This window comes from Mya arenaria, chromosome 8 (assembly GCF_026914265.1).
Source record: "Mya arenaria isolate MELC-2E11 chromosome 8, ASM2691426v1".
Classification (NCBI taxonomy): domain Eukaryota; kingdom Metazoa; phylum Mollusca; class Bivalvia; order Myida; family Myidae; genus Mya; species Mya arenaria.
This window is the reverse complement of record NC_069129.1, coordinates 27,020,678-27,129,005: the sequence shown is the minus strand read 5'-3', so window position 1 is coordinate 27,129,005 and position 108,328 is coordinate 27,020,678. Positions and strand designations below refer to the sequence as shown.

Genomic DNA, 108,328 nt, shown 5'->3' with positions numbered 1-108,328 from the left:
ATTTATGACTTTCAAAAGATAGTAAGCCAGACATTTTTGTTATTTTGTGTTAATACATGTAAATTCAAAAAGTATGTCATTATGACAAAGTTGAATTGAAATGTTCTTAATAGTTTTATAGAGCCTACATGGAACTCCTATTACTTTATATCCGAGAATTTATGTGTTCAATAACAAATATTGATGGGATAAGAAAGCTAAGCCTACTTAAGTAAGATTCCCTTTTTATGGATTAATAAACCAGATTATAAACAACAATATGTTCTGATTACGTAAAGTGTGTAGGAAATAAAGCTCAGCTCACCTTTATTGTTAAGCCCTGTCAATACTATACTTGGCAGCTTGTGAACTGGTGCTGGGAACTAGAGTAAGACAAGGACAGACTTAAGCTGGGCACTAGGGTAAGACACGGACTGAATTATGCTGGGCACTAGGATAAGACCAGGACAGACTAATGCTGGGCAATAGGGTAAGACTAGGACTGAGCTATGCTGGGCACTAGGGTAAGACCAGAACTGGACTATGCTGGGCACTAGGGTAAGACACAGACTTAACTTTGCTGGGCACTAGGGTAAGACACGGACTAAACTTTGCTGGGCACAAGGGTAAGACAAGGACTGAATTATGCTGGGCACTAGGGTAAGACACAGACTCAACTTTGCTGGGCACTAGGGTAAGACAAGGACTGAATTATGCTGGGCACTAGGGTAAGACACGGACTTAACTTTGCTGGGCACTAGGGTGAGACCATAACTGAACTATGCTGGGCACTAGGGTAAGACAAGGACTGAATTATGCTGGGCACTAGGGTAAGACACAGACTTAACTTTGCTGGGCACTAGGGTGAGACCGTAACTGAACTATGCTGGGCACTAGGGTAAGACAAGGACTGAATTATGCTGGGCACTAGGGTAAGACAATGACTGAATTATGCTGGGCACTAGGGTAAGACAAGGACTGAATTATGCTGGGCACTAGGGTAAGACACAGACTTAACTATGCTGGGCACTAGGGTAAGACCAGGACTGAACTATGCTGGGCACTAGGGTAAGACAAGGACTGAACTATGCTGGGCACTAGGGTAAGACACAGACTTAAATTTGCTAGGCACTAGGGTAAGACACGGACTTAACTTTGCTAAGCACTAGGGTAAGACACAGACTGAATTATGCTGGGCACTAGGGTAAGACCAGGATCGAATAATGCTGGGCACTAGGGTAAGACAAGGACTAAAATATGCTAGGCACTGGGGTAAGACAAAGACTGAATTATGCTGGGCACTAGGGTAAGACACGGACTTAACTTTGCTGGGCACTAGGGCGAGACCATAACTGAACTATGCTGGGCACTAGGGTAAGACAAGGACTGAATTATGCTGGGCACTAGGGTAAGACACAGACTTAACTATGCTGGGCACTAGGGTAAGACCAGGACTGAACTATGCTGGGCACTAGGGTAAGACAAGGACTGAACTATGCTGGGCACTAGGGTAAGACACGGACTTAACTTTGCTAAGCACTAGGGTAAGACACAGAATGAATTATGCTGGGTACTAGAGTAAAACACGGACTTAACTTTGCTTGGAACTAGGGTTAGACACGGACTGTATTATGCTAGGCAATGGGGTAAGACACGGACTGAACTATGCTGGGCACTTGGGTAAGCCAGGACTGAACTATGCTGGGCACTAGAGTAAGACAAGGACTGAACTATGTTTGGCACTAGGGTAAGCCAGGACTGAACTATGCTGTGCACTAGAGTAAGACAAGAACTGAACTGTGCTGGGCATTAGGGTAAGACAAGGACTGAATTATGCAGGGTACTAGAGTAAAACAAGACTGAATTATGCCAGGCACTAGGGTAAGACAAGGATTGAACTATGCTGGGTACTAGAGTAAAACAAGACTGAATTATGCTGGGCACTGGGATACGACAAGGACTGAATTATGCTGGGCACTAGGGGAAGACAAGAACTGAACTATGCTGGACACTAGGTTAAGACAAGGACTGAACTATGCTTAACACTATGGTAAAACATTGACCAAATTATGCTAAGCAACAGGGTGAGACCGGGACTGAATTATGCTGGGCTCTAGGGTCAGACAATGACTGAACTATGCTGGGCACTTAGGTAAGACCGCGACTGAATTATGCTTGGAACTAGGGTAAGATAATGATTAAACTATGCTGCCTGGACGCTTAGGTAAGACCGTGACTGAGTTATGCTGGGCACTGGGGTAAAACCGCGACTGAATTGTGCTGGGAACTAGGATAATACAATGATTGAATTATGCTGGGCACTATGGTAAGACCAGGACTTACCTATGCTGGTAACTTAGGTCAGACCAGGACTGAATAATGCTGGTAACTAGGGTAAGACCAGGACTTACCTATGCTGGTAACTTAGGCAAGACCACGACTGATTTATGCTGGATAATAGGATAAGACAATGACTGAATTATGTTGGGCACTAGGGTAAGACCAGGAAACGGAAATAACTGTGTTGTGCAGTAGGGTATGACAAGGGCCGAACTACCTAGTGCATGAGAGTAAGATGGGGAATGAAGTGAGTTATGCAATAGGGTATGACAAGGGCCGAACTACCTAGTGTACGAGAATAAGATCGGGAATGAAGTGAGTTGTGCAGTAGGGTATGACAAGGGCCGAACTACCTAGTGCACGAGAGTAAGATCGGGAATGAAGGTCGGTAGAGCACTCAACCTGATAGCGAGGGGTCCCGGGTTCGAGCCCCGGTCTGGCTGCACACTTCTTTCACCTTGTGGCAAAGGTTATACTTTAAATTTGGTGTGTCAATCTTTAATCATATGATTATCAAATAGAGCTGCCTTGTCAGATGTTTCCAGGGTTTATTCACCTGAAATGATTTATGTTCGACATATATTGCTTCCGTAAACAAGATGATGCTAATCGGCTTAGAAACAGTTTGTAATGAACGCATTGGCTAACAACGAATAAAAAGAAAGTAATTCCCGGTATATAAACACGGGATTATGAATTTGCAACGGGTTAAAGGGGGAAAGTTCAGTTGTTTTAAGGTTATAGAATGAAAATACTATTTAATGGAGTTGTTATATTAACCCAAAAGAAAATTTGCACATGAGGGCAATTTTCCTTTAGGTTTCATTATTTATTATTTAAAATAATCCATTTGGTTTACTCTCAAACTTAACATATAACGCTAATATTGAAGAGACCTAGTTATTGAAAAGGCATTGCATATCAGTGGAGTGTATAACACTCATTACTTTAACAATAAAGTCCTATTTTAATTACATTGAAAAGAGGATAACCTAAAATGGAAAAACTATTTCCGGTTACGTTGGTGCTGATAAGCCTAATCTGTATGACGGAAGTGAGCGCCCACTCGCCAGTCCTTCAGATGACCCAGAAAATAAACCGGAAGATGCGCAGGTTGGGGAAAACAGTTGCAAACATTGAGAACATGGTTAGTGCTCTGGATTCCCAAAATAGACATTCCAGCTTGTATATTATCTATATCAAAATATACAATCAGTCATTATAAATGTATTATGCAACCTTAGGTCTATTATAAATTGATATATCTACATGTACCTCAAGTCTTTAAAGTGACACTCTTATTCAAAATCAATACAAACACATGTATTACCATTTTGATTGATACATCTTAAACTACTGACTATATAATGCATATATGGACAATATTAACTACTGATAATAAGATTGTAACCGTGAATTTCATAGCTGAAAACGCAAAATTATTAAATGATTGATGAATGCTAAAAGAATTACTGTGGTCTACTATAGTATCATAAGGTAGAAATACCGTGTTTTATGCTCATTTCTGTCAAATTAAACTCGGTGTTCTTCATAATAACCATTTTTCTGACATATATTCATCCTTTTTGGATTTTGAAACAATATATGTATTGTGGTTAATCTTATTTGGGAGTAAAAGTGCATCTTTAACATGTGATACATAATCCTCAAGTCAATGATAATGTGATTCATTAATCTCAGGAATGTAATACATCGCCTTCTTCTACTGTAATAGAAATTCCATTACTCTATTTATATTTAAAGTGATAATAACATTAAAACGGGAAAGAAACGGACAGTCTCCAATTAAGCCACTATTTTTTAACAATTACAATTCTTCAATAAGTATGAACAGCTACATAGTTTCCGACCAATGGCAATAAAGAAATGCTTTAAAATACATGTATATGTGTTCTACAAATCTAAGCGTGGTGTTTGTACATGTATAAGCCAGTTTCAAGATACATAGCAGCGAACGATAAATATATATACAAACCAGATTATTACATTTGTACTGGACCCGAAATAAAAAGTGGCAAAAAATATACCAAAAGGTTTCGCTTTGATTATTTTGTTTTATATTTCTTAATTCGTGAAAGTCGAACAAGCAAGCAAGGACATATATAATTGCGCTAAATGAGTTCAAGAGGATCAGGTTAATTTTGTCCGAGTCGTATTTACCCATCGTAAAGTGTTTTAGAAAAGAACCTACATCTTCAGCCAATGAAATTGCACTCAGAATAGAACCTACATACTCAGCCAATGAAATTGCATTCATTAAGTGCTAAGCTTAATCATTAAGAATTTCAACTTTCGGGTTTCGACTACTGCCAATCATACAATACACAATCACTGCTTCGGATTTTGCGTTTACAATTTGTCAGCCATTGAGGTTCTATTCTAAGTCAGTTAGATGACCCGAAGAAATAGTTTAATGTTTAAAAAGGGCTCGTTCGATACCCTCACTCCGACCATACTTAATCATTAAAATGTTACATCATGCCATCTAACTATCCCTAAACACTAAAAAATCAGTTACAATTTTCATTCATAAAATATCCATTTACTTAAACGCGCACACTATAGACTGATGTAAAAAAAAATACTCATTACATTAAAATGCATTTTCTTGTTTAAAAATTAACTCATTTAACTTAAAAGAATTAAACCATACCAAACCTTTTTCAATATATAGTTACGTAGCCACAAATTCCCCAGTTAAAAGGCGCCAAAAATAGCGTTAATATTTTAGGTGCACTCTTAATCCCAAAAAAGATTAACCCACAATTATTACTATTAGTATTAATTTAATATTCCAAAAAAGATGAATAAATGTCAAAAACAATAGTTCTTATGAAGGATACAGAGTTTAATTTGAAAGAAATGAGCATAAAACACGGTATTTCTATCTTATTAGACTAAAGTAGACCACAGTAAACTTTTGAGCATTCACCAATCATTAATATTTGTGCGATTTCTGCTATTAACTACACGTTTACAATCTTGTTATTAGTAATTAATATTTTCCATAAATGCATTATTAAGTAAGCAGTTAAAGGTTTATCGGTCAAAATTGATGTTTGTTGTAAATGAGTATGTATTGATTGAGTGTCACTTTAACTATACCTAAATCATATTCCTTTTTCGTTTTGATCAATTGAGTGAAATGAGTTAAACAAGAGAATGCATTAAAATTTAAAAAAAAAATGTTTCAAACTTTAGTGTGCGCCTTTAATAAATTTCATATGCTATACTTTTTGATGGATACAATATCAGGTTATCTCATTGTACAAGAATAAGATAATATATCACAAATGGCTGAATCGACTGACTTAAATTGCACTTACCAATAGTTAACTACCATTGTCTTATAATCTTAATATATATAGTACATTACAGCTTTTGGTTTCGTCACACAGATTAGAAATTGTTACAGGTAGATGGCATGAACGTACTCCTATTTATGTTTATGAAGGAAATGTCAAATTTGCCATATGCTAGAAGATGAATTTCATTTCTTGTTTCAATGTACTTTACATAGTGATTTAAGAAGACAATACATACATAAAAACTATTAAAATAGACCAAATATACCAAACTTTGTTGAACATCCTCTAAATACAAATACGACTATTCAAAGGAAATTAGAAATGTTTATCCACAAGGCCTATGAACTTAAAACTGCAAGTAATCTTTATGATAATGTTATATAATACATTATAATGATATTTGTAATAACTGTCTCCTCACTATGATTATGTTATATTCAATGTGTACTTGCCTGTGTACAGTTGTTTTCATTAGTACCTTGTTAGCATAAATAAGTATACATGTATTCATATATAAATTGTGACCACTGATCGATTGACAAAATTGGACATTATATATCCATTGATGTATACTGAAGGGCTTATTGCCTTTATGGTTTGAATAAACTATGAAACTATAATTCCAGGTCAGTGAATTATTCGAAGACAAGGATCAATGTACGGATATGCTAGCAAATATTACCCATCCGTCAGGAGGAGAGCCAAATATTGACAGTAGGATAAATGTGTTTTATAATTATTTTTGAACTACACAAGTTAATTAATTTGACATAAAAACATTACAGATAACCCCCTTTCTTTCATGCTTTTGTATAAAATATGGATTTCTATCATTAAAATAACAACAGTGAAAGCATCAATAAAGGAATGGAAGTATCAACTACTTTTAAAAACCATCATAGTTAATATAAGAATATCAGGCACAACATATTGTGATTACTCGGTCGGGCAACAAGGTAAAGAACCATCAATCAACTTGGACTCGTCGTTGGTTCAATCTGCGTCTCCTGAAAAATTGCGGTTTGTGCATTGTAAACAAGTATCAAATGTTTTAGAGGATTTTGCCTTCGATTTATTCCAATGGTATCTCCCCTCATACAATTCAAAAAGGTTTTCAAAACGTTGTCACAACAGTTTTTCACTCCAATGGCGTTTTTTGAGAAGGTATTGCTTGTATGGAAATCCCATATGAAACTACCATGACTGAGAGTATAAATAGGAAGTAAACCAGGTCCTGCATCATCTTGCCAATCAAAACCAACTTTGGCCCGATATTTTCCAAACACGATACTGTATGGAGTATTGCGAAGAACATCAACTCAATTGCCAAAACAATATTCCCGGCTGTGTAACACAGTTCTGAAAACCGGAGGCCTTGACCAACAGCAAAAAGATATCGACACACGATCTTTCACATTCTAAACATCGTGAAAGTACTGTATCCCATGTGCTGTAGGTTGTCGCAATGTTTCAAGGAGGAATGTGGAAAGCCTTATAACCAGGACATTATCAAACACACCGATACTAGTGTGCAATTCAACGGCAAGTTCATATCCATATACATGTATATGCAAACAAAGAATATCAGTGATGCAAAGTTGTAGATAAATTTGACGAGCGCAAAGCAAATGAAGTTATTTGTGTCATACGCCGATCGCAGCAATCCTCTGTTGGTATCATTTCGTCGGAATTGTTCTAATTGAGAGCAAACTTCACTACTTGAGTATTTGACAGCAAAATGTGCAATGAATGGAAGCACCCAGTTTTATCGTTTTAACTAATTTTCTATGTCATATGGATCAAACGGTGAAATCCATACATCTTTAAGTGTTCATTGCACTGCTGTTGTGCAAAAATAGCATTGTCCTCTTTCGAATTTAGTATTTAAAAGATCTTGTGCGTTTTTCTTGTCCATGCTTGTAAGCGATGAAATTGCATTTTTGTCATTTCAAGTATGGACAGCCTTTCTTTAATATCATTGTTTCCTGCCAATACTTAATGCAAAGTCGTTGGCCCCGCATGAGCCGTAGTCATTTTGCTTTGCATTTTCCTATAACACCAATTTCTGCCTCTAGAGCGACAAAATAAAGAAACAGAATAGTGTTTGGTCCTCGGACTAATTCAACATGCACATCTAAGGCGGCCTCAATCTCAACAGCCGTTTGAACAATGCATACAATAGCTGTACCAGTACAATACTCACGTCTACAGAAAAGTGTAGGCAAGTTCGGGGACACAATCTTGGTAAAGAATAAAAGCAAGCACGGTCATCATGTACTCAACATCCTCTTCAAGTCGTTTGCTGTCATCAAGATCATCAGGAATGTAAGATGATGGTGTGTTTAACATTGTCCATAGTTTATGTAAGTTTTTTTCCCCTTCACTTAAGCTGTTTGCACGCTTCTATTAGCCTGATTGAAATGACTCTGTAACCATCAAGATATACTTTCATATGCATGAAGACTTTAGGGGAAAAGTACTTGCATCTTTAGTCTTTTCTTTGCGTTCATCTTTTGAGCAATCAACATTTTCGTCATAACGATGAAACTTGTAAGCCTGTGTCAATGCTATTCTTGAATGAGTTCATTGTGTAGGTAAATCCAATAGATTGATAACATATTCTTCAAACACTACACTTACTTTTTAAAGCTGAAATTTTCGTCCAACACTGTGGACATCATCAGAGCAACTGGCCTGACTATCGCTCACTCGCAGCTCTGACACTCGGGACTTCCCGCCGAATTTCCGTAATCCGGCGAAAAGTGGGTTGTAAATCCCAGAAAGGAAGGCCCCTTCGTCCCGGTTCATAATCCTTTCTGGGATTTACAACCCACTTTTCGCCGGATTACGGAAATTCGGCGGGAAGTCCCGAGTGTCAGAGCTGCGAGTGAGCGATAGTCAGGCCAGTTGCTCTGATGATGTCCACAGTGTTGGACGAAAATTTCAGCTTTAAAAAGTAAGTGTAGTGTTTGAAGAATATGTTATCAATCTGTGTCAATGCGTTGGTTTTTTTTGGGGGAACCACTTGCTTTGTATCGATCCATTGAGCCTCTCCTTGATATTGTGGTTCTGTGTTCGTCAGATTAGACCATACTTGAATACATTTCTTTTCAGTCATCCGCCCAAACACTCAAATGGTATCACATGACTCTGTGTCCGTCCCGTCATCTTCTTTTGGTCTTAAGTCCGTGTCGAAGTTACCTCAATTAGAAAACCAGAAAATATGTTGACATGTTGCTTCATTCTTCTATTTGGTCTTGTGTTCGTGTCAAAGCCGGGTAATTGATCAACCATAAGGATGTTTGGTGTATTGAAATCAGTAAGAAAGTCGTTGATGAAGGAACTGGTGTTTTTGTTCTCCAATTTATTAGCTTGTGCTTGTTTTATATCTTGAAAGAACAATAACAGGAATGGTATGTTATAAAGCATTCAATGCGCACTGTTTCGCCAAATCGTCGATGCAATGTGTTATCAACGAGGCGGATGATTTGTACCTTTCAGAACTGGTCATCTTTGACAAATATGAGTTCAGATTTCCTATGATTGTCGCAACATTCGTATTTTCTTCAACAAAAGAAAATGTGTAAAGTAAGAATCGTCACAATTCTTCTTTATCAGTTGACTCTGCGTTTCAGTTATTTCTAGTTTTAAAGAGTCCCATTTAAAAACACCAATATCAACAGGGTTGTAATAAGAAAGAATACTGACTTCGCAGACGGCTATGGTTGAAATTACCCCAGTGTTTCTCATGAAGTCTGTAATTTGTGTCATGAACTGAGAGCGAACAAGTCTTCCTAGTTCTAAATCGACCGTTTCACCTGCAGCGGATAATATGAAGCCAGATTTCGGAATATTCCATGCTTGTGGAACCGACTTAAAATGTTCCTTCTTTCAACTCTCAAATTGGTGCGAGAAATGGTTGAGAATTCTCGGAAAAAGTGGGAAACAACAGAGTAATACAATCAACACCGTGATTATTATTTCACCGCAAAACTTACGAAAAAAACACATTTTCCTTAAATACATTTCATTCAGAAAAAAATCTCATCTCCTACATATAGCTCTTTAAAACGGGAAGGACGAATCACACATATCTTATTGTTTTTAGGCGACATGTTCAATGTTTTTGGTCGGCGACTATAGTCAGCCTTAATCTCCCTTGTTCTGCAAGCGCCCAGTCACAAATTTCTACTATTTGTAGTCGACATTTTCAATGCATTTGGTTCTCGATTATAGTTGGCGTATAACTCCCTTATACCGGAAGCGACGAATCACGCGTTTCTTGGTTTGTTATAAGTCCATATATTCAATGACTGCGGCGACAGGAACAGCGGTTTATCGGCACGCTACAGCGTTTAAGTCGACATATGCAATGATTATTGTGGCTGTAAAAGTAGCTTGTCTACGACTATAGTCGATGTAATATTAAGCTACATATACGAATAATATACAATGACTGGTAAAAGTGTTTCGCGGGCATCTCTAATCGATGCAAAGTTACGCCCCACAAACGATTAATACCTTTCTTCCCTTTATTTAAGTCGACAGTAAAAGCGGTTGGTAGACGAATAAATTTGGTCACTTAAGTCGATGTAAAGTTATGCTAAACATACGAATGATTACTTTCTTCTAATATTTGAGTCGACATATTAAATAAATATCACGGCGGCAGAATCGGTTGGCAGGCAAATATTGTCGCCGTAAATGTACGATGTATAGCTAAGAATAATTTCTTTCTTACCATATATTAATCGACGAATTCAATGAATACATCGACGGCAAAGGCAGTTTGGCGGCATTGCTTGGTCGGCGTCAATATACCTTCGTATAATTTTCTGATTGTGTTTTAGTCGACATATTAAACGCCAGCGACGGCGGCACAGGTGGTTCGTCATCGACCATTGTCGGCGTAAAGGTACCATACAGTTACAACGAGTGTTTGGCTGACATCAACACCGCGTATGTCCCTCTGCAGAACGCTAGGATCTGGTGTCTTCGTGTAGTTCTCTGGCAGTTCAAGAATAACCTGTTTAGCGATGACTTTGCGGAGCTGGATGAGCTCGAAGAAGCCGAAATACTTCAGGTTTACTAACATTTTAAGTAATGTCTTTCTCAAATGATTATATCTTTGCATAATTTATGCACCATAAACTAAAGTTTGTAAATAGTTAAAACTGCAGAGTTAAAAGACACTTGTTTTAAGAAACATGTATAGAGTTTAAGTTACGAGTTCCAGAGTTCATGTGCTATGGCAAAATTTGAATACCTGCTTTTAAACCTCGTTTGACTTTCAATCTGACCTTATTTTTTGTCACATATTACGGGTAGGCTATTTCAACCGAGCTCGTGTTTCACAGACGCTATATGGATTTAAATCGATGTGTTTCACCCTGCAGGAATTGGATGAAGATGGCAACAATATTGATGATAACAGCGCTAGGCGAAAGCGCAGCACTCGGCTAATCAGAAGACTTGCCCCGCGTAATATAACGTCACCGCGAACGGGTTTCCGAACTCGACGGGAGTATCGTACGCTCTCTATTGTAGAAAGAGAAAGATTCCACGATGCCTTAAACGAACTATACGACGTAAGTAAACCATCAAATTCCATTTTTTCCCGATTTTAATACTATATTCTACTCAAATTCTACTAAGGATCACATCTATTTGTTTTGGTTTAAAAGTATAAAACTGTTATAGAAAACGTAAACTAATATACTTTACCAAAAGTAATTAGACATTAAGTGTATGACACTTTGATTATTTAGTCAAAACGTTAGTATCAAGAAAATTGACGCAAAAAAAATGACGTCAAGATAAATACAAACAATTGTTGAGCGACATATCAAATAAAAGCAGTTTAATTTGTATAATCTTTTGTCGTTACTGGAAATAAAGCAAACACAACATCAAATTACATATCTCTTAACGTTGTCGTTCTTGAGTAATGGCCATTAGAATTGTTAAGTGATGAACTAATTTATGAAATATTTTACAATACTATTCATCTATTGAAATTGACTTGAGCTTTAAAAATTGCTTGTTACACTAACCCGACCGACCTATTTTCTTCCCGACCCTAAACTTTTTTTGACAGAGTGGATTTATTTCATTATTTCCTAAACAAAGCGCATTTTTGGAGCAACCATGTTTATATTTGACCTTTTTTCAATTTTGTCTACACTAGTGATATACCCTGATATTGGTCTGTTTGGATCCCGGCTCTCAAAACAAAGGAAAAAATAAAAAATACGGTTTTACCTAACTACCTACCTTTCTACCTAACTAACTAACTACCTACCTCACCGTTTTGATATGTTAGTGAAAACAAATACTTTTTTTGCCTTATAAGACTTGTAAAAGTATCGCTTGTCCACAACTTGGGAAATTTTAAGTAGTATATTTTCCCTAAGTCCTCATTTTGTTTCAGAAAATTAGAAAAATAACTCTGTGACATTGCAACTACCTATGTTGCCAATAAAAAGTCACGATTTAACCGATACTTGGCCTTATTTTGACATATATGATAGTCGTTATAGTACTCGGGAACGCCCATAAAGTTACGGGCAGAATCTATACGATAAATGTTCTTACGGTAATTTTGTATTGAAACGCTCAACACGAGGGAGATTCCTCCTGGAAAGTTATGATATATTTGACTAACGATCTCCTATTGAAACGCCCTGCTATTTTCTTATTTTTGTTTGCCTTCCAAATCACTCTCTTGACTTGCTTGTCTAAGAATTATTGTTGACTTTACGTTTAAGGATGAGACGATGCTGTGTTTTGCCCTGGTACATCGGATGGCGTTAAGAAGAGGTGGTGCACACGGAGGAAACGCCTTCCTTCCCTGGCACCGAGCTTTCCTCGCGCTGTAAAAATCCTGTTACTCATATACTACTTTGCAACTTGTTTACTTTTAGTTTTAACTCGGATAGGGTAAATAAAACTATTCAATTCTCAAACCTCAACAATATGCAAAATAAAAGGCATAAACAGTGATATAAAACAAATATTAAATGGCTGCTGAAAATATTAAAATTGTCAACTTAAAGAAATTCATTCTACCGAGGCGAAGACTAGGTTGGTTGTATTTTCGACAGTGGACAAAAATGAACATTAATAAATATACATATTACCATTTATGTGCTATTATGTCCGTGGTATTTTGCTTTTAATCCCATCCCCATTTTGGTAAAAAAAATTGGTAAATTTTTTTATTCCATGCTTTCATTAGATATTGTGAGGGAAAATGATAATAACGAATCAATAAGTTTCTTATTCATAATGATCAAAAAAGATTGCACATTTTGGTACTGAATTTGCTCGATTAGTTGTACATTATAAAGAGCATTTAAAAGAAAGAAACGTAAATGAGAATTTGAAAAGCTACATAGATATTTTACTTGTACACTAAACGATTTGATAGCAGATTTCTCATCTATTTCAAATTCGGGTTCATGACTTGAGCTTCAACTGCCTCCAGATAACGGCACCCTCAACTGTCAATCATATTTATAACGCGCATGCGCAGAAGGCAAAGCGATCTATAAAAAAACACACACGACATAACCAAAGCATGTAGACCGACAAAATACTCGCTACGAAAAAAATTCTGTATACACCATCAAACCTGCTCTACATGATATGAAGCTACAATAAATGGGGTAAATCCTCCATTGCCATTGGTCCACAAACATGTGCGAATATCAATGATTTTTGAATGAGCAGTTTGCATTGGTTAAGCTTTTGGCTACTGAGCTTGTGTCTGTAGTTTTTCATATATGTGTTGTAAATACATAATTGAAGCACACTTACAATAAATAGCATGTTGAAATAAAGCGCCTTTTCCGTATAGCTTTGAGGAGGCATTACGACGTGTAGATGACCGAGTGTTCCTTCCCTATTGGGATAGTTCCAAAGATGACAACATGCCTGCTGGACCTGGATTCTCAATCATGTGGGACGACGACCATTTGGGTAAGTTTCAGGATCATTTGGTATGTGATGACATAAGTCACAAGTTTTATAAGAATATACGTGTTGTTATAAACCGAATAACCCATATGATCGTATTGAAAGTGCGAGGTTCTTAATGATCAGTATGGTGAATTACTCAATTGAAGTGTGGACATGTGGCTTAGCCTTAGGTACAATGTAAACAAGCATCTAACTACTTATTTAGGGAAAGAATCTTGTAGCGTAGTTTCAGTATTGTCTTTGCGACGCCGAACACCTTCAAACACTACATATTTCAATGCAAACGAGTAAATGGGCATCTTTTCGATTGTTTTATGTTCATTTACCAGGCACTGGGTCAGGCTTAGTTGACAGCGGGCCGTTTGCTGGCTGGGAAGCTCGAGAAACCCCACTTAGGCGAGACATAGCCCGTGGCTCGGGTTCTCTCATCCGTCAATCCAGGATTGACTTTCTCATGGAATTCTGTCGACTAGCGGTATGTGTTTATAGAGTATGAAAAATGCAATGAACATACCAAGGACAAGCCCAGCAGTCAAATATTCAAATATAAACCCTATTTTAAGGCAGAAAGGCATGTACCAAAACGATACTGAACGAGATTACCAAACATCAAGTACCAGATTCATGTACAAACACCACCACAAACAGATCGCACAAATAGGATTGATCAAATATATACTGAATTATACTTAATTTACTAAAATCGAGATTTAACTTAATAATGCAATGCACAATTGAGTGACAAGCCCAGCAGTCATAAACGAATATAAAAGCTGTCTTGATGCAGAAAGGCATGGGCCTAAACGTCATTGAACAAAATAAACAAACATCACATTCACATACAAACACCATTAACAGACCACACAAAATGAGATTTATCAAATATGGACCTAATTAAACTTAAAGATGAACTCTTATTCCCAATTAAGATTTACCACAATTAATACAATTGTTTTGATTTAGCAAAAAAGATGAATACATGTCAAAAAAAAAGGTTCTTGCGAAGGATACTCAGTTTAGTTTGAAAGAAAGATGCATGTTTTAACTTATGAGACTATAGTAGATCACAGTAAATCTTTTATCATTCACCAATCATTTAATTGTTTTGCCTTTCCAGCTGTTGAATACACGATTACAATCTTGTTACCAGTAATTTATATTTTCCATAAATTATTTATTTAGTACGTAGTTAAAGATGTATTACTCAAAATTGATGTTTGTTATACATGTGTATGTATTGATTTTGAATAAAAATGTCACTTTAAGAATTTACTAAAATCGAGCAACTTTTTGCAGGACTTTGACGGACGGTGGGAGGGCTCTCACAACAACGTACACCGATGGGTCGGTGGTACTATGGCACGTAGCATGGCAGCTGCCGATCCCGTCTTCTACATGCACCATGCATTCATCGACTACCAATGGGAAAAATTTCGACAGCGACAAAGGGATATATGTGGGGTTGATCCAGCGTTTGATTACCCGCCGAACGACGAGGATAAGCCTGAGCATAACCCTGACGAGAGAATGGTTGGGATGCGTTTTCTTGATAATATTGATGGAATTAAAGACTATTGGACAGACAATTGGTTCGATTATGAGGATTCGCCGAGTTGCGCTAATAATTGTAGCGGAAGCCCTGATCTATTCTGCGACGAAGATCTTGATCTGTGCGTGTCGGAAATGAGGTTTGTCGTCGATGAAGAGAATGTAGGAAATCGAAGGCGTAAAAAGCGGGAAATTACTCATGCCGATATGCTAGCGGACGGAGTTACGCCTTACTCTGGCGAGTGTACGAAAAACCCATATGGACGTACATGTGTCAATCCGCCAGCGCCAGAGACAGACGAAGAGTGGGTTGAAGCATTGGCCCGAGACGAGGAGTACAAACTTCCGGAACCGATCAAAAAGGTCGACAAAATCTTGCAAGAAAATATACGTTACGCTGACTCTTTGCCTGTTGAGAGCGAACAAATATTATTTTTCCCGAATCAGGAAGAGGGTAACGATTGTCGGCTACTCGAAAAATGCTCGTATGACTTACTGACGGCCGTCGTAAAGGGTCGCAAGATTTCTAAAAAAGGTAGGGTGGCCACAAATCCTCCTACTCGTCGTCCTGTGACCACTACGCGTCGACCTCGTCAAGTGACAACCGCTCGCCTTCCTACGCCGGTCACTGTTCGCACTATTCCGCCAAGAACATAAACAGACAAAGCGTTTACGTTTGATATCCAATAAAACAATCAGTTTGTTTGATTTTTTGCATATATCTTATGAGTTAAAGTCTAGGGGTTTTATTAAAATTTAATACGTTTTTATTTCAATCAGGTCAAAAAAATTAAAGGTTAAATTACAATATCCAGAGCTGATTCTTTTTAAACATTTATTTGAATTTGAGTACCATTTTGTAATTGGTACTAGGCCGCCAATGAAATAACAGTCAAATAATAACAATTATCATCCAATTACACAGTCAGTTAATTTGAATTGTTAGTAGACTTTTATCACAGTATTATGAACATGTAATGCGTAAGTTTTCTTTCACTTAAATATCATTATTAAAGATGTAAATAGAATTACTATTAGCAATATATCGAATTAAAAGAAATGCAATAATTGTTTGGATTTTCAATTGAAACTGTTAATTCACTAAAACGTAATAAAATGGTTACTGGGCAATTAGTTTTTGAATTGTGTTCGTTGAGTTTAACTTCTTTTTCACAAATGTGTGACAGCACAGGATCATTCAAAAGAAGTATTAAAGTATATGTTTGGTGATCAGTACAATTAACAGAATGGCCACTTTTATCCTAGATCGACCGCTTATGAATTCAAGGGCGTATTCAGGAACTGACGTTAGACGGGGGGGGGGGGGGGGCGTATTTTGTTATTTTTTACTGCGATATTGAAATAACAATTAAACTTGGACGCATTTTGTGGAGGGGGGGGGGGCGCCGGGTGTACACATCCCTCCATGAATCCGCTAGTGATTAAAGTTTTAAACTACACACAGTATCCCTTATAAGTTTGGGCAACATCGCCTCATTGGGTAGTATTCAATACTGGTTTTCATTGGACCTCAGAATGATGCAGCGTATTGTGTTGGTTTGTATAAATAACGGACCTACCCAGTGAATGGAATCATATATCATATTGAATAAAACCACATGAGCATCATTTAAACGTATATGAAAAATGACTGCGAGCAAATATGTCAGTGACGCTAAATATTTATGTTTAACTGGGTGCTTGAAAAATATTCCTTTTTAAAATCATCAAATGTTCCGTAAAGGGGAAATAACCCCAATATCCATAAGCATCGTTTGAATGACACTTCTTTAAAGCTGCACTCACAGATTAAAAGTTTTGACAACTTTTTTTATTTTTTGTCTTGGGACTAGAAAATTTATGCAAAGATGCATGTATACCAGTCATATAAGACTGCTGACAAAAATATTAGATCGCAGATTTTAATATTAAGTTAAAAAATTTATGTTTTATGCATTTTCTTAAACCGTTTTTAAAATAGTAACGCTTTTAGCCATAAAAAATAATTTTCGAACGGAAATATGAAAATCTGCGATCTTATCTTTTGTCAGCAATCTTATATCATTGGTTTGTAGATATTTACGCAAAAATATGCTCATTCCAAGACAAATAATAAACAAGAGATGTTTGTCAAACATTATGCCCCCCCCCCCCCCCCCCCCTGAGCGCCATGTTGTCAGGATTATATGGACAATTGAATGAAATATGCATGGACCGAAATGACAGCTGATTTGTTGCTGTTTTAAGATTATGACCATTAAAGTGTGAGGATAAAGTGTGTTATGACCGTCATGACCTTTGACTCTATGAACTCAAAATCCAGAGTCATCAGCTGGTCACCAGAAACCTAAATGTCAAGTTTGAGGGCCATGGGTGCAGGCATTGTCAAGTTATCACAAGACAAGTTTTTTTCGTTCAAGGTCACTGTGACCTTGACCTTTGACCCGATGACCCCTTAAATCATAAGGGGTCATCTACAAGTCAGATGCAACTCCAAGTCAAGTTTGAAGGCCATGGGTTCAGGCATTGTTGAGTTATCACTCTGACAACCTTTTGCCATTCAAGATCACTGTGACCTTGACCTTTGGCTCTATGAATCCTAAAATCAATAAGGGTGATCTACTGGTCAGGCTTATCATCCATGTCAAGTTTAATGATCATAGGTTCAGGCATTGTTGAGATATCAGTGGGGGAAGATTTGTATACTTTTTAGCGTTAAAGGTTACTGTGACATTGACCTTGGCCTGATGACCCCCAAAATTGATAGGGGTCATCTACTGGGCAGGCCCAACCTTCATGTCAAGTTTGATGACCATAGGTCCAAGAATTGTCAACTTTGCTTTCAAGGTGACTGTGACCTTGACCTTTGACCCCTAAAATCAATAGGGGTCATCTACTGGTCAGGCCCAACCTCTATGTCAAGTTTGAGGGCCATGGGTGCAGGCATTGTTGAGTTATCACTTGGACAACCTTTTATCATTCAAGGTCACTGTGACCTTGACCTTTGGCCCAATGACCCCTAAAATTAATAGGGACAATCTTCTGGCCAGACTCAACCTCCAAATCAAGTTTGAGGGCCATGGGTGCAGCCATTGTCAAGTTATCACTCGGATAACCTTTTACCAGCCCAGGTCACTGTGACCTTGACCTTTGGCCCAATGACCCCTTAAATCAATAGGGACCATCTTCTGGCCAGGCACAACCTCCAAGTCAAGTTTGAGGGCCATGGGTGCAGGCATTGTCGAGTTATCACTCGGACAACCTTTTACCATTCCAGGTCACTGTGACCTTGACCTTTGGCCAGATGACCCCCAAAAACCATAGGGGTCATCTCCTGGTCAGGCCAATTCTCCAAGTCAAGTTTGAGGGCCGTGGGTGCAGGCATTGTTGAGTTATCAATCGGACAACCTTTTACCATTCAAGGTCACTGTGACCTTGACCTTTGGCCCAATGACCCCCCAAAACAATAGCGGTCATCTACTGGTCAGGCCCATCCTCCAAGTCAAGTTTGAGGGCCATGGGTGCAGGCATTGTTGAGTTATCACTCGAACAACCTTTTACCATTCAAGGTCACTGTGACCTTGACCTTTGACCCATTGAGCCCAAAAAACAGTAGGGGTCAACTACTGGTCAGGCCCAACCTCCAAGTCAAGTTTGAGGGCCATGGGTGCAGGCATTGTCACGTTATCACTCGGACAACCTTTTACCATTCAAGGTCACTGTGACCTTGACCTTTGGCTTGATGACCCCCAAAAACAATAGGGGTCATCTACTGGTCAGGCCCAACATCCATGTCAAGTTTGAAGGCCATGGGTGCAGGTATTGTTGAGTTATCACTCGGACAAGCTTTAAAATTATTTTACCATTAAAGGTCACTGTGACCTTGACCTTTGACCCGATGACCCCCAAAATCAATAGGGGTCATCTACTGGTCAGGCCCAACCTTCATGTGAAGTTTGATGACCATACGTCCAGGAATAGTTGAGTTATCACTCGGACAAGCTTTGGTCTACCGACGGACCGACCGACATACCGACATGCCTGTGCAAAGCAATATACCCCTCTTCTTCGAAGGGGGGCATAAAAAGTTGTAAAACCGGTAAATCTGTGAGAGTGCAGCTTTAAGGTAGGGAATTGAAGGTGGTGACTATATTGATAACTATATGATGTATGTGTTTTATGTCAGATTTGTTTGAACACTGTGCTCGTCTCTTTCAGTGTATGCCACCAGATTCAATACGTTCTCCGTTTATATTTTTATCCGTTTTCGAAGGGTCTTGCTCCTTACACAGTCCATAAGCATAGCATGTTTTGAAGTGCCATACGTGTGTACGAAAAGCAAAAAGTAATCATTTTTTTGTGTTTTATGTTTAAAACATATCTTCTTTTATAAGCCTTTTAACAATACGCAGGAATTTAGAGTACTTTTGACATATGTTCGAACCAATAGCTTTTCAAACCCGGGAAAAGTTACAAGATGTACAGAAAATCGCGACAAAACAAATTGACTGTATGTAGGAAAAAGCATATATGAAAAACCACATTCGATTGTTTCACCTTTTAAATCGATACCTATTTGTCCGTTAACATATACATTGCAAAAAGAAGTGCCCTGTCATTTTGGTGGGTACCAATTAAATCATATAAGTAATGCAAATTGACTATTTGAGAAAGTGCTAGCAGTTTCGGTTGCACCTCAGTCAATGACTTTCTACTAGTGAATATCAGATCTTATTCAATGGCTCACTTGTCAATCATTGTACGATTTAAGATACTCTTATTGTTGAACATATTTTAGTATTTAGGTATTGGAAAGGTTCTGGAAAGTGGTGTACGGCTTATGGCGACCGGTCACGATAAAAGAAACCATATATACATAGCTTGAGACCCTGGAAAATAGCGGCTACAAAGAAACTGCACGCATGTCTTTTTTTCGATAACAATAGTGATATACTTATATCAAATTTGGAAATCACTAAGCGTCATGTTTTTGCACGTCAAACATGAGAAAAAGCCGTTCGAGAAGTCCTTTGTACGTAATTCCACTCATAATTCCTCGTGTTGAGCTACATGTACACTTTTCCCATAACAGCTTTGAATCAGATGGTGCGGTTTTTTCACAGCTAGAACATGTTCATAGCGTTGTGCTGATAGTTAAAGTGTCTTGCATTACCAAAGTAAATTGAGGCTGTGGCTAAACAATATGTACACAATGACAAGGAATGGAACGGGATATACAACTAGTAGCACAAAGTGTCACGTCGGCATAAGCAAGTAGTATCTTGCAGTTACAAGGACTAACATGCTCAAGCAGTAGCAGATGACGAAAATCCGCTTTTTTAGAACGTAATTGATCAGAATGCCTCATTTTGAAAAAAAAAATGTAGAAAAGTTAAACGAAACATATGGGCGTCCTGGGCAGACTGGTGACCTTTTCGGTGCATCTTCAATGAAATGCGATGAACAGAAATCATTTACATTTGTGTTTGCGGTCAATAAAAATGTTTGGAATCTCACGACTCCCTCATCGTCCACATACAGTCTATGTATGGGTTAAAGAGGAATCAGTGGTAATAATGACCTGCTAGATATGTATCTTGCTGACAAAGTTTGGAAAGTGACACGGCGCTACCCAAGGAACAATATACATTTTAGCCGATTTATCGCCCGACCTGGTCCGGCATTAAGGCTTGTAGAGGGTTTAATTTAATATCGAAACTCGAGAATAATGAGTAGGCGCGCTCTCTTCCGACATCGGGGGCATGTCGTGAGTGGGCGTGCTCTCTTCCGACATCGGGGGCATGTGATGAATAGGCGTGCCCTCTTCCGACGTTGGGGACCTGTTGTGAGTAGGTGCGCCCTCTTCCGACATCGTGGGCATGTTGTGAGTAGGTGCGCCCTCTTCCGACATCGGGGGCATGTTGTGAGTAGGTGCGCCCTCTTCCGACATGGTGGGGCATGTTGTGAGTAGGTGCACCCTCTTCCGATATCGGGGGCATGTTGTGATTATGTACGCCCTCTTCCGACGTCGGGGACCTGTTGTGCGTAGGTGCGTCCTCTTCCGACATCGGTGGCATGTTATGAGTGGGTGTGCCCTCTTCCGACATAGGGGACCTATTGTAAGTAGGTGCGCCCTCTTCCGACATCGGGGGCATGTTGTGAGTGGTTCTGCTCTCTTCCAACGCCGAGGGGCATGTCGTAAGTGGACGTGCTCTCTTCCGACATCGGGGGCATGTTGTGAGTATGTACGCTCTCTTCCGACATCGGGGGCATGTCGTGAGTTGGTGCGCCCTCTTCCGACATCGGGGGCATGTCGTGAGTGGGCGTGCTCTCTTCCGACATCGGGGGCATGTCGTGAGTTGGCGCGCACTCTTCCGACATCGGGGCATATCGTGAGTCGGCGCGCTCTCTTCCGACATCGGGGACAATAGTGACTGACTTCGATGATATACAAGTCAGAAAGAAAAAAATAATTACTGTTGTGAATTATTTTTGGATTTTAATGCCAAACATAGTGTGAACTTACAACATGATTACAAACAAGAAGATATAGAGCCTATATTCATATAATAACAATAAACTGGCCTTGAGTTGGCCAATTTTTACCTTTAAAGTACTTTCTCATTCTACATGGACAGCTCGGAAATTGCACTTCCAAAAATCCGGACACCATCCTCTTATCCGTAAATTCTTAATTGTAAATATCCTTGCACCGAGATACGTCTGTTGATAATATAATATTTACCAAAAACTAAAGATTTTAAGGTAGTATTGAACCAGGTATTTGTTTATTTCTTTCTCTATTGTCCGGTGTAATAGCATATCAAGATAAAACAAATAACGATAAACAATTTAAGAACTTACCATGATTGAATTCTGCCAATGTTTGTATATTCATTTACAAGTAAGTTTCCTTTTTCGTTTTATATTGCAACAGTAATGAGATACGCTTCGAATATACAAACTCTGTATAACAAATTAAAAGATTTTAAAACATGTTTCAGGAAAAATAACTGAGAACATCTGTATGAAATTTTTTTCAGTTTTATTCTCAGTGGGTTTAATTTATCTTTTTTTTCTTCAAGTCAGGGAAGTTAAGTGTGGGTACGATATGTCCATTTATACAATCTCCACGCAGTGTTACTTCCCTAACAGTATTCTGATTGTCAGGGGAGATTACTGCGTAGGTGATTGCCATTTATACACTAAATTAGTGGTCCGTAGCCTATTCGATTAACAATTTGGTAGATGCGTCATCAGTTTTCGTGTTCATTGCGGGAAATTCAAGGTACGGAAATTCAAGACTAAATTAATTGTAAGGTTTGAAGGATTATTTTACCACTTCACATGGTATTTTTCAGAAAATAAACTAATTATATGTTACAGATAATAGCAAAAGGTATTTTATGAAGTATTTCTTACAGACAAATATGCATAAGTTGAGGTTTTCGAGCTCTGTCAGGGAGCCAGGGTTTGTTTACATTTTTAAACCTGTTAACCAGGTATTATTAAATAATTGGATCATGCATTTCCCTTAGTTGTCGTATACGTTGTTTAGACGCCAGGCAAAAATAATTCACGTTAAGAGCGGCAGGGTTTCCGCCAGGCCTTTATGGCTTGTCGGGCCCGATGTGCCTTCCGCTGGCAAGGCTAATTACCGACACACTTAATTATGCCAACATGCTTTAATCCGCGCAGCGACAATCCTTATCAAAACAGTCATCAGTTTTGACATACACAATTTCGTTACGGTTGCAACGGTTGACTGACAGCCAGAAGGCGTGTCGGGGCTATTACGGCATTTGTATCAATCAGCCATTCATGATCGACGACAGCAAGAAGGCGTGTCGGTAAGGATCGACGGTGCAATTAACCAAACTCCTATTCTTTATCAAAATGAGAATGTGTGAAAAACACCACTGTCGTAATTGCGACCTTCATCTCTATAATCACCTATGCATGCATTTAGTAAACAATAAGTGTTAATTGATTTTGGTAACATAAATTATGTGTCGTTTTATTTTGTTTATTGATTCCGAATCCGTTTGTAAATTGTTCTTTTGTTTACCAATTATTAAATTGTAATCGAAAACCGTGTTAAGATATCTGTGTTAACAAGGGTCATATGCTATGTCGTCATATGTAATTGAGTAGCGTCCCCGTCTTTAGTTTTGTGTAATGTTATATTTTGTGTTGCTAATTATTAAACTTCGATTATTTTATCGTTCTTTGAATTTATTTTGAAAAAGATAAATTAATCTGAAAATACTCATTACATTCCCTTTTGGTTATTATTTAGCCAACACGGCTTTAAAATGATTAGCTGTTGCAGCTTTAAATACACCCACGAGCAGTCGCTTTGCTCGGGGCTCTTTCGTGTTCCAGCATGCAGAAAGCGTGTGTTACACATTTTGCTGTGACGTCAACGGTGTCAATATAAATAATACCCGCATTAAACGAAATATGAGTCGATCAATACCGTCGATATTGTATTGTCGGAATACTTGAGAAATACCAATAATAAATGAAGAGTAACAATTAAACCTTTTCGCAAATATTTTTAATGTAAATCAGACTTGAGTTGGTAATTCTGAATCATAAGAACATAACTGTAAACGTGTTTAAAATGCAGGCAATTGCACCATTTTGATTACGAAAAAAAAAAAATCAACGTCAGGAGGGGGCACCCCTCCCAAACCCTCCCCTCCCGACATGCCTTAAGAACTTTCTGGCGGAAACTCTGGGGCGCGAACTTTTTTTAACATTTGGACATTCATTAATGCGTAGAGTAGCCAAAACAAAAATCATCAGACTCTTAAGGGTTGGGTTTAAAAGACTAGCCGGACCAGACGTATTCCTGCCAAAAGAGACGGGTATAAAATTAAATACTGGCCAGTCTGGAAGCTGTTATAAAATATGAGAACATGTGATGTTGTCAAACTTTTGAGGAGTGCAGTTAAAAATTGAATATTTAATGTTTACTTATTACAATGATCAAACATCGGTTTCAGGTAATGATTATCATACTTTACAAATAAACAAAATAGACAATTTCAAACAATTTACATGTTTGTATTAATTATTAGTTTGAAGTGGTTCAGTGAGATAAACACTGTTAAAGTAAAGTAATTTGCACCAAAACTGTAATTGTTTAAGCTATTTTTGATGTACCTTTCTCTGTATAGGTTTATTTAAGTGAGTAAATGTATATTGTTCACACAGTGTCGTTTCAAACCAGGGCTTTTTCTATAGTACCCACGGGTCCGACTATCGGACCCATTCCCAAAGCAAAATATAAGATATTTTTCCCAATCTTCAGAAAAAAATCACAATCAAAAATATAAAAAAAGTTTTTTTAGAAAGTCTTTTTACCTGTACTGGTTCATTTTCAACATCCTAATAAATTATGTGATGTAAAGTTTTTTTGGTAATTGAACTCGGAAATAATTGATTTTCATCACATTCAGAGATCAGTATGAAATATTATCTGTCATGATTTATTGCATTAGATATTTACACCCCAAGAATTGATATTTTTTGGGTCTTTTAAGGGGAAAATAAACTAATATTAAATCATTTCCTAAATCGCAGGAGACTAGACAGCTTTTTCTTTTAACTGTAAAATTTCCCAATTTCTGCATTTTCACGACGCAAAATTTCCCATAATGTCTAGGGTCTTTTTCCCAAAATGGGGAGAAAAAGCCCTACCAACAGTATCATGAATTATATGTGTTATGACAGTTATGTATTAAATAACAACATGTAATAAGCTGTTAATTGTTGTTTGTCATTATAAAATATATTATGATTTGATACAAAGATAATAAGTTAAAATGATATATGAATAAAATACCTATAAAACAGAGAAATGCCTAATTGTGATTTGGTATAGAAACGGTCTTGTCGGCCAGTCTTTTCTTCCCAACTGATACTCTGAAGACTTCTGAACGATTTTCATACTAGTGCATAGATTTCTGTTTGTCAGGAATTGGTCAGGTTCCGTCCAGTATTTAAAACCAAACCCTCTGAAGCGACTGTTTATATTGACTTAAAAACCAGGCGCTTACTCAGTAACTGGCTCAGTGACTAACAATAATAGGGATGGCTGGTTCTTGCCCACACACACACACTTTTATACTCTTCCCCCATTAACATTTTGCTTTTGATACCAGTCAAGTAAACTGGGAGGAAAAGTGCCACACTCACAGGATATGTCAAGAATTCCTGACCCATGGGATTCCTAGAAGAAATAAATGCCTTAGACAAATCAAGTATATTACAGGAATTTCCCTGATGTAGAGATCAGGAATCCTAACAAGGGACACACAAAATGTCACAACCATCTTACCGTATATTTTTGGGACACTCAAAAATATACTGTTATTGAGTAACCAAAATCTTGACCCCCATTTATAACATTTCCAATTTCCCCCCTGGTTTCTTTACCATAAGGATACCTCAGGGATCCTCAACTATCAATTCCTAGAAAAAAAATCATGACAGTTTTATCATTGGAGAAGTTTATGAGCATTACTGTGATTTGTTTCACTGTACAAATGTTGGGCCTAAAAAAGATTTCATTCGGTGGACCGTTCAGGTTACCAGACTCTTCAAACAAAATAAACTAATGTTTATAGTCTGTTGATTATGTTTTTAAAAACAACATCTTTAAAGTGTGTCTTTTATTATAAAGTTTAAAACCTTTAAGGATTGATACAGATTATACAGACTTTAACACCATTCTCCAATGATGACAATAATGTTTTTACATAAGCCTAATTGAAAAAAAACCTACATGTATTTCTACCCTACCTGTTTTTGAAAAGAATTTAACCCTAACCAAACAGTTTTTTGGCATTACCATTATCCACCAAAGTGTGGCCATTTCTATTTCTCTCCATTTATTGTGGAAGAATATTTTCATTAACATTTGCTTGTTTTACCCACATATGATAAGAATAAGTATAATGGAATTGGCCTATTGTATGTATCTGACAATGTTGATGTTTTACCAATAATGTCATTCGAAGTGCAGTGTCAGAGACTAGCTTAAGTTTCCGAGATTTTCTGCCATTGTTTTAAATGGATCGATTGCATTGATTTGTCAACCAAGATGTTAGAGCTCTCACTGCTATTTACAATAGAATGAAATTGATTTTCTGTTGAATTTGTTTAATAGAGGAAATAGGTTTTATATGAAATGTTTCATTTATAACAAATCTATTTTATTTATTTGTTGGTTTAGTACTCAACACAGTTTTCAACTGTCCTGAGTGCTTCAAAATCTATCATTGTTTCAAATATGAAGTATTTTTCTTGTTGTTCTATTAAATGTACTTGCTCATGTTATTTTTACCAAAAAATATTTTTTCATTGTATCATGCATCTGAAAATACTTATTTTATCATTATTTTCCTGTTATAAATTGAAATTGCAGAAAAAACTATAGTATTAAAAAGTATTTTGTTTAATTGAGTGCAATTGAACCCACGCTGGTCAAGTGAAGAAAAAAGTAGTATACAGAAGCCTTCACCACTATGCAACCAGGATTTATACAAAAGTGATGGATATTTTGACCTTTTAACAATACATTGATAACATCATGTGATAATGTCAATCAACCAATCACACAGCAACAAAGTAATTAAGTGACCATTAGTGTTATTAAAGCTAATGAAAATTGTGGTCTTCAAAGGTGATACTTGAGCAAATATGAACATAAATAATATCAGCCTTTATAAATGTTTATTTTAATTAATAGCTACGTGGCCACAAATTAAGTTTGAAAAGTTGGAGAAAAAAAGAAGCCAATATTGCTATTTTTGTTTGTTTACTATTCATATAGTTTTGTTTTTGTTTTGATCATTAAAGTAAAATGAGTTTGAAACATGATAATGATGAAACAATTTTTTTTTGCATAGTGTTCCCCCCTTTAAACAAAATGAAACCCCTACATTAGAATTTGTCAATGTTTTACCCATATTGGTAAAAAAACAATGTGTAGGTTTATAGGATAAGGAGAATTTAATTCTGTGGTCTACTCTATAGACTGCTAAAATTTTAATCAGATTAAAAACAAAGACACGTTATGCATTTAAAACTTATAAGAAGAAAGAAGGCATTAAACAGGCTTAATTATAAAAATATGTTGACAATATTTTTTCATTACAATGCATATTTAGTACTTCAGTAAAATTAAAAGAGTTGTGTTTGTCATATTTTTTTTCTAATTTGGATTTGAAAATAGATCATTGCCTGTTGTCAAATATTTAAATGTCCAAGGAACGAAAACTTGATTTTGTTAAAGGAAAATGTGCGGGAAAGTGTGATATGGACTCATTCTAATTTGGATTTTACATACAGTGCATAACATATAAATAAAGCTTGAGTTTGACAAGCAATAATTTACGAGTGCATTCTTCAAGTGTCTACTGCAAGGACTTAGGCGTGAATTATATTTTTATTTATTGACTTGGAATTTTATTCGAGTGAAAATCGTGGTGAAGATTGTGTGAAATGTAATTTCTTGGATTCACATTTTTTAATAATCACAGCATCCGTAAAAGAGAGTTTGTAAGTATATTAATACTCCCTAAAAATGGGCTATACCAGTACACTCTTGGAAGTACAAAAACTTTAATTATTTAGGAGAAATTTCCAAACGTGAAGGCTTGGAAGTTCAAAGCAATGTTACTTTTATGAGACTGAAAGTAAAATTAATTTTATTTGAATATATATCAGTCATCGAAATTAGACTTTTGGATGAACAAGCCCGAATTCTTATACTTTTGCTTGGCATCAAATTTTTGAACAAGCCCTGCTATATAAAGTGCAGAATTTGAGCAAGCCCGGAAGACATTTTACTAGTACAGAGCTTGCAGGCTTGTGCTAATTTCGACCACTGATATATATCTGTGGAATTTGTAAATTATGGTTATTTGATTTTAAATAAAATAGTTGGACAACAGTGAAAAAAATCTTGAGAGTTCAAAAGACATCCTTTTTCAGAGAAAAACTTTAAAATTGAAGGCATGCAGGTTGATTCATGCATAATAACCTCCAGTTTCAAAATCTCTATAGATGACCGGAATTATGTACATGTGCACAGTTTAATAAGTGCTTTGTGCAATACAATATTATCCTTATCATTGAAATTACAACTAGTGTGTTAGACTTGTATGTTTGAATAACTTTCTTATAAGCTCGTCATTTTTTTCAAATAAAAACGATACTTATTGTCATCACCTTGCCATGGTGTCTTTGGCGTCGTTGTCTTCGCTGTAGAGAAGAAACTGTAACCTTGGCTTGAAATTACAGTTCAGACCAACTTTCCGTTTCCCTCCGCAGATTTTCCCTATTGTGGCCAATGAATTTATCAACTGTCCATGTTCCTGGTTTGAATTTACAATGTACATAAGCATAAATACAAATAATTTCTGAACAAGAAAGAATTATTTCTTGCTTATCTGATTAGACTTCGGAGTTCCATCCCGGGGTCATAAAATCCCCCTGGAAATATATTGATTTCCAACAATATCATTCATATTGAACCTTGCGGTAAACCAGCAACTCAAAGGAATATTTTTTGTGTAACGCAACGTTATGATACTAAAAAAGAACAAAAACAGAGTGTTGGTGTTCCCCAAGTGGTGCTCTTGTTTCATTATTAAATTAAGAATATTACAAAACATGTTAATGTTGTCAGTTATCATGCACTGGACATGTGATGCTAATTGAACCTATACACCAGTCCTACATGTTGGAATAACTTTCTTATTTATTGTATTAAGCTTCTGAGTTTACATGAAAGTAAACAGTGCTGTGTTTGATATAGACATAGTTTGACACTCTATCAGTTTCAAGTGTCTCTTCCATCAAACAAATTCTTAAAACCGGAGCTGAAATTGGGATATTGTATTTGCGTTCGACTTATATTTTGAAACTTGTATTACTTTTATACTTTAAATCTCATAACTTCAGTGTTGAAGTATTAATGCCTAAAATGTATATTTCGTGTCACAAGAGATGTATGGAATTTAATTGTAAACGTATGAAACACTACCCTCAGAAAGTTATATATATATTTGTAATTTAATACTTAGATTAAGATTCTTTGTCAATTGCTTAATTTTTCGACCTACACAATTTGTATAGGATAAAATAAGTGTTATTTTAGAGTGAAGGTAATTTGAATCAACAATTTTGTCTCAAGAGAAATATTGAAAAGGGAAAATGATATTTTTTGTAAAAAATTAAATTCCCTGTTACTGTGAACTGTTAAAGGTTATTTGATCGTGAATTGGTGTCAAGTTCCAATTTATTAATTATATTTAATTAAGTTACAAAATTTGATCTTTTAATTGGCCTCTCTTTTGTCCATATTATAGTGAACTGTGATATTATTCACTTTGTGGACAGCGGTGATTCGTTTAACTAAATCATGTAGCGTTGAGGTTAAAATGATTATTGTTTCTTCATTAATTTTGTTTGGAGTCCAATAACTGTCCGTCCAATATAGGACAATTTATCAAAGTATGTTAACCAAAAATATGTTAACATCTTAAAGGTAAAGTGTCAAACTTTTCAATAATCATTTGCATTTCTAACCTGTCACAAAATGCATTTTATTTGATTTAAAGCTGCAATAAAGAAGGGTAAATCTATTGATTCCTTAAATCAATATTTACTAGCTAAACATTTAATGGGAAAATTGATAAAAATTGGAAAAAAAGAATAGAAGGGTGCATTAAATTACACATGGGAAGGAAACTGTTTGGATTAAGAGTGATATATCAGGAATAAGTTTTAATTAAAGGTTGGTACATTAAAATATGTTGTATTGATACCCATAGATTATCTGGTTATAAAGACTTGGTGTTAATGAATTATTGCTGTAAGTGTATTTTCAGGTTTAATTGGAGTGAAAGTAAAGCTTTGAAGAATTTTGAATACAAAATTTACAAGGCTCGCCACAAGATGGATTTAACTCCTTCTTTTATCATATGGAGTTAAGTCTGTTTTGCGATAGGCTCTGAAAATGTAAGAAAGTAATTTATAATTTGCAAGGGAATGTGTCGAATGGATTTTTGATTAATTGTTGAATGTTATGTGATAAATGTATTAGCATGTTTTAGATGAAACTGTTTTATCTTTCTTTGTAGTTAACTGAGTTATTAAGATAATTGATTTAAATCAGAAATACAAGTCCGGTATAACCCAGTGGTCGATATAAACACAGACCCGGCAAGCCCTGCACTAGTAAAATGCTTGTCAGATAAAAAAAAGGCGGTTATACAATGCAACGGGGGAGGGTGGTGTCATCATTTATTATGGTAAAAGCCTTCGTTGGATTTGAATTCATATTAATTGGAGCGTAATGGCTGCTCAGCGGTTTCTCATTCAATTTACATTTAGGTCTATACCAGGGCTCCTTCTTAAAGCGACGTGGGCAAAGTTGTCCCTTTTTGTAAAAGGGTTTCGCTTTTTACAAAGTTTTTTTTCTAGATAAGTAGTATCTGTGTACTTCACTTTAATGCCGACAGTGTCTCTGTGATGTGTTCAGTAATGATAAGTGGAGTCAATAAATTGTTTTGAATTGTTCTTAAGATAACAGGTTTGAAAAATTATACTTGATGTAATTCATATATCCATTATGGAAAAATTCTCCCTCTACAGTTTTAAAATCTCCATTGTTCTGACTTGTGAGGAGTCACTTTTCTATAAAGTCTGAATGAATTACAATGTGCAAAACTTTGGTAAGGGTTACATCCTTTTCAAAAACAGGTGGGTTGGGTAGGCTTTGTATTTATTTACTTTTTAATAGGCTTTGTATTAAGAACATAATTGTCATCATTGAAGAATGGCGTTAAAGTAATCTGGCCTAAAAAAAAAATTGTTTGGTTAGGGTTACATCCTTTTCAAATATAGGTAGGGTAGGTAGGCTTTTTATTTATTTTTTTTTTATTTTTTTATTAGGCTTTATATAAGAATGTCATTTTCATCATTGGAGAATGGTGTTAAAGTTATCTTCTATATAAGCAATTAAGGTTTTAAACTACATATTGAAAAGCAAAAAAAAAAAGAAAAAAAAAATATTTTTTTTTTATTTTTTTTTTTTAGTTTTCCATTTTTTTTTTCAAACTGACTATAAAAACGTTAGGGTCGGCGCCTATTCCGTAGGTAGGGTCGGGTAACCCGAACCAAATGTATTTTTTTTTTAGGCCTCTTCTGTATAAAGTTTTAAACAACTTGGTTAAACACACATAAAAAGCTAAGGTCGGTGCCTATTTTATAGGTAATGTTGGGTAACTCGAACCAAATATATATATATATTTTTTAGGCCTAAACGGTTTCGGAAAGTTTAGCAAATAGCCATAGTTGTATTAAATTGAAAAAATATATAATGAAAAGAATCTCAATGATTTTATTATTGTAGATGTGTATATATCTGTTTTCTGATGATGACAATGTTTTTCTCTACTATTTCAGGGTTTAGATTTTACTAATATGGATGATGATTGATACTTTGGATGACTATAACTGATTATGTTTTTCACACTAACTTTTTTTCACACTTACCTACCATACTCATTCAAAGTCTTTAATTTTATAGTGATTATTTCATGATATGCCAAAATGAGCCCTATGTTCTTGTTTTCATGCTAATGTTTCACATGTTTCACTGACCAACAGTCACACTGTGTTTGAATAGAAATAGTTAAGAATAGTAGAACACTATGTTTGAATCATTACTTTGATGTACAATGTAAATGTTTTATATTTTGGAAAATAAATACAAGTTTACATGCAAAAAGATAATGGGAGGATTGGACGGCTATAGGGGAGGTCAGGAGGCCGTTTATGTGTTTGACGATTTTGGTCAGTGAAAAACATGAATTGGTCAGTGAAAAGTCAGGGAAAAGTCAGGGAATTTTATTTCACCAAAGTGCTGGCAACCCTGGACTTGTGAGGAGTCACTTTTCTATAAAGTCTGAATGAATTACAATGTGCAAAACTTTGGTAAGGGTTACATCCTTTTCAAAAACAGGTGGGTTGGGTAGGCTTTGTATTTATTTACTTTTTAATAGGCTTTATATTAAGAACATAATTGTCATCATTGAAGAATATGGCGTTAAAGTAATCTTCTGTATAAAGTTTTAAACAACATGTTAAAACACACATAAAAAGCTAAGGTCGGTGCCTGTTTTATAGGAAGGGTTGGGTAACTCGAACCAAATATATATTTTTTAGGCCTCAAGGGTTTCGGAAAGTTGAGCAATTAGCCATAGTTGTATTAAATTGAAAAATATATATAATGAAAAGAATCTCAATGATTTTATTATTGTAGATGTGTATATATCTGTTTTCTGATGATTACAATGTTTTTCTCTACTATTTCAGGGTTTAGATTTTACTAATATGGATGATGATTGATACTTTGGATGACTATAACTGATTGTCATAGACATAGGCAATAGTTTGCTGTCAGATTTTGGTGAGTTAAATGGCTATATTTTTTGTAAATAGATATTTAACTGTTATGCCATATATCAGCTTTTTCCGTAATGTAGTTGTTTTCTTTTGAAGAAAAACATTGAGGTAATTGATTAGGCATCAGCGTTTTAACCTTGTTAGTAAGAGTTGTTTGTGATATTGAAATGAAACTTTATACATATTCTAACATTTACAAAGCACAAACAAGAATTGTCAGTAATATTGACATGGAACTTTATACATATTGTAACAGATACAAAGCACATACAAGAATTGTTTGTAACATTGACATGAAACTTTGTACAAATTCTTACAGATACAAAGCACTTACAAGGATTGTTTCTTATATTGACATGAAACTTTGTACATATTCTAACATATATATACATTAGGCACATACAATAATTGTTTGTTATATTGACATGAAATTTTGTACATATATTCAAACAGATACAAAGCACTTACAAGAATTGTTTGAAATATTGACATGGAACTTTATACATATTGTAACAGATACAAAGCACTTACAAGAATTGTTTGAAATATTGACATGAAATTTTGTACATACGTTGACACATACAAAGCACATTACTTGGTCTTTTATATGAATTTCCTTAATTATAATATTATGCAAAAACTTGCAATATGGAAAAATAAATAATGGCAGTTTTTGACCTCCATGTATTAAAGAAAATCATAAAACATATTAATTGTTTCTTATCTTCCTATTTATTAATCAATATGTTTGAAATACTGAACCTTTGAAGGTAATCAATGCTGATGAGGCTAAATAAAGATAATATTGTGGTAAAGCTTACCCGAATGATCATACATGTATTTTTATGTTCTGACCAGAGCTATTTTTTGGTAAAATTGATAAAAGAATAAACATATAAACATATAATTATATATTTATTATTTATAATTAGTTGACATATATACCATCTAGCATTTCTATTTGAATTAGGTAATACAGTATTTAAAATACTTGTATTTTGTAAAATAATTTTGTTGTTTTCTTGGTAACATTTAAATGCCAACAATATACGTACTTTGTACACAGTAATTATTTTTTCTAAAAAAATAAAGCTTTTTCCATGCAACAGGAACCATAACATCATAATTTTCCTTTGGCCTCAATAATATAATTTCTTTCAGCTCCATAACAAGACTGTCCCGTTACGCTATGGATGACGACGGTGAGGTATTGACCCCAAACTCATGCCGCTATTCGCTGAGATCTAGAGTGAGTATTGTTTACCAACTTGGCTGGCTGATCAAACATCTCAAAGCAGTGCTAGATGTCACACATTATAGTTTTCTGTTATATATTTAGAGTGCTAACGAAGGTTTGAAACTAATGTGGTGTTTGACCCATTTTAATCTTGTATTCTTATGTTGCATGATGTTATATGTACCTGAACATTTATTGTTCATTTTTAGCTTGCCTTTTTTTGGATGAAATCTCGAGCTAAAGTTTGATAGCCTTAATAGTATTGTCAGCCACGTTGTGCAATAACATTAACCTTGGTCATAACTCAAAAATGATTCACGATATTCAACTGAACCTTGATACACTAGTTACTAGAAACAATACCCTAAAAGCCCTCATGTACACCAATTCCCATATCTCTGACTTCCATATAATATTATATTCATACCTCCTTTTTTTGGATAAAAAGCGACAAGTGTTCTGGCATTCGCTCATGTTTAACTAGTGTTATCTCAGTTTTAATGGAATTGTTATGTTTTAATCAATTAGATATTCATTTTCATGTTACAAACATCTAAAAAAGTCATTTGTTTGTTTGCCTGTTTGTTTTCAAAGAAAAAGCCAAGGTTATCAAAAATGTTATAGAACTGATGTCAGCAAAATGAAGGAGAAACATAGACCTTTGGCCAAGTTTTGATTAACATGAATAGTTTAGTTTTTGGCTGGTCATCATTTATAGTCATGACGTCTTTACTTATTGAAACCTACACACAATACAGTTAAAAAAACAGCATTACAGGGAGTTAAGATGGGTTGAAATACCCACCATTCCAGGGTAAAAACATAGGTTGAAATATCCACCATTTCAAGGAGATAACATGGGTTGAAATACCCACCATTACAGGGAGTTAACATGTGTTGAAATACCCACCATTACAGGGAGTTAACATGGGTTGAAATACCCACCATTACAGGGAGTTAACATGGGTTGAAATACCCACCATTACAGGGAGTTAACATGGGTTGAAATACCAACCATTCCAGGAAGTTAACATGGGTTGAAATACCCACCATTACAGGGAGTTAACATGGGTTGAAATACCAACCATTCCAGGAAGTTAACATGGGTTGAAATACCCACCATTTCAGGGAGATAACATGGGTTGAAATACCTACCATTACAGAAAGTTAACATGGGTTGAAATACCCACCATTACAGGGAGTTAGCATGGGTCGAAATACCCACCATTACAGAGAGTTAACAAAGGGTTGACATACCCACCATCACAGGAAGTTAACATGGGTTGAAATACCCACCATTACAAGGAGTTAATATGGGTTCAAATACCCACCATCATTGGAAGTTAACATGGGTTCAAATACCCACCATTACAGGGAGATAATATGGGTCGAAATACCCACCATCACAGGGAGTTAACATTGGTTGTAATTTCCACTACTAGCGGGAGATAACATGGGTTAAAATACCCACCTTTACAGGGAGAATCAGATAACATGCGTTGAAATACCCACCTTTACAGGGATAATCAGATAACATGGGTTGAAATACCCACCATCACAGGGAGTAAACATGGGTTAAAATACCCACCATCACAGGGATTTAACAAAGCGTTGAAATACCCACAATTACAGGGAGTTAACATGGGATGAAATACCCACCATTACAGGGAGATAACATGGGTTGAAATACCCACCATTACAGGAAGTTAACATGGGATGAAATACCCACCATTACAGGGAGTTAACATGGGTTGAAATACCCTGACACCATTACAGGGAGTTAACATGGGTTGAAATACCCACCATTACAGGGAGATAACATAGGTTGAAATACCCACCATTACACGAAGATAACATGGGTTGAAATATCCACCATTACAGGGAGTTAACATGGGTTAGAATACCAACCATCACAGGGAGATAACATAGGTTGAAATACCCACCATTACACGAAGATAACATGGGTTGGGTTGAAATACCCACCATTACAGGTAGTTGATATGGGTTGAAACTGTCTTAAATGTCCTTTATACATTAAATTTTGAGCTTGTAACTAACTTTATTATCCCCCGCCTATGAAATAGGGAGGGGGATATTGAAATGGCGTTGTCCGTCCGTCTTTCCTTTTGTCCGTCCGTCCGTCCATCCGTCCGTCCATCACCTGCGTTTTCTCAGTAACTAGCCGGTATAATTTCATAAAACTTAAAAACACTATACTGGAATGATGCCCGTCCAAAAAAAATTTGATTGGTCAATTGTCCTTGGAGTTATTGCCCTTGATTTTTTGAAAAATGCACATTCACAGCCATTTCTCAGTCACTAGCTGGCAAAATTTCATGAAACTTAAAATAAATATGAATTACTATACTGGGATGATGCCTGTTCATTTTTTTTGGGGATTGGTCAATTGTACTTGGAGTTATTGCCTTTGATTTTTTGAAAATCTCTCATTTACAGCCATTTCTCAGTAACTAGTTGGTAGAAATTCTTGAAACTTGAAATAAATATGAACCAACATACTGTGATAATGCCTGTTTATTTATATTTTGGATTGTGTAATTTTTATATGAGTTATTTGCCCTTGATTTATTAAAAGATCCATGTTTGCAGCCTTTTCTATGCAACTAGCTGGTAGAATTTCATGACACTTGGAATAAATAAGAACCAACATACTGTGATGATGCCTGTCTATTTTTCTTTTGGATTGGTCAATTTTCCTTTGAGTTATTGCCCTTGATTTATTAAAAAATCATTGTTTGCAGCCATTTCTCAGTAAAACCAATGTGCTTATCTTATTCTTTCTGAGATTTTTTTTAACCTTCAAGCACAAACAAGCCATCAAGCACAAACAAGCCATCGTTGGCGGGGGATATCTTTTCACTGAAAATGCTTGTTAACATTAAGTTATCATTTGTCAAATAAAGTCCAAAATCACGTTTATATATTGATTTCACATTTCATCACATATTTCAGACCCCAAGCACCCCACAAAAGACCCCTGCCACACCCATAAATGGCTCACACAACCCTGTCACCAATGGCACCCCGACCAGACGAGCTGGCACTCCGACCAGACGGGCAGGCACCCCAACCAGGCGAGCTGACACCCCAACCAGGCGAATCTTATGCAGCACTGGAACGCCATTAACCACCAATGGCACTGCAGTAGAAGTGACCACACCCCTTAAATCTTCACCCCTGGTTTCACTGCACACCCCAATCAGTAACGGTAGTGGTAGAAACACGCCCTCACGACGCGGCACATGTACGCCCACTTTACCAGTGAACACACCCATGACAACGCCCCTCCAGCGAGCTGTGTTGACGCCAAGCACACCAATGAATACCCCACAGTCATTACAGGTTAAAATTCACTTTTTAAACTCCATGGGCACTTTTGAGAGTGATGTTATTCCAATTAGTTTTTTTCAGTGGGATTGGTGGGGGTTCTTAGAAGATCTCTGAAAGGCCAGAATGCATTTTAGAAGGTCTGTGAAATTCCCAAACCCCCCTTTATATAATACCTGTATGGCAATCTGCTATCTAATTGTTATGAAGTTGTTGTCCATATATATCAGTATATAGTTCCATTCATGTTTAATATAAAAGAAAAATGCATAATTTCTGGAGGCATAGCTAGACCATGCATTTTCTGTGAGATGAATCTTGGTGCATGTTCCCATTTCTCTTGTTTTATTTTATATGACTGTTAGAAGCACCTATTGGTATAGCTCAAGGCTTTTCTAAAGTGCCCACGAGTCTACTATTGGACCAATTCACAAAGCAAAATATAAGATATTTTCCCCAATCTTCTGAAAAAAATCCAAATCAAAAGTAAATAAAAAAAAAAAATGGGGGTATTTGAACAAAAAAAAATGTTGATTTTTTCATATTCAGGCCAAAAAAAAAATAGATGTGTTTCTGGTGGCCCGACCGACCGTATTTTTTTACCGCCGACCGTAATTTTTTTATGACCCTTCGACCCACGCCGACGATGTTCTCGGGTTCAAATGATAATTAAGACGACAACGATATTAAAATTCGTAAATGTTAGACGGCGACGACACAAACTATTCGCCGATACTTTAGCTTAGCGTCAAAATGGCGGCGTTAACGGATGATAACAATAATATCTCATCTTTTTTGATCGCTATAGAGCTTGCGGCTTGCGAACACAAGCCGGGATCAAAACAAATCAAAAAAGTCCCAACAAATGCTACTTTCCGAAATATTTTTGAAGAAATCCATGGTCAAGAAAAAGGGAATATCGACGCACAAGTTTCGGTAAGAAAAAAAACTAAAAGTGTCTCGAGTCTTTGATGATTCAGTGAAACGTGAAAAGTAGTCTGCATTCTGAAGCAATGCAACTTGCAATTTTTGTGGGATGTTTTAGACACTCTCCTTTCATATGAACATATTATTATACATCAGCCAAGGGCGTACTTAATTCAATTGGTTTGCAGTATCCCTGTGATTCCAGCAGGTGTGCAAGTTTTGATTTTACACCTCATATTTTATCTGGATGTATAAATGAGATGAAGAACCAAAATTATGATCCGATAAAAGATTAAAAAAAAAAAAAAAAAAAAAATCCCTACCTACCGACCCTCTTTTTTTTTACCATGCCACCAGAAACACATCTATTTTTTTTTTTGGCCTCAGAGGTCAATATGAAATATTATCTGTCATGATTTATTGCAATTGATATTTCAGCCTTTTCAGGTCTTTAAAAGGAAAAAAAACCACTAGTATTTAATAATTTCCTTATTCGCAGACGACTGGCAAACTTGTTCTTTTAACTGTAAAATTTCCCAATTTCGGCATATTTCGCAAGTTTTCCTAAAATGTCAAGATTTTTTTCCCAAAATGGACAGAATAAGCCCTGTAGCTATGGCTTCAAAATGTTGAGCAGGCTTGGGCAAATAGTGTATACGTTGAGTTTTGCCTATTACTCTTCTAGGCAATATTGTATTAAATTATAAAAGACAAATCCATACTTATTATCAATGAATTTAGAAATGTTAAACACTTTCATATATATTGTAATCATTGTGTTATAACAGAGACAGGTGCTTTCCCCAAGTCACTCTTCAATCATGACAAAGGAGGAGAGATCAGTGTTCAAGACGCCCATGTCTCACAAGCCAAGGATTGTGGGAAATAGGGCCGTTCCGTCTCCATCAAGACATGAGATTTGGAAGAAGGAGTTGGGGTTTACTGAGAGTGGTATGCTGTTCCTTTAATTTTTACTTATTTATGTAAGCTTTATAATATTTCAGGATAGAAACCAGGCCCCAGTTTCTCAAAACTTCTTAAGTCCCTAATAACAGGAATAAGCTAATCTCACTATTTTTCTTTGTCTTTAATTGGTTTAGTATAAAATTATTTAAGAGTTATTAGACTTTAAATAGGAATTACTTATATATGGTTATCACAGTAAACCATATTGTATAAATTTACAAAAGTCACATATAAGTATGTGTTTTGTCTAATTGAAATAAAATACTTAAGCATGTTGAGCTTATGAAGATTTTAGAAATTGGGGCCGGTAATGGTGTCCCAAGCACTCCAGCATTCCAGCATTTTCCTACTTTTGCTTTTTTTTGGAAAGAGCCTCTAATATTTTTTTTTTATTTCTATGAAAATTGCTGATATATAGATAATTTTTTATTTTGATTAGTTTACTTTGTTCACCGATTACCACATGACACTGAAGAAGTGCATATTAATCAATTGAAACATTGCCAACCTCTGAGATGGCCTAATGGGTTTAAACTTTTTAACAACTTAAAACTCATGTTCAGAGCTTAGTTTTTTGGGATGAGGGATTTGTCTATCTCCAAATTTCTGTAGCATCCATGTCGTATTGGCACATTGCTAGTTTTTCTGGGAGATACAATCTTATTTCATTCAGTTTAATGGTTTAATGGACATTGCTTTTATTTCAGATGCCCCCTCTGAGAGTGATAAAGAAAATACATCAGACGAGGAAGAAAGCGGCAATTGCAGTAAGTAACGTAGGCCATTGATGAGATAAACTTGTTTCCAATGGCCGAACCCATATGTTTTCAGTGTGTTGGTTGGTTGGAAAATTTATCTTAAAGGGTGATGACTTGATACTTAGGGCTGTTCCATTTTAACTTACATCCCACCCTCCCTTAGAAAGGCAAAATAAAGAAATTCTATAGAGGTAGGTTCCAGCTTGTTTTTTTTTTGCTTCTAAACGCTTAAACAAACTTCTAAATGAGGATGGAGAATGTCCAATTGGAATGTGCCTTCCTGTGGTGGAAAGTAATATGTTTTAATAGAATAGCCCTTAGATACAGAACAGCTATAATGGAAAAAATATGTTGGCTTTCTCTGAATGTCTTGAAACAGATTTTGGGTGCTTTTTCAGTGATTAGTTCAGGTTGCTGTTAACAAATATTTTTTTAGGATTCGTCTTTCAGCAAGCAAAGGCTCTCAGGATATCGTCTTTCTGTCAGCTTGACCTAATGAAGCTGTCAAGAAAAATCAACAGAAACTACTTGAGCAGAAAAAGCAGTCTGACTTGGTCTAGAAAATCAACGTTTTTGAAGTAATTGGAAAAACTGATATGTTTTGTAGTGGAGCAGAAAATGATGAAATTTGAAAAAAAAATTTTTTTTTGCTCTGTCATCTAGTACCAGTACTTTGCAATACTTCCAGCACAATAACATTTAATGATTTCAGTGGACAAAATTAGCACTGGTAAAACTATCTTACCCAAAATTTTGTATTCTATATAGTACGGTTTGTTAAAGATGTACTCTTACTCCCAAATAAGATTCACCACAATTAATACAGTTTCTTAAATTACCAAAAAGGATGAATGTAAAAAAAATATGCCAAGTACTTATGTAAGAATTTGGGTTTGATCATTCATAAGTATAATTTTGAGGACTGTTAAGGCAACAAGTTGTGTGTACACATTCATGACTGATTAAAATATCAGTTAGACATTCATCTATGATCTAATCAATACTCTTCTTCTATCAATCCAATGGTAACCGAAACTCCAGACAAGAGCATCCCCCCCACAAACACACATAGACACTCACTCACTTTCCTATTGCGCAATTTGCATCAGTCTGTAGAATTGTTTTGCAGAGAATTTGCGTTGTCATTTGTGCAGTGTGATTGCTTTTCTAGATAAAGAGTGTTATGTGCAGTATTAAAGGAAGAATTTCATGGCATCAAATTATTTAAGAGAAGCTGTGACATGCTTCCTATGGAATTGAAATTACAGGAGACTATTGGAATGAGAGATCATAAACATTTCTATTTCTGAATGTCGTCTGGTCTGTGTTTGGAAATAAAATGTTCATTATCTTATGTTCAGTGTACAGTACATATTTATTAAAAATATCAATACTAACAAAGGTACTGGGATGATGTAAGTCTAAAGAATGCTGACACCATGGAATATTTGTGGAAAAAAAAGTGTTTTGTGAACATGGAATTATTTAAATATTTTGTAATAACGAACAGTCATTTCCAGCACATTAAAAGCATGGAACAGATTGTGCTAGAACATTCTTTATTTCCACCATTCTGCGAAAACATTCAGTGTTTTTGATCAGGAATATAATGTATTTAATTCATAGGCCATCATGGGAAGTTATGTTCTTGGACAATGTTTAAGAGTATTATTTCTTTGCCAAGATGCGAAAACTGTGGCTTTGCAAAAATGTGTAAACAGCATGTTGTGATTGGATTTAATTCACTGCAGAATAAAAATGAACTTTTTAATGGTAGGGATTGAGTGTACATTTCTTAAATAATGAAAAATGCAAAAATAAAACGTCAGTTCTTATCAGTATAAATAAAAATTGTTATAAGAGTGTGAACCGTTAGTACAATAAATTTTTCGGAACAACTGTTTTGACTAAATGGAAGATGGCCTAAAAAAAAATTGTTTAGGGAAACATTCTTAAAATTACTAAGTAGGGTAGGTAGGGATTTTTATGATTTTTTTTTTCAAATATGCTTTATGTTAAGAAAATATTTTTGTAAATAGCACTATCTTTGGCAAATCTCACTCATATATTGCTGTTGTCATGGAGCTATATTCTGTAAAAATTTAATGACAGTTTATGTTTATAAAAAAAATGTGTTTATGGTGGGAAGAGGTTTGTTATGGGGTTTTTTTGAAAAAAAATCTAGAGTCGCTGGCTTTTATTAGGTAGGGTCTGGTTACCTGAAACAAACTTTTTTTGTTTTGCCTTAACTGAAGTAGAATGAATTAAACTTCTACGCAGTGTTCTCCCTTGATGAGCATAGAGTTTTGATAATGCAAGGGGAAGTAAGCACTGGGAGGTTTTTAATTGATTAAGTTCTGCTTTTTTAGGATCAGGTCTATAATGTGTGCGTTTGCAATTTAATGTGCCAGTACACTTTAACAATCAACATTACATTTTACTTCATAAAATTAAGGTTAACAATTGATACGCTTTACAAAATTACTTAAAGGCGTTCAACACTCTTTAATTATTTTTTTTATTTGTAGCTCTTCATTTGTTTGGATTTTGTTCAGGCAATCAAATGACATGACATTGATTTAGAGATTAAAAAAGGTCTTATATTATAATATATGCCATCAATTTATGTAATATTATGCCAGATTGCCTTTGTGTGAGTATTCATGTTAACAATTATTCATCTAGTAACAGACAAAATATCAACGTAAGAAATGAAAAAATTACAAATGGACCTTGGAATTGACCAAAACCAAAATATCACGATAAGAGTTCTTGCAAAATGAGTCAAACACCCCCCAAAAATATTTAAAAAAGAACCTTTATGGGTTCATAAATAATTCATCTATCCGTCCTAGACAGACGCAGCTTGAAAAACTGTTATAACCAGGGATATATAACTTTGTTAATACAGGATAAGTGGTATTGAGTAATATCTGAATGGTTCAGGGACTATTGTTCTACACATTAATCACATGATAGACAACATTGTTGTGTTGGGCTGATGCAATTCCATAATATTGATTAAAATAATGATATTTAAAGTGATACACCTATTTAAAGCTGCACTCTCATAGATTGACAGTTTTGACCTTTTTAAAAAAAAAAAATTGTCTCTGAATCAGCTCTTTTTAGCATCTGTGCCTTCAATTCAATCATATAAGATGACTCACAATAGTACAGACCTCAGTTGTTTGGTAAACTGCTGAAAAAAAGCGCTAGTAACGCTCTTGGCCATAAAACATCAATTTTTTAAAAGTAAATATGAAAACTAGGATCTGCTCATTTGTCAGAAGTCTTAACACACTGGTTTCTGAAAATGGACTCATTCCAAGACAAAAATAAATCAAAACAATCAATCTGTGAAAGTGAAGCATTAAAATCAGTACATACACATGTATTGCAAACATACATTTTGAGTGATAAACCTTTAACTAGTTACTAAATAATGCATTGATGGAAAATGTTAATTACTGATAACAAGATTGTAACCATGTATTTAATAGGTTTGCATCACATTGCTGTATGAAATATTTCACTGATGTCTTGTTCTTTCAGACCAAGCTCCGCTGGCAGAGTTCCGTGCCCTACAGAAGGAGCTGGCCGTGAAAAATGCTCAGAGGGATGAAAGCTTGCTTCTCATTAAGGTAGTAATTTATAGTGTTAGGAATCGTTTCATGTTGACTATTGATAATCAGTTCCACTCAAGTAACCAATTATCGATAGTATAATTGTTTTTTGACACAACCTTAATTGTCGTTTTATTCTTGTTCAATAACTTGTAATCCTTAACTATTCTTATGTAATGCGTAAGTTTGAAGTTATTTAGTGTTATTGTTGCTTTCGGCCATATTGTTAACGATAACAACTGATTACTTCCGAATGCATAAATGAACTCAAAGGAGAAAATTGGCGGAAATTAACCCAACCAAAACATCGAGAGGAAAGAAGAAAAACAACTTGCCGCTTGAATGATCGATTATGACAAAATACAATCGATTGTCGCCAATTTCAGGCCCAACAAATCAATTTTTATAATAATCGATCATTGGAACATCACAAGTTATAGATCATACCATATCATATTAGCCCTTGTTATTTTTACATGATTGACAATTAACAGCTGTTAGAACCCTTTGAAATCCTCCCAACATCTTAAGTTACCCCCTGCTTTTTGCTCATTAAAAATAGCATTCAATGGGGAAAAACTCCTAGTCTGTTTACTGAAATTTTTCTTTTCTTTAACATATATATAGTATATATACAAAATTTTCAGAACTGTAAAGAAAAGATCCGAAAATATGAGACGCGACTTGAACGTGAGGAGACAAGCAAGCGTCAACAGTTAAAGATTATCAGGAAAACTCATGAGGACCAGCAACAAGAGAAAACACAGCTGATTGACACGCTCCAAGCTATTGTTAATGAGCAGGAGGAGAGAATTAGGGAACTAGAAGAGGGAATAGGTAACAAACAATTGTTTGCAGGTGCCCTATAGTTTGCAGGTGCCTTATAGTAATCACCCTGTACGTCCATGTGTTGGTCTGTTTGTCCACATGTTTTATGTTGTTGTTTTTAGCTCCACTGGCCGAAGGCCATGGAGCTTATGTCGTCACAGATTGTCCGTCGTGCGTGCGTGCGTGCGTGCGTAAACTTTTACTTTAAACGACATCTCCTCTGAAACTGATAAACGGATTTTGACAAAACTTCACAGGAATGTTCCTTTGGTGGTCCTTTACCAAAATTGCTCAAATGGTTCCGGTCCATTGCACAATATGGCCGCCAGAGCTAAAAATAGCAAAATCTTTAAACGACATCTCCTCTGAAACGGTTTGGCAGATTTTGATGAAACTTGACAGTAATGTTCCTTGGGTGGTCCTTTATTAAAATTGCTCAAATGGTTCTGGTCCATTGCACAATATGGCCGCCACAGCTAAAAATAGCAAAATCTTTAAACGACATCTCCTCTGAAACGGATAGGCAGATTTTGATGAAACTTGACAGAATTGTTCCTAGGGTGGTCCTTAACCAAAATTGCTCAAATGGTTCCGGTCCGCTGCACAACATGGCTGCCAGGGCAAAAAAATAGAAAAACCTTTAAAGAACATCTTCTCAGAAACCGATGATCAGATTTTGATGAAACTTAACAGAAATGTTCCTTGGATGGTCCTTTATCAAATTTGCTTCAATGGTTTCGGTCCACTGTACAAGATGGCCCCCAGAGGTAAAAATAGAAAAACCTTTAAACGACTTCTCCTCAGAAACCGATGATCGTATTGCAATGAAACTTGACAGAAATGTTACTTGGGTAGTCCTTAACCAAAATAGCCCAAACAGTTCTGGTCTGCTGCACAACATGGGCACCAGAGCTAAGAATAGAAAAAAACGTTAAACTACATCTTCTCAGAAACCGATTATCAGATTTTGATGAAACTTTACATAAATGTTCATCGGGATGCCCTTTAACCAAAATTGCCCAAATGGTTCCGGTCCGCTGCACAACATGGCTGCGAGAGTTAAAAATAGAAAAACCTTTAAGGACTTCTCGTCCGCAGTCTTCATGAAAAACATTTTAACCTACTAGCCAGTTGGACTAGCATAATGGCATATTTTACTAGTCCGAATGACAATCTAGTAGTCCGACTATTTTGCCACATTATAAAACTGTATGCTTGAGGTAAATACCTATTTCAATTGAGCAGCTTGCAGTTTGAGTAAACATTTCTTTATTATGATGCTCATGCAGTGATAGGGAGTGACATCCTTCTGTTGGGAATAGTGCTCCTTGTTTTTCAGAACCTATGGGTACTATGTAAAAACAAAAGGCATCTTGCTTGAATAGACTGTAATAATATCAACATGGTTAGAAAAGAAATGCCATGCTCTAATAGCTTTGATTACATTTTACTACTGAATTACCTCCCTTTAATAGAAAAAAAAAATAATGTCTTAATTTTTCACGTATAGCATCTTTAAATAATTTTTAAACAATAATAATTTATGAGTAAACATATAAGCATAAAGTTCTCACAAAAAGATCAATTTAAAAACCTTACATTTAGACATAGGAAAGTATATATAGACTGAACATTAATTTTCGTTTAAGTGACATTCTGAAAGTTTATGAAACAGCTATTTTTAGTAACTTAAATGGCCGAAAAGTGTAAGTGAAACACCAAGTCGATTCTATCTCGTCAGTTCTTGTTCAGGTTAGATATTTGCTTCATAATCTATTCAGATTAAATGTTAACCGATGATCAGATTTTGATGAAACTTGACAGAAATGTTCCTTGGGTGGTCATTAACCAAAATTTGTTAAATGGTTCCAGTCCACTGCACACCATGGCTGCCAGAGCTAAAAAATAAAAAAAACTTTATACGACTTGTCGTCGAAACCGATGACCTTTTTTCGATAAAACTTGACATAAATGTTTGTTTGGTGCTCCTTTACTCAAATTGCCCAAATCATTTCGGTCCACTGCACAACATGGCAGCCAGAGCTATTAAAGTAAAAAATTTTTTTAAATAACTTCTCAAAAATTGATGATTGTATTTCTATGAAACTTGACGAACATGTTCGTTAGGTGGTCTTTGCTTGAACCTTTTGGCCAGTGGAGCACAGGCACTGATGTGCCTCTTGTTTATAAATAACTTAGCAGCTGTTCAAGATATTAAATTCATACTATCTAAACTTCCCCACAGTACCAAGACCCTTTTTTGTGACTATCTAAACTTCCCCACAGTACCAAGACCCTTTTTTGTGACAAGTTATGTAACTAATGCTTAAGTTTTTGAAAGATTTATGGCCCTTTGTATACTTGAATTTACACATATTAATTATTTTTTATGTTTTTGTTAATAACTTACAAGCTGTTTGAGACATTCTGTTCAAATTTTCTTTTTGTACAGATTGTGATTGCAGAGAAATATGTTCGCATTAACAACATTGCCAAATACATATTTGAGATTACTACTGTCTGAACAATATGTAAATACTAATGCCATCATATGAATATTGAAATTTGTTTACATCGTATTATTAATGTTGCACTTCACTGTAAAATAGATCATGAGTCATACTGTATTTTGGCCTTGAGGCTCATGACTTAGAGGGCGGCGTTAAACTCACCTGGTATCTAATGATTTTAGTAAGGATTGACAAAGTGACCAAACTTGGTATGAAGGAAGAGTGGATGGAGACCTTCCATGGGATCGCCTGTGGGGCCCCTAGGGTCAAGGTCACTGTTACTAAAAAAAGAAAAAAATGGTTGGTGCTGAATAACTTCAGTTTGGGTTGACATATTGCGACCAAACTGAATCTCACACCAATATCTGAAGTTAATCATTCAAATTCTGGTTTCATCGCATTGTGGTGTTTCTTGTTTAACTGTTAATTTGATTTTATGTTTTTTTTTGCTTTTGACAGGCACATATATACTGTATTCATTTCTAAGATGAACGTGCTGTTCTACGACAGCTCTTGTTTGATTTCTGACACTGACTTCATTTAGTATTTAATTGGAGATCTTACGATATTGTCTAATGTTCATTTATACATTTAATTAAGAAAATAACATCATCACTGAGGGTCATATGACAATGCCTCGGTCCATTCACCTTTGAGGGATCACTGGCTCTTCCTTATAAATGCCCAAAGGCTTACATGTATGTGATGTGCAATATATTTCTTGTATTATACAAACATTTTATATTACCATTCAATATTTTTTTAAAGCACTTGCCATGTTAACTTTTTTTTTTGCTGCTGTGAAAAACACAAACCAGCACTCGAACAGCTTTTTTGTCATCAGCTGTCCATAAAATATTTTCGGACAGGTACGGACAGGCCAAAACTATTTAATGGACCACTGACGTCATAAAAATGAATTTTTATTAAACTATCATGAGAAAAGTTTGGATATATCCAAGGCATTCAGAATGAGTTGATCAATTTATTGGATTGTTGATTTGAATAGTACAAGCCCCTAACGGTTTTCACTTTTCATTCCAGCATCAACACCTCGAAAGCGTGTCACACGGCGAAACAAAAATGCCCCACCCGCCTCAACCCCCACTCCTACCCCGCCACCTCAGTCCGAACACATCTCTGCCTTAATAGATGACATACGGCGATTACAAGAGGAAAAAGCATTGCTTGCCATCCAACTGGACGAGGTTCAACTTGAACTGACAAATCAGAAAGAGGAACAATCAAAAGAAGGGCTGGTCCTTACAAATGGATTTTGTGATAATAATTCATCTAGTCAAAACCAAGGCTGTCCTTGTGGATCTAAGGTTAGAGTGACAGCAGATAACTGTTTCTGTTGTGGTTACTGCCTGCATTTCCATTTAGTACCATATGACCCTTTAAAATACCTGTAGTCATTATGGATATAATTGGTAAGACATTATCCAGAACGTTTAAACAAGTAGATAATAATGGAGGCATGATAGATAAAGTAAAACAACTAAGTATGACCCTGTTCTTCTCCATGTAGGTACAGGCAGACGTTGAACGTCAACTTGAAAGCCTGCAAACAGACAGACGAAGACTACAAGATGAGTTAGCTGATGCCAGAAATGACCACAATAAGGCTCTCACTGTCTCAAAACTGGGGGCTCATAGACAACAGGTGAATATTGACTTGTTTTTACTGCCAACAACTGATACATCAGCTCAAAGTTGAACCAGTGATTAAAACTGGCTCAAGTTCACAAGCCCGAACCAAGCCAGTGACACAGTGTTTTTCCATAGTGGTTAACTATATCATGACAAAGTGGTGTTTATTTTTCAATTCCAATGACTAAATACGGGTGAACAAAAAAAAAAGGAAAACGAAATATTCTAAATGTAAATATCCATTGCTTATTTTAGTGGAAAAAACACTTACCTTTCAACTAATGAGATAACTTTCTACAAATTATGCTTAATTAAGAATGGATGCTTGTGTAAATGTATATAGAAACTACTTTATTTTTTTACCATATAACCAGCAATTAGAAGAAGAAATCAAGAGGTTAAAATCCTCCTGCGCCCAGCTGGAAGAAGAGAAATGTTCAAGGAGTGAGGAACTTGGCGGGCTGGAGTCGGCCAGAAGTGAGATCACAACCCTCGGACAGGAGAACGTGAGATTACAGGGTCAAGTCAGAGATCTGCAGGCTCAGATCTTCTCTCTTCAGGCCAAGTCTCCTGAGGTGGGTGGTACTATGAAATTATTATAATTGTATTTGTGTGCATGAATCTTTCAAGAATGGACATTTTTGTGGGTACATAATTATAGATTATAGGGCCAAGTCAGATGTATGCAGGCTTATATCTTCTCACTTCAGGCAAAGTCTCCAGCAGCCAATTGTAAATACAACTTTGATAAGTTGTTCATAGGTATTCTTTTGGCTAGTGGACTCATAAAAACAATTTGATTGGTTAGTAGTTATTATTGGATAAATATTGACCAATCAATTAACATTTTGGATAACTTTGTCCAAATTGTCCAAACCAAAAACTTAGTTGGGTTTATACAATTTCCTGCTGGTTGTTATAGTTGATTATATCTAATTACTTAAAACAATGGTCTATACTTGTGCAATTTAGGTCCTACACATGAGATATGTGACTTGATGAAATCTTGAATAACCATACTCTGAATTGTTACAATTTCAAAGCTAATTAGTCATTACCAATTCAGCCTTCTTTTCAAATGACTGATTAAGATGGTGAAATTTAATAGTGTCAATGGTCATATTTTGTCTTACTCTCTTAGGATGCAAGAAAAGTACAAGTGAATTATGATTTTGTATGTATGTATACCTTACATAGGGAATGAAAGGTGTACGTTTGTCCATTTTTTTATTATTCAAAATTGATACTTATTTCAGGTTGTTACCAAGGTGAAACAGGTAGAATCAGAAAGCTTAAGGCAGCGCTATGAGTCCATCAAATCAGAAAATGTACTTTTGAAACATACCTGTGATGCCCGCAAAACTGAGCTGCATGATGCACAGAACCAAGTCAGATACCTGGAGAGAATGGTTAGTCATGCAAGTCTACATTTTTTGCTATAGATTTATGATTTAAACTGTATTTCACATCAACTGCAAAAAAATATGAAAAGATTATCTTAAAATAGTTGTTGACACTTGTGTGAATGGGGTCTTGTATTGTTGGGGTAACTGTACGTTTCACATGGTTAGGCATCAAATCTTGCCTAGAGAGGTAGGAGGTGCCTGTTCCCTTATCAGTAATCATTGGCCTTACCATACATGTTATTGAACAACATTTTGTCAGATTTATTAAAAATAAAAGTAAAAATAAAACCCACTGTGCCAATAAGAATGTAGAAATCAATTTTCTTTTGCGATCTCTTCATATGCATGCAGAAAGCAATAAAATTGTAAAGGTTCTTTAACAAGATTTAATGTCAAGTGGTGTTGATATTGTTCAGTCATTAAAATCATTGATATTTCTTGTTAAACACTCAGGTCGTTTATTACAGCTGTCAGTGACGGAGACTGCCAAGGAGAAGGCAGACAGTGACCTGTGGAAGGAGTTGGAAGCCCAACACACAGACCACCAGGCAGCATTGACGACGCTACGGCAACAACTAGAGGATGAGAAACATGATGAAATTAATGATGTAAGGCAGATTGTTAATAGTATGAGATACTTATATTTGATTGGTTTACTTACAATCATTTCAATATTCCACTGGCTGAATAAAAAATTCAAACCTCCGTAGAAAAAATTAGACTTGCTTAACTTTGTCAAATGATTTTTGTTAAAAAAAAGGGTTCAATCTTAAAAAAAAACAGGTAGCAAAAAAAAATATACAAACAACACGTTTTCCTTTGGTAGATGATGGGGCATCATTCCATTGACCATTTATATTTCAGTGTGAAAACAGACTCTCAGTGGAACACAAGGCAGAGTTGCAGGCCATAGTTCAGTCGCTCAATGACAAACATCAACAAGAACTGCAGGAGTCGGAGGAGTCGAGAGTCAACGTAAAACAAAGGCTGGAAAAAGAAATGACAAAAAAGATGGAGGAAAAATACCATCTACTTTCACAATTTGAGTCTGAAAAAGAGGCCATGATGAATAAGTTCAATGAAGAGCTCTCTAAATTTGAAGAAGAAAAGGCTCAAGAGTTCTCCCTCATGGAGGAAGAAAAGGTTAAAGGGCTTTCCCAAATGGAGGCTGAAAATGATGACTTGAAGGAGGAAATAAAGATTCAGTTGAATAGATTTGAAGCGGACATGTTAAAACTGGAGAAAAAATGTAAGATAGAATATAAACAGCTCGAAGAGGATTTGACTATTGCGAAAAGTGCAGCTGTGAATAGAACTAGGGAAGAGATGCAGAGAGAAAAACAGACTAGCTTGTCAGCATTGGAGGAAAAACTGACGGATGAGCACAGAGATGAAATTGATAGGGTAGGCTTATTTACCAAAATGGTTATTGATGACCTTCTGCATTGTCCATGCTAAGACAAAAAGATACAATAACATGCTAAGATATAAAAGATACAATAACATGCTAAGATATGAAAGATACAATAACATGCTTAGATATATAAAAGATACAATAACATGCTAAGATATAAAAGATGCAATAATATGCTAAGATATAAAAGATACAATGACATGCTAAAATATAAAAGATACAATGACACTACCATACTTGTGGTCTCTGTGAAGATAAAATTGATGTATACAAAACTAAAAAGTAGTGAAGGGTCTATTTTATTTTAAAAAAAAATTGATGCTGTGGTATAAGATGATAAATTCTATTAACTCCAGACCTGTCCTTATAAAAGTCAGCGTAAACTTGTTCAATCTTTTATTGCCTTTTTCAGCCTTTTAGTCAGCAAGCTGCTCACTCCAAAAGAAAATTTATATGTACTCTTTCAAATATTTCTTTACTTTCTACAACCCTATAGCTTACATCCCATATAGAAGAGCAGATAGAAGAAGCTGTTAACCATGAACGGAAAACTACTGCAGATAAAATGTCTTACCTGGAAACAAGGTATGGTAATGATAGGATGAGAAAAAATTAACAATCCTAATGTTAAATCAATTTGTGTTAGAATTCAAATTTTGATGCACTTGCCAAAATCTCCCTATTTTATATACAGTGTACAAGCATGCATCCATATTAATCATAGGAAATTAAAAAAATAGCCTAGAAACAGTTGTGCAATAAAAAAAATCCTTCAATGTAGTGCAAGTATTAATCTGCAATTACTTCATTAGCTTTATAATGGATAAGATTTCATTTGTAAATGACTTAAAATGTTTATTTTAGTTTAACAAATATGTAGGTTAAGTAAAAAAACCAAATGCATTTTAAGCAGTATTTCTGTAAAATTAAGATAAGATAAAAGACCATATAATTATGTTATCAGGTATGAGCAGTTAGTAGATCAGCTGACCGGGATTCAGCCAATCCTGTCCCAGTTTGTAGAGTCATACATTCTACTGCAGAAGGAGGTCAAGCGCTTCCCGAAAATGATCGATAAAACTGTGGCTGGGATTTCAAAACAGGTACACTGTTGTAAAGCTTAGAAAGTACAGTCTCGTAGAAGCATGGGCCTTGTTTAAAGGGACTCAGGGTATTATGAATAGTTACTTATTTCACAAGTATATTTCATTTTCTTTCATGCTTTTCGATGAAATATGGGGTTTAACCAGTGAAATACCAACAGTGAAAATATCAATTTGATATTTTCACTGCAAAATAAGGAGTGAAAATATCAACTTTCAGAACTACTTTAAATTCCTTTGTTGTTACATGTACTTGCCTACTGGACTTCAATAAATTATGTAAAAAAAATGTTAAAAAAATATAAAAGAAATGTTTTATAAATTTAAATAAATATATAATTGGAAATCAACAACTTACCGTTTATTACCGGTTATCCCGTTTATCAAACATTTTACTGATCTTTGAAGCTGAATGTTCGAACATTTGCTTTCATACCAAACAAATTACAGACAAAAACAACTGTTCGAACATAAATAAAATTTTATATCATCGTTCAAATGTATTTTGAACTGTTAACCATTGGAGTATGTAAATTGAGCTTCCTGGAGAATTCACACAACAATTTACAGATAGGTCCGATATTTTTTACCCCACCCACACCTCAAAATGTGTCAACGAACTAGCGTGGAATTTACTCTTTATCTGGAAAACAAACATTTTAAAGCGAAACAGACTGGTCTCTGACAGTAAGATGACTAAATATTAACTTACCATAAAAACACACGTACATGCAGTCTTAAACTAAGAAAAATGGTTAAAATCCAATGAGTATCCACATTTGTTTTGCTAACACATTTGACCTTCCAAATTTTCATTCTTTAAATAGCGGCGTAGTAATTTGGTTATGATGTCCATCTTAAAATAAAAAGCGTTTTCATTATTTTTGGAACATATGTGCACTAATAATACGTCATTGTTTACTGTTCATAAAGCTTTGCAATAAAAAACAAGCGAATATTAAGTTATAAGAATGAATAGCAGAGAACTATTTCTCAGTAAACCGAAAGTAGAAAAGTTGACAGCTATAATTATGCATGAGGGGCGCCCCACGGGTAGCGGCGTAAAGCCCACCCTTTTCAAAAAAGGGGGTAATTCAGAAATAAATAAAAAACAAATAAAACTCCGGAAATAAGCATAAAAGGAACAGAAAATTTGTTTATTTCAGTGTAATATCGTATTTAATTTCACTTGTGATCATAAACAAACTACATTTTCACTCGTGGCTTTGCCACTTGTGAAAATATGTTTTTTATGACACTCATGAAATAAAATACGATCTTACATTGAAATAAACAAATATCCTCTATTTATTATGTTTCTGTGACTGTTCATTACATTTCGCACTTAAGATGCAGTCGGCCATGAAAGAGGTCATTGTGTACAGTAAAGAACTCGTACAGAAATACAAGAGTGAAATAAAACTGGCAGGATGACCACAATGAGCTTGCTAATTATTTCTTGTACAGTAAAGAACTCGTACAGAAATACAAGAGTGAAATGAAACTGGCAGGATGACCACAATGAGCTTGCTAATTATTTCTCTTTAAATTGTTTCCTTGAACATTTTAGATGCTGGCTGCCATCACTGGAGTCAGCGAGTACAATAAGGAGCTTGTTCAAAAGTACCAGCGTGAAATGAAACTTAGAAAGAAATACCATAATGAGCTTGTGGAACTCAAAGGTAAGGCATCTTATTGTGCTTTATATACATTTTTGGTTTCAGCAGGGATGATTCAAATGGAAAACTTTTGAAACAAAGTCACCTAAATGTGATGCTTAAGTCATAGCTTTCCTGTTTGGCAAACCAAAAGTGACACTGTGTTGATAGAGTCTTGTTAAATCTCTACATGAACTTTTCATATAAAAGCATCTCAGTATTTAAAACTATCTAAAATTATGCTGAAGGTAAAGGTTTGAAATAATAACAAAAACACTAACATTATCTTCAAACTATGATACCCCGTAATGATTTCACATAAAATCATAATAAATGATGGATTAATCTTATAAATCAACGTTCTGTATGAAAGCTTTATCAAAACTATATTTCTGAATAGTAATAATGTCTATTTCGGAAATAATATGTGTGAATGTTCTCAAAATGTCAAGACTTATATCATTGTTGTGTATGTACACTAAATTACCGAAATGTTAAATTACCGAAATATGACGATAATTATCGAAATACACAAGACAGTTATCGAAATATGCCTTACATACATTTTTTTTTACTTCAATATGTTGTAAATACTTTACCAAGGCCTAAAAAAAAAAAATTTTTTTTTTTTTAGTTTTTCATTTTTTTTTCAAACTGACTATAAAAACGGTAGGGTTGGCACCTATTCCATAGGTAGGGTTGGGTAACCCGAACCAAATGTATTTTTTTTTAGGCCCAACCTCAATTTTTCGGCTCCGATTTTGACATTTTTCCGCTGCGTCCTATCTTATATATTAAGGGTTTTTACCCGTTTTTTCAACTATTTTTTTGGCTGCGTCCTATCTATGCTAGCGTCCTATACATGATATAATACGGTAGTAGTTGATTGTTCAGTTTACACAAAGTTTATTTGATTTTGGCAGTAAAATGTTCCATTTAATTTGTAATGTTGACTTAATGATTGAAGAAAATTCCTCATGATATTTTGTTGTACGCTTATAATTTAAAGAGCTACCAAATTATGATCTGTTTGTTTTGTTCATCTGACTGTCATATTTCTGAGTATAAACTAAAAAATCTGTCTAATTGTTCAAAGGTAACATTCGAGTGTTTTGCCGAGTCCGGCCAACCATCAAAGAGGATGGAGGTGGACCACAGTCGGACAACATTGTGACCCTGGATCAGGATGACTCTGGGTTACTGTACATTAACAGCAAGGGACGAACACAGACATTTGAGGTGGACAGGGTATTCGGAGAATCCTGCTCACAGCCAGAGGTGAGGCGGTGTAATTTATTAGTTTCTGAAGTACATGCGTAGGTTTTTTCATAGCATTAGATAAAAGTCGGTGAAGGTCATTGTCAGCATTTATAGCAATGCCCATAACTCTGGAGTTATTTCATTTTTCGACTGTCAATAAAACAACTCCTAGATAAACGCTAGTGTTTGCTCTCCATAAATCTTGTTTCAGCGTCTACATTAACATGTGCATCTTTACTGACAGCAGTAGTCAAAATTAACACATGGCCGCATACCCTGCACTTTAAAAATATCAATTGGGCTTGCTTAACTTTTGAATTTTATAGAACAGGGCTTGTTTGAAAATTTTATAACAAGCAATAGTACAAGAATTCGGGCTTGTTTATCCCAAAGTCTAATTTCATTGACTTTGACAGACAGATAGCCTGTGGAAAACATTAAACACATGAAGACAAGCAAAATACATGTATATCTTCAATTCAGGTGTTTGATGAGGTGAAAGCACTTGTCACTTCCTGTATTGATGGCTACAATGTCTGCATCTTCGCATACGGACAGACAGGCAGTGGAAAAACTTACACCATGGAGGTAAGTATGACCGTAATGGCTTACTTGTATTTTCAATTTAGAATTCAAAAACTGCAAGTGGTGATATAATGCACAAAATATATAATTAAATTAAATAATACAGTGTACTGGAATGATTATTGCAAACATTCAACCACTATTTGATTCCAGAAATGGCAATGTTTGCTTTAAACACTAAAACAGGACTTAGCTGAACAGACATTTGAAAGCTAGAATATTATCATTCTGTAACCTTAACAGAACTGTTCTGATGAAAAATACCAACATTTAATATGCAGACATTGGCCTGATTGTGAAACATTGATAACAGTTTTTTTGTCAGTTTCCCTAAGACAATTGTCTTTTGAATACATAATATTGTATGTATTTTAATTGGCAGGGTACTGCGGATGATCCAGGTATTAACCAGAGGGCTTTGAGTCTGTTGTTTGAAGAGACAGCGGCAAGGCATGACTGGGAATACTCCATCAATGTCAGTGTGCTGGAGATATACAATGAAATGATCAGGTATGAATAATTAATGTATGATGAGGCCACAATTATTAAATAATTTATTTGGTATTTCCCAATTCCAAAATTGGGCTCAAGTATGTTTTTACTTTTAATTCCTAACACTTAATTCCATAATGAAAAAAAAAAAAAATGACTCTGTTTCTTAGGAATTTAGATACACTTGCTTGTCATCGTTATCCTTGTGAATTATTCTCGCCAAAATTGAGAGGGATTGAAATCATGTGACGAGATCTCGCGATAGTTCTTTCTATTTGGCGAAACTGTAGCAGTAGCAACAATTAAAAACATACAAAAAAAAAATATTGGCTGTTCTCTCATGAAAATGCATGAACTTTTGTTATTAATTATATGTTGAATTGTAAAGCAACTTCTATTTTGCTTAACAAACATTTTAAGCTCATCTGTTTTACGAAGGAAAATTTTTGAGGTATTGTCATAGCCTTGGTGTTAGCGTTGGCGACATCATGGAAAATCTTTTACCTTAGCTATTACTTAGAATACATTCTAGATATTCTAATGAAACTTGGTGTGCATGTTTCTAGAGACACAAGTCACATGTATAGCATGGTCCATAACTCTGGCTTATATATTTATTAAGTTGTACACCTTGTTTTACAGAAGAAAAAAAACCCAGATGAGGGTCGGTGTCTGCTCCATAGAAGACCAAGACATTTTACAATGTTCATAGCATATAACATATATGTACAATACAATGAATGGAGAAAGTACAGAAATTTTCTGGAGCAATTTATCATGAATGATATAACATCCTATAGTTGTTCGAGTGTGGTTATAAAAAATAAAAGTATTCAATAGCCATCTTAGCTTTCACTTAATTTTGAGTTTAGGATTTTGAGTACTTTTATTGGACTGTAAAAATAAGTGGCCAATGGACAGAATTGAATCAGTGAGGAACGTCTAAGGAACTGGGATGATAATTATATTGAATACGACCCCAAAAGCTTGTTTGATTGCAAGAATTCAGTCATGGAAATAAGACTTTTGGATGAACAAGCTGGAATTTTTACACTTACCCGGTAGTGACTTTGGGCTGGATGTAAAACAAATCAACCAGCCTTGCTCTAAAATCCAAAATAAAATTGGAATTTGACCAGGGCTTGCTTGCTTGTGGTAATTTTAGTATGGATCGGGATATTGGATATAAATGCATAATAAATATTTGTTACAGAGACCTTCTGGGAGAAGATACTGGTTACAAGATGGAGGTTAAAATGAATCCAGACGGAGGCTACCATATACCAGGATTGTGTTTTGTACAAGTAGAGTCTGTTGCTGATGTCAATGAGGTAAGAACAGCGAGGGTTGTTGCGGAATGTTAGCAAGTTCAATACATTCTACATTAATGGTAGAGAAATGATGTTTTTCAACTAATACTACATCTGCGTTTATGATATCCATGACAAAACATACTTGGCATGACTTTGAGATTTAATGAACAAATGTTTGTAACATAGACTCGTTTGAATAGATCAAGACAAAGCCCAGCATATTCCGGACCTTGCTATGAAGATGTCCACTCTGTAGCCCAGTCGTCAATGAGGCAAGATCTCATTGCGATTTGATAAGCAAATGTTTATTACAAAGACATGCTTCAACATTGAAAATAAATTTAATAAATTTAAAATACAATATTTTCCGAAAAGCATTTGTAACAAAATTAAATGACTTCTGACTTGGCTTTTCAAAATTCTGTTTTAAAGAGTGTCTGCCAGTTGCTGTTTGTTCATTAAAGTAGGTATAAAAACTCAGTTTTAACAGTTCAGAAATAAAAGTTACCTCCATAAATTCTTTGAGAGTCCCTTTAAGTTAATAAAAATCAAAATTGCAGTCAGGCTTTTGTGGTTCTTGATTCGTGTCCAATGAGGTCTTTGGGATAAGTTAATGTGTATTCTTTTGTTTCATATTCTAAATGCACTTTGAATAAATATTGTTGGTATTTTTCAGTGTTTTAGACTGGGTCAGCAGAATCGGGCCACTGCGGCCACTAACATGAATGAACATTCTTCCCGGTCACATGCGCTGCTGTGTGTGACTTTGATTGGTTTTAACAAGACTACTGCCGCCAAAACCACTGGTAATAATTCAGATATGTACATATAGTTGTTAAAATAGATATGAAGGAGCACTTTTTATTTTGCATTTCTAGAGTGTGTTGTTTTACTGCGAAATTTAAGCTTATCATAAATAAACACATATCACAGTTTTAAGTTTAAGTTTATTGCATTAAATGGTTACTTGAAATACAAATTTTCTGTATGTGTTAATATTACTACAACACCAGTTTTTTAGTATATAAACGTAACTTTTTCACCCTCAGGTAAACTCAACCTGGTTGACCTGGCTGGCTCGGAGCGTGTAAGCAAGTCAAAGGCAGATGGGGCTCGTCTAAAGGAAGCTCAGGCCATCAACAAATCACTGTCCTCGCTGGGTGATGTTATCTTTGCCCTCCGGTCAAAGCAGAATTACATACCATATAGGAACTCAAAACTAACATATCTGCTGCAGGACTCATTAGGTATGGATTTGAATAAAAGTTCCCTAGGGTAAACAAGATTTGCTCTCTATTAGATACATTTGAAAACATTGTGAATTAAAACTAAACCAAAGGTATTGACCTGACACCGAACTATGCTTATTATAAATATTTATAACTAGTTGAAAAATGAACTATGGAAAATGGAAACCCTTGAAAATAATAATAATAATGATAAATATATCGGTAGAACAACATATTAATTTGGTGTGGCCTTCAGAATTGATGCAAGTGGACTTTACTTCAATGTATTCCTTTGTTAAACAGAGAAGGTAATTATCAAGGATGTTCGTTTTCCAGTTTAAGTGTCACATCAATTATCAACAGGACATAATTTGTTGGTTTAAATGTGCTTTGGTTCAACTGGTTTGTCGTTGCAACTATTAAAAATAAAGTATAATAAAACAATAAGAGATAAACCAATAAACATGGTAATCGAGACATACATGTAGATGCTCACTAATAACAAGAGCGTCAAAGAGAAAACGCCAACACCCATCTGTTGGTGTTGGTTTTCTTTAGTCAAGCAAGGGGGAATAATTCAATAATTATTAAAGCAAGAGTGTCAATGTGAATTGTTTCTGGCAGCATGTGTGTGAAGTTTCATTTGAATATCTTCAACGGTTTTGAGTCATGATAAAAAAAAATGTGCACAACGATAATTCAAAACTTATAACGATATCCCGCTTTTTACTTTGTAAAACAGACGAGATAATAAAAGACTTTATTTCCTAGCATGTAATTAAATGTGTTACATGTAACAATTCTTTCTTTGCTTGACTGGTTACAGGAGGCGATAGTAAGACGTTGATGATCACACAGATTGCTCCAGTGAGGAAAAACGAGGCCGAGTCCATATGCTCCCTTAACTTTGCCCAGCGTGTCCGAAATGTGGAACTGGGTGCGGCGACACGCAAATTGGAGAATGGGGATGGAACAGAGGTGAGAAGAGTGTACGATTTGGAGGGAATGTACATGTTTGGGGCAAGAAAAAGAACTAAAAATAAGGTTGAAGGTCAAGATACCTTTCCACTACTTATCTAAGCAGTCTGGGGAAAATTCACAAGCCCAATGGCCTGAGGCTATTTTTTTTGCGGGGGGGATGTACTTTTGTTCTATTGACAAATATGATTTTTATGTTCCAAAGGACTTCAGTGGAAATATTCATTGGTGCCTATAAAAGTTGAAAGACAATTAATCTCTTTCCATGGGTTGCGCTTCAACTAAAACAAAGAAATGTCATACTCACTGTTTTTCATATTAACATTTATATAACACGTTATTAATTAACCTGGCCTCAGTATTTATAAAACACCTGAAGAAATTTACAAACTTAAGTCAGTTTCCTGAAAAATATACATAGACAAATTAAAATTTATTAACATTTGTTTACATATTAAAAGAATGAAATTTGATTAATTTATGGCATTATGAATATTTTGTATCATGTGACAAGTGTACCTAAATAAGGAAATAAACTTCAGTTAGGAAATAACTAAGATGTTTTATGCATAATGGCCATTGTCTTGAAACATTCTCATGTAAACAAACTGCATGTATGCTATGCATTTTCAATAAAAGTAAAATTAACCATGTATAATCATTATTTTTTCATCAGGGACAGTCTGCATACATGTTTTAGGTTGGAATTGTTATCTTCTAGTTGTTCATTTCATTTGTTTGATTGAGTTACTGTTTTTCTTTCCAAGAAACATTAGCCTTCAATTTAGAATTAATTCAATTTGCATCTTTTCTTGTATTAATAAGTTGTATGAATGCAGTAGGGCACGAAAAGCAAATTCCATGAATCTGCTTGGTAATCTGTTTGCTTGCCCTACTGAGTTCATGCAGTATAAATGCAAGAAAAAAATGCAATCAATATTTATATTTACATTTTTATCTGTCTCAGCTGTATTTGCTTATTTTAATAATGATGTCGATAATCATGTTGTTAACTGTAGCAAAGTTCTGAGCATCTTTTATTGTATTAATAAGTTGTATGAATGCAGTAGGGCACGAAAAGCAAATTCCATGAATCTGCTTGGTAATCTGTTTGCTTGCCCTACTGAGTTCATGCAGTATAAATGCAAGAAAATTAAGGTCAGTTTGCCAATTATATTTGTGACCTGTATGACTTTGCCATGCTATTTTTCTACATATTCTTAAATGATCCAGGGTAAATTTGCTATAATCCCAAGAAAATCTTTAAATAGCAAAACTGAAAAAATAAAATGAAATGTTAATTAAAAATTTATTCAGAAAAGAAGAAAGCTTCCAAACTTATCTAGAATTTTGTCAGTAAGTAGATGATGATTGTGAAATTGTGATTCAAAATCTGATTTTTAACTAATGTGTGACCTAAAACTCTGCCAATGATTTTAAACACCCCAAAAGAGCCATATATGATTATGCTTAAAACAGATTTAAATTTTACCCTTTGGTGCTGGTAATGAATATTTTCCCCTTTTTTCCCTTTTTTCCCTTTTTTTCTCGTTGCTCAAATTAAAATACAATGATAGCATTTAGAAATCACTAGAATTTTTCTGTTTTTTCATGTTAACAGTTCATTTAAAATCACTGCCTTTTTCACCGACACATATTAATAAATGTTATTTATTTTCCAGCATAACCATATTTTCAACACATTTTTCCAGGAGCTGTACGTGTTCTTGAAGCAACGTTCAATAAATCATTCTGTTAAATAAAAAATACCGAGGGCAGACAAAATTCAAGCTCCATGTTAAAATTGTACCAAAACTATTGCAAATAATATTTATATATAAATATAAAACTGTTCATTATAGAAAGAGATATTATTTTCATAATGATACATGTATCTTAAATTATTTTTTTTTTATTTCTTGTACTTCTTCCGTATTTATAATGCTTCTTAATGAATATTTTCAACTTAATGAAAAATTCATAATTTTTACTACAATTATATTAAATACACTCTACTTTTCATTAGATTTATCTATATGCATGTTTTGACCATTTACTTGTATTTTCTTATTTTGTTCGTTTTCTTAAAAAATCAAATCCGAAAAAAGCATTTATCCACTAAGTTGATAATTGTCACTAAAATGCTTAATCAATACGGTGCCTGTTTCATTGAAAAACCGTGATCCCTCATTATTTACTTATTTTAAACAGAATGTACATGAAGTTGCTTTGGGTATATCAGACACATGTTGACATCACTCAGTTACTTGTTATTACTCACCCCCACCATTGTTACTCCACATCATTTCAGGGTTCCAGTAAACCACAGCGATACTAGACGTGTTCTCATCAATATTCATTCATCACTTTCATCAGTATTGAGTAAGATCATCACTCATCTTGTGTACATGTTTGTGTGTGTTTTGCATGCCTTTACAGCTGGTGTCAATTGAGCATTAAAAAGCTTATATAGCAAATGCCAATTAATTGATTTTAATCAAAGAAAAACTATTCTTCCTTGATCTCTCTAACAGCAGAAAACATGTCAAAGACATGACTCTTTCTAACATTGAAGCTTTTTGTTTGAAGGACAGAGGTTTTGACAGACTTGTTAGCACTGCTTGTCTATTGGTAATGAACAACTGTCTGGGTATCCATCAATACTTGCTAGTAAATTAGTGGAGTTACACCTAACACAGTAATTTGATAGAGTGGCAGCATTAAGTGGAAACCTACTGGGTACCACTGGCTGATGATCATGTGGTTTGTACTACCAATAAAGGTATTATATGGTACTTATTTCATAACATTTTTTATGTTAAGTTGACACCAGCTATATGTATGATTTGGAAATTGGGATTATAAGCAGTTGCCAGATTCCCACTGCAAATTTAATGATACAGAGAGTGGTTTATGCAAAAACAAATTAACTAGTCAACACAATTTCAAGAAACGTATCACCAAATGTGCTTATAATTCTTCGGCAGCTATTTTAGGGCTAGGCACATCAACGTTTGACAGGTTCATATCATTCTCATGAAATTTTAGATGGTAATAATAATTATGTTGACAACGTTTTTTTGTGAATAGAACTCCTTACTGCCAAGTGTTTCATTATCTGTAAATAAATAATATAGGGTCACCTACACCTGGGTTATAATTTTCTTGTAAAGGGTGGTGCGAAAACAGTTTTTTAAGTGAAAATTGGAAAGATTTGAAAGATTATTCCTTAGTACATACATGTATAATCCTTCTGTAGGATGGAGTTACGGAAACGAAGGTAACTTTTATCATTGGTATGGAACAAAATGTAATTATTGTGAGCAATCATGTGTTATGTTGTATACTGCATGGTGTAATGGCTTTTGTTTGTGAGGTTTCATTATTTGACAACAGCTTATTTATAGTTGAGTGATTGCTGGCTTACTTATTTATGTTTTACAGCTGAGGAGAAAACCTTTGTATGATATATTTAAGGTGAAACCATGCTCTCAAGACATATATCTTTACTTAAGAAAAAACTTTGATAAGACCAATCTACCATGGCAACTTGTGCAAGGTTATCATACCATAAGAAAAGTGACATAAACTTTAAGTCTTTGCTGTATATGTCAGAGATGTGGTTTGTCTGTGGATTTCAGCATAATGGCTCCAGAAACAAAAAAAAGCTGATTAAAAAGAGGCTGGTTGCTTCATTTGTTGTATTTTATGTATCTACACTCCAGTTTATTTCACATTTGAAGTCAGGGGAGCCCCTCAAAATCGTTTCTAAAAACCCAGTTTTGCTTCTGTGGCAGGGGCTTTACCCCCTTTGATCTCCATTGAGAGCTTAAAGGGCCCACAAAACCCATCGCGGAAACGGTTCCAGTCCCTCATCTACCTGGTCAATCCCTGCATGCTCACTGTTGTTTGTCATTAGGCAATGCCAAAATTATCTTATGTTTAGTGGTATGAGTCTGGTATATTTTTAGCCTTTAAAGGAAAAAAGCATTTACCAATATCATAATCAGCAAGACTAAAAAAAAGCAAATTGAATGTCAAGGTTGACTGTTGAACTGACATGTAAATTTAGCATGACATTTTCTATATGATCTTTCATAGAAAAATTTGCTATCATGGGTACATGTATATGTACATACATTTGTTGCATTAAGAGAATAAGATTATTATTTTTTCAATGGTACTTAGTTTAATTTTTCCTGCCAGGTAGATAGGTTTTGTAATAAGAATCTCATACTGAACATAAACTATGTTGGTACAGCCTTTTTATTTTCATGTTATTATTTTGGAAAAGAACATGGATCTCACTTAATAATTGATACAATATTATTTTTCCCCAAACCCCAGACTTAATTTTGCTCACTTGATCCATAGAAAGTTGCATCTGAATTCCTGTTTTAGATTAAAACCTGCATTTCCAGCAAATGACGTCACCTTTCGGCCTTCCAAATGTGTCATGCTTAATTGTTATGACTTGCAGTTTTACAAGCAGACATGACGTCATAATTTGGTTTCCCGCTTTGCTTCGTTTGCTCTGCCTTTTAAAATATCTAATAATTAATATTTTTCACAATATGTTATAAATATTATATATATATATTATATATGTAGCATGATATATAATTTGTACATGTAAACCTACAGAATTCTAAACATTTATTTCATATGGGGCAGGTGGTCTTGAATATCTCACTCATAGAATAATGAATACATTAAATAGTGGCAAAAAAAATAATTTAAGCTGTTTAAATGTCAATTAAGACATGTTAAATGATTTGTTAATGATAAGAAAGCATGAAATACAGACACCCTTTTTATAAAACAGTAATCAATTTGTATTAGTGGTCAACATTATATTTTGTCCATTGAGAAGGCTGTATTTTTCAAGTTTTCCAATACATTTACTTCTGTAAATCAGCAGTCAGCCATTACTGATTTTAATGTGTTAAAATAGTAGATAATTGCATAATATGGATTCTAATCTTTTGCAGAATGACCCATCCTCTCCGGCGCGAGGGTGTCTAACTCCACAGAGAGGTAATCTCCTGGGTAAATCAGGCACCCCCACCTCAGCATTGGTTAAACCGGGTTCAAGCACACCTTCAAATCTGGGCATGAAACAGCAAAACTTGAACACACCGACAAGCTCATTGAACATGAAAGTTGGTACCCCTTCTTCAGCATCGAAATTGACACCTAGTGGGAGAATGACACGAAAAAAGTGATACGGAATGTAGGGGCAAAACATGTGATAATTATAAGATTTAGAGACATATTTTGAAAATTGAGGATAAATAATCTAGTATATATTTCACTGTTATGACATGTTTATGCCAGATTGTAGCATACAGATGTCAGATACTAGTACATGTACATAGAATTTGATGGTTGCATTAATACAAAGGCATAATATACAGATTTTTGGTTGACAAAAATTATACATTTGTTTACATCAGTACTATAATCAGGGGTGCTGAATAATTCTGTAATCAGGATTGAGATTTGTAAAGCAGTCTTTGTCGTAACTGGGTTGCCGAAGCCCGGGACAAGTAAATACTTTTTGGGCAAGTCAAAATATCCCAGAAACGGGCAAGTGCATTTTTCTGAAATTTAGATCCCTCTGTTTTCATAATTTCTTCAGCAACAATTAAAAAATCCTGACTTAATGCTATTATTATATTGAAATATTGGCTTTCATACATTCACGCATGAATTGGTTATTTTGGGCAAGTAAAACTGTTTTTGGGCAAGTGGTTTTCTTCAATTACTTGCCCGAAAGGACAAGTGCTGGAAAAAATTAAGGCAAAGACTGGTAAAGATTGTATTTTGCTTGAACATTTGCATCAAAACAGTAGGAAGTACCTTGAATTAATATAATTGAATTTGCAAACTTTTTCCAAAGTGTTCAAAGCCCATATACCCCGCTTATGGCATGAATTCCTCATACTGGAACAGAACCCTAGTTATTTTCCAGGATTAAAAATTAACAGCTGTGTAAGAGCCCCTATTAAATCAGCATTTTTTTTATTTACCAGTACTATCAAATATGATCAAATACCTACATTTTGTCATTATGTAAAAGAGAGATTTCTGTCATCGGATATTGTTCAATTGTTGTGTAATTGTGGCAAAAAAAGGAATATAAACCAAAATAACCTGTGGCCTGTAAGATGACATATATTTTTTTGTCTGCAAATAATATCATTCTTGTTGTGTTTTCTCAGAATGAATTACAACTATGCTGTTAGTGAAAGCTTTAATATTTATTATAATTAGTATGGTGTTTGATATCAGTCACTCTGTGCTTTATGATAAAAAAGTATTATTCAGAAGATGAGCAGTATGTTTTGTAAACAATTTTGTCAAAAAAAAAAAGCATTCTCATTTTCATTGCAAAAAAGAAATGTTCCTTTTTTTACATGTTCAATTTCAACTCATCCTCAGTGAAACAGTGTTTTTTTTCCAATGCAAGGTTTCTAACATTTAAGACACAATTTTTAGTGACTTCTATTGTTCCTCTGCAAATGTTTTCCCATTAAATGCTGCCGGTAATGGCATTATATACCAAAAAAATATGTAAAGCATTAATCTGTAAAGTTGGAGTGTGACCATTTGTAAACAGACGCCTGGCTACATATAATTACTGCTGAGAATGTGTTCAATTACCAATGTGATTCACTTATACTGAATTGTGATATTATCGCTTCGAGTCATATCTTTAAAATGTGACTTCATTTTAGCTTGACTATTTAAAGAATAGGGATATCTATTCTACTCATCCTTGTGTTGGCATCACACCTTAGTTTAATCTTCGTGAATCTTTACAAAAAGGTTATTTACATTGTACTTGACCAACAAAGTTGTTGTGAAAGTTATAAAACTTATACACACGAGAGCAAGTTATGGCCATCTTGGCTCTCTTGTTTTCTTCGACTGGTCATCATACTCTGTCGAAGTTTGCGCTTTTGTTTTAAATATGCTTTAAATAGTCAAGCTCGCTTTTTGGGGATAGCTGTCATTTCACTTGAAAATAAAATTCCTTACATTGCACAATGTTATGTTCTTTGCCATTTTGTTATTTGTTTAACACGTTGTTCAGTTCTTTAAGTTTATTATTTAGTTTTGCGAACACTGACTGAATCAGTTTCTGCATGTTGGTCAACAATTTTTGTACGCTCAGCAATGCCCAATGCTGACCAATACGAAAGCTTTTGAAAAATTGCTTTGGATTCAAACAGTTACTTAATGTTTTAACATACTGTTATATGAGTAAGAAAAGCCATTGTGAAGTTATTGTGAATACAGTCGAACCCCATTGGCTCAAACTCCCAGGGACTAGTGAAACTACCTCGAGCCTTGGAAAATTTGAGCCAAGCAGGGTGTGATTGTACTTGACTTTATAAATAACACATTGCTTTAAATTGTAGATGCCTGGCCTGGATTGTTTACCTATTGATTTTTGCTTTTGATCGAAATGTGAAATCAAAATTTTCACTTATTGGTTCATCATCACTTTTCTTACTGATTTTCTACTGCTCTAATTATAACAATATGTGCAATTCAGTTTGATATTAAAACGTTCATAAGCTTGAAATTTGTTACAAGTGTTGTTCTTAGCACATGGTGCTCAGGGTGAGCTTTTCCCAACACCCTTAGTCGGGCATGCGACCGGAATCTGTCTGGCATCGGGCGGCAACAAATGCTCAAACGACATCTTCTCCTGAACTGCCAGGCAAATTAAGATGAAACTTTACTTGGATGTTCCTTGGATGGTGCACTTCCAAATTTGTTCAAAGATATTAATTCCTTGCAGATCACTGGTTGCCATGGCACCCTTAATGAAATACTTAAACTTTCTTGACAAAACCATGAGGTCTAGAGCTTGGATATTTGGTGTGTTAAATTGGCAAGTGGTCCTCTACGGGCATTTGATTAAAAATGCCCCAGGGGTCAAAACTGGCCCCGCCCTAGAGGACACAAGTTTCTTACATAATGATATAGGGAAGTATTTCAAGATCTTCTTGTCTGAAACCCTAGGCCCAGACCCTTGATATTTTTTATGTACCATCATAATGTGGTCCTATATCAAGTTTGTTCAAATTGTGCCCCTTGAGTCAAACTGGCTATGCCCCAGAGGACACAAGTTTCCTTTAGACTTGAATAAGAAAAAAGATAAAAGGCCCGTGAAATTTTGTTTGTAGCTGGCCACACCCTCATATGATGGCCCATAACCAAGTTTGTAAATATTCCCCTGAAGTCAAAGGTGGCCCACCCCTTTTGGCTTACTTTCTTATTTTTGATGCTATAGCAATGAAATTTGGACCATGCCTCAGTATTGAAAACAAATATCAAAGATGTCCTCAGATGACCTACACTGTGACATTTGACCTACTTAATTATTTTTGATGCTACAGCAAAACAATTTTGATCATGTGTACTGTTAAAAAAACAAATATCAGTGTTGTGCTTGGATGACCTTGACTGTCCTTTTGACCTACGTTCTTAGTGCTGAAGATAAAGCAATGGGATTTAGACTATGTGTACAGTTTTGCAAACAAATATCAATGCTGCCCTCGAATGAGCTATACTGTGACCGTTTGACCGACATTTTATTTTTGCAAATCAATGATTTAAGATTGCTGACAAAAGAACAGATCGCAGATTTTCATATTTCCGTTCGAAAATTCATGTTTTATGGCATAAGCCGTTACTAACGGTTTGAGAAAAATGCATCATTTTTTTAGCTTAAATATAAAGTTCTGCGATCTATTGTTTTTGTCAACAGTCTTTTATAACTGGTTTCCATGGATTTTCGCATAAATTGGCTCGTTTCAAGACAAAAAATGTCGAAACGTTCAATCTGTGAGAGTACAACATGTGACTATACTCAATCATAGTTTTATCCCTAGTTGAATTGTCATTAACAACTCGTGTTGTTTTTTTCTCGTAAACAACAAAGGTTTAAAACTTTCACTCAGGTGAGCGATTTAAGGCCAGGAGAGTTCATGCCATGGCGTGATATCCGTACGTGCGTTCGAAGATCGTAAACAATTGCCTGTGAACGCGATAAAGACTTCAGTTCTAATTGTATCTCAATCAAACTTATACATTCACTTCTTATCCGATCTTCACCGAACTTAGACATGGTTAAATTTTGATAAGAACTCGGTTACTTTCAACACCTGTCAGACCCACCCATGCATGACTGGAGTATTGCCCTTATTGCCTGAAAGGCCTAGTTTAAGAAATGTTTGGCATGATAATCCCCTGCTGTGCATCTTCTGCTAATTGCTCTGGTGTCACAGTAGGGGCCAATTTCCTGTGTATTCGTTTATTGGCTAGGGCTATTTAGGGTCCATTTTTATAATAAAATATCCATAATTGCACAGCAGGATACTCAAACTGGAGATCTGATAAGACAATAAGGCAATAAGATTAAGATCAATTAACAGAGGTTGTGTACAAATACACGGTTTGTGGGGCGGGGTGGGGGTGTCACTTATAGAAGGCTTAAACTAGGCCTTTAACCCTTTAATGCCAACGCTGAAATTACCAAATTACATTGCCGGCGCAAACTTGTAATTTAGCGCATTTCAAGAACGTCGCAAATCAGGAAATAAACGTATCAGTATGACATACGTTCAGTAAACGATAAATAGTTTCCGTTTCTCTTAAGCGATTGTAACCATTGTGGTTTTAAATAAAAAGGTAGAGGTTTACTTTTTTAATTGAATGAAAGGGAAACTTATGTAGAACTGGTGTAGTAATGTGTCATTATTTACCTGTTTTATTATATCATATTATATCCCTTATACCCAAAGGTGGGCATTTTAAAATCTCACCGTCCGTCCGTGGGTCCGGCTCAATAAGTCGTGTCCGGGCTGCAACTTTCTCTTGTATGGACAGATATCTGAAATAACTTGCCACATGTGTTTGACATACTTAGAGGACGTGTCGCGTGCAATACCCGTTTCCCTATCTCTAAGGTCAAGGTTACACTTAGTGCATATAAGTACATTGAGTATAGGTTGTCGTGGCCGGGCTGTAACATTCTCTTGTTTGTTTGGATATATTTTAAAATTACTTGCCACATGTATATGACAGATTTACAAAAAAAAAAATTGGCACATGTGTTTGGAATTTAAAGATTGTGTGTCGTATGCAAGATCCGCATGCATACATCAAAGGTCAGTGTTTGACCTTTAACTTTTCATGTACTGACCTTGTTAATAAGTCAATGTCCTATTCGGGGGGCATTCGTCACATACTGTGACAACTCTTGTTTCTTATTATTGCTATTCCTCTTGTTATTATCATAAGTATAACATTGAAGATACATCTTTTAATGGAAAATTGAACGTTATGTGTAGCTGTCAAAGATTCGTCATATGGGGCATTCCAAGAACGTCACTTACTAGGAACAACTTTGTGCCGCGGCTTGTAAATAGGCACTGACCACTTCATTGCAACCTTATTTAGTATAAACAAATCCTTTTAACAGAATAGATGCGTTTACAGGGTATACTTCATAAAAATCATAACTATAGAGTGATTCGGCTATACAAACTTACATATAAGCTATACGTAAGCCACTACGTATTAAATATTCATATGTTTATGTTACCCTTCTTCAAGGCCTATACATAGACCACTAGAAACGCCATAAATTATACTGATTAGTTACTTGTCAACAACAAAAGGGTGACGTGTTAAACAATTTAATATCGGCATATATGTAAAAATGCATGAATGAATTCTTGAATGAATGAATGTATGAATGTATGAACGAACGAACAAAAGAACGAAATAACAAAGAACGCTCGAATGAATAAATGAATTAATGAATGAGTGAGTGATCGAACGAACGAATGAATGAATGAGTGGTCACTTCTTGGCAAACATGCAGAAGGAAACACTGTTTGTGGCAACCCCGGGAAACGGACAAAAGCCCTCCCGGACAAAAGCCCTACGGTCCAAAAATGACAAGGCGGACAAAAGCCCCCCCCCCCCCCCGTAAAAATGACAGGGCGGACAAAAGCCCTCCCGTGAAAATTACAGGGCGGACAAAAGCCCTCCCGTAACATAAATATATAATTATTATATAGTATTCAGCGCAAAAAGCTAATTAACAAATATTTTAGAGATTAAATTGCATAGTGTCAATAACAAACAATTAAGCTTAATGTAATCCAGCATTTAATTAAAATGTGATAATGTGATAATGATAATAATGAAAACTAATAAATTTTATCATCAAATTAAAGAGATTAAACTGCATAGTGTCAATAACAAACAATTAAGCTTAATGTAATCAAGCATTTAATTAAAATGTGATAATGTTATATATATTGCCTTTTGATAATGATTTTACAAAACTAATTAACTATGCCTATATTTTTTTTGCAACTAAAAATATAATAGCTACTTTTATGAATAATTGATTCGTTACAAGGCACGTTAAAAACGTATTGGACATTTGACTCTGTCAATCTTAATCCTCATATGGGAATAATCCTTTCATATTTACGTGAATTCAAATATGTTAGGGGAGGGCTTTTGTCCGCCCTGTTATTTTCACGGGAGGGCTTTTGTCCGCCCTGTCATTTTCACGGGAGGGCTTTTGTCCGCCTTGTCATTTTTAGACGGGAGGGCTTTTGTCCTACACTCGGCAACCCCGTCTACATATGCCATAGACAAAGCGCGACCGCCGCCTGTCCGCCCTCCTATTGCTGCATACTCAACAATCACGTTGTTTCCGGTCTGAAATTATATCGTACATTTGTCATATATTTTAATAGATTTACATACATAGTTTTACTATCCCCTAGTGTCAAATTTAAAGTGAATTTCTACTCACTGTAGTTTTTTGTACTGACCTTTTAGTTATATATATATATTTAATGTTGCATTCTTAGTTTGTATTAGTTTGATTATTGTTTTATTATAAACTGGTAGGAAATGCTCATGAAATGGAAGTTAAAAGCAATTTCAACAATATTAAGATAATATGAATACATTTGTTAAATGACATTATTTTTAATTGGATTTGAATGATATTTGTTTATTAGCTCTTTAACTCATATGGTTAACATTTGTTTATTTGATGATGAAACTTGATTTGATAATATAATTAACGTTTTTTAGTGTATAATCGACTGCGTCCGTTCAATGTTTCAGCATTTGTCCCACCATCCGGTTTGGAATCGATGTCCTATGCATTAAGCTTTGGATGACTTTCAAGTATGATACTTGGACAGGAGCAGGTGACAGGTGAGCATTGTGTATAAAACTTGAGTTTGAAATTAATGATACAACAATGATTCGGTTATACATGTTCAATTGTAATATTGACGAAAAATGCTCAGTCAATGTACAGGGGATACTAGTGTTATTGATTGTCAATTCGGTCTTGCAAACTAATCGTATTGTGTCTAGCTTGACCTTTCGAAGAATAAGGAGGGTTATACTTATCGTTTAAGCGTTGTTGCCAGCGTTCATACTTTACAGAGTTGTTCAGAACGAACCATCACACAATTAGGTTTATACCTCAATATCATACTAAATACAAATCATGACCCCTGATAGACATTTTAAGAGAAAATGGGATTTTCACAAATAACTTTTTATTTTCTTCATTCAGTTGACTTGATACAATAGTAAACTGTCATCAAACAATAATGTTACATACCTCCATGTTATCGACTTAGAAACTTAGGGTTTTTACTCAGATATGACGTTCATTAAATGGATTTCATTTAACAGTTGTACACAATAATCTAACAATAAGATTACATTATTCCATATTATCCTAAATACGAATTATTACCCTTGATTGATTTTATTTTTTAATCACGATGATGATTTTTAACTTAACCCTCACTTAACCCATATGTGGTTCAATATTTCAGTGTCCAGGGAACCGGAAGTTTCCCACCTTGCAACTTGAAGTGATACCTCTTGCAACCTGAACGATGCTCCATCAGAGGCATTTGCAATGGTACGAATTGATCTAAACATTGCTTGATTGAATTTTAGAACTTAAATAAAGATACAATTTAATGGAAATATCATAATTGAAATATCATTAGTTCGTTCGAATGGCATTTAAACTTTAATCGATATTAAAGTTATTAATTAAAATTATAATAAAGATGGTTAACACGATGAAGTGATGCTATTGGTGATGCTGCTGATCTTTTTATGTTGAAGGATAATGATTTTGTCATCAAGATACCTAAACACGATTGCTGTTTTGTTGTTTAATACAATTTCAGTCCGAAGGCCGCACATACCTGTCTTCCATTTAGCACTTTTGACCATGGGCGACACCTCACTGATGACACAATGGCTTGATTGCTTAACTGGATCAGGCTTTTCACGGGAAACACAATGGAAAATGAAATATGCAATACATTGACGCTCCGTTTTTTGGCCTTGTGTTGATCGATAAGACTTTTACATTTATGTTTCAACTTTATATTGATGAACATTATAATGGTAACATTCTTATACTGAAGTGACATTCATATGTTGATCTGACATTCTTAAGTTGATAAGACATTCTAATGTTATGTGAATTATTATATTGATGTGACCCTTCTTATATTTATGTGCCATTTCAATGTTTTTGTAACATTAGTTTATTGATGTGACATTCTTATATTGATGTAGCATTAAGGTGTTGATTTGACATTCTTATATCGATGTGAAGTTCTTATATTGATGTGACTTGCTTATGTTGATGGTTCAACCATACATTAATGTAACCTTCTAATTGTGATGTGACATTTTTCGAATGTCAGTTTAACAGTTAGTTATTGTGCGAGTTCTTTAAGATACAGGTGTAAATTGTTATGTTGTCATTCAACTTCATGCTGTATACACCCTTATTTTTGATATTGTACATTGTTTTTATTGGATGTTGTATGTGAATCATACATTTGAAACCAGAGAAATAAATGAGGCTCGGCAGTCATACTTTGTGAGCCGACACTTGGCAAATGAGCACAGGTTTCCAGAGTTAACCGTTTCTGGTTTTGCCTGGTCGGTCGGTAGAGCAACTCAGGACCTTTGCAGCCAGTGTTTGCTTTAGTGTTATAGTGTGCTTGTTTTACCTAACTTGACATGTGCAAAGCTCAAAACTTTTGTAGCTAGTGTTTTCTACAGTACTATAGTGCTCTGTTTTACATATCTTAACCTTTGTTTCTTTGCCGGCTGCATTTCATCTCTTAATAAACTTCTCGTCTGGTATTGTATATGTGTTGTTATTTTAAGCTAAACATGTCATTTTAAAAAATGACTGATTATAATACTGTAACAGTGAATGTATGGACTAAGTTTCATGTACATGATATTAAATTAATTAGCAATGGGACCCGACTTAGCAACTTGAAACATAACTGGAATAACTTTTACAGTATCATACTATATTGATTTTGTTTGAACTAAATAAATGTTAAAATTATTCTTTCGTTATGTTTAATTCTTTGACGGCCTAATATTTTAGTTTTTGGGAATACCCAGTAGAGGTATTGAGTAAAGTCCTAATGTGCATTGGTTACTCCACAGGAGAGGTGTTTGCGTGTAAAATATTTACTGCGATCCACTGTGGTCTCATAAAGTAGAAAGACCGTGTTTTCTGCGTCTTTCTTTCCAATTAAACTCGGTATCTATCATAAGAACCATTCTTTTCGACATTTATTCATCGTTTTTGGTATATTAAAATATTTGTATTAATTGTGGTAAATCTTATTTGGGAGTAAGAGTGAATCTTTAAAGTAATTTTGTCTACCAAAGCATGGGATAAAAATATACAAGAGATTACACTTATCACCGTTCTACCCAATGCGAGAAGCGTGGACATATGGGGGACTGAAGACAGCGCATGAATCCTGACAGGTGGGATTTTGAAATATAATAATCATATGACGCAGAAAGACATCATTTAAAGAATTCTCACTGCGCCATTCTCGATATTATAAGTTATTGATATGACTTTAAGCGAATCTTCTTGAAGTCTTTCCAATATCCCTGATATATGCAATCAGCCGAACGACCTTATAGAGCACTTTATAATCAGTGTGGAGTCATTTGGTTTACTTCTTTGGATATATTAGTGAACTCATTATATATATTCATCTAAATGTGTACAATATTAGTATCAGTTATGTAATAGAAACAAAATATAAAATTGGTGTTCGACCTAGCAAAACGGTTTCTTACGTCTGTAAACGAGTAACTGTATCTCACTTATACAACGATAAGTGTATTGCATATATTAGTGAGCAAATTAATGCATAAATGCATAAATAAATAAATACAGATTTATAAATAGATAAATAGAAATATATTTTCCGAAAGATAAACATTAGGTTATAAGCAGGGCTTTTCTAAATACAATGTATCGGCAGGTGCGAGTACTCGAAATTCTCATGCACGGTTCGCTTACAACCGTAAGAAGACACCCAATAGCTCTGCTGGGAGTCTAGTCGTATAATCAATAAAACTGGCCAAGTAATACAAAAAAGACCTGCCAAAGCAACCTTTGGGAAGACATTATGTGTATTATCAATTGGCTCTCCGATACGGAGGCACAGGGGTGACATGTGTATGTGCGCGCGACAAACTATGTCAGCGTACGCACGAGATACGTCAGTCGTGCGCACGAGTTACTAAGTACCTAAATTTAAAATCATCATGAACATCAATAGCAGCATGTGTAATGACAACATCGGCACTCATAACATCTCAATCAACACAAATATTTAATAAAACTTTTGTATTGATTTGGATGTCTCATCATTTCATTGTATTAATTAGATTAATTTATTGTCAACATTGCCCTGGTTCTGTTTAGGTTTATCTGATGAAAGGGTATTTTTGTATGTGATCCCTAAATTGTTCGTCTGTCGTGTTACTTCTCGAATCAAATTCGCTGTAAAGAGAAGACTGAAAAAATCAAGGTGTCTCTTCTTCCCCAGTTAAATGACCAGGTCCTGTTTCTTCACGAAAGGGTAATTTTTCAACATTCTCCGGCGGAAAACAACGGAACCAGGGAGCAGCCGTGTTGGAAAGTATTCCTTTACACGTGCAATGACGTATGTATAGTGCTAACGTAGAAGCACGTGTCACGAGAGCGTGAGTTTAGTTGAATAACTTATTGATTACATTCATCATTAATTGAATACTTGGTTTAATTGGTATTGTACTATTAATATCATAATGTCACAATAGCCATTATTATCATTATTACTATTATTAGTGTCTGAAATGACGTCGTACAGTATATATTTATATTGATATGTAGCATAACATGTAGTAAATATAATATGTTTAAGGTACTTAAAAGCAAGACCAAAAATAGTTATGACGAAAACCGCGGGAAACGAAATGACGTCGCGTGCGTCTTGGAGCGGTTCGGCAAGGGCGAATATGACGTAACGGACGATAAACAACTTATATACAGTGGCGGTTTCCTTGGTAATTGTTGCCGTCTATATGATATTTGCAACTTTAATGACCCAACCAAAATAGAACTAATATAGGCCCCTGCCACTCAACGTCGTATACAAAATAGGCCCAAAAATAAACCCTTGGCACTGAGATGGCTACGATTATCGAAAATTATCGCTAAAATCATTTAGCCTTCAAACAAAAAAGTCACCATTTATAATCCGATGTGTACAAAACTTGTGCAGTAGTTAGATATTGACTTTATCACAGTTCCTTTCGAAAACAAGCCAGAACCACCCCTACAGCGACTGGGTTATGGCCCATCAAAATTGCTATAATTAACTTTGTATACTCGATAAAGTATTCAATTTTGATACGTATTTCAATCGAATTTTTATACTACATAGACATTCATGAGGCCCCGGTTCATTGAAAACCATCAAGATTCGCCCTTGTATGTCTGGAAAATGGCCCTTGAAATTGCTATAATACAGCTTTTGAACACGGTAGAGCCTCCATTTCTCAACAGATCTTAATTAAACATAGACAATGGTTAAATTTGTATGGGACCTCAGTTTCTATTGAAAACCAGATCCACCCATGCATGACTTCATTATGGCCCTTGAAATTTTTAAAATTGCTATATTTGTGTTTGTGAATACAACAGAGCCTCTAATTATTATCAAATATTTACTAAACTGAAACAGTAATAATCTATTAACCAAATAACGGTTAGTCGCCCATGCATTTATTTTATTGTATGGTTTATGAAAAGTATAAAATGTCATTTCAATAAAGAGCAATCAAATATATACGTTTACAAGACTCTTAATTAAAATTGAAAATACGTAATCGTAAAATGCGATTTTTAGAGGAACTATTTGACGTCAAAAGCGATTTAAAATTACTGCGCTTTATGACGTCAGTAAACATAGTCGCACGCGCCTTTTGGTGAAATGTACAAAAGTGCGTTTTTTACGTCAATTTTTCAACAAATTTATAATTTTAAATATGCAAGAAAAAATATCTATCATGTGTATCAGCTCCGGATCGAAATTCCTACCCTCGGGCACGCTGCATGGGAGGTGTCTCGGCAAGCCTCGTTACCGGCTTACGCGCGTGCCTTCGGGTCGTATTTTTCGATCCATACCGGAAACACATGATAGATAATAATGATAGTATGACACACTTCATACGATATCAGTCACGTCGATAAATGCGCCAATTTATTTTTGCTATATGGTATTGTTCATGAAATTTGAATGACGGTATTTTAATAGAGCGCAACTGGATCATTTTTACAAAACTATAATCAAAACGCGATATAAATTATGTTTAAAATGTGCTATTTAAGAGGAACTATTTAACTTCAACATTGAACAAGAATTGCCACGCATCATGTAAGTATATGCCGCATAAGTCATTTTTTACATTGGAACATTAACTGTATATAGGAAAAAATACCAATAATGTTTTTTGTCGTTCCGGATTGGAAATACACACGAGATGGTATTTAAACTAATAAATTAAGTTATTATATCATGCCTCTAACATATATGTCGCAAAGCCATTGGTCCAAATTTTTCCTTATTGGGTCACCAAATTTATAACGTACCAAAATGGCGTCTATTTTCCGATTCCGATGAATAGTCCGATGGATAAATGAAACATTAAAACATGTAATCGGGTCAACCCCGTACCGCATAATATCCTGTAAAACGTACCGGCTCTCTTTTTACATTTTTTATATTTTCGATTACCAACCCTTTGTTCAAGTCAGGAGGGATGCAAAAACAAAAAAAGCTGAATTAATTCAGTAAAACTTTAAACTGATACAAATTAATAACCAATCATTTGTTTAAAATCAAACATAAATCATAGGTTTAAATGTTTTAGATAATAGAATAGAACATTCTTTATTATTTTTTATTTTTCTATTGGCTAAGATGACGATGAATCACGATGTTTGTTTTTGCAACGGATTTAAAAAAGCCTCTTTCCCAAAATAGCAGCGAATGAAACAGCGAGTATGGTTGCCATGGTTGATGTCACGTGACTGGAATGGTTGCATTCGTTGGTATTACAGAAGCAGTCTTCACCTTCAGGGGAGTCGAGATCGGTGCATCCAGAGCTGGGCATTGATCCACTTTTACACTCTCTCTTGACAACTGAAAAAATTTATGTTGCACAGATTTATCAAACATGCCAATGTTAATAGAAATCTTGCTTTTAATGGAAAAAGTGAAAGATTTAGTTTGTGTTATGGATAATCCGGTTGCCATGGTTAGTTTTGTTCACAAGATAAAAAAAGATTATGAATCGCACTATGCACAGCAATAAATGCATGCATTTTTTCATGAAAATGATATGTTCTGTAAACATCTTTGAAAAAGTGAAATATATTATATATAGATTCGTTCATGTTACACGCCATTTCATAAATGTCCTTTCGTAATGACGTCATGTGCGTGACGTCAAATGAAGTATTTTTAATGCGCAATACATGTGTAAACACGTATCTTTTGCAATATAAGTCATATCATATCCTGAAATGTCACTTTATTCAAAAACCCAATAAAATAATAAAAAGCAAATAGATAACCGAGTGCCCAAAATCGCGCGATAAGGATCATAGTTATATTATATACTGCGCTTGTTTTACTTGAATTTTGTTCTGTCAAGTTTTGACATTCAGTGCCATACTTATTTAAGTAAACTTTTGACATTTAACATTTGACTATTTTACTGAATTATATTCAATTATTTGTGTTTGCTAAGGTGATGGAGGCATTGTCATAGGTGTGATTGGTTGGTTGGTTGGTTGGTTGGTTGGTTGTACATAGGGATTGACCGAATCACAGCAACAACCACATCCATGTACAAAGCTGTTTCAGTGTACTTATATAACTATATAACTATATATATATATATATATATATATATATATATATATATATATATATATATATACTCCAACAGGCAACTACCTGTTTGTAAAAATTATGGTATTTAATCAATATCCTCATTGCTATCAAATACTTTTAAAGCTGCACTCTCACAGATTTACCGTTTTTACAACTTTTTTATTTTTTTGTCTTGGAATGAGGAAATTATTGCGTAAATTTCTGCAAACAAGTAATAAAAGACAGCTGACAAAAAATCAGATCGTAGATTTTCATATTTCCGTTCGAAAATGTATGTTTTATGGCTTAAACCGTTATTAACGGTTTAATAAAAATGCATAAAACACCAAATTTTGAACTTAAATATAAAATTCTGCGATCTGATTTTTTGTCAGCAGTCTTATATAATTGGTTTTCATGGATTTTTGCAAAAAATAGCTCGTTCCAAGACAAAATAAAAAAAAAAATTGTCAAAACGTTCAATCTGTGAGAGTGCAGCTTTAAAGCTGAACTAAAATAATGGCATTTATTGAACTTATTGATTCCAGATTATGATGTTCATATCGCGGAAACAAGCGAGGCATTAGCAGTTATTTGCCCTTGTTCAACCATGGCGATTTGGTTTGAATTTGCAGGGACGTAGCCAGGCTTTACTGAATGTTACGCACGAAGGGGGGTGGGTGGGAGGAGGGATATCCATGTAGCCGGAAATGGAACTAACATGTTGAGCACTGATGTGTATTTAAAGGGATTTATAGGTTCGAGGCCGCCCACTTTGTAGTTACCAAGTGATTGATTTTGGCTCAGTAAGCTATCTAGCACAGAGAACAATGCTTACTATAGCTGATCTTCCCTTTATTCTGATATCAATATTAAGCTAAGCCCTCGACTTTGATGCCATTTCTAGCCATACTTATTTTTTTCATTTTTTTAAATTAATGTTACGCACATGCGTAAGTGCGTGACGCTGGCTACGCCCCTGATTTGAAAAACAAAAACTGAAAAAGAAGAATTGCCCAAGCGACGGAATAATCCAATGCGACTTGTTAAAGGCGCACAATATAGGTTCATGCATTGTTAATGCGTTATAATGGTTAAAGTGACACTCTTATTCAAAATCAATACATACACATGTTAAACAAACATAAATTTTGAGTGATAAACCTTTAACTACTTACTAAATAATGCATTTATGGAAAATATTAATTACTGATAACAAGATTGTAAACGTGTATTTAATAGCCGAAAACGCAAAAATATTAAATGATTGGTGAATGCTAAAATATTTATTGTGGTCTACTAAGTCTCATTATGTAGAAATACCGTGTTTTTTGCACATTTCTATCAAATCAAACTCGGTATCCTTCATAAGAATGATTAAGAACCATTGTTTTCGACATGTATTCATCCTTATTGGTAACTGAAAACAATTGTTTTAATTGGGGTAAATCTTATTTGGGAGTAAGAGTGCATCTTTAACTCATTTGTCTTTAATGACCAAAACAACAAAACAGCATATGCTTTTTGTAAAGTAAAACCTTTTAGCTTTTATAACTGTTTTCAAGTCATAGCTACGTGGCTACGCGTAAATATCTCTCTCTTTTGTGTATCCAATTTTATAATTATTTTGTTGTTATCATTTTTGCATCAACCTAAATAGTACTCCTTTAATGCGATGCGAGAATACAGAGATGTGAATACATACAGCCGTTCTCGCTCTTCCTCTTCGTGCAATAATCACACCCTGACGACGAAGTCATTGCCGTTTTGTGAAAGCCATCACTACAGAAGTCGTGTTTTTCACTCGAGGTGCAAGAGTAACAGTTGACAACAGCGTCCGTCTGACTGGCTGGAAAATAAATCGGAATTAAGGAAACCGATCACAAAAAATATGTGAATCTCTTATGCTTGGCGACCCAATTTCATTACAGTATCATTTGAATTCGTTTAGTGCGAAGGAAAATAATGTATTGCAATCAAAATGTAATAAAGAATAATGAAATAATAATAAAAATAATTTTAGCTTTCAAATTTTGCAAAATAAGCTCGTTTACGTCCGACTTCAGTTTTTTTGTTTAGGGTAACCTTCCCAAAATTTCTAGGTAGGGTAGGTAGGGATTTATTTTATTTTATTTTTTTCAAAATCTGTCGTAAGTTCAGAATGTTTTCTTGCACATGGCAGTCTTTCCTACATTACTGTCATTGCCTGACTTTGTTTTATCATATAAACAATAATTCCCTTTGTAACTCTCTATTCGCTAACGAATATTATTTTTGCTCAGAAACGGAAAAAATAGTTAGGATCGGCGCATTTTTATAGGTAGGGTCGGGTTACCCGAAAAACAGACATATTTTTTAGGCCTAATAATGCACCAGTCAATTGTAATCACGCCCCCCCCCGTTCGGGGTTATACCGGGCAAAGCCGGGGAAATTGGCCGTGTTTTTACCTGCTCTGCATTCGGTGGTTTTGTCTTGGCGCAAAAAAATAGCGGGGAATGGGCCTTACCTAGGGTCCCTTGGGTACGGGGGCATTTGGCGGGGATTTTACCATAATTTCGTCCCCGCAGGGTGGTGATTTCAACCGGGGTTGGCTGGACCGAAAGTCAAAGTCCCCGCTATTCTCCGGACCTGGGGGAGCAGTGGTTACACTTGACTGGTGCATAACTTGTACGTAGAATGTGTTTTTTGCTACGATCACCTTTCAAAATTGATACCAAAATTATATAGGGGCACCAGGCATATTACTCATCATTCAAGTATCGGAGGACAAGCTGATGTGTGGGTCGGACACCATCAATGTCGGAATGTACTTTTGTGGTTAAAGAGTGTCTATTACTCATTCTCTCTATAGTTGTTTGACGTCGGACGACAAAATATATGACATTTTAGTAGTAATATTGATATGATAAACTACAGAAACAAGTCAAATAATCGAAAGTTTAAACGTAAACCCGTGCAATGACACAGGGCCAACGCCAATGACAAAGAACAAAAAACAAATAACATCAAACCAGAAAAATGGAACAATAACACAAAACTCCACAAACAACACACATAGAACTAGGTGTTTTATAAAGGATTGTTAGGTACCACTAGGAGCGGCCAGTAAAATGTAAATTTACTGGGGGTTTAAACTAGTTTGTGTGCAAAACATAAAACAGATGATAATACTGATAAAATATGTCCTGAATTACCAGGTGTGCTAATAATTTCAATAATATTTTAATTCCTGCGCTTGTTTGTGCATCGGTATGACATGAATCCCATAAATATGTTGCAAAAGAAGGTAATAATAATAATAATAATAATAATAATAATAATAATAATAATAATAATAATAATAATAATGATAATAATGATGATGATGATGATGATGATGATGATGATGATGATGATGATGATGATGATGATGACGAAGATAATAATAATAATAATAATAATAATAATAATAATAATAATAATAATAATAATAATAATAATAATAGTAAAAGGTCAACTCACCGAAGAGAGCCAAGACAGCTAAGCCGACCAAACAGACAGTCGTGGGTGTTGGTACTTTCATCCTGAGAAAACACGGTCCTATATTCCGGGGCAATATAAGGCAGGGTAGCAAATAATCTGCGGTCCATCAGTGTGGACTTTTATACGTAAGGCTTAAACCATGGATACCGACACCATGGTTGAATTTGTGTTTATATTTGTTTTGACCATACATTTCTCGATGTTACTCACACGGTATTTTTCTCGCACAGGTTGGCGTTTTTTATACGCGTTAAAGGTACATGCCCAAGTTAGTAACGATTTTGTGAAGTCCCTAAGGTATTTCTTGATTATCTGGTTTTGAGATGTTCACCATTTCAAGTTCCGTACTATCTTTAGTGTTGATAAAGCACATCTTTGTTTTGTTTAACACAATTATATTAAATACAAATTGATTCTGTATACGCATGCATGTTTACAATATGCACTCAAATAATTAATTATTTTCATCCGCAATTGTTCTGAAAAGTACAACATTTTAATAAGATAATTACAGTGAAGATTTGACGTTGCAAATATTCTTATTTATCAGAACAGTTATTCTGATTGGCATACAATTAGTAAAATGTTATATATATATATATATATATATATATATATATATATATATATATATATATATATATATATATATATATATATATATATACACTAAATGTTATTTTTATAAACTCTGGAATAATTATTCTGAATCGGATTCAAATAATACAGTATTTCGTCACAATTTCATAACGAAACATAACGTTATAAATGTAACAACATTCATAGCCAAGAAAAATACTTAAAATTTACTTAAATTTTCGTCACAATGAAATGCAATTATTAAATTTGACAGCGATGATATTGAAGTTTAAACAAGCTCCTTTAACAGCAAATATCAATTTTGAATCAAAATAGTATGATAATCCTTAATGAATAAACTTCATCGATTGGATTGGAAAGTTCATTTACGCGGACTTCAAAGTTTTTATATTTATGCAAATCATCACCGGGCGGTGACTGTTGATCTGTTGAGCTAATGTTCATTATCCACGAAGCGTGAATTGGCATGTATTTATAAAGACTGAATGTGATATAGCTTGCTATTTTAAGACGCTGTATACAGCATCCATATAAAAAGAGAGCGGGTTACATCTTTTCACTTGGGCCCTATTTAATGAACCTTTTTAAACACAGCTTTCAAATCTTGTAAAAGCCATAAAAGCTAATTTAAATAAAAAGCCGCATGTGCGTGGTATGAGGTGAGGATAATAGTCATAGCAACTGGAGATGAAATGGTATTGAAATGGTATTGATGTATTAATCCATACATAACCTTACGCATTTAAGAATTTAAGCATTAACATAATATAAACGATCTAAATAAAACTTTAAAAGTACATTTATTAGTATAAAAGTATTTTATTCAAAGTCAAATCTCGGTTTATTAGGGCCACTGATTAAAGTGACACTCGTATCTAAAATCAGTCATATATGGATAACAAACATAATGTTTAAGTGATCAGCCTTTTATTACTTATTGAATAACGCATTTATGGAAAATATTAATTACTGATAAATTATATTGTAACCGTGTATTCACTAGTTGAAAACGTACACTGATTAAATGACTGACCATCAATCAACTCACAAGGTAGAAATACCGTGTATTCTGCACCTTGCTTTCAAATTGAACACGGTATCCTTCATAAGAACCATTGTTTTCGACATTTATTCAGCCGTTTCAATAAATTAAAACAAATGATTGTGATACATTTTATTTGAGAATAAAAGTGCATCTTGAAGAATTTAGGGAAAAGATTTATTGTATTTATTGTGAACTGTAGTAGTTTTACAGCTAATCCATGAGTTATATATGCTTTTATAGTTTGTGCATTTGTATAGGCATGTCCGAACTCATCGTGTGAAGGGTTATAATGCCTATATGCGATACAAATGCATCCGTTTGGTTGTGAAGTATTATAATTAAAACACATCGATTTTGCAACATATCAAAATGCTTACAAGTTTGTTATTATAAGTGTAATATTTCTTTTTTACACATAGAACATTATTATTAAACTTTAACGTATTTAATATACAGTGATTATGAACGTTTACATGCTAAATAAACATTAAATAAAATGGATTTCACCCCGTCTTCCCCGTCCACCCTTTGCACGGCGGCTTATACTAAAACAGCAAGTTGGATTCAGATTCCGGGAGATAAGTAAGCACGAATGACAATAATAACAAGAGCTGTCGTAGGAGTTATTCAGTTCCAACCATTTTTCTATCTATATTAACAGTTAGCTTGATCTTTGGGGCCCCGAACGCAATCCCATGAAAGTTCTCCATAACATATTCCCATATAACAGGTTTGTCACTTTCTGATAAACCAAACTAAAAATATTCGATACATCAGTAAGTTTGACGCCGCCCTCCCGTCGGCCCGCCTGAACAAAGAAGCAAGTCATTCTAAAATCCAGGTTGAAAATATATAAATGTGCCTGTCAAAAGCGATAAAAAAAATCAATCAAGGGCCATAATTGGTATTTGGGTTAAATATGGAGTTAGGTTACCTAGTTATAAGACGTTCGTCAATAAATGGTTGAATTATTAAGTCATTTGAATGTAGCAGTTATCAATAAAAAAAACTTACCCTAAAACTTTAACCTGACACAATGTACCCTAAAAACTTTAACCTAGTAAGTTCCTAAGTCAATCAGGGGCCATAATTTGTATTTAGGATATTATGGAGTTTTGTAACCACATTGTGTGATGTTCCTGAAGAATTGCATGAAGTATAAAGCGAATTGAATGAAGTAAAGCCTCCTTATTCTTCGAATAGTCGAGCTTTAAATGAATTCCAATGAAAAAAATAACCAATATAACAATTTTGAAGAATACATAAATACATCAAACTAACGAATATCCCATATCACAGAAGTTTGATGAGAATGAACTCCCGATCAGGAGTACTCTCTCTTTTATTTGTATGTAGAGTTTATCAGTGAACTGGATCGCTGTGTTGAGAATATTTTAGGATACATTCGGTAACTAATTTCTTCAACTAGACGCATGTTCAGGTAAGAATTCTTCTTGTCATTGTAAGATTGGATCGTTATCTGCATTTGGGCAGCAGGTGTACGTAGTTTTTTTTAACATGTGTTTCGTACCCATCAATTTTTGCCCAAATCGGGAGTTGTTTCACATTCAGCTATTTTGGGCTTTCGAGTTTTTCTAAAAACATTAACTGCACCGATTCATACTTAGTTTATGTTAGAGCATTGGTAGGAGTGACCCCTTTAATAAATCTGAAGAAAAATATAAATACTTAAGGTTGAATGTAACCTACGACTTTAGAGGTCATATGACACCAAAGCAGGAGTTAATTCCTATCAAATTACTGTGCCCCATATCCCATCTAGCCCCACATTAGTTTGGCATTAGCTGAGTTCTCCGACCCTCCGACCCCCAATATCATATGCAGACATCACCGATTGGTTTCTCGACTAACTCAATATTAAATTGAACCTTAATAATATTGAATAGCGAAAACAGTTTAATTGAGTGTATACATCTTTTAAAAGTAAATTCGTATGGATTCCGCGACCTATGACGGATTTTGCTTTGATATGCTGGTTCTTTTGATGTAGCGCTGCCTTTGTTCACTCAGTTCTTCATTACGGCAAGGCTTTGACCGAAGTGTAAATAGTTAAATTATATGGGTCAAGGAACAAACATGGTCAAACTTAATAAACATTAGCCATAATGAGTAGTCACATGAACATGACAATTTGATCTCCTCGGCCATTTCCCATCAAATACAACCTCGAATGTATGCAGTACACAACAGCAGAAAAAGTTTGTAAAATTAATGATAATAATATCAATTAAGAATGTCGTGTTTTATAGTACAAATTGATTTCAATTGAAGTGCATTTTTGCATTACATGTAATTATTAATATTCACAATATTAAGTAAAGTCCTAAGTTTAGCTGCTAAATTGAAATTAATACGAGATCTACTTGAAGCATAGCTAAATGTAAATAAGTCGAACATTGTAAACCGAGTTTGTTTTCCACCCCCACAAAAATGCAAAAAACAAAAACAAAGTAAAATGGCTTTAGCCGAAGATTTTAAGGTTAAATGTATCTCGCTGATTATTATTTGTTTTAGGTGAAACTATAATTTTGTTTCTTTCTCACATGTAATATATATTTTGACTTGCTTGTTTTAGATCCAGTGATAAAATTGACCTCTTGAACATCGATTTAACATCAAGGGTAAATGTGCGTACCTTTGGGGTAAAAATGTTGAAATACATTGTGAAATGAGAAAAAGATCTCCTTTGGATAAACACTAACACTTCCTTCATAAATGACGTTAAATAACTTTAATTTAAATTACAATTAATTGGCTCGAGCGTAAAGAATGTTAAGGTAAACTTTTGCAAGATATACCTAAACAGGAATTAAAAAAACACATGTTCTTGTCTGTGTAAATCACCTGAGCGTAAAACAGGGGTACCCGGAGGAAACCCTCTTGTCACACTTGGTGACCGCAAACCATACTCACATGCGCTCAGACCGAAAATCGAACCCGGATCGCCTAGGTGAGGAGCGAGTGGGCTAACCACTATATCAACCGGAAATAGTTTGTAGGGGTAGATCCAGGATTTGATGTTATAGGGGATGTAGCCTTTTGACTTGCACACCTCCATCATAACAGAAATGAATACGATTTAAGGTGTTTGGTACGCCTCAAGAAATTATTAACAATTTCATGTCCGAAATTGTGCATTTTGGGCGTATTTGTTTTTTTTTATCTATATAGGGATGATTTTAGACCTGAATCTGCTGTTTGTTTACACTTTAAAGTTGTTAACAACTAAAAAATGTTAAAGATGGTTAGTATGTTCAAAATGTACTCACACGTGTAATACCATTTAGATATCATATGATTGAATGTACTGGTTCTCATTTGCGTTTCATGTGAACAGATACACTATCATGTGAACTAAGCTGATTAAGTGTATAGTATATAACCATACCATTTAATCATTTGTAATCATCTTACTGTTAATATCGTAACACTGTTAATATACTTTTAAACTAGTAAGAGTAACTGCAACTTAATAAGGACTTTGGATAAAATGTTGTTATTATTATTGAAGGTATGTTTTTATTGGTGATTGTAGGAATTTTCTTGTTTAATAGACTGTCACCGACATCAAGTGACAGTAAGTGTATTATTTTTTAAATATTAATTACGCAAATAGAATAAAATGTTAACTTCACGGAATTAAATCACTCTTATTCAAATCAATACATATACATGTATAAAACAAATTCTGAGTGATAAATCTTTAACTGCATAATAAATAATGCATTTATGGACAATATAAATAACTGATAACAAGGGTTGTAACCGTGTATTTTAAAGCTGAAAAGTAAAACTTATTCGGTGTTTTCCATTTCAGAGTTTGGTTTGGTGTTTACTTCTGCCCGTCTTGGTAACCAGTGTCAATGCCGATAGGTACGTTTCATTTATGTTTCCTTTATTTTTATTTAGTTTTATTTGTTGCAGAATCATTTTGCTGTACGTCTTACCGAAAGAATGTAAATGCTCTGCTATACTATTTTGTTAACAATGCCAATCTTAAATAATAACAATATTCGTGTTTTGGCGACCTACTAGATAAAATCAATTTACGCAACGACTAAATGAACATTTGGGGGTCGTTTATGTTAAAAGCTTTCTAAAAGATTTAAAGCCTAAGTATCAATTTTAGCCAGCAAACAAATTCGAATCATGAGAACGGCGCAATATCTTTTAAAGTTTTCTTTTTATCATTATATTTTTTAAAATAACTGCATTTATTCTCCAATGTTTATAGAAGTATTAAGAACAACCAACTTTACAATACAAGAAGTGTTTCATTGGTTTATGAATGCAACTGAGTTTGCATGTAGTGTTTAAAGCCGCAGTATTTGTCTGCATTTGTTGAAATCCTGCCGCCGTGCGCAATATTCATTTTTAGTTTGTTCATTCTCTTTTTTCCATTATATTTATTTAACTATTTTCATTTTTAAACCTGTCACATTGAAATAACTAATTGTGTCCCATATAAAGTGATTGTTCTATTTTACAGCGATTCATTTTTGGAGTATTTAAAAACGTATGGGAAATCATACACGACTGCAGAGGAGTTCAATAAGAGGTAACTTTCTTTTGAAAAGTAAATTGATTAAAAATCACTAAATTTATGTTGTTTTATGTCCTTGTCAGCAACCGTTAAAAATGTCTTTCATAAGCAACAAGAAAGCGTAACTTAGTGTGTTTTTTTCCATCTTTAAGGGAATGGTGGCGGGGTCCTTTCATAGAAAAAATAGCGTCGTTTTGGCGGAAAGGGGAATAATAACTTCATGATTCACATAATGTTCAACTTGTTTTCAAATTATTTATTCAACAAAAAACTTTGGACATACTCATAAATATAATTATATTTCACCAATTTCTAAATGTTAAGAGGTCAATCAATGCTCCTCATAAAAGAGAGATTTTTCAAGGAAGTTTTTTTACCAAAAAAGGCCCGAAATAAACACTGTTACTTATCCTAAATGTTGCTATTAACTATTAAACTTTTTTTAATTTCCTCATTTTTTTTATTCTAAATGGCCATATGGCATTTCAGTTTAGTAAATGCTAGAAATATTGAATTATATCTATAAGTATTTCGTATCTATTCCAAAACAAAAAAAAGGTTTTCAATATGGCAAGAGACGGTCTCACAGGTAGAGAGGCACAACGCCGATGCTACACTGGGATTACATTCCTACACGATGGCTGTCAACCAGTTTGCTGATATGGTACGGTTTTGTTTAACTAGGGCATACCTGGACACTGACGGTGTTAGTCCTAAGTTATATGTGCAAATAGTATAACGGTGTGTTGTTTCTATATAAAATAACTGTATAGACGTGTGTCGGTTGTGTAGTCCTACTGATATAATATTGCAGTATGGATGCGTGCTGTTCGGGTAGTCCTACTTATATAATATTATGACAACAGGGTTTATATAGGCGTATACTGTCCATGTAGTCCTTAAATACGATAACAAATAAAGAAATATAGTGTCTTTCTTGTATTCATTCTAATATAAGATAATATTATAGATGCGTGCTGTCATATAGTCGCTCTTACATAAGATAACATTATAGCATATATATATATTGTCCATAGGATCCCTCTTACATAAGATAACATTATATATGCGTGTTGTCCATATAGTCCCTCTAATATAATAATAATAATAATAATAATAATAATAATAATAATAATAATAATAACAACTTTATTTAACGAAGGTAACATACTAAGTGTACAATCATTACAGACATACGACTTATTTCCAGCATGGCCTTCACACAAAAAGTATTACAAAAACGCATGTACTATACATATTAAGCAACATACAAAACATACAATCACACTATCACTATCATACATTTCTTCGACAAACACAACTCAGTTTAATATGATGATTATAAATTACAATAATTTCATACTGTAAATAATGTAGATATATTCAGTAAAACCACATTCAATCAATATATTTACATATTTGGTAGTATCCATTACAAGTTGTTGCAAGAATGTCATATACGTACATTAACACAATTCATGTAAACAATGAACTATTTATTATAATGTGATTTAAATAAAGTGTCAAGATTTTTTGTTCATGTGATAAAATTATTTTGCCAATAAGTAGCCTTTTAATGCATGTTTAAAGGCTGGTAGCTTATCTTGACATTTTATGTATGTAGGAAGATTATTCCAAATTTTCATTGCTTTATAGGCAAATGTATTTTTGATATAGTTTGTTCTAGGTTTTACAACAAAAAGATCCTTGTTTTCTGAAGAACGCAAGGTATAGTGCATATATATAAGATAACATAAGAGATGCGTGCTGTCATATAGTCCCTCTTACATAAGATAACATTATAGCATATATATATATTGTCCATAGGATCCCTCTTACATAAGATAACATTATATATGCGTGTTGTACATATAGTCCCTCTAATATAAGATAACATAACAGATACGTGTTGTCCATATAGTCCCTCTAATATAAGATAACATTATAGATGCGTGTTATCCATATACTAGTAGTCCCTCTTACATAAGATAACATTATAGATGCGTGTTGCCCATAGAGTCCCTCTAATATAAGATAACATATCAGATGCGTGTTGTCCATATAGTCCCTCTAATATAAGATAACATTATAGATGCGTGTTGTCCATATAGTCCCTCTTATATAAGATAAAATTATATCCGCATATCATGGATGAGGAAAATTGCTTTCACTAGACAATGATTTTACATATTCTACAGACTTACGAGGAGTATCGAGCAAACATGTTTGGCTTCAAGTCGGATCCTGATCACGTCCGTAACACCCTTTACCAAAGCAGTCTAAGCGAGCTACCTGCTGCAGTGGATTGGAAAGCCAAGGGTTATGTTACTGAAGTTGGAAACCAAGTAAGTTCCAAGTCGAGGGATATATCATTGACAAGCACGTAAATGCCGTGTGAATTTATGTTCTTGAACTAGCTGATGTTCAATACTAGTAATAATATACAGATAAACATATATTTACATTGGTCAGAGATAAGCAATCAAACACACTCAAATTTACCTTAACTTATTTTAGTAAAGTATGTTGGAGGACACGACTTCTTCTTCTGCATTGATGATGTTGAGAAAATTTTGTCTTTATTCAGGCTATATCTTATCATCGGAACTCACGCTATGTTATTCCGATTTCTCTACAGACTTTACAACTAAAACATAGTATTTAACGGACTAATACATTATTAATAGACTGGAAACTCATTATTTAATGGAGTTCTACGGTATGAATAATCTTTGTGCCGAGGACACCCGAGGAAATGGTATCTATTTGCGCTGTGTGTTTGAGTACTCATAAACTGGCTAGAAGTCCCAGTTCTCACACGATGTGACAAAACCTGCGCTTACATAAGCAAAAACAATTACTCTTACTTATTGAATGGTGGCATTGATGGTGTAGTTTTGTTATCCAGTCTTGAAGTGTCCTTGTAGATAATTTTGGACTCATGTTCATGTTTAATACTGGTTGAATGGTTAGTACTTTGTTAAAGTTAACAAAGTGATCAACGTGATAGATATTAACTTTAAGATTTGTCCTGGAAATTCAATGTATACACATATGATATAAAGTATTTCTAACACAATTTGGACAACCCTTTCAACTGCATTTGTATTAAAATCATGAACATATTATAAGTTCTTATTTGAAAGTTAACAACAATATCATTTATCACATTGTTAACTTTAACAAAAGTCTCAACGATCGGCCCAATTTAGTTCCTTTTAGAGTTAGATCAATGGTATCATAATAAAAACATCATCAATGTGACCGTACCAGTTCGTTACATGTTTTACGATACATGTTTGGGCCAGTGGGTCGCCGTTTGCTAAAAACATCATCAATGTGACCGTACCAGTTCGTTACATGTTTTACGATACATGTTTGGGCCAGTGGGTCGCCGTTTGCCTTCAAACATAAGAAGAGTAAAGAGTTGTATTGTTGTCATGTCAGGGTCAGTGTGGCAGTTGTTGGGCATTCACAGCGACAGGTGCTCTAGAGGGTCAACACAAGAAGAAAACTGGCATACTGGTGGACTTGTCCGAGCAGGACCTGATGGATTGCACCAAAAAAGGTTTCAGAACGAGGTTACCTAGTCACGCGGTTAAATGCAAAATGGCCGAAACAGTTGTATCCAATGACATTTAGTTGCACAACATCTTCGAACAAACAATAATTAATTTTTGATTTAATAAAAGCAATTACGTATATCTGGTGATAAAGACGACCTTTAATTCTAACCGTATAATAAACGTAGATCCCCTATATCAAACAATTAAATCAACACCATTTACAGGCAACATTAACTTTGCAGGAGGAAACCAGGGGTGTGAAGGCGGGCTTATGGACCGAGCGTTTGAGGACGTCAAGTCAAAAGGCGGGATTGACACAGAGCAGTCCTACCCGTACAACCAGACAAACCCCGGGGTAAACTTGCTGATCCTTCTGTTCTATACACGATCATTTTAGATAGCCCGAGTAGTTTATTGTGAATGGTATTTATTTAACTTTCTTCTTCTTCTTTTTCAAGCTGTCGCTGGCTTATAGATGTAAATTACCAATTATTTATATATATATATATGATATTTATGCACTGTGCTGTTTGTAGAGTTTTGTGCTCTTCTATGTTTCTTGTTTGTGATTTTGTGTTCTATGTCTTTGGCGTTTGCCCATTGCCACTAAACCGGGTTTATGTTTAAATTTTTTGCTACTGAGCATGTTTCTGTAGCTTTTTGCATATATATGGAGATATTTTATTTTGTATGTTTTGATGAATGTTGGGACAAGTAAGAAGTTTTGTGCACAAACTAGTTACCGGCCCCAATTTCTCAAAAGTCCCTTATAGCAGGATTAATCAAGCTCAAAGTGTTTTTATACTTAAGATAGGAATTCTCTTTATGATAATCACAATTAACCATTTTTCATATATCATAATCCAGTTTAAGTATGTAATTTGGCTAATTAAAATAAGCTACTTAAGCCTGTTAAGCTTAAGAAGTCTCGAGAAATTGGGACCCGAAAACTCGTGTTCCAGTGACCTGACTAAGGCACCAGTCAATTGAAATCACGCCCCCCCCACAGGTTCGGGGGTATACCGGGGATAGCCGGAGAAATGAGCCGTGTTTTTACCTTTCAGTTGGCCCCGCAGTGCCGGGTAAATGCGGTGGTTTTGCCTTCGCTTTAAATATAGAGGGGAATGGGCCTTACCTTGGGTCCCTGGGGTGCGGGGACATTTGGCGGGGATTTTCCCATATGTTCGTCCCCGCGGGGCGGAGATTTTAACCGGGGTTGGCTGGATCGAAAGTCAAAGTCCCCGCTATTCCTCGGACCTGGGGGCCGTGGTCACAATTAACTGGTGCATAACCGTTCTAATATTACTATATATAAGCATGCGTGGTCTGCGTGTGGTGTTTTTACGGTCTCTCATTCAGTACCGTTTGGACCCTTACCGTGTGTCACCAAACAGGGTTACTTCTTGAGACCTTGACTAAAGAGGTTCGCTTGTAGAATTTACAAGTTGAAACCTTACACGGTATTATTGGCACAGTGTACGGTTTTATTGACCGCTCCAATTGATAAAACAATTAAATGCATGTAAGTCATGAATATTTTTGAAGATGGTGTCCGTAATGTATTTTAAAGGCTAATTACAATTTTCATATCTTTCCAGCAAAAATGTTATCCAGAAATTAACGTCACTTACTTGTTTGGGTACATCGAGTGTGACCCGTGGTGATCCATGTGAGAACCCCTTTAATGTCATGTGTTTCCCCATCCTGTTTAAACAGTAGAAAAAAAACAAACAAACAATATATTGAATACATAATGTTATCCTGCACATATATCGTGTTATATTTAACAGATACAGATGTGTCAATACACGGTAGCTAACCGCGGGGCGACATGTACGGGATATGTGGACCTGCCGAAGGGTAACGAGACGGCACTGCAGCAGGCGCTGGCTGAGATCGGCCCCATATCAGTAGCCATCGACGCCAGTCATGAAGGTAGGGTCCGATCATGATAATGCATCCTGATAACGTCATACCCGGAACAAAATAAACGCGCGTTTTTTTTTTTTTAAACAGGCGTAAAACTTATAAAGGATAATTGTTTGTTTCATTGTAAGATCGTATTATAGTTCACCAAGTGAGCACTTGTACATCAATAAAAAACTGACAATACAAATACATGTATGTTAATTTAAATGAATACTCATCAGAACGTGCTTGTTCGCAAATAACAGCAATGGAAATCTATCCATGACTTGAAGTACACTGCGTTTAATAAAGAGCGAAATCTGAAAATATGCCCTGTTGGTTAACGGACGATTTAGAAACATTAAAATGGCCAGAGTCAAATGTTTCTTTCAAATAATAATCAAAATATACTCATGTCTACATATTTTAAGTTTATATATTAATATAATTATGTAGATAAGAAAATCATTGACCACATTGACGTAAATAAGGCAATAAGGGTTGATGGCATAAGTCCCACCCTAATCAAAATCAGTACATACATATGTATAATAAACATGAACTTTGAGTAATAAACCTTGAACCACTTAATATATAAACTCCATCTAGTCCGCATGGCCACCGGGACTTCAACAAAAGTAGTGGATATGTTGACCTTTTAAATATACATTGGTAACATCACGTGATAATTTCAATCAACGAACCACACAACACCACAGCCGTAATTAATTTTCAATCGCGTTATAAACGCTAATGAAAATTGTGGTCTTCAACGACGATATTTGAGCAAATATCAACATTTGCTGAAGGGTTCCAGCTTTTTGTATTGTTTGTTTTTGTTTTAACACTTCTTTTGATTTGCCACACTCTATTTCGTAATTAAAAAAACGTGCATTTTACAAACCAAAAGCGAGTCACCTGAATAGCTGAAAATGAAAAATAATAAATGATTGGTGAGTGCTAAAAGATTTACTGTGATATGCTATCGCATCATAAAGTAAAAATACTGTGTTTTCAGCACCTTCCTGTCCAATTAAACACTGTTTCCTTCATAAGTCTAAAAACAGCGAATCTCTCCCAACTCACGAAAAAATGACATTTATACTAGTGAATAACAGGCCTAACTTGATTCGTCTTGCGATCTCAAAGATAAGAAGGTTAAAACGTTTCTACCAATTAATGGAATGAATATTAAATAAATTGCGAATTCTTTGTAAGTCCTTATTTCGACACCATTGTTCGTGTCAAACTGCTGATGGGTTCTGGTTCAAAAGGTTTTGACATTGGTTAATGCATCTTTTTTGCAATTCTTTGTGGATTTGGAATTGCTATCCTTTGTAAATATGTGTATATATAACTTGTGGGTTCCGAATATGCCCATTTGTGGGAATTAAATTATTTTGAAACCAGCTCTTTTGTCGGAATATGTCCAGCACTGGTCATAACTAGTCATTTGTGACAACAGCCCGTCTATGGAAACCTGTCCAGCCATGTGTGGGGCCCTGTGCGTTTGTTTGGGCTCTGTCCGTTTGTGAGCCCAACATGTACAATGAACCAATCATATTACATATGTATATGTAAACTATCGAGGTGGCTTGATTACTATCGAGTTCGATTTATATAAATGTACACTGATTTTCAGGTTTCTCGTATTACAAGAAAGGCGTGTATGATGACCCTAAGTGTAGCCCTGACAGTATAAATCACAGCCTGTTGGTAGTCGGGTATGGCACTACCAAAGACGGGATACAGTATTACAACTGCAAAAACAGGTTATATATGGAACTGTGTGTGTTTTTGTTAAGTGCATGATTGCTTTCTAACATTTTTTTCTTCATAATTGACAAACACATCGACAAAAAAGTAAAACCAGACACGTATCTGACTTTATGCAGTTTTTGTCATACCAAAAATTCCGAATTTGAAATAAAAAAAACAAAGGGGGTAGGGGATGAAGGTGTTAATATACCTCAAGGCATCGGTCTTCGTAATCCCAAATTGGCCCTAGCAACGCGCCAGATTACAACTCAAAAACGGCATAGGATGTTTGGGTATAAAATTTGATAAATGTTTCCGAAGCCAAACATTCATCAAAGCGAACATATACCTGTTCTGTTCTGTTCTGTTCTGCAAAACGATTATGTCATAAGAGGGAACTGAAAACTTATATTATGCTGAATATTTGAATTAATTTACACTGTAAGGTCATTTTAAAACACACTTAAAGCCTCCCCCCTCAAGCGGATGTTGTATTGTACTGGTGTGTGTTTATTTTCCAGTTGGGGTACGCAGTGGGGTGATCACGGTTACGTGAAAATAGTCAGAAACAAGAACAATCAGTGTGGTGTAGCCTCAACAGCCAGCTACCCTACGGTGTAACTCTGTTTCCGTCCTGTAACTTTGGTGTTATTTTTGCGCATTGCTATAGTTGTTATGTTCATAGTTATATGCAATAAATGAATAAACTTGAAATTTGACTTCTGGTTTAAATTACAGTTGTCATTATTTTTTTATTATTCTATGGCCATTTCAGAGAGTAACTGAGTTCAATCGGAGCACCCCCGTAATTTTCCTTCGAAAACTACCTCGGATGTATATATGGTCGGTTTACAATGTCAGAATTCTTTACATTAAGATACTCAAATTTGCAAGTAGATCGCGTAGTTAGCAGTAAAGCCTTAGGACTTTACTCTTAGTAATCTGATATTGTATATATACAATTTAACACTTAACTGGGAATCAATTTAAATTAAGTAAAAAAAGTAAAACGTCAAAACACTTCATTTAATAAATTGTATTCTTATTAACTTTACGAACTACTTTTTCTAATGTACGCATACATCCGATGTTTCCGATTGTTCTTGGATTATAACATGTTCTATATTATATACCAGTGCAGCATCCGTGGTCAAGTGGTAAAGTTCGCAGGATCAACTCACCGACGCGACACTAAATTTAAAATACTAATGGTCTTAAAAGAGTGACGTTAAATGGGGGGGGGGGGGGGGGGGGGTCCCGTATGGCCATGCGATACACTGGTGCACGCTAAAGACAGGTAACATTCTGTCTGTGCACTTTGCTCCAAAAACACTTATATGACTAACAATCTTATCTGAACACTCCCCGAGTGTATAAATAAACTTACATCCCACCACAACATATACTAACCATTCCCCACACGTACACGTAGCCGTACTAGCAGTATTCAAAACACGATTTCATGAAGGAAACAGTTTATTTATCAGTAAGCTAGCAGTACCTAAAATGGTGTAACAATCTTAATTCATAAGTATAACTCTTTTTTTTTTAATTAACATTTTTACACCATTTTAGACACAGCTTATTGATGAATAAACTGTTTCCTTCACATATTATGAACATGCCTATTAGGAATAATATGAAAACAGATCAAGCCCACCTGCTTTCTCAACCTGTTATACAGCTGTAAGAGAGGTCAGTGCTGGAGGGTAACATGGTGTTAATTACTGTTAAAGAGTAAATTGGACTGATACAAGTTTGCATCCTGTCAAGCTAACAGGTTCATTCAATTATGATCAAAATTGAATAATGATAGTAATATAAGGAGATTGCCATTCTTATAAAAAAACAAACCCTTTACACTACTATTACCAAAAATATTCAGATTTATACAAAGTAAGCAGCAACCGGTACCAACCCAATATGCCGTTCACATTATCTGGACATTACCGGCAGCCAGTATTAGCCAAATATCGTGCATTGCTGCAGTTTACTTACGTTAGGTAAGCGCTCGTCCTACTGAATGCATAAAACAATCCGAAATGGCGCTGTCTGATCTATGCAAGGTAACCCCTTTGAGGAGTTTGTACAGTTCGAACCGGATAAATATATATTAACGCCAGAATTTTGGTATTTGCAGACTCGTCACTAGCAGGTACAGGGGTTAAAGTTATCTTTTATTTCAATATAGGAGAAAAAAGCAATAAAATACGTCCAGAAGGCGCCATTTCAGACTATAAATTGTAAAAAATATGGGACGCGTACCCCAACCACTCTGCCAACACTTCCAACCACTAGTCAACCAAGCAAATTTCGGTTCGGGGGGAGTGGCGAGAATAAAAAAAAATACGCCCGTTATTAACACCCCCTCTAACGCCAAATTCTGGGTCCGTCCCGGTTCATGGTAAAGGGAAATATAAAAATATGCAAATGAAAATATTTTCCTGAACGCCCATTAGTATCATACCTTTTGACCGTTTTAGACTGGGACGAATTGCCTTGAGGCAAAATTAGAAATATGTGAGATTTTCTAAAATTTACGTTTTTTGAAGGGGAATTTATTAATATAATGTGTTTGATAAAACTTATATGAAGTTTAATTGTTTTACTCCTATACACATCTTTATTTAAATTATAAAATATCTGTAAGCCCTAGATTTATACATTAGACATAGTTGTCTATGTTTCGGATACTTCCTTGTCGGACACACAGTGGTTCAGCGGTTTGAAGATATTTCTTGAATTTATTTCAGTCTCATTCCAAGATTACCATTAAGGTATTAAGTCGCCCACCCATCTCAAATTGCTGTTTCACCTTGTCACACACTTAAGTTTAAACTTATTTTAGTTCTTGTTGAAATGTAGTCTCAGAAATATCATAATACAATGTAGATGTTCATTAAGGGATTCTCTAAGGATAAAGGATTTTCCATATCAAATGTTGCAAAAATTATTTGGACTGGTTGAAATGATGATATGTATTGTGACAGTTGTGCTGAGGGGCAAATCAGAGTCAGCCTACTGGTCAACCTTAATGAGCCATTGACAAGAATGTGCAAAGCCCGGATAAGATGTCTTGGTCAACATGTGAAAATGTGATTGAGGGTTATTGGAGGTGGTGTTTTGGGCAAGTGGTCGCCCAATATTCCCAGATAACGCCCATTTGTAACATCAAAGCAACATTGATACGCTGACAAATTTTTTTTTCTTCCTTTTTGAGGTCTCGAGGACCCCTTTTATTTGCCCCGTAATAGGTACCATGGGGTCGGGGCCATCCCCATGGGCCCTTACAACATTAAAAAACAGTAATATTCAAAGTGCATGCAGTTATCAAGTTACAGTTTTAACAAAAATGTTTAGATATTTAAAATAGCAGTACTATATATTGCATATGTTTAATAAATCTGAGTTTGAAATGTTTTTACCTTCGAAAGCAAAAGTGGTAAAAGCATAGCAGCAGATACAATGCACTTCAAAAGTGCCTTTTTAATGATTGAGATCAATATAAAAATGTACATTGTTCTCGTATGATTTTGTTTTTCTTATCCGAAATAAGATATTATTTTACTCCTGAAAGCAAAATGAGTAAAATAAGGCAACGGATGTTTATCAACAAATTACAAATAAGTAACAGCTAAAGCTTAATAGTAAAGCTGGTAAACACTTATACAAGTTTATACATGACAACAGTCCTTAATATGTCTGAAGTGTCTTACATTCTGAAAAAAAGAGCCAAAATGCGACTTCAAATAATAAAGTACTCTTTAACTAATTCTACTGACCGGTTATTGTCAGACCATTTTAATTGGTCTATAGTAGATAGTTTAATGTCCAGTAACATCAGCTTAATATCTGTGTATTTCTGTTCATAGTTTATGCAGTTTCTACTTTTCCACATACGCCACTTTGTTTCTAACAGTATAGTGTTTATTACTTTGCATTTTGTTGGAAAAATAAAGAGTCCAAGCAAGGCTGTTGATAGTTGGTTTGTTATTTCTATTTGTAATGTGTTTAAGGCTATATTTTCGACAATCGGAATTATTTCCTGCCAAAAGTTTTGCGCGTGCTTACAATTCCAGAACAGATGAGTTAAATTGTCTTGTTCACTGTTGCAGATTTTACATAGTCCGTCTGAATAATTCATTTTGCTAAGTTTTTGCTGCGTGAAAATCGTTTGGTGTAATATTTTGAATTGCAACTGTTTTGCTTTTAATGACGCTTTTGATTTATATAGACATAGATACGCTGACAATTTTAAGCATTTGGAAATCTGTCATTTAGTGAGGTTTTGACCACTGCCCCAGCAGTCAAAACATTGCAATAAGCCATTTTTAATCGGTAATCTCCTAATTGGACGATTTGGTCATGTATCATCCAATTATCGAAACATTGTCAGTAGGCAGAGCTATTGATGTGAACCAATCAGAATGTACACTGAGAAGACCGTTATCAAATGATAAAAGTTTGTTAAAATGCGATAGAAAAAGCAACATAATTATGAAAATGTTGTCAAGCATTTATAAACTTAAAAATAATTGATATTTGTATTGTACAAACAATGCATGCCATTTAAAACATTGTTGCTTTTGAAACAAAGAATCATTGCCATTTTTCCGGCTAGGTGGCGCTAAGGAATTCTATAACTTATTAACAAATATATGATAGTCTTTTTATGAAATGTTCTTGATGAAAATTTGTTTTGTAATCAAAAAAAAATTTTTTTGGCATTATGTATTGTAGCATATACTTATAGTATTTTCCTCATGTTTACAATGTTTACAATGTAAGAACAAATTTTGGAGTTATTTCTCAGCTTTCTAAGATGTAGTAGTGAAATTTTCATCAAGGACAGAGATTTTAAATGTCATTTGGTTCTTAAATGTTCTAAAAAATCAGCATTCATTGAAAATGAACCATTTTTTTTTAGACAAGTAAATTACAGCATTCAACTCTATTATGAAAGGTGAAAATGTTTATTTGTTTTAGATACAGACAGAATCCACGTTGAAACAAGAAATTGAAGAATAACAGTCATGGGGAATGGAATGAACAAGGTACATGTAATGATGTATCTATTTACTATGCCAACCATTACAATGGGGTTGTTTACTACTGCGTTTTGATCCTTATAGCTCTTATTATTATTTATTATTATTACTCAACCAATTTCTGTCTAACTAAGCAAAACTCTGAAACTGCTTGAAGGAATTGACTGAAACTTTGAACATAAAATCATTTCAATGTGAAGTTGTGCATTTCTAGAATTATATCTCAGAATCTGGGGCACATTGTAAGTTTTGAAAATTTGATAACTGTAATTTCATCCTTCACCTTATTTACTACATCTTAAATATGTTTGTGACTTTATAATGTTTAAGTACAACTTAAAATTCTGTTTTGATTTTCTATTGCAGATAATTGGTGGAGTGTATGTGGGAAATTTCAGGGATTCTAAAGACATTGATCAGCTAACAAAGAACAACATCACCCATATTCTGTCCATTCATGACAACGCAAAGGCTCTCAGAGAAGTAAGAATTATTTTTTTATCTATCGCCTTTTGATTAATCCTCATCAGAAATCTATACAAGTACAAGATACAAGAAGCTTGATTCAAAGTCTGTTGAACATAAATTAGCAATTATTTTAGCAATAAATTGGCTATTATTTCAGCAATAAGCCATACACAGTGTAACAATGTATTCTTGTATTAATAAGAACTTTACTTGACAATTTGAACTTTGAAAATTGAAATAAACCCTTGAATGACTACTGAAAATTAGGCAATAAAGTCAATAACGGAAGACAATGACAATATCCTTGTGCCTTTTATAGAGTCAGGATATTTGATAAATTTGATCCCTGTAGTACCCATTGTTTTATCAAACTGATAAAAGCTGTTTTAAGTGAAAGTAAGTGCTGATTAATAAAACATTTTACTTCAGGACCGTGAATACCTATGTATAGTCGCAAGTGACACCCCGGAACAGTCTTTGGTCGAGTTCTTCCCAGAATGCATAGACTTTATTCACAAGGCGCGACTTAGTGGAGGGAATGTCCTTATACACTGGTAAGTAATTATATCCTGCCACTGATAACAGGTTTTGAAGCCAGAAATCAGAAGCTTTGTCTTGGAGAGAAAGAAATCCATAGTTATGCAGGAAATAAACTGAAATAAAGTGACATGTCGAAAACTCATTTTTGTTCCCAAATTAAAGTTACTCGCTCATAGATTTTATGTTGGCAATATTTTTAGAAAATGATGTTATTTTATTGTTGAAAAACGAGTTGTTTTACCATTTTCTGTCAATTTTTAGATAATTATTATCCTATAAAGCTTTTGATTATTCTTTATGATTGTTTAGTTCCCATTTGACTCAGAATGATCTGTTTCAGTTTCTGACCCTTTAAAATGTGAACGGGTCAATTTAACACATAAAATCTATCATACTGGTTAGGGCTGTAACGATTCATTGGTGCATCGTGAAATCGCGATTTGGTACCCGACGATATACTGTAGCATATCGCATTGTAAAAAATCGTGTGTATTGCGTATCGTTAGATTTGTTTTCTTGACTTAAGATTTGTATGCTTAAAACACTTTTCAAACATCTTTGCACGATCTGGTCAATTTGTTAACTTTCATTTTAAACTGTCAAAACAGCGAAAGCCACTTCAGCTGCATTTTCACAAACAGCAGGTAGAGCTAGAAAAATATGTTACAACTAGTTATCTTATTTATCTACACGGTGTTTATTTTTCTAACTAAAATGAAAAATAAACATAAAATTATTAACAAAAAATGCAATTTAATTTTCTTTTTTAAAATTTGATTAAAAAAGATATGAGAAAAACTGGAATCTGTGAGCTAGCTTAATGCAAAAATGTGACTGAAGTGGCTTTCGCTGTTTTTGACTGTTTTCAGTCGTCTGCAAAGTCAAGAATGGCGGAAGGAAATACTACTGGTAGTAAAGAGAAGCCTATAGAAATGCGCCGGCAAAATATAAGTCCAAAGCTTGGGAGAACTTGTGGTTTTGCAAAGTCAGACAATAAACTAGTTATTTGTAAATTGTGTCTGGCAGAATTAAAATATAATGGACACACTACCACGCATCTTCCCCGATGCAAAATAATAAAAACCTTAAACGTATGGTTTTGGTAAGGATATGCTCAACAATTTACAAATTAGGCAAACATTAAAGTCCTACATAATTTTTTTTATATATATATATATTTACGCGTACTCCGTATCATATCGTGAGTTGAGTGATGATACACAGCTCTAATACTGGTTATGCATTCATTGCAGTCTGGCAGGGGTATCAAGAAGTGTCACAGTAACTGGCGCCTACCTGATGACAGCTACAAAACTGGGCTGGAGAGATGCTCTCAACTGTATAAGAGGGGCACGAAACTGCGCTCAACCAAATTATGGCTTCCAAAAACAGCTTCAGGAATATGAGAACGAAAATCTTGAAAAGGTGGGTTGATTTGCAAAATTCAGAACAACTCTGTTTTGTTCTTTTTTCATGTCTGTGCATTTGCTACTTACTGTGACAGTGACAGCTCGTGCTCCAGCATTAGTTCAAGTTTTTTTTATAAAATTTTCATTGAACTTTATGGGTTAGGTTCACAAAGACTCATTTTGGCCCCGCAAAATATCCAAAGAAGTCATTGTGGTGTTTGAAATATATGTTAAAATAGATAACAAACCTTTAAAAGCAAATATGATGACTATTATTTTCTCCTTCACCAAAAAGTTACATAGGGTTAAAAAATACTTGATTAAAATTAGGTACAGCTTTTAAAGTGACAATCTTTGTTAAAATCAATTCATACACATATATAACAAACATAAGTTTTGACTTATAAACCTTGAACTACTTACTAATTAATGCTATTATAGAAAATATTAAATACTCATAACAAGTTTGTAACCGTATATTTAATAGCTGAAAACACACAAATATTAAATGATTAAAAGATTTACTGTGATCTACTTTCATCTCAGAGGTAGAAATACTGTGTTTCTTTCAAATTAAACTCCGTATCCTTCCTAAGAACCATTGTTTTCGACATTTATTCATCATTTTTAGCTCGATTATTCGAAGAATAAGGAGAGCTATCCTAGTCACCCTAGCGTCGGCGTAACCACTTATTTTAAAGTTTGCGTACCACCTCAAATATTTTCAAAGTCCATTGACATATGGCTTTGAAACTTTGCACACTTGTTCACCATCATGCCCCCCTGCCTGTACACAGGAGGTGGTAACTCTATCAAGAATTTTGACAAAATTATGCCCCTTTTTAGCTCGACTATTCGAAGAAAAGGTGGGCTATGCTACTGGCCCCAGCATTGGCGTCGGCGTCCGGTTAAAGTTTTAGGGCAAGTTGGGATTTTCACTTATAAGTCCAATACCCTACATTCAAGTGACTTAATACTTCACGCAGTTGTTCAGGGCCATCACATGATGAGGTTAGATAACTCCATATTATTCTTTACACACATTATGGCCTCTGATTGACTATGGAACTTAGGTTAAAGTTTTAGGGCAAGTTGGAATATTTATTAATAACTTCTATATCCTTTGTTCAATTGACTTAATCACACAATGAGGTTACATAACTCCATATTATCCTAAATACAAGTTATGGCCCTTGATTGACTTAGGTTAAAGTTTTAGGGCAGGTTAAAGTTTTAGGGCAAGCTGGGATTTTCACTTAAAACTCCAATACCATTTATTCAATTGACTTAATACTTCACACAGATGTTCAGAGCCATCACATAATGAGGTTAGATAACACCATATTATCTTTTATACAAATTATGGCCCCTGATTGACTATGGAACTTAGGTTAAAGTTTTAGGGCAGGTTGGGATATTGTTTAATAACTTCTATGCCCTTCATTCAATTGACTTAATACTTCACATAATTGTTCAGGACCATCACCCAATGAAGTTACATAACTCCATATCCTTAATACAAGTTATGGCCCCTGATTGACTTAGGTTAAAGTTTTAGGCAAGTAAAAGTTAAGGGCAAGTTGGGATTTTAATAAAAAAACTTCTATACCGTTCATTAAATGCACTTAATAAAATTTAAAATTATTTACGACCATCTTACAACAAGAAACATAACTCCGTTTTAAGCCTAAATACAAATGGGAAATCAAGTTATTTGAATGACTTGCGTCATTGTTTGGGTGGGCTGATGGGAGGGCAGCATCAAAGTCACCATATGTATTGAATAATTTTAGTTAGGTTTGACATAAAGAGACAAAACTTGGTATTATTACATCGTTATTATATTCTAAGTCAAAGCGGCGTTGTCGAGCGCGCTGTCTTACGACGGCTCTTGTTCTACTTAGAATTTACGTCAAAGTTTGCGTACCACCTAAAATATTTTCCAATTCAATTTATGTAGATATCTCGGTACATCATGTATTGCATTGAAATCTAATCTAACAGTGATCCATTCATGTTTCGCCAAAACTTTTCAATCCATTCACCGAATAGAGGCAAAATAGTCGAGCGCGCTGTCTCTGTGACAGCTCATGTTTTAAATATTAAAACAATAGAATTAGTTGTGATAAATCTTATTTGGGAATAAGAGTGTATCTTTAAACTAAGTATATTTTTTGCGTGATTTTCAGAACTGTTAAGTTGTTCTGAGTGACCTTATCAATCTCAAACTTTCATAGTTTGCCAACATTTAACGACAATTAGTTTTGATGGAAAGATTGATTTGCTGCCACAATCTTTAGCTTTTGTGCACCTTATATCTTTTAACAATAAGATATCTCAAGATGTTGTCCTATTATTAGTTATTAATAGCAATTTTAGGAAATACCTTTAAATGTTTTTGCACATATCTGTATATACATGTGTCTCTTTTACAGGCAAGGGCAGAGTTTAAAGCAAAATATCCTGACAGTCCATTTGATGATGCTAGGGACTGTGAGATTAACTTAAAGAGCTACAGACACTTCTTATCAACAGGGGAGACGAGTCCAGGCCCAGAGTTATATGCCTTGCCCCATAGAGCATATGGAGACAGAAAAAGGGGGAACAACTCCAGCACCAATCTGGTGAATAAGGGGGAAATAAATGAAAAGTTAGGGGATAGCCCTGTTAACAAGGAAAGTAACTCTGGCAATATAGATATGAACAAAGAAGGTAAAACGTGTAGTGACAATTTAGATGGCATTAGTCAAGAAAAGGGGAGTCACTCTGGCAATGAAGATGCTTTCAAGGGAGATAAATGTGACAAATCTGAAGAAAGTGATGGATTGTCAGTCCTAAAGGGAAAGATTGAATGTGCCTGTGTTTCTGGTGAAAACTGTGAATGTGAAAACTCTTAGCAACAATATCGGGGCGTTTACTCCACTCCACTGCAATATATGAGCTGCCTTTGCTGTAAACATTCTAAGAAGGAAGTTATTTCACTTTAATGCACCAGTCAATCGTAACCACGGTCTCTCCAGGTCCGGGGGTATACCGGGGATAGCCGGGGAAATGGGCCGTGATTTTACCTTTCAGGTGGCCCCGCAGTGCCGGGTGAATGCAGTGGTTTTGTCTTTGCGCCAAAAATGGCCGGGAATGGGCCTTACTTAGAGTCCCTGGTGTGCGGGGGCATTTGGCGGTGATTTTACCAGCAGTGTGTCCACGCAGGACGGGGATCTTACCCTGGCTTGCCTGGACCGAAAGTCCTGCTATTCCCAGGACCTGGGGGGCCGTGGTTACAATTGACTGGTGCATAAGCTGTGAGGAAAATACCAGTTTTCCAATATTTGGGATTTGTTTGTGCAATGGCCCTACTTAAAACATATTGACTCTAGGCTAAGTCCAAGTTTCAGAATAGTGCCAAACAGTAGGATGCCAAAATATAATGTGATATATTGAAATTCTAATCTCGACTCTACTGATGATATGCATATCATATAAATGTGCCTTTTATGTGATTTTCAATCATATTTTTACAGAAAATCATATTTATGTGTATGTTTAATTCATTCTTTTATACAATTTGCTAGCATGTACTTATAGTATGTTTATAAAACAAGATTCATTCTGCTAGTGACACTGTCACATGATTTTTAGCTGGATTTTGAACAAAAACTTGAGGGTTATAAAATGGCGAAAACCAATGGGAGGTTGTACGGGCTGGTGGGCTTTAACAATTCTGTGTAAAAGATTTTAATCATATAAAAATGCATTACCGCATTGGCGACTTGCTGGACTTTTTGATTCATATTTTTTTTCTTATTCAGTTTTTGATGTGTTCTATAATACAGATGATAATTGTTTGTAACTTTGAAAGATTGAAATATATTTCAACGAGTGACCACTAAAAGCTATATTTAATGAGTGGCGTATTGTCACATCATATAATATTTCATTTTTAGAAGCTAACAACGATTCTGTTAACATTAACTTAACAATGTTGTTATATTTAACAACGTTCTGAACATTGGCCCACAGTTTATATTTTACAGTAAGGTACAGTTACATGTTTTAGACAGTATATATCATATGTTCTGACAATTTTATGAAATATTTCTATTGAATGTTGATTGCAAATTGTAAGGTTTTAAATATGATTGTAAACAATCTTGTTATGACATAATAAAATGCTGTGCAATACACTTTAAGTCGATACTTAGTGTTCTGATAATTCCTAGTTTATCATGCCTTAAAAATACCTGTGCACAGGTTGTCCTACCTGGCAAAGCCCCTGGACCCTAGAGTTTTTTTACGACCCAAATCCGATGTTTCGTTTTTTGGTTGAATTAAACCATCTGGGTTGATTACAATTTAAACCAGTAAGTATTAATTATTCAATACACAATATACCAAAACATCATACATGTAGTTAAGATTCGCGGCTTACCTTGCTGTTTGGACTGAACGAAAAACAATAAAATAAAATATTTGTCCTTACCCCAATTAGCATTTTTGAGAACGTTGCTTTCATCTCAGATATTTTAGGCCATAGTTTGTTTCGTCTTAAAATCATGTTGAGAACTAGAATTCACACTGAATAAAGTTACT

The 108,328-nt window shown here is 34.8% G+C and overlaps 5 protein-coding genes across 10 annotated transcripts in view; 4 read left to right on the top strand and 1 right to left on the bottom strand.

The window, feature by feature from the left end:
- The first annotated feature begins 3,364 nt into the window (after positions 1 to 3,364).
- Positions 3,365 to 15,833, top strand: LOC128244097 (uncharacterized). Its single transcript, XM_052962112.1, is given in 8 exon segments — positions 3,365 to 3,466; positions 6,275 to 6,362; positions 10,499 to 10,753; positions 11,058 to 11,236; positions 12,416 to 12,522; positions 13,507 to 13,628; positions 13,958 to 14,103; positions 14,925 to 15,833. Coding segments are annotated over 8 exon segments (1,908 nt in total).
- A 6,621-nt stretch (positions 15,834 to 22,454) lies between these two features.
- Positions 22,455 to 67,529, top strand: LOC128244592 (kinesin-like protein KIFC3). Of its 6 annotated transcripts, XR_008262955.1 has the most exons (27): positions 22,455 to 22,491; positions 32,577 to 32,670; positions 33,828 to 33,915; positions 36,877 to 37,266; positions 38,967 to 39,129; positions 39,852 to 39,911; positions 43,458 to 43,546; positions 44,176 to 44,365; positions 47,911 to 48,194; positions 48,398 to 48,532; positions 48,894 to 49,094; positions 49,776 to 49,928; positions 50,393 to 50,533; positions 50,790 to 51,329; positions 51,836 to 51,924; positions 52,304 to 52,442; positions 54,013 to 54,124; positions 55,197 to 55,378; positions 55,844 to 55,948; positions 56,328 to 56,455; positions 57,651 to 57,768; positions 58,427 to 58,556; positions 58,800 to 58,997; positions 59,806 to 59,957; positions 62,269 to 62,339; positions 63,217 to 63,237; positions 64,949 to 65,052. XR_008262955.1 is itself a non-coding variant. In XM_052962586.1 (26 exons), exons 3-26 carry the CDS (start codon positions 33,856 to 33,858, stop codon positions 65,180 to 65,182), a joined length of 4,014 nt encoding a protein of 1,337 aa, XP_052818546.1. In that variant the 5' UTR covers positions 22,455 to 22,491; positions 32,577 to 32,670; positions 33,828 to 33,855; the 3' UTR covers positions 65,183 to 67,529. The 6 variants fall into 6 exon arrangements, 5 of the variants coding, with proteins under 5 accessions (XP_052818546.1, XP_052818549.1, XP_052818548.1 ...); XM_052962586.1 differs by lacking the exon at positions 62,269 to 62,339 and having other exon boundaries at positions 64,949 to 67,529; XM_052962589.1 differs by lacking the exon at positions 63,217 to 63,237 and having other exon boundaries at positions 64,949 to 65,082.
- A 10,694-nt stretch (positions 67,530 to 78,223) lies between these two features.
- LOC128242584 (uncharacterized) lies at positions 78,224 to 82,999 on the bottom strand. The gene is made up of 3 exons (XM_052959801.1): positions 82,815 to 82,999; positions 81,018 to 81,161; positions 78,224 to 78,577 (listed from the first exon to the last, which is right to left on the bottom strand). The coding sequence occupies exons 1-3, from the start codon at positions 82,873 to 82,875 to the stop codon at positions 78,393 to 78,395; spliced, it is 390 nt and encodes a 129-aa protein (XP_052815761.1). The 5' UTR covers positions 82,876 to 82,999; the 3' UTR covers positions 78,224 to 78,392.
- Positions 83,000 to 87,917: 4,918 nt separating this feature from the next.
- Positions 87,918 to 96,995, top strand: LOC128243503 (procathepsin L-like). The gene is made up of 10 exons (XM_052961302.1): positions 87,918 to 88,012; positions 88,319 to 88,374; positions 88,991 to 89,059; positions 89,603 to 89,708; positions 91,243 to 91,389; positions 92,492 to 92,612; positions 92,853 to 92,965; positions 94,401 to 94,545; positions 96,161 to 96,290; positions 96,798 to 96,995. Exons 1-10 carry the CDS (start codon positions 87,992 to 87,994, stop codon positions 96,895 to 96,897), a joined length of 1,008 nt encoding a protein of 335 aa, XP_052817262.1. The 5' UTR covers positions 87,918 to 87,991; the 3' UTR covers positions 96,898 to 96,995.
- Positions 96,996 to 98,763: 1,768 nt separating this feature from the next.
- LOC128242429 (dual specificity protein phosphatase 22-like) overlaps positions 98,764 to 108,328 on the top strand; it is a 9,575-nt gene continuing 10 nt past the window's right edge. Inside the window, exons 1-6 of the mRNA XM_052959577.1 lie at positions 98,764 to 98,796; positions 101,263 to 101,330; positions 101,691 to 101,807; positions 102,222 to 102,346; positions 103,586 to 103,757; positions 106,177 to 108,328. The exon at positions 106,177 to 108,328 is cut by the window's right edge and continues 10 nt beyond it. Coding sequence (XP_052815537.1) covers positions 101,310 to 101,330; positions 101,691 to 101,807; positions 102,222 to 102,346; positions 103,586 to 103,757; positions 106,177 to 106,638 — 897 coding nt within the window. The 5' untranslated portion in view covers positions 98,764 to 98,796; positions 101,263 to 101,309 and the 3' untranslated portion in view covers positions 106,639 to 108,328. The remainder of the gene's footprint in view (positions 98,797 to 101,262; positions 101,331 to 101,690; positions 101,808 to 102,221; positions 102,347 to 103,585; positions 103,758 to 106,176) is intronic.

Coding starts and splice junctions, on each gene's coding strand:
- LOC128243503 (XM_052961302.1), top strand. CDS start 87,992: ATGTTGTTATTATTATTGAAG. Junction 88,375..88,990: donor ACCAGTGTCAATGCCGATAG/GTACGTTTCATT, acceptor TCTATTTTACAG/CGATTCATTTTTGGAGTATT. Junction 89,709..91,242: donor TCAACCAGTTTGCTGATATG/GTACGGTTTTGT, acceptor CATATTCTACAG/ACTTACGAGGAGTATCGAGC.
- LOC128242584 (XM_052959801.1), bottom strand. CDS start 82,875: ATGAAAGTACCAACACCCACGACTGTCTGTTTGGTCGGCTTAGCTGTC. Junction 81,162..82,814: donor AGCTGTCTTGGCTCTCTTCG/GTGAGTTGACCT, acceptor TTTATTTTCCAG/CCAGTCAGACGGACGCTGTT. Junction 78,578..81,017: donor GAGGAAGAGCGAGAACGGCT/GTATGTATTCAC, acceptor AAATTTTTTCAG/TTGTCAAGAGAGAGTGTAAA.
- LOC128244592 (XM_052962586.1), top strand. CDS start 33,856: ATGGATGACGACGGTGAGGTATTGACCCCAAACTCATGCCGCTATTCG. Junction 51,925..52,303: donor ATGTCTTACCTGGAAACAAG/GTATGGTAATGA, acceptor TTATGTTATCAG/GTATGAGCAGTTAGTAGATC. Junction 59,958..63,216: donor AGAATGGGGATGGAACAGAG/GTGAGAAGAGTG, acceptor ATCCTTCTGTAG/GATGGAGTTACGGAAACGAA.